This window comes from Rana temporaria, chromosome 9 (genome assembly GCF_905171775.1).
Source record: "Rana temporaria chromosome 9, aRanTem1.1, whole genome shotgun sequence".
NCBI lineage: Eukaryota > Metazoa > Chordata > Amphibia > Anura > Ranidae > Rana > Rana temporaria.
In genome coordinates, this window is record NC_053497.1 from 114,269,128 (window position 1) to 114,413,306 (window position 144,179).

Consider the following 144,179-nt stretch of genomic DNA (forward strand, 5'->3'; position numbering starts at 1 on the left):
ACAACCTACCTTCCGAGTTCCTCCAAAAACTGTGTTGCAAATGTTGCAGCATTTTTTCACACCTGCCTAAAACTTTTGCCCAGTAACACACACACACACACACACACAGATATATATATATATATATATATATATATATCTATATGTTTAAATTATATATATATATATATATATACACACACACACACACACACACACACACACACAAACAAACACACACATGTTTTGCCTTGCATTTCTATTTAAAACTGAATGGGTTGTTTTACAAGATGTGGGGTCACTGTTTAAGCATTGCTGGTTCTTGCTTGTTATATCGTTTTGACCTGCATTTGACTTGATTCAAACTGCTTTTGGATTTTTTTTAGACTTTTATGGGCAAAGACATAACAGTGATCCGATCTGTCTCGGCAAAAATACGCACTCACCTAAAACTACGAACAGAGCAGGTAGCACAATTTTGTGAAAAATCTTTGTAGAAGGCGGCGATAAAACAGACGCTGAACAATTCACTTCAGAAACATTCCACACAATCATTCCGTTGAGGTCTGGTGGGTAGTGGCAAGTCACCAAGGTGGAGTCATTCAATCTGGAAGCGTTAACTAATTCTGCAAAACAAAATAGAACAGTGTCAAAAGATTAAGAAAGGATGGAATAAATGTCCATTATTGCTAAAAAAAAAAAAAAAAAATACAACTATATGCAGTTATTACATGTGAGTGAGTGAGGAACTTGTAAAGCGCAACACATGCGAACTGAATCGCCTCTGGGCGCTGTTTCCATTTCAAGGGTAAGGAAACCCCTTGACCTCAGAAGAGATGGGTTTTAATCTTTCTCCTGAAGGCCAAGTGGTCTGACTCTAGTCGGATGTTAGTTGGTAGCGCATTCCATAGCCGAGGTCCCTGGACTGCAAATATTCGATCTCCTTTGGACTTGTATCTGGTTTTGGGTATTTGGAGTAGATTTTGATCGGTGGATCGCAGAATGCGATTGGGGTTATGGGCTTTTATTTTTTCGCATAGATATTGGGGGGCGTTTCCTTGAATACACTTATGCGTTAGGCAGAGTGCCTTGAAAGTGATTCTGTCTTTTACTGGCAACCAATGAAGGTATCTCAACGACGGTGTAATAATAGTATTCGGTATAAGAATTTCCCTTAATTTTTGTTCATTTATATATATTTTACTTCATATTTATGTATTGACCAGAAAACTTTACAGGGGCTGGCAAGGCTGTGATAAAATAAAATCACCCTTCTTATCTAAGGTGGTCACACAGCAGTATTTCCTCTGCTGGCTCAGTGATTCTCACTAAACATAAATGTTTGGCTGAGGTGAATGATTACATCCAGTCAGAGCAGAGTGGAAGAAGAGAAAGAAATTGATCCTTGCTGCTGATCATGATTAGGACAAGTTTTCTAGCTTGCCTAATCAACTCATGACACCATCCAGAAGAATACAGGCAGATTGAGCAACTCCCACCTTTAATCTAGGTCTATGCCTTTATATCTCTAAATAGTTTTGTTTCTAAATTTCGACCATCAACTACCGTTTTCTGAGTAGTTGCCCTTTTTTGATCTCGAAATAGTTGTCATGAACAAAGCAAAAAACTATGGCAAGTGATCCCACCCCCAACAGATATTGGAAATAAGCTCATTGAGCCCACTGGTCTCGTCCATTAACGGATATCAATTTGGCCAGAGAGCCTTGGACTTGGAAAATGGCTTTTATGAATTTTTACAAAGTGTGTATACAGAGATTAAATAAAAGTTAAAATACCTTGTAAAAATAGTATGAAATCTTTCTGCTCACAGGAGCAGTTCCATGGATTCCCGTGCAATTTCAAAGTGGCATTCATGGAAGTGAACACTTTACGTTCAAGCGATGAAATCCTATTGTAGGACAAATCCAGAGATGACAGTTTGCTCAGGGTAGCAAAGCTCCCACTTTCAATGCTGACGATTTCATTCCTGCTGAGATTCAGAACTTTCAAACCAGAATATCCCTCCAGCATACCAGGACGCAACTGGTGAATCACATTTCCAGCCACATTGAGCTGCTCCAAAACTGTGGAATCGTGAAACCAAGAGGGCGATAGAGTTGTTAGCTTGTTGTTCTGAAGCTCAAGAGTGATTAGTGATGAGAACTGCTCAAAGGCTCCCGATTCAATGGTGCGAATTTTACTTCCGGTGAGTGTGAGGGTAACAACAGACTTCAAGGTTGGACTGGAAAACACTGTGGAATTAATCAAGCCAACATTCCTTTCTTCAAATATAAGGGTCTTGGTGCCTTCACTGTAATCTGTTAGTAATAAAATAAGGGATAGGCTGGGCTAAGTAGCCAAATCTAAATACATGGATGCATTATAAAAAATAAAAGCCAAAACACACAGTTTTACCCTTTCCTAATCTATCCAGAACTAAAAGAAAAATTGATAGCTATAAGAACATTTTAATGCTACAGGCTCCCCTCACAATTCCAATATGAAATTCCACATATATTATATGATCCAGCAATAACTTCTTTAAAGGGAAGCATGGTCCAGATTAAAATAGTCCAAGTCAAGCAGCCAGAAGCAAAAGCCTCCAAAAATTTGTCACACACAGGGCCGGTGCTACCACTAGACAAACTAGGCAGCCGCCTAGGGCGCCCGGCCATATATATATATATATATATATATATATATATATATATATATATATATATATATATATATACATACATACATACATACATACACACACACACACACACACACACACACACACACACACAGTTCGGCACAAAAAAGTTTCTATTCTAAAATAAACAAATTGAAATGGAAGCTGCAATACTACTAATAAACCTGTAGGTGATTCTATCATCAAGTTACTGAACATGTCTATGCTACAGCTGAAAACTTTGTTGACACAGCAATGTAGTAACTAGGGAGTCACACAACCAAAATTCTAAAAAGCGGATCTAAACACAAGAAATTAATTGAATATATTGCAGCTTACCTTTTCTTGTGGTGACTGATAGTTTTATTCTTTTAGGCTGGGTTCACACTAAAATCGGATGCGGCTCACAGCAGGGGTCCAGTGTGTCCCTGTTCTCCATTTCAGGAACAAATCAAGCCAGTATTTTTGCCTGAATTGGGATCTAAAATGGACCCAGAGACGCACAGGACCCCTGTGCAATCTGCTCTGCAGCCGCCCCAAAGATGTGTGAACCAGCTCCATTGAGAGCTGGTCACAGTCTCCTGTCATGTGAATTGGATGCAAGGAAACCTGCATCCAATTTGCATAAGTGTGAACCCAGCCTTAGGCTGGGTGCGCATATATGCGGGTTCGGTTTTGGTGCAGTCCAGTGTGGTTTTCATTCAATGGCGATTCAAGTGCAAATTTGACACTGAAATCGCACCTGAACCAGACAGAATCGCACAGGACCCTTTTATAATTTGCAACGCAAGCGACCCGCATGTATGTGAATCGGATCCATTGAAAGCCAATCTGGTTCACATGTTCTGCAAATCAGATGCGATTCATATATGTGAACCAAGCCTTAAACTTTCTTCTGTATTTCCACCTAGTATTCCTGCCAGAAAGACACTTTTTGTATACATACAGCTGTTCTGTGAAGCACTCAGAGGTTTGTTAGAGAACCTTAGTGGAAAAAACAGCATCATGAAGGCTAAGGAACACACCAGCAGTGGCGTAGCATGGGGGGTGCAGAGGGGGCCGTGGCACCAGGCGCAACATTTAGTGGGGCGAAATTCCTTGCCTCCTCATAATTACAATTTTCTGTGTCACCCCGCGCTCTGGCCGCCATGTTTAGTGTCCAGCGCCCTGAGATTGGGCGGATGGTGGTCCTGTGCGGCGGCGAGGCTGGCCTATTCGTGATCACGGTTGCTCCTGGAGTCCCACCTCAGCACATGACCCACATATGCCCAATCATGAACGTGACGGCCAGAGCCCGGAGGGCACAGGCAATGGAAATCATGATCCGTCGGACCGCCCCTGTCTTCTCCTCCAGACCAAAGCAGGACAAAAACACACAGACGGTCATGTTGCTGGCCCCCAGGGAATGGACGTGGTCAGGAGAGAGGGAGCAGCCGGAGAGAGAGAGAGAGAGAGAGTAGAAGAGCAGCAGAGCAGCGCCATGTAGTGTTAGTATACAGTGGGGATCCAAAGTTTGGGCACCCCAGGTAAAAATTTGTATTAATGTGCATAACGAAGCCAAGGAAAGATGGAAAAATCTCCAAAAGGCATCAAATTACAGATTAGACATTCTTCTAATATGTCAAAAAAGTTAGATTTTATTTCCATCATTTACACTTTCAGAATTACAGAAAACAAACAAAATGGCGTCTGCAAAAGTTTGGGTACGTATCACAGCTTGTAAACGCTTTTTGTAGCCAGCCAAGAGTCTTTCAATTCTTGTTTGAGGTATCTTTGCCCATTCTTCCTTACAAAAGTCTTCCAGTTCTTTGAGATTTCTGAGCTGTCTGTCACGCACTTCTCTTTTAAGGTCTATCCATAGATTTTCAATTATGTTGAGGAGATTGTAGAGAAATTAGGTCAGGAGATTGTGAAGGACATGTCAGAACCTTCAGTTTACGCCTCTTGATGTAATCCCCCGTGGATTTTGAGGTGTGTTTAGGATCATTATCCATTTGTAGAAGCCATCCTCTTTAACTTCAGCTTTTTCACAGATGGCATCAAGTTACCATCCAAAATTTGCTGAAATTTTATTGAATCCATTTTTCCTTCTACTCATGAAATGTTCCCTGTGCCACTGGCTGCAATACAACCCCAAAGCATGATTGATCCACCCCCATGCTTAACAGTTGGACAGAGGTTCTTTTCATTAAATTCTGTGCCCTTTCTTCTCCAAACGTACCTTTGCTCATTCCGGCCAAAAAGTTAAATTTTAACCTCATCGGTCCACAGAACTTGTTTCCAAAATGCATCAGGCTTGTCTATATGTTCATTTGCAAAGTTCAAATGCTGATTTTCGTGGTGAGGACGTAGAAGAGGTTTTCTTCTGATGACTCTTCCATGAAGACCATATTTGTACAAGTATCTCTTTATAGTGGAATAGTGTACCACAACTCCAGTGTCTGCCAGATCTTTCTGGAGGGATCGTGCAGTCAAACGTGGGTTTTGAATTGCTTTTCTCATAATTCTGCGAGCTGTTCTGTCTGATATTTTTCTTGGTCTTCCAGATCTTGCTTTAACTTTCACTGTTCCTGATGACTGCCAATTCTCAATTACATTCCGAACAGAGGATATTGACATCTGAAAACGCTTTGCTATCTTCTTATAGCCTTCTCCAGCTTTGTGAGCGTCAACTATTTTCAGTTTCAGTTTTCTAGACAACTGCTTAGAAGAACCCATGGTGCCGATTGTTGGGGCAAGGTCAGATGGGCATTTAAAACCTTTGAGATTTAAATCACCTGGTCTTACCCAAGACAATGATTGAGAACAATCCATGACAGTGGCAGGTCTCAGCTGTGCAATGCTATAAATTCTGCAGGGTGCCCAAACTTTTGCAGACGCCATTTTTTTTGTTTTCTGTAATTTTGAAAGTGTAAATGATGGAAATAAAATCTAACTTTTTTTGACATATTATAAGAATGTGTAATCTGTAATTTGATGCCTTTTGGAGATTTTTCCATCTTTCCTTGGATTCTTTATGCACATTAATACAAATTTTTACCTGAGAGTGCCCAAACTTTCGATCCCCACTGTAGGAATATGGTAGGACAGTATAGTGGTCAGTGTAGTGTAGTGGAAAGTATAGTATAGTGGCCAGTGTAGTGGACAGTATAGTGGTCAGTGTAGTGGACAGTATAGTATAGTGGTCAGTGTAGTGTAGTGGACAGTATAGTATAGTGGACAGTGTAGTCTAGTGGTCAGTGTAGTGTAGTGGTCAGTGTATTGGACAGTATAGTATAGTGGTGGTCAGTGTAGTGGACAGTATAGTATAGTGGACAGTATAGTGTAGTGGACAGTATAGTGGTCAGTGTAGTGGACAGTATAGTGTAGTGGACAGTATAGTGTAGTGGTCAGTATAGTATAGTGGTCAGTGTAGTGTAGTAGACAATATATAGTATAGTGGACAGTATAGTGTAGTGTAGTGGTCAGTATAGTGGTCACTGTAGTGGACAGTATATTAAAGTGGTTAGTGTAGTGGACAATATATAGTATAGTGGTCAGTGTAGTGGACAGTGTAGTATAGTGGACAGTATAGTGGTTAGTGTAGTGGTCAGTGTAGTGTAGTGGACAGTATAGTGGTCACTGGAGTGGATAGTATAGTGGTCAGTGTAGTGGACAGTATAGTATAGTGGTCAGTGTAGTGTAGTTGTCAATATATAGTATAGTGGTTAGTGTAGTGTACAATATATAGTATAGTGGTCAGTGTAGTGTAGTGGACAGTATAGTGGTCAGTGTAGTGTAGTGGACATTGTAGTGTAGTGGTCAATGTAAGACAATGTAGTGTAGTAGATAGTATAGTGGACAGTGTAGTAGACAGTATAGTGGTCAGTGGACAGTATAGTGGTCAGTATAAGAATCAGGTTGGTCAGTGTAGGAATCAGGTAGGTCAGTACTATTGTAGGAAGGGAAGGGTCTCGGGGAGTGCCAAAAGTCTGCAGGTAAGGGGGCACAAATTACTTGCCTTGCCCTGGGCGCTGACAACCCACGCTACGTCACTGCACACCAGACAGGCCAGGGATAAAGTTGTGGAGAAGTTTAAAGCAGGGTTAGGTTTCAAAAAAATATCCCAAGCTTTGAACATCTCACAGAGCACTGTTCAATCCATCATCTGAAAATGGAAAGAGTATGGCACAACTGCAAACCTACCGAGACATGGCCGTCCGCCTAAACTGAAAAGGCTGGGCAAGTAGAGAAATAATCAGAGAAGCAGCCAAGAGGCCCATGGTAACTCTGGAGGAGCTGCAGAGATCCACAGCTCAGGTGGGAGAATCTGCCCACAGGACAACTATTAGTCATGCACTCCACAAATCTGGCCTTTTTGGAACAGTGGCAACAAGAAAGTCATTGTTGAAAGAAAGCCATAAGAAGTCCCGTTTGCAGTTTGCGAGAAGCCATGTGAGGGGTACAGCAAACACGTGGAAGAAGGTGCTCTGGTCTGGTCTGTCCTAAAAGCAAAACACTATGTGTGGCGGAAAACTAACACTGCACATCACCCTGAACACACCATCCCCACCGTGAAACATGGTGGTGGCAACATCATATTGTGGGGATGCTTTTCTTCAGCAGGGACAGGGAAGCTGGTCAGAGTTGATGGGAACATGGATGGAGCCAAATACAGGGCAATCTTAGAAGAAAACCTGTTAGAGTCTGCAAAAGACTGGGGCGGAGATTCACCTTTCAGCAGGACAACCACTCTAAACATACAGCCAGAGCTAAAATCGAATGGTTTAGATCAATGCATATTCTTGTGTTAGAATGGCCCAGTCACAGTCCAGACCTAAATCAAATAGAGAATTTGTGGCAAGACTTGAAATTTGCAGTTCACAGACACTCTCCATCCAATCTGACAGAGCTTGAGCTATTTTGCCTAGAAGAATGAGCAAAAATGTCACTCTCAAGATGTGCTAAGCTGGTAGAGACATCCACAAAAATACTTTAATTGCAGCCAAAGGTGGTTCTACAAAGTATTGACTTGGGGGGCTGAATACAAATGCATGCCACACTTTTTGCATATTTATTTGTTAAAAGGTTTTTAAACCATTCATCATTTTTCTTCCACTTGACAATTATGTGCCACTTTGTGTTGGTCGATCACATCAAATCTATTTAAATTTCTGGTTGTAACATGACAAAGTGTTATCGGGTATGAATACTTTTTCAAGGCACTGTATGTAACACTCCCATCCTCTCAATAACATAGGAGGTGTTTTGTTGTCAATTGAGATTGCTGGAAACAATGCTAAGCGAAAACTGTATGTAAAGAATGCAAAGAGTACAGGAAGTTCTACTTTCAAGATTTCTGGCTGGATGAACAGCTATTTTTTGCATTATTTGAACAGATATAACAATGCATTTAATGATATATTTCGGGGATATGCAATTAGCGGACCTCCAGCTGTTGCAGAAGTCCCATTAGGCATAGCAAGACTCTGGCAGCCACAAGCATGACACCCAGAGTCAGAGACATGATGGGACTTGTAGTTTTGCATAATTGCATATCCCTGATATATTTAATAGATCATAGAGGAGCAAATACATTTATTGTTAAAATTTACATAAAAGTATTAATATTTTTCCAGCCGTAGCATACAGTATCTCACAAGAGTGAGTACACCCCTCACATTTTTGTAAATATTTTATTACATCTTTTCATGTGACAACACTGAAGAAATTACACTTTGCTACAATGTAGAGTAGTGAGTGTACAGTTTGTATAACAGTGTAAATTTGCTGTCCCCTCAAAATAACTCAAGCCATTAAGGTCTAAACCGCTGACAATAAGTGAAAATGTCCGAATTGTGCCCAAAGTGTCAATATTTTGTGTGACCACCATTATTTTCCAGCACTGCCTTAACCCTCTTGGGCATGGAGTTCACCAGAGCTTCACAGGTTGCCACTGGAGTCCACTTCCACTCTTCTATGATGACATCATGGAGCTGGTGAATGTTGGACCTTGCACTTCTCCACCTTCCATTGGAGGATGCCCCACAGATGCTCAATAGGGTTTAGGTCTGGAGACATGCTTGGTCAGTCCATCACCTTTACCCTAAAGCTTCTTTAGCAAGGCAGTGGTTGTCTTGGAGGTGAGTTTGGGGTCGTTATGTTGGAATACTGCCCTGCGGCCCAGTCTCTGAGGGGAGGGGATCATGCTCTGCTTCAGTATGTCACAGTACATGTTGCTATTCATCGCTCCCTCAATGAACTGTAGCGCCCTAGTGCCGGCAGAAATTATGCAGCCCCAGACCATGACACTCCCACCACCATGCTTAACTGTAGGCAAGACACATTTGTCTTTGTACTCTTCACCTGGTTGCCGCCACACACGCTTGACACCTTCTGAACCAAATAAGTTTATCTTGGTCTCATCAGACCACAGGACATGGTTCCAGTAATCAGTGGGGGCTGGTGCTCAAAATTTTTGAGGGGGGCAAACAAATGAAAAAAAAAATCATAAATTTCAGCCTCACTGTGCCCATCAAACGCAGCTACTGTGCCCAAATGCAGCCACTGTGGCCATAAATTGTCGCCACTGTGCCATGCCATCAATTGTCGCCACTGTGCAATCAAACGCAGACACTGTGCCATCAATTGTCACCACTATGCCCATCAATTGTCACCACTGTGCCATGCCATCAATTTCCGCCAGTTTGCCCACACAAAAACCGCCAGTTTGTCCCCCCCCGGTACTTACCTTTCTCGGGTCTCAGCCATCCTCCAGACCTCCATGCTCCCTCGATGTCTTCTCCCGCCCTCAATGTCACTTCAGCCCATCAGGTTACCGGTAACCAGACCCGGTTAACCTGATTGGCTGAGAGGCGTGTGGCTGTGCGCCCTATGGTTAACTATTTGGAACCCACAGGCTGTAATCGGGAAGCCTATAAGAGCCGCTGGCACTTCCAAAACACACCCACCACCGGCTAACTCTGTAATTCAGATGGCCGGCGCTCGCCAGGGGGCTGACCATCTGAGTGTATAGTGCGATATAGTATAGTGTAATAGTGAGCGGCAGCGACAATACATACATTCATGCAATGCATAATTGTATGTATTGATTGATGGGTCCAGGAGAGAGGGGGCGGCGCTCCTGCGCTCACTATGGACGCACCGCCACTGCCAGTAATCCTTAGTGTGCTTGTCTTCAGCAAACTGTGGGCTTTCTTGTGCATCATCTTTAGAAGAGGCTCCCTTCTGGGAGGACAGCCATGCAGACCAATTTGATGTAATGTGCGGCGTATGGTCTGAGCACTGACAGGCTGACACCCCCCTTCAACCTCTGCAGCAATGCTGGCAGCACTCATACATCTATTTGCCAAATGCCAAAGACAACCTCTGTATATGACTCTGAGCACGTGGACTCAACTTCTTTGGTTGATAATGGCGAGGCCTATTCTGAGTGGAACCTGTTCTGTTAAACCGCTGTATGGTCTTGACCACTGTGCTGCAGCTCAGTTTCAGGGTCTTGGCAATCTTCTTATAGCCTAGGCCATCGTTATGAAGAGCAACAATTCTTTTTTTCAGAACCTCAGAGTTCTCTGCCATGAGGTACCATGTTGAACTTCCAGTGGCCAGTATGAGAGAGAGAGTGATAGCACAAAATTGAACATATCTGCTCCCCATTCACACCTGAGACCTTGTAACACTAACAAGTCACATGACACCTGGGAGAAAAAATGGCTAATTGGGCTCAATTTGGACATTTTCACTTATAGTTATACTAACTTTTGTTGCCAGCGGTTTAGACATTAATGGCAGTGTGTTGAGTTATTTTGAGGGGACAGCAAATTTATACTGCTATACAAGCCGTACACTCACTACTTTACAATGTAGCAAAGTGTAATTTCTTCGGTGATGTCACATGAAAAGATATAATAAAATATTTAATGTATAAAAATGTGAGGGGTGTACTCACTTTTGTGAGATACTGTAATAAAGCAAATATTTAACATATGGAGAAAATAAAAAACTAAATTGGGGTTAAGTTACCTAATACAGAGTAGAGACTTGGCAAATTGAGTGTTCACTTTAAAAAGTGAATGTTACAAAAGAAAAAAAAGAAGGGATCATGTCACCTTATAAGGTCGCTGATCACATTTAGAGAACTGTTTTTATTCCTATCGTAAATCAACACCAATAGCCCAGCAGCTGTAGCACTACAAGTTCTAGCATATCCTAAATTTATAAGGGCTTTCTTCCAATTAAAGTATTTCCTTTGCAAAGAGCTGGTCATGGGCGGCTTTGTAAAAATGCTTATACAACAATCCAACCATTTTTAACATTTTTGTTTTAACGCTAATTATATTTTGGTGAATGCTACACTAAGAATTAAGTGGCCAAAATATAGTATAAGCATAACATATTTTATTTTTGTTTACTCATTTTTTCAGACAAAATGAGAACTGCTCCAGAAGCTTTATCAATTTCCATTTAAAAAATATAAAAAATAAGTACATGTTCACTATTGAATACATTCAGTGAAATGCATCTGTGGTATCTAAATTAATCAGGGTATCACAATGTGTAATCCAGACTCACCTTTCTGAAACGTCTTGCAGTAATATACTCGGTCTGCATCAGATCCAGTGCAGGTGGCTGCATTATCGTTTACCATTCCCAAAAGCATTACAAGTCCAAAAAAGGCTGCAAAAGTGGTCAACAAAGTCATAAAAGCCAAAACAAATGCACTTAAAACTTGAAGGCAAGACAGACAAGATGAGATACATAGCTACAAACATTCAGAGAAAAAAATGGATATATTTTTTATCCGTTCTAAAAAGAAAATTAAGCATTTTTCAATTACTTTTTGAAAATTGTAATTAAAAGAAAACACAATAATTATGTTTCTCTTTCCTTTTGATCTTTTTTGGTCGCTGAAAATCAGTCAAATTAAAATCTTAAATAAAACTGTCAACTTTTTTGGGGTATTTTTGACTACAATTCAGATCAAAGACCAGATTTTTTTTTTTATACTGTATACTCACATTGTAAAAAATATCTATATTAATATATAGCAGCATACCTTTCATCTCCATGGTGTGTGTGTATGGAGGCAGCACACAGATAAATGGGAGCTCCAGGACTCGGCTACAGAATATGTTCTGCTAAACAAAGACAAGTCAGGACCCGTAATCAGAAAACGGACAAATTCTCCCACACAATTTCCTAGGGTGACTGCTAGAGTCCAAGGGATGCATGGCCAATCGAGTGTTACAATGTTTGTTATTTGTTAACTATCCATATTAACCAGTGCCAGAGTCTCCCAGGATGAGAATACATTTCTATATTCTGAAAAGAATTGGCCGATTGTCATGCAAGACATCAATATTAAGATGCAAGCGGTACTTAACATACTTCATGTTTTGTTGTGATTTTTCTGTTGATAAATTAAAAGGCAAACATATTTAATTATGAAGGGCAAAATGCAAGAATCTATGCCAGCCAAACAATCTCATTTATCTGACGACAATAAAGTGTCATGTAAGTGGTTGCTAGGAGTTGCAACACAGCACAGAACAATAAAACACAAACGGCATGTAAATGCATAACCAGCAAATGGCCTGTATCCACATCCTGGCCAACACTTTCCTTTGCAGGGGGACTCATGTATATAATCATGTACTTCTTTTTTTGAAGAATCTGTGATACGAGTGGGTGTTTATCAGTCAGGGGGTGGAGCAGCCAGTTTCTGGAAGAAGTTGGGGGTGTTCATTGGCCTAGGTGTGTGTGTGGTGATCAGTCCAGGTGAGTCAAAGGCAAAGTACAGCTTTGACCAAAGTTGAATAACGCCCGTGCTTTAGGTGTTGGCCAATTGCGTATCTCATGAAGCCTGACTGGAAAACTTCTAAGATTCTGCTAAGAGAGACCTAGTGTTACTGCTCACCTTGACCATCACAAGAGTAAGCGTTTTCTGTTATTCAAACCCCCTCACCTGTGCTTTCTTACCCATCTCGCAGTAGCTCCGAGCTCAGCATTTATTAGAAATGAGTAGTAACACTAGGCTTCTCTTAGCAACATGCTTAACAGCATTCTAGAAGTTTTCCAGTCAGGCTTCATAAATGGTATAGACCTATAGTAAGGGCATTATTTAACTTTGGTTGAAGTTACAGAGCTTGTTTTCTTCTTCAGACGTCCTTTATCTGCATAGGCAGTTTTTCAGTAAGGTAAGTGAACCCCTTAAGATCGGTCTCAGCCTGTGAGTGTGCAGGATATGGCCATCTATCAGTAGCTGTGCAGGTCATTAGTTCCAGGAACCTGATTAAAATTTCCAACTGATAAAATATTCTTCAAGATTTAGAGCAATAAAGCTACCTGCTGCAACTGTTAAAGTGGCTGTAAAGCCCAGTCCTGAAATTAGAACAAAGCACATATATCTGTAGTGTTTTCTTGTCTCGCTCCAAAGCTCTAATGCAGAGTACACGTGGTCAAACTTTTGACCGTGCAAAAGTCCGCCTGAGTATGTCGGAAGTCCAACGGACAAAAAGAGAACAGGATCTCCATCTAAGGTCTCTCGGACTTCCGACCAAAAATGTCCACACGGTCGGATCTGACTTTTTTTTTCCCTCGGAAAGTCCGGCCGTGTGTACTCGGCATAAGTGCAATTTCTCTCTGGTGCTTCGTTCCCGTTATCAGCATGAGTAACGACACAAGATACATTTGTGATGGTGAGGGAGATGAGCACACAGCTTGTCTATTCAGAATATAGCTCTGCATGTTCCTTTGTTCCTCTGCCATGTTGAGGGGGGTGTGTCTCTTTCCCCCAATCAGCTCTCACACAGTGTATCAGCAGCTCTCAATCCCCTCCTCTCTATTCCTTACAGATGCAGAAGGATTTTATTCCAATCGTGCTCTTTTGAAGGGTTGTAGGCAAGTGAAAACTGCAGATAAACTAGTAAAACCTATGTAGGATGATTTGTTTCATCCGAGGCTATTCACTTCACTGGGTATATGAGAGGGGTTACAACCACTTTGACCGCTTGCCGACCAGCCGCCATCGTTATACGGTGACAGGTCAGCTCTCCTGCGCAAATCACCAAACCTTTACGCTAGCTCGGGCAGGCGCCGCCTGCTGCAGGAGTGTGCCCACGGGTCAGGAGAACTCGTTGTCCACCAGCGACCTGCGATTGCGGTATACAGAGGCAGAATCCCCATTCTGACAGGAGACATGACAGAAATCCACTGTTCCCAGCGATGGGGAACAGTGATCTCTGTCATGTCCCTGGTCAGAAATTCCCCCCTACAGTTAGAGGGAACACATTTAACCCCATGGTCATTCCCTAGTGTTGACCCCTTCCCTGCCAGTGACATTTATGCAGTAATCAGTGGCTATTTATGAATAAATGTCAATGGTCCCAAAAAAGTGTCAAAAGTGTCCGATCTATCCGCTAAACATCTCCGCCATTACTAGTAAAAAAATAATTAAATGCCATAAATATATCCCCTATTTTGTAGATGCTATAACTTTTGCACAAACAAATCAATATACACCTATTGCGATTTCTTTTTACCAAAAATATGTAGCAGAATATATAATATATCGGCCTAAAGTGATGAATACATTTTTTTTGATTATTAGCTATGTATTATAGCAAAAAAATAAAAATATATATATATATAATTTATATATAATTTTTTTTAATTGGTGCTCTTTGTTCGTTTATAGCGCAAAAAAATAAAAACTGCAGAGGTGATCAAATACCACCATAAGAAAGCTTTATTTGTGGGGAAAAAAAGGATGTAAATTTTGTTTGGGTACAGCGTCAAACGACCGCGCAAAAAATGGCCTGATCATTAAAGGGGCAAATCCTTCCGAGGCTGAAGTGGTTAAGGACTTCAGGTTTCTAAATTTCAAACACTTGAAAGTGGTTGTATATTGTTCATGGACATATAGGTACAACTGCACCATATCCAGTAAATGATCAAAGTATATGTATAGTATAGCCAAACCTTCTCTTTGAGTTCTGGATGAAGTAGGGAAGGGTTAAAACCCCTGAAAGTGGCCTTACATGAGTAATGCTATTGGCTGTGGTTGACTATAATCTGGTTCACAATTTTGTATTGTATTTTAGCCATTAATAAAAAAAAAAAAAAAAAATCCTGAAAGTGATTCATCCCTGTAGATACTTCTCTGGCCCTTGGGGTTCTTTAAGCAACCCCCAGGATTTTTTACCGTTCCTTACTATATATGGATGTCTTTATATTGTTAGTGGCGCTATCCCTCGCCTCTAGTTAGGATATTGGATTTATTGGCTGATAACCGATTTAAAGTTTGTTCGATTTATAAGACCTGTTGGTTTTACTTTTGTATGCATATTATAGCTAAGCAAACCCTAATGTCTACACGCCACATTGAATTTGGTTATCTTTGTACCCCTTTATGCTTTGTCTTGCTAGGTTGTCTTGCTAGGTTGGACTGTGCAATTTTGGGTACACAAATAAAAGAATTACAAAAAAAAAATACTGAAAGTTTTATTTCTTTTGCCGTGTTCCATGAGGGATATTTCCATCCACATTCTGTCCCAAATATATGACAGGAAGCAAAGGAAAATCTCTACAAAGTGGCCATTGTAAAATTTACCCTCACCTCCTTTTCTGGAGATTTGGAAATTTTAGATTTCTCATTACTTGCAATCACCAGGACAAATAGAGGGAATCTACCTAGCCAAAAAAAAAAAAACAAAAAAAAAAAACAAAAAAAAAAAACTTCAGACCCCGCTAGTAAAGAAAATGGCAAAAGGTTCTCATTGCCAGCTGAAATATGTTTTGCACAAGAATTCTAAAAAGTTATGTTTCAGGTTTTCCAGGACCTCGTTCATCAGGGCTATAGATACAACAACAGGTAGAAAAATAAAATGCCATTTTGTATGCAAAAAATTTCAAATTACAATAACTTTACCATAAAATTAACATCTCCAGGAAAGACAGTCCCCTCTTCCCTCCTCCTCTGCAAGGAACAAGCTATAAAAGACTTAAGACCCAGAGCATCATGAAACCAGGAATTTAGCTTTAAGACTAATACATATATAGTAAATATTGCTATAAAATATCTTGTTATATTTATTTCTAATGTTTACATTGGTAATACCTAAAGTTGTCACGTGAAGTTTAGGGATATCATGCTATTCATCAATAGATCTGATTCTGTATGTTTGGATAGCACTCAGTAAAAGAATGTTTAATAAGTTATATGCGTTTTTAAATGAATTTTGATCGATTTATATTTGTTATCACATTTTTCAGTTCAGTTCATTTATTTTTGATAACGTGGTACTTTATGTAAAAATATTCCACAATCTTTCTGTTAAAATATTATATATATATATATATATATTCCACAAATATGTTCATCTTAAAGAGTAACTTCACTTTTATTGAGAAAAAAAAATAAAAAATCTGGGTGATCAATGTATGTTGCAAGGATTTTAATAAACATTGTTGCAGATTGCTACCTGCCTCCGCTCTGAAGGAATAGCTGTTTTTTTGCCCATGTCTTTTGCATACTTATTCTGAATAGGAGTGACTGGTTCACTATAATCATGTGATGCACTTTCAATGTTCTGATGAGAAAAGTTGTAGTGTTAGCATCCATTTAGAAGTAATTAAGCCTTAAAGGGTCACTAAAGGAAAAAATTTTTTTTTGCTGAAATGACTGTTTACAGGGCATAGAGACATAATAGTTAACTGATTCCTTTTAAAAATAGATAAAAAACAATCATATAATGTACCTGCAGTTTAGTTTCGTTTTTTGCCGTTTCCTTGTTCTCTGATGTACAGAGACAAAGAGCCAATAGAGGGCAGTGATGCTTTGTAAAACGAAACTGGATTGGTGCTGACACACAGTAATCACACCTCCTTGATTAGTCACCACAGTGAGAAATCTCCCAGTACTGTGGTGATCAGGAAACAGACAACCAGGAAGTGTCCAGAACAGAGAGGAATTACAGCAACATCAGAGCAAAAACGAACAATGAGGACATGAATCCAGGACTGCAGTAAGGTAAAGGAAGCTATTTAGATAAAAAAAAAATTCCTTTAGTGAGCCTTTAAGCTTCGTACACACGATCAGATTTTCCGATGGGAATTGTAATGATTAAGCTCAGATCAGATGATGTGAAATGCGTCTACGTGACATCTGGTGTCCCTGGAGTATTTTGACCGTCTGCAAGAAAAGGCACTTTTGGAAACTTTGGATATGCAGCCATTTTTTCTTTTTCTCTGGAATTGTGTGTTGACAGACTGTTGGCCGAAAATCCGTCCGTATGTACGCTACATCGGACATTTGTTGTCGGATTTTCTGCAGACAAATGTTGGATGGCAGGCTTTAAAATTTTACGGACAATGGTCTGTTGTCAGATTTTCCGATCCTGTGTACACAAGTCCGTCAGACAAAAGTCCAAAGTACAAACACGCATACTCGGAATCAATGCTCACCAAACACGACATTAGCAGAAGGTGCCCAAAAGGTGGAGCTCAAGAGCTGAAAAACCACAGTGTATGTCTAGTACGTCACTACGTTTGTGTTTGTTGGCCAACAGTTGTGTGCCATTTGTATGCAAGACAAAATCCAGGCCCTTCGGACAAAAGTCTGATGCTTTGTCTGTGGGAAATCTGATTGTGTGCACGGGGCTTTAGAGAGTATCTCTGCAAAAAACATTTTTTGATGCAAAGCCTGACTTGCACCTTAATGCAGCCTTCTAGGAAAATCAGTAGCCAATAGGTAGAGAAGGCCTCCAGGTTGCCATATTGCATTGAATTTGACAGAACAGACTGAAATGGAAAGAAGTTTAAATAACAATTAAAATATGGCTTGTGTTACAATTGTACGTACCCTCCTAGCGTAGGATGCTGGGTACATTTACTTTTTTCTCCTGCAATTAGGGGAGCAGTGATTGATTGATCAGGGTCTTACAGGCTGGGAGTTTGATTGCTTCTCCCTGTGCTTTACCTTTACCTAAACCCAACTGGGATTCATACACCAACTGATATCGAAGTTCCTGAAGAAGCGCTTAGGTGCGCAACATGTATAGCCGACCTACAGCACACCCTAGACAACTTACATCAAGCCTGATATAATACTACAATTGTCTCATCCAGGACATTCTCAGAAACTGTCTGGTGTAACTGGTGGTATGATTTTTAGCATTCAAGCAATATTTATACAGCAGTTTTTTAATGATGTTTGTGTGCATTTCCTGCTTTCTCTTTTTTAAATATTTTTGTAATAAAGATGTTTGCATTTTTAACATCGTGTATCTCAGTACCTATAACGTCCAATTTTTTCCATTTCGGTATCCACAGTGCAACCCTGTGTTGATACGAAAATGTATTTAGTTTTCAATCTTAATATTAAACTTGCTAAATTATAATTGGTTGTTACCCACTGTAACTGTATATACTACAGCTAAAACTGGAATAAGGTAGCCCCGTACCAGGGTGAGCACGCATCTGGTTTGATTGTCGTGCCAAGCCGCAATAAAAGCAGGCAGGACTCTGTGGTGAAAAGGCATCTATAGACAACTATTCTTTTTACATTTTCCAATATTATAAAAAAAAATATCTTTATTCTTTATCTGGCATTTGATATATACAGTTTGACCTGTGTGATCTCTTTGCACATCTTGTAAAACCCCAAAAATGTAAACCATCATGTAATCGTGATAAAACAAACACCAAACCTGTAAGATTTAAAATTGCATAAGGGGCACAGCAGCATTATCAGTTAGGAGTTTTCATCGGGGGTAAACTCCAATGGATTTTTCGGATAGAATTTCGTTCAAGCTGTCTTGCATACACATGGACACACCAAATTCCAACCGTCCAAAACGCGGTGACGTACAACACGTACGACGGCAGTATAAAGGGGGAAGTTCCAATCCAACGGCGTCACCCTTTGGGCTGCTTTTTCTGATCTCATGTTGTCGCGTTTTAGTAAATGTTTGGTGAGAGACAATTCGCACTTTTCAGTGTTCATGCTTTTCAGATAGTTTTCTGCTGTTCAGTTGGTACTTGTGGGTTTGTATCTGTCTTTCATTGCGTATAGTCAGGTCGTATCTGTTTTTCAGTGCATTCTTGTCCGCTCGTTTCAGATTTTCAGGTCGTTCTTCATAGGCCTTGCTGTTCTTCAGTGAGTTCTGTTTAGTTCGTTCTGACCAGCCGACCGCTTTCGAGCTATGTTGTGGGTACGTACTCGTCGTAGAGTTCGTGCTGTGTCTGGGCTTGGTTTAGGGTTTGTTGTCTTGACCAAAGCTCAGTCAATGAACAGGGTGAGGAGTTCATGGACGAAGAATTGGTTGCTCCATCGGGACTCCATTCTGTCATATGCCTCGGCTGCGTGAAATCCAGGAGAATAATCCTGATGACTTCAGGAATTATCTCTGGATGACGGACCACGATTTTTACTGTCTGTTGGCTTTGCTGTCCCCCTATATCACGAGGCAGGACACCGTCATGCGGCAAGCCATCACTCCAGAGCAGAGGCTAGTCGCCACTTTGAGATACCTGGCGACAGGGAGAAGTCTACAGGACTTGAAGTTCAAGACAGGCATCTCAACCCAGGCTCTGGGGATCATTATACCAGAGACCTGTTCTGCCATCACACAAGTCCTGCAGAAGGACTATCTTAAGGTAAGATTTCTCCTTTAACATCACATTCTATGTATTTAATGTTTGCTAATGTGTTGTATTTCTTTAATCATTCCCTAAATACCATGATTGTAATATAAAAAAAAGGACAGAGAATTTTGGATCAGAGATATACGCCTAATCTCCAAATCAAAAAAACAAGTGCTTATGGAGTACTGCACCAGATCTAAGAAAATGCCACCATTGCTGGTTGGAGCTTCTGCCTTAAAACAGAAGTTTGTAATAAACACTGTCACCAAAAAATATTGTCAAAAGGTCAGTATAAATCAATAACCATAATGAGTGAGATTAAATATATCTCTATATCTAGATTGTATATATCTCTAAAAGCATATACTTAATAATCCGATATAAAAGTCCGTAATAACATTCAAATTCAAAAAGACACAAAAATGATTTGGATTATTTGGACTTTTTCAACTACACCTGTGGTCTTTTTAAATTTTAATTAGAATTTTATTACAGACTTTTATATCAGATTATTTATTAAGTATATGCTTTTAGAGATATATACATGCTGTAGCGCTGCTTGGTTTATATTTAATCTCACTCATTATGGGTATTGATTTATACTGACCTTTTGACAACATAATTGTAATATGCTGTGAATCTCCCCTTTGTCCTCATCCACGCTGTAAGCTTTTAATGCGCCTTTTTTGGCCTACGTGCATATTTCCCTTCATGCTATCCTTGGCCCATACACACCTAGCCTAGTCACTGCTCAATGTATTTTGTCAGCTGCATTGTAGTGCTTTACCTACCCCCCAAAAAATGTGTCTAAATGTTTTTGTTCTCATTAAATTTAGGCAGAGGCTTTTTTTGGGGTCCCAAACTCAGCTAGAACCCCCCCCCCAAATGTTTTTGTTCTCATTAAATTCAGGCAGAGTGGCAGAGGCTTTTTGTTGGGGTCCCAAACTCAGCTAGAACCCCTCTCTCCGCTAAAATTTATCCAACGGGCCAGAGGGGGGTGAGGAATCTGAGAAGTGGCATTATATTTTTGGCTTGAAATACTGCTTCCAAAAAATGTTATACTGATGTTGGCCAAGAATGTTTTAGTATAATCTGCTTGCAATGTTATGTGCAAAAATCTTAATTTTTTTTTTTTTTCTGGTTTGACTCCACAGTTTCCTTCAACACCACAAGAATGGCAGACTGTGGCTTCCCAACTTGCTCAGCGGTGGGACTTCCCCCCAACTGCGGAGGGGCAATAGACGGGAAGCACTTCCACATCGTGCCACCACCCCATTCGGGGTCTTACTATAATTATAAAGGTTTTAATAGTATATAGCGTTGATGGGGGTGGTATCGGCACAGTATGAATTCCTCTATGTGGACGTGGGGAAGAATGGCCAGATGTCCGATGGCGGAGTATTCACACGGATGGAGTTTGCCCAACATCTCCAGACTGGTGACCTGGCATTCTCACCTGATGAAGACTACATTGTAGGCCTTGTAAGCCGTTTGTCTTTATTTCGGATGAAGCCTTTGGTCTGGGACCACATCTGATGAGGCCATTCCCCCTAAGGACCCTCACCCCGGAGAGGAGGGTTTTTAATTATCAGCTGGCAAGAGCCCAAAGAGTTGTTGAGAATGCCTTCGGGATAATGGCCAGCCAGTTCCACCTGCTACATATTGCACAATTTAAGGAAAAATTCCACAAATTATCTTGCCACAGTTGGGCCTGAGGCTGGATACTCAAAGAAAATATATACTCCGCAGCCTCTGTTAAAAAATAAACAAATGGCGACAATGAGCTACTCTGAACGGATTAAAAAGAAAGTTTAGGAAATTGACCAACAACAATTTTTTTTTTAAATTATACATACTGTCACAGATCACGCTGCTGTGTGGCCCCTAGGGCATGCGACGTCCTATGACATCCACACAAGATAGCAGTGCTCCCGTCTTGCTGTAGTAAAATAGGCCATGGTGGTTAAAAAACTTCTCCCGCAATTCCAAGCTTTCGTCCCAAATGATTACTATATAGTCTATTAATCGCTTGAAGAACTTCACTTTTTGTCTAATTTTCTTATATATGTATATATAAAACAAGTCTGGGCACACTAGCATCACCCTGCATGTGCATCCTCTCACATCAGGCAGAGAAGACAGTGGAGGCGGAGTAGGAATATACACAGGATTGAGTGATTACCAAGCAAGGCCTGGTATTAAAGCACAGGCTGATGCGAGTACAATGTTTTTATGCGGTTGACATATTGCTTACCTGGCACATTCACCCCCTTCATGCCCAGGACAAGTTTCAGCTTTCAGTACTGTCACATTTTGAATGACAATTGCACGGTCATGCAAAACTGTACCCATATGACATTATTATTTTTTTTTTCACACAAATAGAGCTTTTTTTTGGTGGTATTTAATCACCACAGGGTTTTTAGTTTTTGCTAAATAAAAAAAGACTGAAAAGTTTGAAAGAAATAAAAAAAATTCATAGTTTAGTATACCATTTTGCAAGCAGGTAATTTTTCTCCTTCACCGATGTGCGCTGATGAGGCGACACTGATTGGCAGCACTGTTGGGACTGCACCGATAATCAGTGCCTTTTTTTATCAGTGCGATGTCTCTAACACAAGCTGGATAACCGTCTTGCGTTTACATCCATGATCAGCTGTCATTGGACATAGCTTATCACATGGTAAAGGGCTGCTGTGATTGATCCTTTAGCCTGACCTGTGATCTGCTGAGTAAAGACTCCGCAATCACAGAGGGAGCGCAGGCATCGCGATCAACGGAGGACGCCTGTGTATGCTCTCCATTAACTTCTTTACCAGCCATACTGGCTGGGGACAGTGATATGTCACTTCTGGGTCAATAACAAAAAGGGGAGATCAGCGAACAGATGTTCACTAATCTCCTTCACCTCTACCCTGTGACACACACCATGCCGGTCCTGAATAGACACATGGAACCTGGGCAATCTGGCAGGAGTGTGTGGAAATGATCTGGTCGCTGCACTGCCACTTGATCACTTCCATTGACAGCCGATCGTGAACTTTTCAAAATTTACACGTAGACCTGGCGGCTGCAGCTAGCTGCTGGGAATGTGTGTGAAAACCCCCCCAAGCCACCGGTGTAGTCTTACGTCGGGGACAGTAAAACAGTTAAAGCTGAACTCCAGCTAACACTTTTTTAAATCAGTTACAGCCAGAGTCCTTTTAAGATAAAACTTTCAGGGCTCTTCATAGGCTCATTAACAGTGGAGGGGCAGTAAAACCCTACAATTCAGGCATGTTTTTACTACCCAAACCCCCCCCTTTTTTTAGTTGAAGAGTCAGTGGGCTGAAGTGTACATATGTTATGGAAGGAAATACACTGTCTGTTGCTTAAGCCACCCATTCCAGTAAATGGCAAGGGTTTCACAACGGTATGCAGTGCGCTATTGTTGGGTTAAAGGGGGTGGTAAGGTGGCAATACAAAACCTTCTTTGCTGCCTGTCAAATGCTCTCTGAAGAGTGAACCGAATGCAGATTGCGCTTCAGAAACCAAGGCATATGTGACATGCCCTTACATAAATTAATAAAAGCTGTGCCTTGTGAGCACCATTCTTAGTGTTAAATGGATGGTCTCAAACCTGTAATTGCAACATTTGCTGGATAGCTTGATCTGTTAAAGAAAGTTGAAAAATAGCCTTGAAGGTCAGATCAAAGAGTGGAAATTAGAGGGAAAAGGGTACAAAAAAAAAAAAGGCAGCCACCGCATCTATGAACTGGTGAGCTACAATTTAATCAAGGTTTTTTTGGGGGGGTTTAAGACTGCATTACGTTTAACTCGGCAAGTATCAAGGATGAATAGAAGTGAGACTTCTGAACGGTCAACTTTTTCTTTTCAGTACTTACTAAAAAGGAGTGTCAGGTTCCAATAGAATATGTATTTGTTCTTAGGTTTGGCTATATTTAAAGGTTATTTTATGATTGTCCCTTTTGCAGTAAAGACCGCAGAAAACTCAATGAAGCATTGAAGACTTCAAGTACAGACTTGATCAGACGCTTGGTCTCAGAGGGCGGTTAATATTTTACAGTGATGTTGACATAGTCAACACCACTGCTTAGTTGTGTTCAACATGATTACAGCACTCACATTTCCAATGCAAGTTTAAATAAAACTATTTCAATTATATTTTCACCATACAGTATACGGTTATGTTGTAAAGCCAAGAGCCTTCTAGCTGCACAGGGGAAATAAGGGAAGGTTTTAATATTTCTAGTCTAAAGCTGGATCAAATTCAGCTAGTTCAACGGTGATCTGTCAAATTTCGATCTGTGTGTAGCCGATCAGTGGATTGGCTTCTGCCAAACAGGACTGCTGGAAAATCTTGTTAGATCAGCAGCTTGCAGTCAATTGGCTGCAGCCCTGATCAGGGTATTCTGAAAGCAGAATGCTCGCTGCCAGAATACAATGTCCCTGCAGGGGGGATTCCTGCATCCTCATACCTTTAGTGGATGCAGGAATCTTTGTTTTTTTCGTTCCTTGGCTTAAAAAAAAAAAAAAAAAAATTCAACAGGACTGGCTTAACAGTAAAAAGTGTACTCAATTTTTAAACAGTAAAGAGTGTGTAAAGTAAAAGTTTTAGTGAACTGATGAGCTTGCACTTAGACAAATAAGCATTACAGCATATCATGGAGCCCATGATGCATATGTAATTCATAAATATGGCTGCCTCCACATTATTTACACACCATACAGGGGAATAGTATTTTCTTAACCATAAACTCTTTTTCTTGGCATCCAAAGAACTGCCAATAATCCCAACATAAGCAACAGGAACTGAGGAATATGTGCAGCTGCCGAAAAAAACCTTATGCGCAAAGCTGTCAGAAGTAGCCGAAATGTCCGCCTGGTAAGATTTTGAAAAAACGCGCACAGAAGACCAGATGGCAGCCTTGCAAGCCTGGGAAACAAAGGCATGATTGCCAAAACAACCAAGAAGCACACTGGTGGAATTAGCCTTGATTCGAAAGGGAAGAGTCCGATCCTTGATACCATACGCTTGCAAGATGATCTATTTCAGCCACCGAAATGGTGGAACTAGAAGCTGAACCAATGTGGAATGACCAGAAAAGAATCAGTCTTGAAAATGAAGCAGTAGCAGAGAGATGCACTTGAACAGCCCCAGCTACATCTAAGCAGTGAAGAGAAATCTCCTTTTGGTGAACTAGAGCTGGAAAGGACAATAACCCAATTAAGGTGAAATGCAGAGATCACCTTGGGAGGGAGTGAGTGAATAACTTGTATAACGCTTCACATGCAAACTAAATCGCCTCAAGGCGCTTTCCAGCCGGTGTTGTCCTAATCCTTTCAGAAGAGGTGGGTCTTAAGTTTTTTTCTCCTGAAGGCCCGATGGTTTTCTTCCATGCGGATGTCCGTTGGTAGAGCGTTCCATAGCCGTGGTCCTTGGACTGCAAATCTTCGTTCTCCCTTTGATTTGTAGTTGTACTTGGGGATGTAGAGGAGGTTTTGGTTAGATGATCGAAGAGTGCGATGGGTGGTGTAGTGTTTTATCTTCTGGCATAAGTATTGAAGAGCCTTTCCTTGTGTGCATTTGTGGGTGAGGCAGAGGGTCTTGAATGTGATCCGATCCTTTACCGTTAGCCAATGAAGGGACCTCAAGGATGGGGTGATGGATTCCCAGGTTTTTTTTTCCTGTTACCAACCTAGCTGCTATGTTCTGAATGACTTGTAGGCGTGAGATCTGGTATTTTGGTAGTCCTAAGTAGAGGGAGTTTGCGTAGTCGAGTCGAGAATTGATGATTGTTCCGACTACTACCGCTGTGTCCTCTTCTGGGATGAAGGGGGCGAGTCTGCGCAGTAGGCGGAGAAGGTGGTGGGATCCGCTGACTACTGATCCTATTTGCGCATCCATCGACATCTCTGCGTCAAAGGTTACCTTGGTGCTTGGGGTGATGATCTGTCCAAGGATGGTGGGTGGTGTCCATGATGTCCTAGCTTTAGTAATTCGGTTTGCGTGGAGGAGAAGTAGTTCTGTTTTTTTTCCGTTGAGTTTGATGGAGCTCAAAAAGTGTGTCAACAAAGTATTAGTCCAAGGGTGTGCAACCATTTTCTTTTCTTTTTTAACAGAAAAATAATTTTATTTTTACTTCCCGCCGCCTAAAAGATTTCAGTTTGTTGTTCAACCAATTTGTACAATTTATAGGCGACATTAAAAGGTGGAAAAAGTTCTGAAATAATTTATCTGTCGCAATTCTTTACATCACAGAAACCTGACATTTTAACAGGGGTGTGTAGACTTCTTATATCCACTGTATATCAGTGTCCTCAGTCCCCCTTCACATCACAGCCCCCCTTTACTATAACCAAAAAGACTGAGTGCTGTAATAAAATCAAAAAGGTGCTTCAACAAAGTATTCGTTTAAGGGTGTGCACACTTATGCAACCATATTTTATGTTTTACTTCCCTTCACCTAAAATATTTCAGTTTGTTGTTCACTTGATTTGTACAGTTTATAGGTCACATTAAAAGGTGGAAAAAGTTCTGATTTTTTTTATCTTTGTCAAATTTTTATTATTGCGCCATTTGTGAGTAGACATCTATATGTTTATCATCACTATTCCTCAAATACAAATGGAGAATGCACTAGGCCAGTGCACCCTCTTTTTTCTACAGTACGGTCAGGACAACCCCAGTCCTACAGCAAGGCTACTTATGAATTATCCACTGTTCAACCGGGAATCGTAACCACTACATGGTCCACCCACTCATGCAGAAGTGTGTTTTATTTTTTTAATACTCATTGGGATGTTTCTTGTATTGTAATAAGGTTGTAGATAATGATGGATGTCATTCTGTCTAGATTGTTGGGTGTATTAATATACCAATGGCTCCTGAAGAACTGGATTAAGCCCAGGGAACGTGTGAGCCTTGAGATCACTTTGAATATGCTACACCATATTGTTTTTTTATTTATAATTCTGTATGTTATAGGTTGTTTTTATGTGAAATGATGGTGCTATGGGATTTTATAAAACCAAGTTAACAAACTTGTCATTTTAGATAAAAAAAAATGCTGTGCCTAAAAAGTCTTATTAGAATTTTTGTAGCCCCTTTAGATATGAACAGCGGGAAGATCTTTTCAATGTCTAGCAGGAAAAGGGCAACAAACAGCACATGATGGCACACCTCCAATCGGACTGAGTGCAGCACTCAGTACCACAGTGTTAACCCCTTCCACAGCAAGCTGGCAGGAACTGAAAGATTAAAAAGGCACCCACAACTAATAAAAGTGAAGGAGTTCCGGGTGACTGAGCCGAAAAGCCCACTCCCAGAAGTGAGCGTCAGAGACATAACAAGTACAAAGGCAATGCTAACAAAGAGGAGAGGGCAAAGATTAGGGTGGGGACGGAGCAGGCCTATTACATGTACAGTTTAATGGTAAAGAATTTAAGTATTTTTTTATTTCATATGAGGTAATGATTAATCATCACTTCCCTGATATCGCAACACGGTCAACATCATCCCCACTAATGCTGAGAATTGGAATATAATAAACTGTACAGGGTGGTATAAATATAAAAAAGAAAAAAAAAACGCTCAAACTGATTTGCTTAAGTGTAATGCATGCGTTATTATTAACTTGCTATTTCAAAGTGTGAAAAAAAAGGCTTTAGCTCCGAATTTTAAATAAGCTATAGAATACCTTTAATAATGCGGTTGAATGAATATAAAAAACTAAACTATGCACACAGAATTAAGCCCCGTACACACGATCCGAAAATCGTACGAAAAATGCCGCATTTAAATCGATCGTATTATAAATCGGATCGTTAGTACAGAGCTTTCGAGAGCCGATGAGGACAGTTCATCCGATATTATGCTAACGAACATGCACAGTATTATTTTTCGTACGATGCCAGATCGTACGATTTTCGTTTAAGCAGTACAGCCGTCGTTCGTGACATCACTTCCAAATTTTTATTCGGTCGTAGGAGAATTTTTGTGACTTTAGTAAACTCAGATTCGAAGTGAGATTAGCATGCAAAAAAAAACCCGGATGATCATTCGTCCGATAATCGGATCGTGTGTACCGGGCATTAGAAGAATGTAAACACAAAAAGGGAAAAAACAAACTGTATATATACACAGTATTTAATTTTATTTAATTTCAGTGCTTTCATAAAATAAATAAACCATGGTGAGGAGAGGGGAACACAGGCATGGGGACAGCATGGTAACAAATGATTCAGCACTGTAGACTTATAAAGCTTTTGATTATATACATAGACATCAACAACAAGTATATACAAAACTGCAGCAAGAAGAGAAAAGCGTGGAAGGGCATTATGGGCATTTAAACAGACTTCTGAAACTGGTCAATGAAGATTGAACCTCCTCTACCTCTGGACAAACAGAATAATAATAATTAAAAAAAAAAAAAAATTATCTTGCGTCAGACTAAAAAAGGCATGCAGTGCAGAACTACAAGTTACAGCATAAACTAGCATGCCAAGATCAGACAACAGAAGGCGTGCCAGAGAGCTTTCAAGGCTGCCTCAAACTTCTCAAAGCTGGTCGTGGCATGCCGTCACTTGTAGTTCCACTACAGCTAGCACATTACAAGTCACCTAAACCTGCTTTAAAGTACGTAACACCTTCAGTACCAACCTATAAATTCAAGTAATACTTCAAAACGTAAAACTTGTGCAAAAAAAATAAAATAAAATAAAAATAATAATACTCTCAAAAATATATTATTTAAATATTTTATGTGCCATGTTTAATTTAAACTGTAACATAAATTCACATTACGTTTAGTGAAGTCGTACAGGGAGGGGAACAGAAACAAAAGTCCAAAGTGCATTCCATCTCAAAATAAAAATAGCGTTTAGTGTTTTCAGGGTTTCTTTTTAAAGCTGAAAGCTGTAACAAATGGCCCCCGATTGTAAGCAGGTCAAACAATCCTTCAGATTATGAAAAAACAACTTGGTTTTCTTGAATGCAAAGTTTTTTTTTTTGAAGAAAGCAAAGAAAAATATTTCCTTCAAACAATAAATAACCCACCTCAGAAAACAAAAAAATGTAAATTATATAATATAAATTTTCAACATAAGCACACAAGCTTCTCTGAAGTGTGCTTTTTGCAGAGTACACAGCAACAAATATTAAGATTATTTCAATTTGAACACATCATAAAACCATTAAAGAGGACTGTGTTGATCTTTAAGTGCACCATGATATCGTAGTGCTCAGTGTGGAATATACCTACTTTCTATACCATACATTTTCAGGGATAAATAAGTCAGAGAAAATATTCCTTGAGGGAAGGAAGAAAAAAAAAAATCTGCCGTACCACTAGATAAAAGAAAAAAAAAACACTTTGAAAAAAAAATGTTGTATTTAGTTCAAATCATGAATTTTCAAGCATAAAATCCGTCAAAGTTATTCATTGTATGTGTTGACGGGCCACTGTATATAATTTCTACAGGTCAGTCACTCTTATCGATCCAAAATCAGCAGCGAATAGGGCAGCAGGTGATACTTACTTGCAGACACTTTGATTTTGAGTTCTGGTATTCTTCAGACATAGGCTAGCATAATCAGAAAGGAAACCATGTTGTCGAGCTGTCAGTAGCTATTGAGAACCGTTGCTGTATAAGTGAAATGGAACATATATATATCAGGATGCTCAGGGACCAGACACAGTGGAGGTTTCTATCCAGCACTGGGAACTTTCACTGCCTGGCAGTGTGTGTAAAGCTGCAGCGGTGTGCTGTGTCTCAGAACTAGCACCACTTCTGAGGGGTCAGTCGATGACAGCCTCCAGGGCTGTCTGGGAGCCTCAGCTTGGGTGGTACAGACCATCCTCACAGATAGATACCCTTTTAAAATTAGGAAAATGCTTGTCCGGGATTTGAGACGTGCTCCTTTAAATTCCATGAAGAGGGAAAAAACCATTACAATATTACAGCAGAACACAGTTGGCAAAGAAGTATGAAAAATGCATCTTCTTTAGGTCAATTTGCTTCAGGGAAGGTGAACTTTGAACCAGGATGTACATGAATGTACAACAGGAACAGTATTTTTTTTAACGTGTAAAATCTTCATGTTAAAATTCCATTTGGTGGAAAAAAAAAAAAAAAACATTCAAAGTGCTGCAGAATTTGTATCCGCTGAAGGCATAAACATGGTCTCTAAAGCCAAAGTGATCCGTTACCTCGTCAGCGAAGCTTCACTTGTACAGGGGATTTGTCTTCTTTTGCAGCGCAGGTCGCTTGGCTTGCCACAAGTGGTTATGAATAGTCAGTGCATCGACGCTCACTGACATGGTTTTGGCGGGGATGACAGTAAATTGCTTCCTGTCTGAGCTGTACTTGTACAGTTTGTCGATCATTTTCTTGCTGATGCTCTTTGGGCCTGTTCCAGTCAGCTTGCAGATTTCCTCGGAGTCAGGAAAATAAGAATAAAGTGATCGAAACTGGCATCCAGCATCTCGGAACAGGATGATGAAGTGGTTGGCGTCGCACTTTTCTAGCTCCTGCATTTTGTAACAGAAATCAAAGTACATGAATACAAAGCCAATATAGAAAAAACACACAATTATTAAAACATCAACCCCCAACTAAAACACAATAAAAGCATATAGGATCTGTTCTACTAAAGATGAAAGCCATTAAAGTAATATCCCTGTTGTGTTATGAAGGACACCACCAAGCTCTGTATGTTTCTTGGAGTTAATGTTAATAGTTTTCACACCCACCCTGAGATCTCTCCCTCTGGCAAGCCCACCTAAGTACATTCCCTTCCAAGGGGTTACACAATAGTCAGATTTCAACATCCAGCTGTTGTGTGCCAACTTACATTTTGAAGGTGAAAGTGACTGTACTGGAAGAGTTGAAAGATTATTTTTAATGCATTTTGAAAGTAAACTAAATGAAGATCCTATACTTTTTTTCACTACTCTAAATAGACAAATGGTAAAATCTGCATTAATACGGGTTATGGGTTACTGAATGTTATTATTAAGCTTTGAACTGCCCTATGTAACAAGACAAAAAGAAAACATTTCACTTACATCCAAAGTTTGATTCTTCAATGCTTCATTTACCTTCCCAGCCAGACAGCAATGAGCTATAGCATTGTGAATTATTGGTTTATTTGACTTGCTGCTCGGCTCCTTATAAAGTTTTGGACCTAGAAAAGCAGCAGAAAAATTGTTGGTTCCCCTTGGCCTAGAATATATGCAATTCATTTTCATATCACACAAGGCATTAGAATGTGGGCTCCCCTGATGCAGAGATTGATCTAAATCAATAAGTGTTCTCAATATAGCACTATGGCATATGTCAGAGCTATATGAAGGTATATTACTGTATGACAGTGCTTGGGGGCATTAAAGTCCAAGTAAACTATTTATAAATCAAGTGCATTACTTAAGACAGCCATAAACCACCAAGTCCCGGACCATTTTGCTGGTCAAAGACGGGCCACTTTTCGCAATTCGGCACTGCTTCGCTTTAACTGACAATTGCGTGGTCGTGCGACGTGGCTCCCAAACAAAAATTTACGTCATTTTTTCCCACATATAAAGCATTTTTTTGGTGGTATTTGATCACCTCTGCAATTTTTTTATTTTTTTGCGCTTAACAAAAATAGAGCGACAATTTTGAAAAAAAAAATGCTATAATAACTTTCCCCCCAAAAAATGTTTTTCCTCAGTTTAGGCCGACACGTATTCTACATAATTTTTTCTACATAAACGCAATAAGCGTTTATTGATCGGTTTGCACAAAAGTTATAGCGTCTACAAAATAGAGGGTAGTTTTATGGCATTTTTATAATTTTTTTTACTAGTATTAGTGGCGATCACCGATTTTTATCGTGACTGCGACATTATGGCGGACACATAGTGTCGCTTGAAGTGTTCAGAATTAAATACTTAAATTGAACTGCCTTGTTATTGGATTATTACACATGTACTACTACCATTTTAAGTTTATCTTTACCCTGTTAGGTCCAAAGCTATTTTACCCCCTCTTTGAATGTAGCTTTGCTATTTATTTAAGCAACTCTTCTTCACTCAAAGGTTCCTGAGGCAGTTCACCACGAAACAGGTTGAGCTGGGAGCAAAAGGGATGGTGGCATCCCCTGTTACAATATTATGTTAAAATGGTCATTTACCCATACTAGCAATAACCATTTCAAAGTGGTGGTTCCTTCCAAATAATGGGGTGCATTTTAAATGTTGTGTATGGTTGATTTTTAACTGATTTTAATATAACATATCACATTTTGTATGTTTTTACAAGTTGGTTGTAGTGCCTAAAAAGTCCATATTTTCTAAAAACTTTGCATTATTTTGTACTCTGGCTAACCTTGTAGAAGGGAGGTCCAATGCTGTAGAGACAATCGGATGACTCTCCGTTTCAGAATGTTGAAGGGTAGTTATAACTCCTGTGGGGACAAGTCCCCATAACCGACAGCGAGTAATGAACTTCACGCCAACCTGTAAGGCGTGCATCTGTCATTACCATGTTCCAAGTCTTGTGAACATTGACTTCCACAATACCTGGGCAGGATTGGAGATTCACTAGGTCAGTGAAATAATTGCCTGATTAGACAGTAGCATTGGGTGATCCAAGCATTGAATTTGCTTGTTCCACGCCTTGGGGGATGTTGAATTGATGGGGTCAGGCATAAAATTGAGCAAAGGGAACCGTCTTGATGAAGGACATAATGGGGTCGAGAATCCCCAAGCAAAAGCAAATTAAGGGGCATTGTTGTGACCCGAGGGTCTGGGAGCTGGACTTTAGGGAGGCGATATTCTGGCCTGGGCTGTGTTCAAGATTAAACCCAGGTATTGCAGATAAGGTGGCTGTAGGGCACACTTTGTAAAAGATTTAAAGGAACTTGATATTTTTTGTATGTTGGCAGACAATGTAATGGCTGAAAACCCCTTCAGCAAGAAATTGTCCAGATAAACCAAGGGCATCCATGCCACAGGTTAGAAGAGCCAGAAGAGGGGCAAGCACTTTTGTCACCACTAAGCAGAGGAGAGCCCGAATGGTAGTGCCACAAACTGCAAGAACTGGTCTCCTAAAGGCAAAACGCAAGTGTTGGGAAAAATGGCATATGGAGATGAATGAGAAGCATCTTGTTTATCTACTGATGCATGAAATTCTCTGTGTTGGCAATGGCAGGTCTTGTAGATTACATCTGGAATTTTGGAACACAAAGAAATCTGGTTAGCTATTCTAAGTCCAGTATTGGATGTATGCCCCCATTTGATTTTGGGACCGTGAATAGGTCTACAAAGAAACCTTCAAATCATTATTTTGAAGGAACTGCTATAACCACTTGTGTCTGAAGGCGGTCTGAAACTGGCAGATTCAAGGGTATAAAAGCAAGTATGGGGTAGGGATAGAAAAGCTAATCTTGTAACAAGTGGTGCACCAAGATGAAAATTTCAGTGCCAAAAACCGAAACAGAGTTTTCGTTAAAATAAATGATTTAAAATTTAAATTAAAGGTGGCTACCGTTTTTGCATTGAAGTCAATAGGACGCAGTTTTGCATTGAAGTCACTAACCACTTAAAGACTAGGCCTTTTCTGGAACTTTTTGTTTAAAGGTTTAACATTTTTATTTTTTGCTAGTAAATTACTTAGAACCCCCAAAAACACATATATATATATATATATTATACACACACACACACACACAGTGCCTTGCGAAAGTATTCGGCCCCCTTGAACTTTGCAACCGTTTGCCACATTTCAGGCTTCAAGCATAAAGATATATAACTGTAATTTTTTTTGAAAAATCAACAAGTGGGACACAATCATGAAGTGGAACGAAATGTATTGGATATTTCAAACTTTTTTAACAAATAAAAAAACTGAAAAATTGGGCGTGCAAAATTATTCAGCCCCTTTACTTTCAGTGCAGCAAACTCTCTCCAGAAGTTCAGTGAAGATCTCTGAATGATCCAATGTTGACCTAAATGACTAATGATGATAAATAGAATCCACCTGTGTGTAATCAAGTCTCCGTATGAATGCACCTGCATTGTGATAGACTCAGAGGTCCGTTTAAAGCGCAGAGAGCATCATGAAGAACAAGTAACACACCAGGCAGGTCCGAGATACTGTTGTGGAGAAGTTTAAAGCCGGATTTGGATACAGAAAGATTTCCCAAGCATTTTTCAGCTTTCGGCGCTGTCACACTTTGAATGACAATTGCGCGATCATGCAACACTGTACCCAAATAACATTTTTATAGTTTTTTCCCCACAAATATTAGCTTTCTTTTGGTGGTATTTGATCATCTCTGCGTTTTTTTTTTTTTGCGCTATTAACAAAAGAAGAGTGACAAGTTTGAAAAAAAAAAAAAAAAACACACAATATTTACTTTTTGCCATAATACATTTTCCAAATTTATTCCTCGGTTTAGGCCGATGTGTATGCTACATATTTTTGGTAAACAAAAAAAATTGCAATAAGTGTATATTGATTAGTTTGCGCAAAAGTTGCAAAAGTTATAGCAAATTATGGCATTTGTTTTACTAGTAAATACATTTTTATCGTGACTGCGATACTGCTGCGGACATATCGGACACTTTTAAAACTATTTTGGGACCATTCACATTTATACAGCGATCAGTGCTATAAAAATGCATTGATTACTGTGTAAATGTGACTGGCAAAGAAAGGATTAACACTAAGGGGCAATCAAGGGGTTAAATGTGTGTCCTAGGGAGTGATTCTGACTGTAGGGGGAGAAGACTCAAAAGGGCAGGAGACCGATCGGTGATTCCACTACTATGAACACACCATCGGTCTCCTATCACTTGACAGGACGTGCCATGTCCTTAGCTGTGTCACTGGCAACCGCGTGTGCCCAATGGACATCACGGCCGCTGGACATGTGCACCTGTACCTGCGCACCCCCTAGAGGCTGAGAAGCCGAGGATGCCCGGCCATAACAAGAGCCCCAGCGGGCGGCAGACCGTTAGTTTAAAAAAAACACAATATTTAACCCAATGTTTTTGTATTATATGAAAGAGGTTATGCCGAGTAAATATCAGATACTCAACATGCCACATGACAGGTCCTCTTTATTGAGAGATCTGGGGTCAAAAATCACCCCAAGTTGCCAATTTACCTCTAAAAGCAAGAGAAAAAAAAATAGGATTTTTGTACTCACAGTAAAATCCCTTTCTCCGAGTTCATGGACAGACACAGCCCTTGACAAAGTGGGTATTAGCCTTTATTCAGGAGTGACTAGGAAAAAACTTATAGAAAGTGTTAAACACATCACACACCACCGCCCAGGAGGCGGTCCCTCTGGGTATAACCCCTCTCTCTGCATCTCGCAAATCAGTTCGTCAAAAATCAGTACAAACATAAAAAGAAGGGGTGGGTGCTGTGTCCGTCCATTAACTCAAAACAAAAACAGAGCTCCTCAACCTGAGGAGTTGCAACTCTAAACAGCCGCCTGCAAAACTTTGCGGCCGAAAGAAGCATCCGAAGAGGCACTCACATCAACCTTGTAGAATTTAGTGAAAGTGTGAACAGATGACCAAGTCGCCGCCTTACACACCTGGAAAACAGACGCTTGATGTCAGAAAGCCCAAGGAGGCACCTATTGTCCTGGTCGAATGCGCCGTGACAGGAAAGGGGGTCGCCCGACCCTTTATGGCATAAGCCTGAATCACTATCTGTCGGATCCACCTCGAGATGGTGGCCAACGAGACCGACGGGCCCTTCTTAGGGCCAGCCACCGAAACAAACAGTGAGTCTGACCTCCAGAACGGAGCAGCAGCGGACAAGTATACTCTCAGAGCTCGGACAACATCCAAGTAATGCAACGCTGCCTCCATAGGAAGCGACTGATGAGGACACAAGGATGGAAGTACAATGTCCTCATTGAGATAGAAGGCCGAAACGACCTTAGAAAGAAAGGAAGGCTGCTGACGCAGTACCACCTTATCCTTGTGGAAGATTAGATAAGGAGCCTTGCATGACAAGGCTGCCAGCTCAGAAACCCGTCTGACGCAACAGCCACCAAAAAGACCACTTTCTGAGAAAGTGTCAACATAGGGATTTCTGTAATGTTTTCAAACGGTGGCTTCTGAAGCACCAAAAGGACAGGGTTCAGGTCCCACGAAGGTAGCGGAGGACGGACTGGAGGGGCCACATGCCAAACCCCCGACACAAACATACTCACTAGAGAGTGAGCCGCCAGGGGTCATTGAAAAAAGACAGTCAGGGCAGAAATCTGCCCCTTAATCATACTTAAGGCAAGCTTTTGGTCCATCCACCCCCTGCAAGAACAGCAGGACTCTGGAAACCGAATAAGTATGCGGATTCCACCTCATTTCCTCACAAATGGATATGTAGGCCTTCCAAGTGCGATGGTAAATCTTCCTAGAGGACATCTTCCGAGCCCTCCTCATGGTAGAAATCACTGAATCCGACAGGCCCCAGTCTCTTAGTACCTGGCTTTCAATGGCCATGCCGTTAAAGCCAGCAACTGTAAAGCAGGATGAAGTATGGGACCTTGCGACTCTCATCGGTCCTCTCTCATCGGTAGACGCCAAGGGACATCTGCTACTAGACGCACTAGGTCGGCGTACCAAGGATGCCGAGGCCAATCCAGGGCAATTAGAATCATTGGAATCCCCTCTGCGAAGCAGATGAGGAAGGAGCCTTTAGGGGAGGGAAGGCAAAGATTAGCCGGTACTGACTCCACGGTGCCACCAACGCATCTGTTGCGTCTGCCCATGGGTCTCTTGACCTGGCCACAAACCTCAATACCTTCCGATTAAGTCCAGACACCAGGAGATCTACGTCTGGCGTGCCCCATCTTTGGCAATAGAGCTAAAACACATCCGGGTGCAGAGACTATTCTCCTTGGTCCAGCATCTGGCGACTCAGGTAGTCCGCCTGCCAGTTTTCCACGCCCGGAATGTATACGGCCGACAAGGCCGGTACGCTCCTTTCTGCCTACCTTAGGATGTGAGCAACCTCCGATGCTGCAGCCGAGCTTCTTGTTCCTCCTTGATGGTTGACATACACCTACCAGAGCCTTTTCGCGTGCTGACCCGGATCCGGATTCATCCTCACTGTCCAGCCGATCTTGGTCCACCTCCTCAGACATGTCAGAGCCAGGGTCATGAGCCGTAAGCTGGCCCTGGCTCCGCATCTGAGTTGTCCCCAGAAGATGGAGGGGGCTCATTTTACCCCCCGTTTTCCCACGCACCACTTCCACCTTGGCAACAAAAGCATCTAGGATTGTCGACATAGCGTCCAAAACATCGGGTGCAGGGGCGTCAATTGCTAGCTCAGGTGTTTCAGGGAAAAAAGGCATCTGCTTCTGACACCATGCTTACCCACACGCCTGAAACCTACAGAGACTCCAAGGCAAGGTACAACAACCCACCCTCCTAGCTGCGAGAGACGAGGGGGTTTCCCCCCAGAGGACTCGCCACCCTTGAACAGTATAGTACGGCTGCCGTCCGCTTCCTATTTGAGCTGCTTCCTTGTCCGCTGTCTGTGTCAGTCTGACCACTCTGCAGAGTGTGTCTGCAAGCTTGTGCTGTTTAAATGATGTGAAAACATGTTTTTCATCAAGGCAAAAAAACGACAAAGGAAGATTACTACAACGAGGATACTCCCCAAAAAGCCTAAAAAAAAGCCTTTAAGACCCCATTCACACCTGAGCGACAGCCGCGTTCGGCGGTAGCGGCGTATTTTGCCTCGGGTGTGAAACTTTCAATTTTTTTTTCAAAAGTCTTCCCATTGCTGTCAATGAGAAAACGCCACTGTCGCCTGAAAAAAAGGGTCTGGGACTTTTTTTCAGGCGACAGGCGTTCGGCGTCTATGAGATGTGAACCATCTCCATAGACAGCAATGGGAATTCTCCCCTCTAGCGGCAGAAGCATCCGGCGTCGGGTGTTTTGTCGCTCAGGTGTGAATGCAGCCTAAGGTGGTTAGGGAGAAAACTAGATTAAATCTACTCTTCGAAGGCCCGAAAAAGTCTAGATCCTGTACAAACATACACACAGACAAGGATTATCACTACATTCAATAGACAACACAAAGCCTTTAGAACAATTGTAGAGAAACATTGGCATATACCGAGGATCGATCCGGTGCCAAGTCAATGATCCCCTTATTATCTACAAACACGCACAATCACTAAAAGACAGGCTGGTCACTAGTGAATACATAGGGGCATTTAGAGGTGAGACTGGGGGACCTTTAAATGTGGAGCATGCCCTCAGTGTCACATTATCAACGTAGATAAAGACATCTTACTACCCAATGGACTAAAGTACAGAGCAACCCACTTTGCGAATTGTTGCACTTTTGGGGTAGTGTACTTGTTAACGTGTCTCTGTGGATGCTTCTATGTGGGTAAAACGAAGCTGGAAATACATTAACGAGTCAGCAGGCATGTTCACAGTATGTGGACCTGTAACCCAGACCTCCCTTTAGGTCGACACGCTAGGGATGTACACCAGGGCAATTTTACAAGCATCAAATTCTTGGTGCTGGACAGGTTACACCCTAACACCAAGGGGGGTGACTGGGATAAAACCCTACTTCAAAAAGGGAGACGAGGTGGATAGTGGCCTTACGAGCCACCTCACCGCCAGGCTTGAATAGTGTTATCAGCTATCGGCCCTTCCTGGATGGCGTATGGGAAGGTGAGGGTTAAAAAATGTTTAAGTAATATACCCACCCTTCCGTAAATGACAATACTTACTCGTTTTACTTTCCGTTATTCAGTTTCCTTTCTAACTTTTATTATTTTCACTTTTAGTTTACATTTTATTATCTTCTGTGTCACATACCATTATTCCTCTCCTCATGCCCACATACACCCCAATAGTCCCGTGTAGCAATTGGACTACACTGGGACTATAGGCAAGAATGGACAGGGATTGGATTTACCCTTGAGACCATTGTAGTTATATATGCGTGTCTGTGCATTTCTCTCTAACATTTAAGTATGCTGGGACTGAATATCATTGAATTCCCACAGGGTCTCGTATAGGACTTAAATTGATCTATATGAAGCATGGCATTGATTGAGCCTGATGGACATGCAAGTCTATACCATGAGGTATCTCTATATTTTGTATATCTCTGAGTGTTATAATTGTGTCTGACCACTAGATGGGAGCATCTGAATGGAGTTCCATCTGCCTGACTCATGGTGTGAGCAGAGGTGCCCTGGCTTCATGTGTTGCTGTAGCCTAGTGACGCGGAATGGGGCGGAGATTATATGCCTCATCCACGCCAGATATTGGTCCTTTACTCTCCGATGGGGCGCGCGTGGGGGACCATGGCGCATGCATGAGGCAGCGGCCCGCGCTCGTGCACGGTGGTATGACGCGGGCGTTCTGCGCCATTATTGAAATAGACCCCAGGCAATAGGGAAGACTAGGCACCACACAGGAGGGAAAACGCAAGTCATTTGGACAAGTCTGTATATGGAGGTAAGTACCCTTGCCCTGGGGCTTGTTGTAACTGATCTACATGTGCTATGGGCCAAACTAAGCTATCCTTTGTCTCAATTACAGACACAGGGGGGCTTAATATTAGTGCAGCAGCTATTAAAAGGATTCTTCTTTGAGCCATCCACTAGTTGGAATTACTTTATTTAAAGTCCAAACAGTGCTGTATGTTCATCTGCTGAGCCTATATTGGTAACTATATACTTTGATTATGTTCATTTTGCCTGATCTTCTACCTCTGTTCACACTGGGTGCTAGTTAGCGGAACTGGTGGCCATCATCCTCACATTCTCACCATGCATAGGGGGTTAGTGGTTCTCCCCCCTGGTGGTCTGATATACTGCCTTGGTTTCTTTCAGCCTCTCTCTCTCTCCGGTTTCCTTTTTTCTTCTTTTTCTCCTCTTTTGTGGTTCTTTCATTTTCTTTTTTCCCTCTTCTTTTCTATTAGAAAAAATGCTATTTGTCCAAGGCAGTCAGACATCGATTTCTTATTACCTCCTGCCTATTTTTGTTACTAGTTCCATATTCCGCTACTGAGGTCTGGACACCACTGCTCACGTTTATCATATACCTTGTTTACAGTTTCCTATGATGTATCTTTTTATCATGTTATGGACTTCGAAAGAACCGTGACTACATTGCTCCCTATATGTGACCCCGGATGACGGCTAAACACCAGAAACGCATCGGGTACTAGGGAACAACCATTACAGGAGAGTCTTGGTGTCACTGTTATATATGTACTGTTTTGTATTGTCACACATATGCACACCTTGCTTTTGTTGCATGTTTTTTATATAAAGTTGTAACCATGTTCATTTTGTAACATTAAAAACCTTTTTATACATATCAGTGTCTGGCTTACAAAATCCCACCCCAGAGGGAACAACGTTCTTATCCTTTAAATGATGTGAAACGGCATGGACCACGAGAAAATGGGCGCAGAGCGTCAGATAGAGGCCAAACAACGCTGCGGGCCACAAGAACATGGCCGCCGAGCGGCAGGTAGAGGCAAAAACAGCGTGGACCAGAGCACAGCTTGGACCACAGGCAAAATGGTCACCGAGCTGCCGATAGAGGCCAAACAAGGCACATACCACAAAAAAATGGCTTCCGAGCAGCAGATTGAGGCCAAACCCAGCGTGAACTACAGGGAAATGGCCGCCGACAGCATGGAGGGGAACACACAGGTAAGCAAACTTTTTATGGCAGCTCATAGCATTTTTAAGTGGACATACATCGCAGTTCCCTCACAGGTGAAGCCGCCCCAGCAGCCAGCCTAGCTCAGAGAGCCCAGGGAGGAAAGGATGGATGGGATCCCCTACTCGACCTCCCGGGACTGTCCAGCTATGTCCTCCTGCCAAAGCAGGGGATTACTACTTACCCTTCCTGCGTGGATTATGCTGGAAGCATTTCAGACAGACCAACTTCCACATGGTTACGGAGGCGACTGTCGGCCCGGCAGTTGTGACTTGGCCCTGTAGACCGGTCATATGTGTGCCCTGAAGCGTGTAACTCACCGGCCACCCGTAGAGCGACGGGCATGTTGTGGACGACCCAGCGCATAGCTATGGTCGGCACGCGCTCGTTGGCCGAAACTGGGGAGACTACAAGGATCTGGGATCCAGCCTGTCACCCAGTCAGCGGATGATCGTAGATCACAGGAACCCAAAAAAAAAAAATTCAATTTGGAAAAGATCTCCAGGCCTATGGGCCCGCAGGGAGCCATGTCTTCTCCTTAGCTAGGCAGAAAAAAAAAAGATCTGCGAGATGCGGTCCTGTATGGTGTGTGATGTGTTTAACACTTTCTATAAGTTTCTGCCTAGTCACTCCTGAATGAAGGCTAATACCCACTTTGTCAAGGTTAAGGCTGTGTCCATCCATGAACGAAAGAGAAAAAAAAATGTTTAAACTTTTGCACAAAAAAAAAAAAAAAAAAATAGATTATTGCCCGGGAACCCGGAAGTTATATCAGATGTTGCTCCGGTACTCCAAGGGCATAGAGACGAGTGGCAGGCATCTGGGCCTCACTTGTCTTCATGCCCAGCTAATGGCCACATTAGATTACTCCGGGGCTTCACCGATCTGTTAGGTAAGCCTGGGTACGACTGAGAAGCACCCCCCCTGCCGCTTCTAAAAGCGATCCCGCAGTGGATCCACCAGCCAGACCACTTTTATCCTTTAGAGCGGGGATATGCAATTAGCGGACCTCCAGCTGTTGCAGAACTACAATTCCCATGAGGCATAGCAAGACTCTGACAGCCACAAGCATTAAACCAGAGTCAGAGGCATGGTGGGACTTGTAGTTTTGCAACAGCTGGAGGTCCGCTAATTGCATATCCCTGCTTTAGAGAATCATCCATAGTTGCTGCCATAACACCGGTATTTAATGTCAAAGTATTGAAGTCAATAGGACGCAGCATGCCATTATCGATGCCGTTTTTTTCTTTCTTTTTTTTTTTAAACCACTTAAGACCCGGACCAAATGCAGCTAAAGGACCCGGCCAGGTTTTGCAATTCGGCACTGCGTCGCTTTAACAGACAATTGCGCGGTCGTGGCTCCCAAACAAAATTGGCGTCCTTTTTTCCCCACAAATAGAGCTTTCTTTTGATGGTATTTGATCACCTCTGCGGTTTTTATTTTTTGCGCTATAAACAAAAATAGAGCGACAATTTTGAAAAAAAATCAATATTTTTTACTTTTTGCTATAATAAATATCCCCCAAAAAGATATAAAAAAAATGTTTTTCCTCAGTTTAGGCCGATACGTATTCTTCTACCTATTTTTGGCAAAAAAAAAAAAAAAAAATCGCAATAAGCGTTTATCGGTTGGTTTGCGCAAAATGTATAGCGTTTACAAAATAGGGGATAGTTTTATCGCATTTTTATAAAAAACATTTTTTTACTACTAATGGCGGTGATCAGCGATTTTTTTTGTGACTGTGACATTATGGCGGACACTTCGGACAATTTTGACACATTTTTGGGACCATTGTCATTTTCACAGCAAAAAATGCATTTAACATGCATTGTTTGCCCCGAAAATGACAGTTGCAGTTTGGGAGTTAACCACAGGGGGCACGGCTCTCTGTTATTCAGCTCCGGGGACCTATCGCGGGACTCCAGCGGCGACCGGGTCCCGGAGCTTCGGACCGGGGCGCGCACCCGCGACCCCACGGCTGGGCTTAAAGAGCCACGTACATGTACATGGATGTGCCCAGCCGTGCCATTCTGCCGACGTATATCGGCGTGAAGGGGTCCTTAAGTGGTTAAGAAGGCAAATTGTATTGCCTTTAGTTAAGCTTTAAGATATAGGAAGGTGATTGAACATTGGCCAGAACTTTGCTAGGGCGCATCATACTGCACGCTCATAAAACCCCAACCACTCTCTGAAACTTCATAAGTAACCATGGGACGTTCCCAAGCAATAAACTATAGCGTGAGCAACAACATGGCAAAGGGGAACTTACAAACCACCTTTTTTACCCAACAAAGACAAGATTTACTTGCCAGTATCCAATCACTTGCAGATAGCCTGCATAAAACTCATGGTCTATGACTACAAGTCCTGTGAGCTAGGAAGTCTGTACTTTTGGTTGGTGACATCATTCCTCTTATTAAGCTATCAACAGCAAGGCACCATCCAAAGCTCCAACTTTCTAGATGGAATTAGTACTTGAACAGTGTGTGCTCCAATCCACTACAAAACAGAGTAGGCAGCTTTAGGTGACGGCTGTACAACCCAAATGCCACTAAAACACTAGATCATTACAGGTACACGTCAAAGTGAAACACTAAAAAGAGTACCTGTCACCACCTATTACTGTAACAAGGGATGTTTACATTCCTTGTGACAGCAATAAACGAAAGAAAACAAACACACAATTGTATATTATAAAAATAAATGAGAATTTTTTTTAAAGCGCCCTCCTCCCCGCAATCTCGCACGGGCTACCTTAATTTTTTCTTTTTTTAATTCATGAAAGGGTTTTTTGCAAAAAAGTTGCATTTAGAACACCACTGCACAAATACAGTGTGACAAAATATTGCAACAATCGCCATTTTATTCTCAAAATTCTCTGCTAAAAAAATATATATATGTTTGGGGGTTCTAAAAAATTTTTTTTAGCAAAAAATACAGATTTTAACTTGTAAACACCAAATGTCAGAAATAGGCTTAGGAATGAAAGGGTTAAACAGTCAGACAGCACAACAGAGTCATGAGAAGAGAGAATAGCATACCTGAATATTCCGCCACTGATGCTATAGATGATGCGGTGGATGCATTCTCCCAATCTCGTTCTGCGGTTCTGCTCTGGTGTCTGCTTCCCAATGACAAGGTTTCAACAGAATCCACTCTAAATGAAGGAAAAATAAATACACGTGACTGCAAAACTACCAAATGGAATACACATTCACTTACTCATCTTCCTTGATGACTAAATACAAGAAATGCTCTAAATTTTTAGAGGTGCTTGAATATCCTGAACTGCAAGGAGGCAACAAGCATTACTGGTTGTCGCAGTGTTCCTTATAATCTATTCTAGACAGATCAACCTGATCACTCAGCTCCACCATATAGCACAGAAACTGGTCACTGTCAAAGTCGTAACAGCGATGGAACAATTTGTGCAAGGATGAGCAGATTTTTCTTCTTCTTCCAACAATGTTGTCCGTTTCAACCCGTGCCCTTTCAAACAGGTGATTGCACCCTTATACAAGTATAAATTTATAGTGAAAAGTACCTGTGTGACGGTGTTCCGCCAGAGTGGACACTTTCTGCCTCTGTAGTTGCTCCAGATGCCAATGACAGACTAGACCCCGACTGCGCACTGCTCAAGTTGTCAGCTATAGAAAAACAAGGAGGGGGATAGAAGCAATATTTGAAATGCCGTTCTCAAATTTTTGTTTTAACTGACATTTTAGTGCATGGAGCATATACAGTACAATGCATAAAATAAGAAAAAAAAAAACCTAGTCCACAATTAATCTTACAATCCATTAGGGAGAGATACAGACACTGGATAGGTTCCAATTTTTGGAATACAAGGGGGATGATGCAGAAGAGGAGCAATGAGAGCACTTAGAACTTATTCTGTTAACAGGGAAGACGACAAAGTGCTGCAATAAGGAACCAAAAGCTGACTGAACTAAAATGCCATCTACAACACACTTACGTGTAGAGGAATATTTGGTTCCTGAGTCGCTGTATGATTCTTCTCGATGGACAGATTTTGGACGAGACTTTTTGGGTTTGGGTTTGGTTTTAGGCCGTCCTAGCCCTTGCTCCTCCAATATTTGTTGTTGTTTCCGTCGTAGATACTCCTGTTTGATGAGTTCCCTTCTGGCCTTCTCCTCATCCTTTCGTATCCGATCTTCCTCAGCTTTTCGCCTTTAAATGTAAAGAAACCATGGATCATAAAATGTAGAGCACCTTTTGCTGGATTGTTAGGGAACAGTAGAGAGACATTCTGCAACCAAGCTGAACAGTTTTTGTTTTATCAGCTCTGCTCTTTGCACTGCCCAATAGATAAGCTCACAAAGTTGCTTAACATAATAAACCAAACTAAGTTCCCAAGCTGTACTGAGATCCTCAGTGGTGGGACAATTCATATATTCGTTACATTTGTGATTGCTCTATGCATATTTACCGGGCTTCATCTCTTTTTAGTTCAACTTCGGCCTCCAGCTGCAGTTTCCTGAGACGAGCCTCTTCTGCCTTCCTCTGTTGCTTCAACAGAAATGCAGCTCGCCTCTTGGCCAGCTCATCCTCTGCTTTCTGGTCATCCTGGAAGTGATAAGACAAACCATGGAAGTCAGTTTTAAAATGGAGACTTTAATTCATTACCATATTTTTAAAAGCTCCGACATATTTCACAATGTGGTACACAAACACTGAATCACTCACATCAGCGAATACAGGAACATACACTATCTTTTAAACATTAAAATATTCTACAGCTGACTACAAACACTGAAGCACTCACATTAGTATCTACCTCAGCAAAGCTCATCACCTGTCCCTACCACAGTTGCACACAAAGCTGTGGCATTTTGTATAAGCCTTTTGCCAACACAACAGATTTGAAGAAAGACACAGTTGCCAGAAACCACTAAAGCCTCCAACAGTTTTTTTTTTCCCCCATTGAGCCAGCTGGGTTAAAAAAAAAAGAAAAAAGGATCCTGTACTAACTATACGATGTTAGCAGAACGATTTCCCCCACTGAGCTATTGTGAAATTATGAAATACAGTGGTACCTTGCATTACAGCATAATTTGTTCCAGAAGAATGCTTGTAATCCAAAGCACTCCCATAGGAGTCAATGGAAACTCAGATAATTAGTTCCACAGTGACTGCCATCGTATGCAGTATCGCATGTGGCCAGAGGTGTGGGGGGGGGGCTGCCAGAAACACTGGGAGACCGCTCGGATGTGCTCGGGAACGGAGAGTTTCCAAGCAGCTCCGAGTGTCACCAGCGCGCCCTCGCACCTCTGACCAATGAGGTACTGCACACCCCATTTGCTTGAATCCTGCTTGTTTTGCGAGACAACGCTCGCAAACAGAGTCAGGATTTAAACAAAAATAGCCGCTCGTATTGCGGAACGCTCGTAAACTTGCAATATGAGGTATTACTGTACTTGCCTAAGAACAATGCCCCGCACTCTGCTCCCACAGCCAACATCATTCACCGGAGTTACTTCCAGGTTCGCAAGCTCTGGTACTGCGATGACTTCACTCCCGCACATGCACGCGGATGCCGCCAGCCACGGCACAGGTACTAAAGAAACGGCACGAGCAGGCTGTTTCTTCAGTGTGCATACGCCGATGATGTCGGCAGCAGCGCATATAGTGAATATCTCCGAAACTCCAAGTTTGGGAGATATTTATAGTACCTACAGGTAAAGCCTTATTCTAGGCTTACCTGTAGGTACAAGTGATGCAACAGTTTAAAACCACTTTAAAGATGTACTTTTTTGGTCTGTCTGGAGAAAACTAGGTCAGTTGTGACTTCATGCAAACAATAAAAAACATGACTCACTTTGAAGAAAAATCCAACTCCAGATTTCTGATCTTCGCCAATAGCATCTGTTGAGTTCTCTGGATTATCTGTCCCTACCTCTTCATCAGGATCTATAAGCTCAGAAAGATCAACCTCTATCAGACTAGACTTGTTCTTGAGCCGCTCATCCACAGGAACGTTCTCTTTGCCAGAACTTTCTGAGGAGCCCACACAAGCCGCTCGTGAACTGTTGACAACATCCTTATATGCCTGGTCTGATAGAATATTGGCATCTTTGGAGGTGGAGAGAACAAATGTCCTCTGGTTGTTTTCCTCATGTAGTCGGAAGGCACCTGTAGGATTATCGGGGTGCCCTTCGCTTTGTTCTGCACTTTTATCCGATACATCGCCTGTAGGATTGATGGGAGATTTTAGAGCTGGAACTGATTTTAAATGAGGCAACGTCTCTATACTTTGTGTTGGGGTTATAACACGGGAAGAGTTGTGCATTTTTTCTTTAAACATTTTATGTTCAGAGGCCCGAGAAGAGCGTGGGTTTCGACCCTGACCAAACCGATTTTTACGAGATCCTGTACCAGTTCCTGGTGGAGATAGAGGCTCTACAAAGTGAACAGGTGGGTTTAATTTGAGGTCCTGGCTATTCGTCTTGAGGGCTGGGAGCACAGACGCTGGGGCTTTCATGAGCAGTTCTTGTTGTTGAGATATTTTTAGTATTGCCTGCTGTAGGGTGCTTATGGTCTCGTTCAACTTTTCAATGGAGAGGTTACACTCCGTCACATCGACCTCAGAATCGGCATCATCGGGACTGGCATCGGCTACCACATTACACACTTCAACTTCATCCAAATCAAGCTCTTTCAGCTTCTGTTCTAAAACTTCTTGAACCTTTGGCTGCTTAGAAACTTCACTTGGGAGGTCCGCTTTTTCAAGAACTTGTTCAGCTTTAGAGGTGATAGTCACCATATCTGCCTCAGTTTGCTTGGTGAAGTCCTTCAGTGGATGTTCTATCCTCAACGGATGAGAGGACCCTTCATGCTTGCTCTTTTTCACAACATTCAAGAATGCTGCCTTCCCCAATTTTAACCGCTGACGTGCTGACAAAGACTCCATCTTTTTCTTCTGAGCTTCGATGGCTCGCCTCTTCTCCTCCAGTTGCATGTGAAGTTGTACAAGTTCAGAAGCCAAGACATTAGTGTGGTCTTTGTTTTGTCCACCAGGACTCTGCTCCCTGCGCTGCTTCCAGGTGGTCAGTGGGGGAAGACAGCATTCAGAACCATCAGGGGTGGTTTTCTGTGAACTGCTCGTACTAGATTTTGTTTCATAACTATTAAGTCTTTGAAACTTTCTCTCTGCAAAACTAGTCATTCGCACGCTCCCACTAGCCAAAGAGACACTGCTGACCTGGGAAATGGTGCTTAAACAGGGACTTGAGCGTCCACTGGCATCATCTTTGTCATCATTTTCCTTTACTTTCATGTCTTCCTGCAGCTTAGCCGACTCTTCTTCACCAATGTATTTGCATACCGGATGAGGAGTAACAAGTTCTTGATCACACTCCTCTTCTAGATCCAGATTGTCTGAGTCAGAGTCTTGCCTTGATAACGTCCATGTGCTTTCTGGATCTTTGACTATATCTAGTGAGAGTTGTGCCAGCTTTTCTTCATCACCCATGTCCGACTTAGAATCATGAAGAAAAAATCCACTACTAGGCTCAACCGATGGATCGATGCTACTGGTGGCAAGAGGTCGAAAAGGGCCAGTACCACTTTCTATTGATGCCTGTAAAGGTTCAATCCTAGGACTTTCTGTGGTAGGGAGTTCTGAACTACAGACAGGGGTATAAGTTCTATTCAAATTATGTGCAGTGTGATTAGTAGTGATTTTCTTTCGGGGGAAAGACTGAGTAGTGCCTTCATTTTCACGCCTATGAACAAATCCCTTTGGCTTGCTTTCACCGTATTCTTCCCTTTTATGGACCATTTGTTTTTCTTTTGCCTTTTTAAGGACTGCGGGCATTAGAGGTTCTAAGAAGAAGCCACCCATGTTTTCTTCATCGGGTTGTGGCCTCCTTGGAGACCTTGCTGTTGCCTGCTGGCTTGAGGCACGGGAAGAGATGCTCTGCAATTCAAGGTCTCCATGATTGGATGAGTCACCTGATCTAATATATGCAACAAGTTCTTCCTCCTCATCCTCTATATCCACATGTCCTAAAAGACTCCTTGAACTGAACGGTGCAGATGAATTAGGCAGCTGGTGTTTAGGAGTGGCATTTATGATGTTTGAAGCCAGGCTGTCCTTGCTGATAGATCGAGCAAGGCTAATACTGTCTCCAGAAGTCACATCAACATCATCAGCACAGTGAAGAGCAAATGGTGGCTGTGAGAGGGGCCTGCGAACAAAAAAAATAATTAATACTGATCAAGCTCAAATTCTTGTTATGTGCCTGAAATTCAAAGGATAATTTTTAATATACTCATTAAAGGGTCAATGTACACAATACAGTTATCATGGGTATAAGACAGATACTACTGGGTTTAGTTATCCACAGGCTTCTCTTAAGAAATCCATCTGAGGGAATTTTCTTGTAGGAGATCTTGGGCATTTAATTAATCTAACATGAAGAACAGGCAACCTTGCAATGTGCTCAGAAGGTGGGTAGAAAATTAAAATGCCTGCATAAGCTTATTAAAATTAATCGAGCTGGAATGATTTTTAAAGTTATGGCATATGTAGAGAAGTTTTGAGTGGAGTAAAGCTTTAAAGGATAAGTTCACCTTTGGGAACATGTTTCATGTAATTTAAAAAACTATTAGGCACCTGAACGATCACAGCATACAGGGATATACAATGCAATACCAACATAAAATCGCACACATAGGTTGGGTTTGATGGACTTGTGTCTTTTTCAACCTTGCCTACTATGCAACATGCTTCACCCAATTTTAGAGGGGGAACATGCAACATGTGCCTGCTCCTGTAGCCTCTCCCTTATCCCCCTGTCACAATTTGAAAAGAATTGTCCCACAGGGCTTTGTCGTTCATTCAGAGTTCTGTGAATGAATGAACTACGAGTACCAAACAGCCTTTGCGGCTGATGGCTTGTAGATCTCCATGAACTACCAGGGCGCTGGCAAGCACTCTAGTGATTCATTGATTTTACCTGTCATTCAGTAACTGCCTGCTCATACCTCTACACAGAAAGTCTGAAGTAGCCTGAGATTAGACCAGTGATCTGCGGATCATGGGTGCAATACTTTACAGGCTCCTAACAAAAAAATAATAAATGCAAACTTTTTACCTGCAAAAAAATGTGCATTTATTATATTTTTAGAAAGGTGAATAGGATTTTTAAAACGGCTTACCTGTACATCACGGGACACAGAGCTACATAGTAATTACTATGTGGGTTATAGGCCTACCTTTAGGTGATGGATGCTGGGAAACCCAAGACAGGAAGTCCCCTCCCCTATATAACCCCTCCCATACATGTTTTTGTAGCAAAGCAAAAAGTATCCCTAGAAGAGGGGCGGGAGCTCTGTGTCCCGTGATGTACTCGAAGAAAAGGATTTTACAGGTAAGCAGTTATAAAAATCCTATTTTCTTTTTCGTACAACACGGGAAACAGAGCTGCATAGTAATTACTATGTGGGATGTCCCAAAGCAATGCCTTTCTCGGGAGGGAGACACCTCCCGCCAAGTTCCCGAGTACTGCAGGAGCCTTCCCCCCACTCAATAGAGCGGGGGCACCCCTTCATAAGGAGCCCTTGGGACTCTGCTTAGTAGCTTTCCATCCCCAGGGCTTTTTATGTTCCTGGGACTAACCTTGGGGTTCCCCTCTTGACCCTGACAGCGGAGGCCGTCGTGACTGTCTAGAGGCGGACGTTCCTGGAGTTGGAGAGGAAGACCGTTTAAAAGGACGCCTACTCCTTTTTTAAACTGGTAGATAAGTACTCTTCCCACTTGAAATATTTTGGATGTATTTGTCCAAATCATCCCCAAACAAACGTTCCCCGTAAAACCAGCCAAAATATTTTTACAAGGTGCCTCGGCTGACCAATTTTTCAACCACAGGATTCTACGCACGTGCACCAACAGGAGCGTAAGGTGCGAGGCCTGACGAATAGAGTCCTTAATAGCGTCCACTGCAAAACATAATGCCTTTGGCAGGTCGGCCAAGTCTCAGTCTTGCTAAGCAGGAACCATCCTGAGTACCTGCTTCATCTGATCTTTTAGGGATTGACAAATGCCTATCGCTGCTATTGCAGGTTGAGCTACAGCACCTGCTATAGAGAAAGAGGATTTTAGTAAAGATTCCAGTCTCTTATCTGTTGGATCCCTGAACATTATCCATAGGACAGGTTAGACTTTTATTCACACAGGAGATGGCAGCATCGACAGCTGGCACAGTCCACTTCCTGGTGAATTTCTCTTCCCTGGCATACAGTACAGAAAAACTTTTCGGAGGAAGAAAATGTTTATCTGGATGATACCAATCCTCATATACACAAGCTGTTCCAACAAAGAATGGACAGGAAATGTATATATAGTCTGGGGAGCCTTTTAGGAACCCAATGAAGAAACCGGCCTCCCTCTGTTATGGGCAACTTAAATGCTGAACGATCCATCTCTGTAAAAGATTGCACCGTCAACTTCTCAGATTGTGAGGTTGAAAAGAGTTCCTCCACGGTAGATTCCTCTGAAGAGGACTCACCAGACTGACCCCTTCCTTTTCACCTGAAAGTAACTTGTCTCCCCTTGTCCACTGTTGCTCTGTGGCCTCAGGACTTCGAGAGGGGAGGAGGACCTACTGCGTGTCTTTCCACACTGGGAAAAAAACGCGAATAAAGATACCAACCGTTCCTCCAACCCTAAATGGGGTGAGGAAAGAACTTCTTCATTGACATAGGCAGGGGCAGCTGCAGCACCTGACGGTTCCAATGGCTCAACCTGGTCAGCCAGCTCTGGTTCATCTGGGGAGCAAAGCATTGTGGAAGCATGGCCAGGATCCTCTGAGCCTGATGGAGAAGCCTTTGGAACCCTTTTAGAGGAATTTGCCCGTTTTAGCGTCCTTCGTCCATGAATTTCTGGAACGCATAGTACCAAGCACAAAAGTGGAGGTACTATAAACATAAAACAACGCATCCACTGCTAAACTATAGTCCAGCTGAAGTTGCTATCCACCGTTTAGCCTGATGCTAGTAATCGTGTCACTGGAGTGCCTGTATCCACCAACTCATGGTCCCCAGCATTCCTGTGTCCCTCTGCAGCTTTGCACCTCAATGAGCTTATGTGGGAAGTCTGCCAATGTGCTGTGCGGGAACTCGGCCGTCGCGTCACGCACTCACCCTGCTGTGCTAAGCCACGCCCCCTCATCTCCCCGTAACGCCCACCAAAATCTTTAATGCAGAGTCCCGTGCCATGCCGTTAAAGCCAGCGACTGTAAAGCAGGATGAAGTATGGGACCTTGCGACAGCAGGTCCTCTCTCAGCGGTAGACGCCAAGGGACATCTGCTACTAGACTCACTAGGTCGGCGTACCAAGGTTGCCGAGGCCAATCCGGAGCAATTAGAATCACTGGAATCCCATCTGCAAAGCAGATGAGGAAGGAGACTCAGGGGAGGGAAGGCATAGATTACCCGGTACTGACTCCGTGGTGCCACCAAGGCATCTGTTGCGTGTGCCCATGGGTCTCTTGACCTTGCCACAAACCTCAATACCTTCCGATTGAGTCGAGACGCCAGGAGATCTACATCTGGCGTGCCCCATCTTTGGCAATGGAGCTGAAACAGACTTTCATCCGGATGTAGATTTGTTTGCAGGCTTGTTGGGCTTGCGAAACCAGGGATGCTTTTGTCCCTCAAGCAGGCGCTTTGTTGGCCTGGGATCGTTTACTTGCCTCGCTGGGACCCTGACTGGACGCGCCTATAGCATCTGAGACGCACAGCCTGATTGCCCGAAGTTCCAGGACATTGATCGGCAAGTGGGATTTCTCTGGAGTCCAGTGACCCTGGGTCGACTGAACCCCCCAAGAAATCTGTTTGGTGGGCAAGAGAGAAACTATCTTGTACCATGAGGAAACTACTGCACAAACCCACCGGTCAGGAATCTGAGATATCCACCGGGTCGCAAATTCGCGAAGATGTCCCCCCACCCGAGAGATGGGTGGGGACAGACCTTCATCCGGATGTAGATTTGTTTGCAGGCTTGTTGGGCTCGCGAAACCAGGGATGCTTCTGTCCCTCAGCAGGCGCTTTGTTGGCCTGGGATCGTTTACTTGCCGCGCTGGGAGCAGCGCACTCTTACCCCCTGTGGCTTCTTTAATAATGTCATCCAGGGATTCTCCAAAAATCTGTCGCCCTTAAAGGGCAAATCCATCAGTGCCTTCTTGGAAGATTGGTCTGCCGACCAACACTTTAGCCAAAGTAGACGGCGTAACGCCACCACATAGCTTGAGGCTCTGGCCAGCAGAGGAATAGTGTCCAGGGCTGACTCTCAAACAAATTTTAGGCCTTGTACGAACTGGTCAGCCAGAGCTACCTCGTCCAAGAGAGCCCGATGTGCCTTTAACCCATTGTGCAGCATCTTTGCCCATTCTGTGAGGTGTCTGAGACACCAGGGCCCCAACCATCGTTGGGCGCACAGCTGAGCCCACCACCTTGTATAGGTTGCGGGTGACCGCCTCAGCCTTCTTGTCCGCAGTGTCCTTGAAAGCAGGAGCCCCTTCTACCAGAATCGTGGTTACCTTGTTTAATCTGGACACAGGAGTGTCCACTAGCGGGGGAGAGGTACATTTTTTTCAGGATACTCTCCTCAAGAGGGTAACACACCGTTAAGTTTTTAGGGACTTCTGTGGTTTGTCCCACTCCTTGTATAAAAGTTTGCCTAGATAAGACACACAAGAAAACACCTTTGCAGTCCCGGTCGGCTTACAGAACCCGAAAGGGACCGACGCCTATGTTGCTTCAGTAGACTCCTCTATTTTTAGAGTATCTCGCACTGCGGTGATGAGATCACCTACCAGAGCCTTTTCCCGTGCTGATCCGGATTCATCCTCACTGTCCGGCCGATCTTGGTCCACATCCTCAGATACATCAGAGCCAGGGTCATGAGCATCAAAATTGTCCGCAGAAGATGGCGGGAAGGGGGCGTTTTTTTACCCCCCATTTTCCCACACGCCGCTTCCACCTTGGCAACGAAAGCATCTAGGACTGCTGACATAGCGTCCGATACATCGGGTGCAGGGGCATCAATTGCTAGCGCAGGTGTTTCAGGGGAAAAGGCGTCTGCTTCTGACGTCATGCGCCTGACACCCACAGGGACTCCAAGGCAAGGTACAACAACCCACCCTCCTAGCTGCAAAAGAGATGAGGGGTACCCCCCCCCCCCCCAGAGGACTCACCACCCTTGAACAGTATAGTACGTCTGCCATCCGCTTCCTACTTGAACTGCTTCCTTGTCAGCCGTCTGTGTCAGTCTGACCACTCCGCAGCATGTGTCTGCAAGCTTGTGCCATTTAAATGATGCGATACAGCGTGGACCGCGAGAAAATGGCCGCTGAGCGTCAAGATAGAGGCCAAACAACGCCGTGGGCCAAAAGAACATGGCCGCCGAGCGGCAAGTAGAGGCAAAAACACAGCGTGGACCAGAGCACAGCGTGGACCACAGGCAAAATGGCCGTCGATTAGCAGAGAGAGGCCCAACACAGTGTGGAGCACAGGCAAAATCGCCGCCAAGCAGCCGATAGAGGCAAAACAAGGCGCGGACCACAAAAACATGGCCACCGAGCGAGGCCAAACCCAGCGTGAACCACAGGAAAAATGGCCGATTAGCAGATACAGGCCAAACAGCGTGGAGTACAGGCAAAATGGCCACCGACAGGTAAGCAAACTTTTCATGGCAGCTCATAGCATTTGTAAACGGACGTACAGCGCAGTTCCCTCACAGGTGGAGCCCCCCTCCTAGGTGAATCTCCGGCCCCAGCAGCCAGCCTAGCTTAGAGAGCCTAGGGAAGACGGAAGGGAAGGAAGGATGGGACCCCCTACTCGACATCCCCGGGAATGTCCAGCTATATCCTCCTGCCAAAGCAGGGGATTACTACTTACCCTTCCTGCGTGGATTCTGCTGGAAGCATCCCAGACCGACCATCTTCCGCATGGTTATGGAGGTGACTGTCGGCCCGGCCGCTGCGACTCGGCCCTGTAGACCGGTCATATGCGTGCCCTGGAGCGTGTAGCTCACCGGCCACCCGTAGAGCGACGGGCATGTCGTGGACGACCCAGCGCATAGCTACGGTCAGCACACGCTCGATGGCCGAAACTGGGGAGACTACAAGGATCTGGGATCCAGCCTGTCACCCAGTCAGCGTTTGATCGTAGATCACAGGAACAAAAAAAAAAATTACATTTGGAATAGATCTCCAGGCCCATGGGACCGAAGGGAGCCATGTGTTCTACTTGGCTAGGCAGAAAAAAAAAATGTTCTGCGAGATGCAGAGAGAGGGGTTATACCCGGAGGGACCGCTCCCTGGGCGATACTGTATGGTGTGTGATGTGTTTAACACTTTCTATAAGTTTCTGCCTAGTCACTCCTGAATGAAGGCTAATACCCTTTTTTGTCAAGATTAAGGTGGTGTCCAACCATGAACGAAAGAGAAAATAATTTTTAATCAGGACCTTCTATCATCTCTGCCACTTTCCTCATCAACGTACTTATTCAGAATCAATGATTCAGAAAGTTATTTAGTCATCAGATCATCATGCATGCCAGCAATTAGCATTTTCAAAGGGTCAGCAATGGCAGTCCAGTATGCATTTCATGACAGATTCTCCTTGCTTACCAGATGTACGACAGATAGAGGGCAGGCTGTTAATCACCAAGGTAGAGGCAGGTTTACAACATGGAGCTCCACAGTTAAAAAAAAAAAGATCATTGGCTTAGAAGAATCTGACTGCTTTTACCAAGGACAGCGGGTCATACATTGTCTACAGGTAACCCTTTCTAGTACACGCAGAGGAGATTTTTGTTGTGTCATTCTGTTGTAGAGAATAATTTCAGACACACGGATATTACATAGTGACAACTTTACCAAGGCTAGTCAAAAGACATCGAATGGGTGAAGAGAAAATTTCATGAAGGCAGCCCAAGGAACATCTGTTATATTGTGGACTTACCTTGGCCTTTTCTCTGCCCATGCCACCACTGATGAACGAGGTGGCACTTCATTTTGTGTCAAAGAATTTGCACAATCTCTGTGACCTATAAAGAAATATTTTCACAATGAGCTTCTGAGCAATGGACAGGCAGCTCTAATTTATATTTACTGAAAAATAATATTTAGCAAAACAATTCAGCTATTAAGGCTGCATTCACACCTTAGCGGGGCGTTTTGTACCGCGATTTGCCGCGACAAATTGCGGCGTTTTGTACCGCGATTTGCCGCGACAAAACGCATAGTTTTTTTAACCTTGTTTTCGCTGGAGGGGTGATTTACACATTGTCGGCTATGTCGAACGCCGAAGCCGCCTGAAAAAAAGGGTCAGGGACTTGTTTTGAGCTTCAGGCGTACAGCGTTTCGGCGTGGAGATGTGAACCATCTCCATAGAGAACAATGTTAAATCACCCCTCCAGCGTATTTTAGGCTGCAATAGCGTCGGGCTTCAGGTGTTAAAACGCCTAGGTGTGAATGGAGCCTAAAGCTTCTGAATGAAGGCTGAAGAGAGACATTGCTTTACTTAAGCTGCCTCCTCCTTCACATTAACCTCTTGTCTAGTAAGGTACTGGTATTCAAGGGGTTACAACAAGCTCACAGCTGCTCCTGCAGCTGGGAGCTTGGTATTTTTGTAAGCAGATGATCTTTCATGTAAAAGTGATCAGAGTGTAGGTCACTTTTATAGTACAGATGCTGCTCTACCCCTCTGGTGGCAAACATGATAGTTGTTCTGCTCTGTTGTTCCTTCAAGAAGACTGGGAGATTGAGGAACATATATTCCCTGATGTCCTCTGCTATGAATGAACCCGGAAACATCACTTCCAGGTTCATGATCTATGCTTGATTAGCTGCAGTGCAGGGAAGACATTGGGGGTGTCTCAGGCCCCTACAGTCTCCCTGAAGAGGACCAGTCACCTGCCTGTTAGCCCTCGTGAAAGCAACAAAGCTAAATGAAAACAAGTGTTAAAAACAAAAAACCACCGCTGGTGTGCCACACATGAGATAATTCCGTCGTTTTTCGCCATTTCACTGGCGAACATAAAGTTTACGTTTTGACACATTTGGTATCTATCTACTCGACGAAAACCCTATATTTTTTATTTCCAACAAAATGTGCACCAAAATGTATTTTAATGTATCTTTTTCCTAAAAATGTGTTTGGTAAACAGTTGTGCTAATCTCATGCAACATAAAAAATTGCAACGGTCACCAGCTTATTCTACATGGCCTCTACTTCATAAAATATGTTTAGGGGTTTAAAGTCATTTTTAAAAAGTGTTACTTAACCCACAACAGTATTATCAGTCTATATATGCAGCATAGCATGCTTGTTATACTTCCCTGTGGAACTGAAGGGGTTAATCCTCTGCATTGTGTAAAAAGGCTATTTTATGCTGTATGCACAGATCCTCCCCCTTCCTCAACTTTCTATCTGGGGAAGGCCAGATAAAACAGGCAGGGTAGCCAACCTGCACATGCTCAGTCTTTTGTGCTGGAAAGAATATTTACTTATTCTCAGAGCTAGCCAGGTCACATGATATTGGGATCACACGTGGGCGTGTATACAGGCTGCAATGGAAATCTCCTCCTACCTGAACTCTCAGAAATGGAGAAACTGCTTAGTTTATGACTGACTGTGGTAAACAGATCAGCCAAAAAGGTATATAATGGCAATATTAGAATGTAAAGAGATGATTTATAAGCTGTGGCCACTGTGGGAGAGGGGGGAGGGGCATATGAACTATTTTCATATTACTGGGTTTAGTAACACTCTTTAACGTGTGCAAAGCAAAAAAGAATAAAAAATGTCCTGGTAGACAAATGTTTAGGGAAATGCATTCATTGTTATAAGGGCTCAGTTACAGCAATAAGGTGAGGGTAAAAAAAAAAAAAAAAAGTTGGAGAAAGAAAAGAATCTATATACAATACTATGCTTCCGAGGACAGTACAAATAACTTGGTGCTTCAAATTGAAATTACACTTGCACTCATATCAGAACAAATAAGTAATGTATGTAGTTCTGCAAGGTTTCCCACACGGCACCTAGAGCAAAATTTTTACCCCTAAAATACTTACCAGTTTACTAGAGAGGCCCCCCGCTTAACCACTTCCATACTCAGGAAAAAAACATGTTTTTTTTTTAGCAGAGATTCATGAATTAAAACAAAAAAAAAAAATCAAACACATTAAAGTAAGCCCAATCTTTTTGTATAATGTGAAAGATGTCACGCTGAGTAAATGGAAACCCAACATGTCACGCTTTAAAACTGTGCACACTCGTGGAATGGAGCCAAAGTTCAGTCTTTATAGGCAACGCTTGTAAATTTTTTTTTTTTACACGTTACCTGTTTAACCACCTCAATACTGGGCACTTTCACCCCCTTCCTGCCCAAGCCATTTTTCAGCTTTCAGCGCTTTCACATTTTGAATGACAATTGCACGGTCATGCAACACTGTACCCAAATGAAATTTTAATCATTATTTCCCCCACAAATAGAGCTTTCTTTTGGTGGTATTTGATCACCTCTGCAGTTTTTATTTTTTGCGCTATAAACAAAATAAGAGCGACAATTTTGAAAGAAAAAGCAATATTTTTTTTACTTTTTGCTATAATAAATTTCCCCCAAAAATATATAAAAACACATTTTTTCCTCAGTTTTGGCCGATACGTACGTTCTAAATATTTTTGGTATTAAAAAAAAAAAATTGATTGGTTTGCGCAAAAAAGTTATAGCGGCTACAAAATAGGGGATAGACTTATAGCATTTTTTTTTTTTTTACTAGCAATGGCGGCAACCTGCGATTTTTTATTGTGACCATTCACATTTATACAGCGAACAGTGCTATAAATATGCACTGATTACTGTGTAAATGTGTCTGGCAGGGAAGGGGTCGCATTGGGTTCCCAGCGACGCAGCAGGTGTGCGTGCGTGCCCCCTAGTGGTTCAGACGTCATATGACGTCCTCCCAGAACATGAGGCTCATCATCCCGCCGTCATTTGACGGTGGGCAGTAGCCTAGTGGTTAAAGTTAGAGGTGGTCTTGGGATAGAATTGTTGCTCTCGCTCTAACCTTCATGACGATACCTCACATGTGTGGTTTGAATGCCATTTACATACGTGGGCACAACATACGTATGTGTGCGAGCACGGGGGCACTTTAAAAACTTTTTTTTTTCCCATTGTCAATTTTAGTTTCAAATTTTACACTCCTAGTCTTTTTGATAGTTTTTTAAACATCCCTTGTAATAGGAATAAGACATGACAGGTCCTCTTTATGGAGAGATATGGGGTTTATAAGACTAGGCTGGAATACACGGCAGTGTTTACAACTGCCAGGGCTGGACGTGACTTCATAACGTCGCTCTGGCCACCAAAGGTCGAACTGTCGTGGACCATCTGGTCTGTGGTATTCTCTATGGTGAACTTCTGCCACCGGTGGATTCCTTCTCTGGTCCGCACAGGCAAACCGGTAGAAGCACCTCAGGGTGGTGGGAGGGGTATGATTTTTCTTACTGTGCAAGGAAACGCTGGTGGAAAAAAATTATATCTGAATGATGCCTGCAGCTGCAGGCATCATTCAGATATCCCCACTCAAAGCCCAGGACGCCATATGACGTACTGTGGTATGGAAGTGGTTAAGAAGCTGTTTCACGCTCACCTCAGCTTCTCCAATACAGTGCAGGGCGAGCAGAGGTGAAGCAGAGGCACTGGCTGGCCCATGGATGAACTGCCTTTGCTGTAGTAGACAACAGGCAAGCAATGGGTCATAGCCTGCTCTAGTAAAAACAGTGGGCCGGATTCAGATACAATGGTGTATCTATCCGCCCGGCGTAACGTATCTTAGATACGTTACGCCGCTGTAACTTTGGGCGCAAGTTCCGTATTCAGAAAGAACTTGCGCCCTAAGTTACGGCGGCGTAACGTATGTGGGCCGGCGTAAGCTTGCCTAACTCAAATGGGGATGTTGTCGGCGTGTTTTATTTAAATTTGACTTGACTCACACTTTTTGTGAACGGCGCATGCGCCGTTCGTGAAAAAATCCCAGTGCGCATGCTCGAAAATCCGCCGCAAAACGTCATTGCTTTTGACGTGAACGTAAATTACGTCCAGCCCTATTCGCAAACGACGTCAAATTTTCAAAATTAGACGCGGGAACGACGGCCATACTTAACATAGGATACGCCGCACATACCCCTCATATAGCAGGGGTAACTTTACGCCGGAAAAAGCCTAACGCAAACGACGAAAAAAGAAGCGTTGGGCGGTCGTTTGTTTCTGAATCGGCGTAACTATACGGAAGTGCCACCTAGCGGCCAGCGGGAATATGCAGCCTAAGATATGACGGTGTAAGACACTTACACCAGTCGAATCTTAGGGATATCTATGCGTAACCGATTCTCTGAATCAGGCGCATAGATACGACGGCCCGCACTCAGAGATACAACAGCGTATCAGGAGATACGCCGTCGTATCTTGTTTCTGAATCCGGCCCACTACTGTGAGAGTTTGAAAAGTCAGTTTACTACAGACGCAACAGGGAGAATCGGCTAAGGTCAGTGCTTGACCAAAGTTGCGCCTATACACTGAATTCCACTAGATACAACAATACAAAGCTTATACTTACTAGGACTGTCGTCTGAATGCACAGTCTTCTGCTGCTTCTGTCTTAAGGGCAAGAGCGGATGGGATGGACTGAATGCCGTGCTTCCTTTCCCACTACAAAGTAATTATTAGAAAACGTTAATTACAGGGTTTGTGTACCAACAAAGGAAAAACAAGGGGAAGTAGTACAGACAATTATTAGATCACAATGCAGAGAACCAATGTCATCAGGGGTGAGTTTTTTTTACTAAAACGCAAATTTCTAAATCAGGGGTATCCAACCTTTTGACTTTCCTGGGCCACATTGGAAGAGGAGCAATTGTCTTGGGCCACACATAAAATATACAAGAATAGCCGATGAGCAGAAAAGGGTTGAGCAGATCAAAAGTTAGCGATACTGTATATAGATAATATACCTGTCCGAGTAATGAAACTTTTTTTGTAATATTTTTGATTGTAAGAGGGCAGCATAAAACTAGTGTGAAATTTGACACGGTTTTTGATAAACACACCAATATCTGGTTTGATGGATGCAATAGCAATTCTAAATGAACTCTCAATGTGCGCATCAGATATTTTGGTTGTAATGTTTCCCGTCGTGTGCTTCATTCTTGAAAATAGTTTATGACAAATAAAGGTGCTGCCGAAAACGGATGACATGAATAGGGCACGATTGTGAAGAGTGGGTTGTTCCAATTTAGGAGGATAAAAACGTATAAAAGTCTAAAGAGACTTAGTTAAATTTTTTCTTATGCCGCAATAAAAAAAAACAAAAAAAAAAAAAAACACATTTTTAAAGGAGTTTACAATTTTGTGTTGGGCCACACGACATTCATAGCCATCTTGGGCCATATGCAGCCGTGGGCCACAGGTTGGACACCCCTGATCTAAATGATTACCCATTCAAAGGGTCCAGTGAATCAGCAGAGCCAGGAACTAAAAACATAAAAAGGGATGGGGGTAAAGGGACTCCCAAATTATTTTATTATTGTTGGAATTACCAACCATATCATATGGAAATTCAAAAAACATCAGAACTCTTTGTGAGTTATATATTGTAAACTACAAGCTGCACAGAAATAGCAAAAATTACACACCCATCATGTATATGGCATGTCAACTTAGTATATAAACAGATATAAAGATTTGTAAAAAAAAAAACTTTGCAACAGAAAATAGTCTAAAGCTCTCAAGACAATATGATGCACCATTCAAAAACAAAGAAGTTCACAGAAGTGACTCTACCAAACTATTCTTCAAGAAGCACAGAGACAAGCCTAGAATCTTTGACAATCCCCCCACTTATTACAGCCGTTTTTATAAGCTGACTTGTGGTCTTAAGAATAGGTATGTCATTTGCTATATTTTCATACAACTTTGTGAAGTTTGGACTATGGTATACACTTCTCAAAGACGGGTATAACAATTTAAAAATTCCCATTTGATACAGAACACAATTCGAACAAAACAAAAAAAAATAAAAAATTGGATTCCTTTTACCTTGCCATTTTAGGTTCATGGCTCTGCTGTTTGCACTGGACTATAAATCCGTAATCCTTTCCATTTTAAACATACACTATATTACCAAAAGTATTGGGACACCTGCCTTTACATAAACTTTAATGGCGTCTAAGTCTGTAGGGTTCAATATTGAGTTGGCCCACTCTTTGCAGCTATAACCGCTTCAACTCTTCTGGGAAGACTGTCCACAAGGTTTAGGAGTGTCTATGGGAATGTTTGACCATTCTTCCAGAAGCACATTTGTGAGGTCAGGCACCGATGTTGAATGAGGCGGTCTGGCTCGCAGTCTCCGCTTGGGGTGTACTCACTTTTGTGAGATACTGTAGAGATCTATATTTAGCTATATCTCCCACATATACATACAAATTTTTTACAATGGGTATATCTAGTAGCGCTGTAATAGAGGGCAAGAGATCCCCAACTCACTCATCTGACTCAAAGGAGATGCTGAGGAGTCATGTCACTGCAACTGATAAAATTGCTGGCTCCATTAGCATACAGACCAGTACCAAGTGGAAATCTCTCAGCAAGCAAATTTGTGAGCCACTGAAGCCGCCTGCCTATAGTAAGAAGAATGAACACCAACTTGTTTATGCTATTAACCCTTTCCTGCTGATGGTACATGTATATGTGGCCCTTGCTGGACTGAGCTTTTTTCCCATGGGGCTGCATATAGCTTTGTGCTGGGAGCACGCTGCACAGCTTGCTCCCAACACAGAGAATAGGCTCTCGGATCCACGACCGGGTCACGTGATCACTGTGATAGCCTCTGATTGGCTATCACAGTGATCAGTCACTGTGAGCTCAACCCTGTGTTTACTTCCTCTTCTGAATGGAGAAGTCTAGGTCAGTGCCAGGGTGTTGGGGGTCACTAACACCCCGGCAGTGTTTAAATTATGTGTGTTTTAGGTAGAACAACCAATATGCACACACGTCTTATCGCTGTGATCATCAGGAGCAGGAGAATTTATTTGGGGTTATAATTTGGTGGTAAATTACGGTAATAGCAAGAAAAATGAATGTTTTTTTTACTATTGAGGGCCAGTTTCTTTGATCATAAAATAAAAAAGAAAGTCAAATTTGTCCTGAAAAATAAAGAAAAAACAAGGTATAATTCACCTGGATACACAATGTAGTTGTGATTATATGTACAGATTTACTATCACGCAAAAAATGCAAAAACTTTGTTTAGGCATGAACATTTGTTTTACCCTCAGTCACTAAGGTCCCTTTCACACAGGGGCGGGAGGTGTGGTCACGGTTTAGCGTCGCTATACCATCGGAATTGCGACAGTATTCAGCCGCTAGCGGTGCGCTAGCGGCCGAGAAAGGGTTAATACCGCTCATAATGTGCCTCTGCAGAGGCGCATTGCCGGCGATATAGCTGCGGTTTCCAATTGCTTTCAATGGGAATGAGCAGTGGAGGAGCGGTAAACACACCGCTCCTCTCATCACTCCATACATGCTGCTAGCAGGACTTTTGGAGCGGTCCTGCTAGCGCACCACTCCAGTGTGAAAGCCAGAGAAACAGCAGTCGCTGCAGGAAATTAAAAACATACTTTATTATTAGGCTCAAAAGGCACTAAAATAAATCTATAAATTTGGCCAAGCCTATAGCTGCCACGTCTGTTTACTAAAGAATCAGATTTATCCTCAAAAAGTCAGTGAAGAGATAAAACAGGTTAAGAGAAAATGAATCCACTAACTTCTCCGGGTCCTCTGGCTGCAGGTAGCTTCGCGTTTCACTGTGAGACTCTACGGCAGTTGACGGACTTGCCATGAAACTCCGCTTTGTGGCATTGGAAATAGGAATCTGAGGTCTACTGCTCTTGTGAGACAATACTAATTTAGCTGGAAAAGGTAAAGAAACAAAAATCTGGCAGTTAGTATTGTGGTCTCAGCTGGTAGAGAACCAAATTTTAAAGTGCACAAAGACTGGAAAATACATAAAGAGAGAGACTGAAGTATATGTGCTTATCCTGGATTTACGCTTTAACCACTTAAGCCCCGGACCAAAATGCAGGTAAAGGACCTGGCCAGTTTTTGCGATTCGGCGCTTTAACTGACAATTGCGCGGTCGTGCGACATGGCTCCCAAACAAAATTGGCGTCCTTTATTTCCCACAAATAGAGCTTTCTTTTGGTGTTATTTGATCACCTCTGCGGTTTTTATTTTTTGCGCTATAAACAAAAATAGAGCGACAATTTTGAAAAAAAAAATCAATACTTTTTGCTATAATAAATATCCCCCCCAAAAATATAAAAAACAAATAGTTTTCCTCAGTTTAGGCCGATACGTATTCTACCCATTTTTGGTTAAAAAAAAAAAAAAAAAAAAAATCGCAATAAGCGTTTATCGATTGGTTTGCGCAAAATTTATAACGTTTACAAAATAGGGTATAGTTTTATTGCATTTTAATTAATACATTTTTTTTTTTACTACTAATGGCAGCGATCAGCAATTTTTTACGTGACTGCGACATTATGGCGGACACAGACAATTTTGACACATTTTTGGGACCAGTCATTTTCACAGCATAAAATGCTATAAAAATGAATTTTTTACTGTGAAAATGACAATTGCAGTTTGGGAGTTAACCACTAGGGGGCGCTGAAGGGGTTAAGTGTGACCTTATGTGTTTCTAACTGTAGGGGGGCGGGGCTGGACGTGTGAAGTCATTGATCGTCTTTCCCTATATAAGTTTTTCACACACAACTCAAAACATAGCTGAATTCTCAGCCGAGAGGTTGACTTACCCCAACACTTCATATTCCCGAAATGTGCCCTATTGTACCATGTACTTGTATGAGAAAGTATCCCGTTCTCTTTGTATTGTTTCCTTTATGTTAAATCCCTGGTGTTCCTGCTTGTCCCCTTGCTTCTCCATTAAAAACAGCTATGCTGGGAACTCAGTGTGCTCTCCACCAATGATCAGACTTGTACCGACACGCCCCCACTGCACTGGCAAGCTCAGTGTGCGCACATAAAAAAAAAAAAGGGGGGGGGGGGGAATTATTAGAGGTCGACCGATATGGGTTTTTCTCTGGCCGATGCCGATATTTAGAAATCTGGGCGGCCGATGGATGATGCCGATTTTTGCGGCCGATATTTTAGGCCGATTTTTATTTTTTATTGGCGGCACTGGCTCGTGGCACTGGAAGGAAGATGGCACTAGCAGAAGGCACTTATTGGCACTGGCAGGTTGCACTGGATGGCACTGGAAGATGGTACTAGCAGGTGGCACTGGTTGGCACTGGCAGGTGGCAATAGTTAGCACTGGTTGGCATTGGCAGGTGGCACTTATGGCTTTAGTTGGCACTGGTAGGTGGCACTGGATCGCACTGGCAGGTGGCACTGGATCGCACTGGCAGGTGGCACTGGATGGAAGGTGGCACTTACTGGCACTGGATGGTGCCACTGGTATTGGCACTGGCAGGTGGCATTGGCGGATGGCACTGGATGGAAGGTGGCACAAATTGGCACTGGATGGTGGCACTGGTATTCGCACTGGCAGGTAGCATTGGCGGATGGCACTGGATGGAAGGTGGCACTAATTGGCACTGGATGGTGGCACTGGTATTGGCACTGGCAGGTGGCATTGGCGGATGGCACTGGATGGAAGGTGGCACTAATTGGCAATGGGTGGTGGCACTGGTATTGGCACTGGCAGGTGGCATTGGCGGATGGCACTGGATGGAAGGTGGCACTAATTGGCACTGGATGGTGGCACTGGCACGTAGCATTGGCGGATGGCACTGGATGGAAGGTGGCACTAATTGGCACTGGATGGTGGCACTGGTAGGTGGCATTGGCGGATGGCACTGGATGGAAGGTGGCACTAATTGGCACTGGATGGTGGCACTGGTATTGGCACTGGCAGGTAGCATTGGCGGATGGCACTGGATGGAAGATGGCACTAATTGGCACTGGATGGTGGCACTGGCAGGTGGCATTGGCGGATGGCACTGGATGGAAGGTGGCACTAATTGGCACTGGTTGGTGGCACTGGTATTGTAACTGGCAGATGGCACTGGATGGCAAGTGGCACTAATTGGCACTGGTGCAAAAAAATGGGGTCCCCCCCCCCCCCCCCCCTCAGTACAGACCCCCTCTCCCTCCAATATAGACACCCCCCACTGACCCCCGTAGTACAGACACGAGCGCGGGCCCCTCCTCCTCTGTGGGCGTAAACAGAGGAGGGACGCCGCGCTGGGTGTACCAAGATGGCCGCGGCTCCAGAGCTAGGCCGAAGCCGCGGTCTTTCCTGATGCTGCGACCGCGGATTGCCGCCGCAGTCACAGCATCAGGAAAGGCCGCGGCTCCGGCCTAGCTCCGGAGCCGTGGCATCGCTAGCGGGAATTGTAAAATATCGGCCTGTGTAGGAACAGCCAAAACGGACAGATCACAGCGGTAAATTATGACATGATCCACTGGAGCAGGAAAGGGCAACCCACTCCAGTACCCTTGCCAAGAAAGTCTTTTGTTTCTGTTCATGAGGTTAACCGATATGACACCGGAAGAGGAGTCCCCCAGACCGGAAGATGTCCAATGTGCTACTGGGGAAGAGTGGAGGACAATTTCAAATAGCTCCAAAGCCAACGAAAAGGCTGGGTCAAAGCCTTTGGATGGTTGGAGTGAAATGGAAAGTCTGATGCTGTAAAGAAGAATACTGCAAAGGAACTGGGAATGTAAGATCAATGAATCGGGGTAAGCTGGATGTGGTCAAACAGGAGATGGCAAGATTGAACATCTATATCTTCGGAATTAGTGAACTGAAATGGGCAGATTTAACTCAGACGACTACTGTAGACAAGAACTGTGGACAAGAATCTCTCAGAAGAAATGGTGTAGCCCTCATAGTCAACAAAAGAGTGAGGAAAGGAGTATTGGGGTATAATACCAAAAACAACAGGGTGATCTCAGTCCGTATCCAAGGCTAACTACTCGACATCACAATAATCCAAGTTTCTGCACCAACCTCTGATGCTGAAGAAGCTCTCATTGACCGCTTTTATGACGATCTACAACACTTTTTAGAACCAACTCCAAAAAAAAATGTGTCATTGGAGTACAAAATGAAGCAGGATAATGGCGAATAGAGTTTTATCAACAGAACACACTGGCAATACCAAACACTCTTTTCCAACAACCAAAGAGCTGACTCTATACATGGACATCACTGGATGGTCAATACAGAAATCAGATAGATTATATTCTCTGCAGCCAAAGATGGAGAAGCTCTATAAACAGGATCAGCAACCTGTCAAAGTCTAACCAGTCGACCGCAAGTAGGTGACTGGTAGATCGCATGCTTGTCCCTACCTTGCCGTTCTGCAACTGGCACAACAGCACAGGAAACCCACGAGTGCTGGCAACCCGTCAAAAGCCACAAAGGCATTCCCCGCCCCCATAGCATGCCCTCTGCTTAAGTGCGGCTGTGGGGGTAACAGAAGCCTCTGTCTATGCAGCGTGGTTTGGGCTGCAGGTCGAGGAAAGCATCTGCCGCCGATGAAAGCGCGTGGGTGGGCAGAGCTAGAAAAGCATCTGCCACCAATGACAGCGACTAGGGTCTGGCTCTTTCAGAAGGCACCTAAGCTGGAGTGCACTTTGTGCTGACCCTTCTGTCCTCCTCAGTCCATCCAAGGCGCTTATGGATGACATGTGGGATGGACAAGAGGGGGGCTGGCTGGAGTCAGCACAAGCACAGTTAGATCTGCCACAGTAGCTGCTTCACGTAACAATTTTTTTGTCATCCTGAGCCCCCAGTGATGTACTCTCCAAACTCCCCAGTGGTGTGCCCCCATGAGGCCCAAAGTGGCATGTCCCCCCGACTCCCCCCTACTGAGCCCCCTGTACTGCTCGCCTACCAACCTCCCCCCTCTCTTGTTTATAGAGCTTCACTGAATTCTGCTATGATCACTAACATCCAGTCAAAATTCAGAAAAGCAACCACATGACTTCAGAAAAGGAATGGGGGTGGGAATTAAAAAATAATGCCCGTCTCCAGGCCAGTGCATAAGATATGTAAATAACCTGTCATTCACAGCAAGGGGGAAGAACGGACAAAAGTTTTCTCCTGTTTGTCCGTTTAGCTCACACACAAAAAGGAGGATTGCTTGGAGCTGGATTAACGCTTTGTGGCAAGACTGGGCACAGATGATCGGAAATCGTATACTCTACATTTTTGTGGTGCTGAAGACTCAGGGGCCTTTTAGGACAGGTGCATTGTATTTATACTGACATTGTGCGACACCGAAAGCACACAGGTGAAATCTATGTAATCATCTAATTATAGAACTTCTGAAGCCAATTGGTTTGAACACACCTTAGGGGCTTCACAGCAATGGGAAGGAATATTTATGCACCAAAAGATTTCTGTTTGCGCGACAATAAAAAATATTGCATATAAAATATCTATTTGCACCGGTTTGTGGCATGCCGTGTACAACATTACATGGTAGAATAATAATTCCATTTTAATTCCAGGTTGTGAATATATTTTCAATGTACTGTAACTACTCCAAATGGTCATTAACAGAGAATTTATCAATACATTATACAATTTATTGGCAAATTAATAACCCAACTCCTGTATGTGAAAAGGTTATTTTGTCATGGATAGATTTCCCTTTAAGTGGGTCTAGGAAAAGCACCCAGTATCAAAATACGTATAAATTCATAATTACAAGAACAATCCTGATAAAGTAGAGAAGAAGAATTCTGAAAATGGCGCTTACCTTCTTTCGATTCTTGGGTATCTCTGGGCTGAACAAAGTCAGGCTTTACGTGTTCAAACCACCAAAAAAGCTCAGCAATAAACACCATAAAATTAGGCTGAGAAAAAAAAAAAAAAGAAAGCAGTTTTGACATTTTTGTGAATTTCTCTTTGCTGAATGCTGTACGCGATTCTCGAGGGACCTACCTTCAGAACTGGCGGGGAATACAACATGTCTTCCAAGGTCAGGTAAAAGCACTTGTTTAGGTATTCGCTGGAGAATTCCTTTAGGAGCTGGATGTTATATAGGTTGTCAGCCATTGATGGCACCTCCTTCAAACAGATGTCTGCATAAGAGAAGAGAAAAAGAAAAAAAGACAACTCCATCTTTACATCGATATGGACATTTTCTCAGTTTAAACATTTAATATGTTTTCTATTTTCTATTGTGAATAAAACCAAAGATGTCTTCAAAACTATCAAGAAATAATTTGTACAGTAATAGGATAATTGCCATCTAACCAGTTTCATGAGGCACACTGCCCATTATTTCCCTGTTAAGATTAGGGAAACAAATAAAACAAACAGGAACTATGTATAAAAAGTGCTGCATTTCCTAAACTATTCACTTACAATACCCACATGTTAAAAGACAATATATTTTGTAAAGCGCAAACATCAAAATATTTATGACCACCAACTTAACCACTTGCCGACCAGCCACCGCAGTTTTACTGCAGCAACATGGCTCAGCTGGGCAAAATTAAGTTGTGTTCCTTCGCTGGCATTTTTACAGTAATCCTTGCATTTTTATAGCACCGATCGCTGTAAAAATGCCAATGGTCCCAAAAATGTCTCAAAAAAGTGTCTGATCTGTCCGCCATAATGTCGCAGTCCCAATAAAAATCACAGATCGCCACCATTACTAGTAAAAAAATTTAAAATGCCATAAATCTATCCCCTATTTTGTAGACGCTATAACTTTTGCGCAAACCAATTAATATACGCTTATTGCAATTTTTTTACAAAAAATATGTAAAAGAATACATATCGGCCTAAACTGAGGAAAACATTTTTTTTTTTTTTTAAACAAATTGGGATATTTATTATAGCAAAAAGTAAGAGATATGGTGTTTTTTTCAAAGTTATTCTTTTGTTTATAGTGAAAAAAAAACAAAAACGAATTTGTGGGGAAAAAAGGACGCAAATTTTGTTTGGGTACAACGTCGCACGACCACGCAATTGTCAGTTAAAGCGATGCAGTGCCAAATTGTAAAAAGTGCACTGGTCAAAAAGGAGCGTAAAATCTTCCGGGGCAGAAGCAGTTAATATATAAATGACTACAAGTTCAACAAGATATATGAAGTTTAATCTTCATCTAGATGTCACATATATTTCTAGATGTGGTGCAGCATCTTTTATAATGCTGCATACAGACCACAGATGGTATCAGACCGAATGGTTAACCTACAGGGGGTGTGAACTGGCTCATGTTTGGGTGAACAGTAACAACCAAGACAAAATTCCAGCTCTGAGAAGGCTTGACCAGTGGGTGATGTTTGAAGGATAAAAAAATGGAAGACGCTGGAGCCTTTTGGAGGGATGCTGTCGAGGAGAAAACTGCCTGTCCTGAGGAAGTCATGGTGAAAGCTAGGTCTCCATCCCTGACGATGCCTGTTATTTTATCAATTGCAGACAGTTTTACAAGGACTGAGGCGCAATAAAAACTTGCCCTAAACTCCTATTTTTAATTCCAGTGTAAACATGGCCTTAGACTGACAAAAAAGTGAAATCTAACAGTGTCGGGTTGACACCCTACTCTGAGCTCAAGCATACAATGGACTGTTAACATGCTAGATCCAAGATACTCATACTAGAAATATTTACAATAAATGTAAAAAACAATTGAATAAAAGTGTTTTTTTACTTGATTACACAACACTATTTTGCAAATAAAAGGATTACATGCGTCTATATCCAACTGGACACCAACGCTTTGATACTTTAGATACTTGAAGGCTAAACACATCCTTTTACTGTACGGATACTCAAGGCTGGTTAGTTGGGGTATAATGAACACCACAAAACTGCACTTGCCATCTAGTTTCATCTGCTCAGGGCAGTAGAAGTGTATGACAGTCAGGAGGGCTGCTCCATCACTAATGTCTTTCAATAAATCTTCAAGTATTGGAAAAAATGGAAGGTGTCGGTTTGATGGGTGATCACGGCGGTAGCGCACCTGTAAAAGGGAAAGGTTGAGGAATGAATGATGTGGCCAACGATACAATAAGAGTTAGTTAAGGCCAAAAAAAAAACTAGAAAGTTAAACAGCTAAATCTAGAAACTCTATAAAGCAGGTGGGTTGTGTGGCTAGAGCCTGGTAACTGTAGAGTATAAAATATCCACACTCCAAGAACGCTACAGTATTAATCACACGCTAAAAAACACAACAGGCAGGAGAGATATCTATCTTCCACAGGATCTCACAGGAAGGGGAAAGAGTAGGAAACTGAAATATTTAGTGGATGCATGCAAACATAACAATTTTAAATGTTGAACTTTCATATAGGGTTATGGTTACTTAATGCTTGTGGCCTTTATTCATTTCACTCTGTAAGGCTGCATTCACACCGGAGCGTTTCAAAGTCGCGTTTTTACTGCGATTTAGTACTGGTCACCAATGTAAAAAAGCAGAAAAATGCCTGTAATCTGCCCCAAAGAAGCTTGTGTGCTTTTTTCAGATTAAGGCATTTTAGGAATTTTGCTTCAGGTGACAAAGCACTCAGATGTGAACAGGTGCCATTGAAATGAATTGGATTTTGCTTGTTGGGCATTTTTCAGGTGTTTTACGAGCGCTTTAAGAGCTAAAAACGCTCAGGTGTGATTGCAGCCTTATCCTCAGGCTGTGTTCCCCTTTTCTTTTTTGTAGCACCGACATCTTTCCTTGCATAATATACAAAGCCACGCTAAATAGTCCAAATAATTCAATAATTATATTTGATTGTAGAACATGCATCATGCTTCAGGCATGTGGCTATAGCCCAGCTGAGGCCTTTGCTTGAATAGAAGATCATGGAAATAAGCCCTGGGTAGATGGCTGCATTGGTATATCCACACACCAATACCACCATACAATCCGCAGTCGTTATGTTCAGCAATGGACCCAGAAAGAGAAACTAACCATAGCGTAATATTGTCTAACTAGAAATATATTTAGATAAAACAGTATTGTACTTACATTTGCAGAGTTTAAAAATCTTGCATATAAAAACAGAGCCGGCCGGCTGCAATCAAACTCCTTTCTTAGTGAAACCACGTGGTGACGTCAGCACATATCCTCCTCCAGATGCATGTCATACAGTTTCCCATTGACGTCACATATGACGAAACGTGTCTGAAGGGGGATACGTGCAGACGTCACCACACTGTCTCACTAGGACAACGGGAGTTTGCAGCCGGCTATGTATATTTAGGTGCAATTTTTAAACTCTGCAAATGTAAGTGCAATACTGTTTTATCTAAATATCTAGTTAGACATCATTACACTACGGTCAGTCTCTCTTTCTGGGTCTATTGCTGAGCATAAAACGCGGATTGTACGGTGGTATCTGTATATAGATATACCAAAGCAGCCATCTACCCAGGGCTTATTTCCATGATCTTCTGTGCAAGCAAAGGCCTTCCCTGGGCTTTAGCCACAAGCCTGGTTTTGCTTGCCATCTGGTATGTGAATTTTTCGACAGGTGGTGGTACACTTCGTTGAGTGATTCACTGTGGTGTTAATACTAGAAAAATTCATCTTACCATTTCACCATTTTTTACTGAAGCATGATATATGTTCATCAAATATAATTATTGAATTATTTGGACTATTTATCACGGCTTCTCCTATCCATTTATATTTTGTATATATCTTAAAACATTAAGCTGCTGCTGCTTCTTGGATGATTATTTTCTAACTGAAATTATACAAAGCACAAGAGCTTTCAATCTCTGAAAGATATAAAATATTTCCTAATGCCCATTTAGCTTGGTTGTTTTTGGATTGGGGTTGCAAACCGAAGTAGGCTGACACAGTTTTTGCACGGCATTCACATACATTTTAGGGGGCTAGAACAGGCCTCTGAGCACTTGAATCCCTAGTTCAGTTCTAATCAGAGCTTGTTCTCTTCGTATTTTCACTCATTGCTGATGTTGGGTTATATGCCACTTTGTGTTGGTCTATCACAGGGGTAGGCAACACAGTGTGCCAAAAAATATTTTTCAAAAAATTGAGTGATGATTTTATAAAACAAAAAAATTTCAACTTCACACTCTCAATCACTAAAAGGATTTTTTATAAGGTAAATGCTGAAAACTTTTTGAGTAATAGTGAGAAATTAACATCCTGCACTCACGCCGCAGATCAGCCCCAATTCATGCACCTTCACACCTCAGATCACTGTAACCCCCTGCACATCTGCCCCACATCTGTACCCCCTGCACATCTGCCCCACCTTCTCATCCGCCCAACCGTTGTACCTACTGCTTTTCTATCCCACCTCTGAACACCCTCTGCTCATTTTCCCCACCACTGTACCCTCTTCTCATCTATGATATGCGTGATATGCAGAGTGGTGAAAGAAAGCAGAGATGAGACACATCTACCTGTCCTGGCACACTTACCCTGCTGATCCACCTCTTGCATTCACCCCACGTGCTTGTATGTGATGTCACATACAAGCATATGGAATGGATGCGCAATGATGAGCTCGGTTCAGGGGTATTTTCTGAAAGCAGTGGGCCTGTGTACAAAATCATAAGTTGGGCCCCCGCAGCTGAGAAAAAGTGTGGGGCTCTGCTCCGCAGCAAAAGTTGGGTGTTAGTTTTATTGTGCTGAATACTGGCTGTGGCTTAAAGGGACAGAAAGTGCAGGGGTTCAGTAGTGACGCAAAGATTCAGGAATCATTTAAAAAAAGTTCCCAAGAGCTCAACAGTAATTCCGCAAACTGTCACCTGATTGTTTTCTCAATCACAGTGAAATCTCTTTTTTCTGAGATTGGTAGTGGCCACCAAGCGTGTCATCTTCCTCACAGATGGTGGACGGGGCTAGCGGGACTGTGATTGGCTTTAGCAGTGGCCAATGACAGTCGTCCTCCTCCTGGAAACAGGGACCGCCCGCCCCCCTAGCAGAACTGCACCAAATCTCTTCACCATCACAAAAGCTGAGGATCGAGGCTACAGCAAAGTTAGAGAACCAAACAATGTTTCCCATCTTTTACAATGTGTGGGGGCACAGTGCCTCCCCCTCAGTGCAGGTGCGGTGTGGGGAACTCTGAAATTGAAATGCATTAGTGTCTCACATACACTTCCCTGCCTGCTGGGGAGGGAGTAGAGTGCCAGCAAGAGAGGCTTCTAGTGCCGCGGGTTGCCTACCCCTGGTCTATCACATAAAATCCCAATAAAATACATTTACGTTTTTGGTTGTAACATGACAAAATGTCGAAAATTTCAAGGGGTATGAATACCTTTTCAAGGCACTGATGATAGGAAAAAGGTATTTAGCAGTTTATATTTACTAAAATAATTGTATTTCCATGTTTTGTGTACTGTGGAATGCCAGATATAGTGAATGCAGGGTCTTGGGTTTAGTAACACCAACATAAATGTAGGCATTACAGAATGGAGGCATTTAGTATCCACATACACATTTCCTATCATGTTATCCTGCGGTTTACCACCATTCCCTCCCCCCCTCATCACATCTTCGCTCACAGGATGAAAGGATATTTTACGGCTTTCTGAAGAATTTAGGATATTCTTCTTCAGAAATATTTTGTAACAAGGGAGCCCCTTTCAGAACTGCTGTCTGACTCACTTCTTACCCCAATTCTCAGTGATCAGTAGATAAGGAAACTGCCCCCTGATGCATGCCATCCTGTCCTCATCTATACATTTCACAGAGGATTTTAAACAGCCTCCTACATTTTCAGGATTTGTCATTTTAAATACACTCTGCTGCTGGAACTCTCTGCTCCTTCCAGGAGGTCATCACTCCCCTGAGCTGATGCTGGCTATCCTGGTGAAGCCAGAAATCTATTACAAATTCAGCTGTACACATTAAGACCCATAACCCTAATGTAAAAGGTCAGTCGACTTAACAAAATCTTCTAACAAAGATGAGTGATCCAGTTCATCTACTGGTTCCTCACATCCTTCAGGGATGGTAGCAGTGAAACTATAGCCATGGGGCTTATTCCTGATTTTGATCAGTCTCATGTAATATAGTATTAATAAAAAATCAAAACAAGGATTTACCTCTGATGACTCAAACTGCCACCATCAGGCCCCTTTCACACTGGGAAGTTTTTCAGTCGCTTTAGCGTTAAAAAAAAAAAAAAGTGTCTGTAAAGCGCCTGAAAGAAGCTGCATCTGCAATCCCAATGTGAAAGCCCGAGTGCTTTCACACTAAAGCGCCTAAAAAAAGCCCCAGTGTGAAAGAGGTCATAGTGTTAAAAAAAGCGCCTGTAAAGCGCCTGAAAGAAGCCTCATCTGCAATCCCAAAGTGAAAGTCCGAGTGCTTTCACACTGAGGCGCTGCGCTGGCAGGGCGTCAAAAAAGTCCCGCAAGTAGCTTCTTTGCAGAGCATTATGAGCGTTAAATACACCGCTGCTAAAGCCCCCTTCCCATTGAGGGAGCTTTTTTTAACGCCAAAGCACCTGAAAAATGCCCCAGTGTCAAAGGGGTCTTAGTGGCGCTTACCAGCGTTTTTTGGGTGCTGGCAGTGTGAAAGCTTTGAAAGCACTCTGGCTTTCACATTGGGATTGCAGATGATGCTTCTTTCAGTCGCTTTACATGCTTTTTTTTTTTTTGCGCCAAAGCGCCTGAAAAACGCGCCAGAGTGAAAGGGGTCTAAAGAAAATGCAATGTTTTGGAAAGAACTGATCTTTAAAACAAACTTGCAAACATTGGAATGCTCACTAAATATTTCAGTTAAAATGTAATCACAATTCCCCTTTGACTATGTTGGGCATTCCACAATTAAAAAATAAATTACAGGGAATGATCGTTTCAAGAGAAAAATTTATAAAAAAAAAAAAAAATCCTATTCTCAAATATTTTTCTCTGAAGATTTTTAGAAAAGGTCAGGAAGACGGTAAAACTACTAAAAATGTCCATTCTGAACATTTTTTGGGTAAAAAACAATGAATTTTTTTTACACGCAGCAGGCAATATGTACTTTGGTGAGCACAGTCTCAGCCACAACAGAGAACAGTTGCCCTGCATGCCCCCACATACCATATCTGCTACGTATGCAAAGGTTAGAAATACTATACCACTCGTGCATACTCCGCGGGTTCCAACATGCAATGCGCTAGGGCATGCATTAGATCAGGCTTAAAGACACAGATGAAACAAGAAACACACAAAGAATGAGACTATTAATGATGGTTATGTGTGAGGTTAGCGCAGTGATTAAAGAGGCACAGACAGACAAACGCACTAAGAACTAGAGGCCAATGGCAGAGCAGATTCTTTTCTTTTGTGTGGATATTAAGTACGGAGGAAACTATGAACCAATCTGGTTTACAGCTGAACTGCCTTGCCAGTTTTTCCTGAAATCTTGTTGTGGGTGTAGTGTACAAAGCATGGTCAGAAAACCTGAAGACCTCCACCTGTCTAGGAACCAAGAGTCTCACCATGCCAAGCCAGACTCTAGATGTTTCCTAAACAGCTGATGGGCTTTTCTTTGGCCACAACCTGCTGGAGAATGAAAAAGCTTGACACTAAGATGACTATATACCATGGTGGGATGAATGAAAGTTTTACATCGAAGGGGTATAACTTACAGGTACTAACTTCCAATACCATTTTGAAGGAGACTTTTCAGGAAGGAAGGAGAACAAATTAGGCAGAAGAAAGGAAAGTTTGGCAGATTAAACGGTACAGTTCTGGCACAGCTGATTCAACAAATATTCAGAACTTTCCATTCTTTACCACTTTCAGTGCTCAAAGGGCTCTTGCACATAAGCTGGCTGAACCCAATTAGTATTTCTCCACACATTTCCTCTGTCCAGGCACAGCTGGAATGCAGTATAAAACACCTGCAGTAATTCCCCGAGGTGGTGAGCGGTCAGTGCACAGGCTTGTAGTGTCCCCTCCTAGCACTCGAGCAAACATGTAGATAAAAGAAAGCCTGTAACTCGATCTTACGCAATACATTTATCCAGGTGCGATACAGAATGCAGGGCTTATGCGTTTCAGCGTGTAGCCTTAGGCATGGCTAAGGCTACAAGCTGAAATGATCAAGCCCTGTAATATTCTGTACCACACCTGGGACTAATACATTTATTCATTACAGTAGAACAAGCTGCCGGTGTCCTGACGAAAATGTTCCCCCGGCGTATTTGAACCCCCCTGTACTGCGCAGGCGTGGCACTTGCACAGTACAAACCTAGCCTACCAAGCCTCCGAAAATAGCCGAACATGTAGAGCTGAGAGTCAGCTCTACACGGCGCATGTGCAAATATGCCACAGGCTCCCGATGCTAGTGCTACCCTGCAAGGGGCGAGGGTGATTTTAACAATAAAGTACACGTGCTAGAGGGGCGGGTTTTGCAATGGCAATGTTAATGGGTGGATTTGCACATTTAACTCAGATGGCCACGCTCCCGCTAACACGTGTACTTTTTTGTTATAATCACCCCGCCCCTTGCAGAGTAGCACTAGCATTGGGAGCGTGTGGACATATGCCATAGTCATTGCGCTGTGTATTGTTCGGCTATTTTCGGAGACTAGGCGCCGCGCCTGTGCAGTACAAGGGGGTACTTATCCGCCGGGCAAAACATATTTGGCAGAACACAGGCTTTCTTTTACCTACAGCTGCCTGTTAACTAAAAGGATAATATGCTGCACCTGGGTGGAGGAATTGCGCTGGGAATAACATTTAATGGGCTCAGCCAGCCTTTATGCAAGAGCCAAAAAACTAACTAAAATTAAAAAAAAAAAAATTAGAAGGTAAACTTTGTACAACATCAAGGCTTACATTTACAATGTATTTTTTGCTCTGAAAAAAATAAACTTGCAATTTGTAATTATATATTTCATAGCAAAGGAAATCAAGGGTAGCTGCCCATTGCAAACAAGATCTCAGCTTGTGTTCTCTAAAATGCATAAAACAACGGAAGCTGAAATCTGGTTCTATGGGCATTTTTCCTGTGTTAAAAAGATGCAGAAGGCTTGGGTTAAAGTATATTGCATGCATAGCAATGTCAGCACAAAAAGGCTTATGAGGGATATAAAATAAACCACAACATCTATATTTACATTATGTAATAAACATTCAAATCCATTTTTCCTAGTAGACCTATGCATTAGTGAAAAAAAATTTAGAGCTGAACTCCAGGCAGATACAAATGCCACAATCTGATGCAGCTTGGTACCGATTAATACATTTATCTTTACAATGCAAGTACCTGAATTTGGCATGGTATCTCTTGCAGTCCCTGTACAACAGCACTCAGACTGAGAAAGAGAAAAGCAGCACAAAGGCCAATCAGCTGTGCTGCAATACAAGAAGCATGCTGCTAGAAAGAGAGTGACAGATGAGCACATCAGTCTGCAGATTGCCATTTCACTATCCAGTCACAGGCTAGAGAAAGGGCAAGATCTGCATTACTAAGCTGCAGCAGCAAGAACATGAGGCCTCCTGCCAGCAGGGCTATGCTGTGTGGTAGAGCTGTGTATAAAAATTAGAACTGGATAGGCACAAATATAAATCCTTTAGCAGGTAAAACAGCCATCTTGTATATCTTTTGTTTGTGCATAGGGCTTTTTTTTCCCTGGAGTTCAGTGTTAAACTACAATCTCTAATCATCAAACATGGCAAAAAGCATTCCAAGTTAGGCTGGTTTACACGGATATGACAAACGCTCCGACATTGGGAGATCACGTCGCATGACGTGTGAAAATCAATGTTTCCCTATGAGAGCTGTCTTAAGTGGTCCAACACAAGTCGGTCTGACTTTGAAAATTCTTCCTTGTACTACTTTGGCTCGACTTTGATTCTACTTCGGTCCATTAAATATCACTGAATTCGGATCAAAGTAGGATCCTTGTCCTTACCATCCGACATTGTGATTACAGCAGCAGTAAAATGAATTTATCTCACTCTGGGATTGTTTTGATTGGTCAAAGAACAAGTCAGACTATCACAAGTCAGATCAAAGTTGTATCCTGTTCATTCAAGTCAGATGGATGTCGGACCAATGTAGGACCGATGTAGGACTGATGTCGCAGAGCAAAGTAGGATGATGGTCATATGACTGTGTGTAGTATCAGTGTGAACTCAGCCTTACAGTCTAGAAAAACATGCATATAGCAGTCCTTGTAAGAGTATTACATATCCGATTGTGCCGAATGCTCTGGTCGTGTCAAAAACACACAATCTTGCAATATTAGAAAACAAAGGAAAATACCAGTCAAGACAAAATCAGTGAACTTACACAATACCAAAGTTAAGTCTCTCTGGCATTTCCTGATTTTAATGCAGTCCCCGCATTTAATTTTAAAGTGTTAGCAGCTTTATTTCCGGGCTTCTATATGGTTATTGATTTTAGTAGGTCTACATATTTCACAGATGACACAGTCGGGTGTGTCAAGGGGGAAGAAAAGCATGATCCTGAACAGGTATAATGGGACCGGGGGGGTGGGGGCAACACTGCACAGTAAAACGCTGCATTTTACCATGCATGCTGGTGTGAGCCTAGCCTTAAAGTGGTTCTAAAGGCAGAAGTTTTTTTTATCTTAATGCATTCTTTGCATTAGGATTAAAAAAACACTACAGTGTGCAGCAGTCCCCCTAATCCTTACCTGAGCCCCATCTCAATCCAGCAATGTTGCACGAGAGCATTGGTTGTCCGGGACTCGCCCCAATTAACCGAGACACAGCAGCGGGCGCCATTGGCTTCCGGTGCGGTCAATCAAGTCAGTGAGCCAATGAGGAGAGAGGGGGTGGGGCCAAACGACGGCTGTGTCTGAATGAACACACAGCAGCGGCTTAGCTTGGGTGCCCCCATAGCAATCTGCTTGCTATTGGGGCACTATGCAGGAGTGAGGGGCCAGGAGCTCCGGCAAGTGACCCAAGAATAGGAGGATCGGGACTGCTCTGTGAAAAACCAATGCACAGAGCAGGAGAGTATAATTTATTTTATTTTTGTTTAAAAATAAACCTGACTTTAATATCACTTTAAAGAACCAGGCAGACATTCAGAGCTACAGTAAAGTTAATTCAGATGGATTGCTAGTGTTCTGCCTCCATGTTTCTTTTGAGACAAGTTTTCTTCAAAGCAGGAAATTGTGGTAGCTGCATTGGTTGGATTCTGTGCCTGTCTACATTACCATGATTCTCAGCAATGCAGAGCTGTAGAAAGGGCACTGAATTCACTGCAAACCAAAACTCTCATTTCTCAAACACCTCATTTCTAGTCATACCCATCCAATGCATGACGACAACGGCATTATAAGAATACCTTTTGATGACTGGGGCTCTCAATTATCTGCTGTTTTAATCTTTGCTCCTTCTCCAGAATCTCTCTCATTTTCAGGTTTACCTATAATATAAACATTGACAATTTTTGTCAACAAACATTTATATGGCTTGGACATATTAAGCAGTACAGTGATCAGTTTACAACAGTCTCTGTGCCAGGACAGCTTACACGCCAATGTCCCACCACTATCACACCATTATTAATCACTTATGCGGCTCTCCATATTCCCCTCACAAACATTCAGATAGTGCCATACCTTATTAATCCAGAAAACCATAGCATCTTCCAAATCATAAGGAAGCTCTTTGGAGGCGCTAAACGTAGAGAAACGCTTGACACTTGCAACTACTTTCTCAATGCTGATCATTTCCACAGTATATGCCATCATCAGGGCATCGATCATGGACATGTGGGCACTCTGGAAAAAAAAAGAGCGCATAGGCATATTTAAAGAAAAACTCCAGGATAGTGATACAATTTTTACATTAGACTTGTGTAGTTAAGCATAGATGCCAATTGGATTTGGATTAAGATCGGACCGTTTTTAAAAAATCAGCGACATCTCTTTTTACACAGAATTTTATCTATCCTTGGGCTCCAGGAGGGATCTCTGAAATAACATCATCAATTCCTGGGTCTGTCACCACATACTAAGACTTGCAGTTCTAGCATGTGGTGACAGACACAGGAAGTGATGTCGCTATTTCAGAGATCATTCCTGAAGCCCAAGGATAGAGAAAATGTTGTCATGCCCTGAGATTTAGAATCTGAATGGGCAGAAATGTGGGCAGGACTGTGAGCGTGTATGGGATGAATGAGAATCCTGTACAGTGGACAGACCAGGAGATTGGAACCATTGTGTCCACCCTCTGCAGCAAATCACCTCACCACTCTCTTTACTGAGAACTACAGGGGGGAATGTACAAGACTGGTGGTCAGGGGGATAGAGAGCACAGAGGCCACCGGTCTCTACCTGTAGCATATAGTGAGTTGTAAAGGGTTTACAACCACTTTAACGCTGCCTATTTGTTTAGTGTAGCATAGGCTGCGTATAAAGAAGTATACTACTAGGCAGTAGCTATTCAGCCTGATCAGCAATTCTGGCTGGTGTACAAGGGATGGAGCAGATCTCAAACCATTACATGCAACAAAAAAATTATTATATGTTTAAAAAAAAAAAAAAAAAAAAAAAAAAAAAGAAGAAGAGCAGAAAGATTCTTTAGGTAGAACTTCAGCCGAAAGTGTTAGAGCCTCTGTCAGTTTTCTTGCCATGCGCGTCCTTTTTGGGTAACTATAATGGCAGACCACACAACATGTGACATAATATGAAATGGTCATTTAAAAAAACTACTTTATCTAACTGTGTATGTATATAGGCAGTTCTGAAGGCATACCCAATAAAGTAGCTGGCTATATATCCCCCACAGCTAACTACCCTTTGCTCCACTTGACCCTCCCTTCTAGATTGTAAGTTCTAACGAGCAAGGCCCTATGATCCCTCCTGTATTGATTTGTGTTGTGACTGTACTGTCTTCTCTGATGTAAAGCACTGCGCAAACTGTTGGCGCTATATAAATCCTGTATAATAAATACACACACACACACACACACCTGTCCCAGATCATCCTGGGACGGGTGATCTGTCTATCAAAAGTTCCCTGGACAAGGGGGAGGGGCTGTATATGACAGCGTGCGGCGGGGAACACACAGCTATTAAAAAGAAAGCCGTTACGTTGCCCAGTGCTCTAATCAACCAGGCAGTGGCAGCTCTACTCTCTCTTCCCCTGCACAGGCAGGCTGCACTGGCGGACACAGGCAGGCTGCACTGGCGGACACAGGCAGGCTGCACTGGCGGACACAGGCAGGCTGCACTGGCGGACACAGGCAGGCTGCACTGGCGGACACAGGCAGGCTGCACTGGCGGACACAGGCAAGCTGCACTGGCGGACACAGGCAAGCTGCACTGGCGGACACAGGCAAGCTGCACTGGCGGACACAGGCAAGCTGCACTGGCGGACACAGGCAAGCTGCACTGGCGGACACAGGCAGGCTGCACTGGCGGACACAGGCAGGCTGCACTGGCGGACACAGGCAAGCTGCACTGGCGGACACAGGCAAGCTGCACTGGCGGACACAGGCAAGCTGCACTGGCGGACACAGGCAAGCTGCACTGGCGGACACATGCAAGCTGCACTGGCGGACACAGGCAGGCTGCACTGGCGGACCCGGATAAAGTTGTTGTTAATATTTATTTTTAGAACTTAATTCTGCATAAAACATTTAAGTGTAATTTCATGAGATAATGTACGAGGGCACATTTAGGGGTTGGGCCAGGCAACTGGTGGCGAGTAACCTTTGAGGCCTGGCTAGTAGCTCAGGACTTGAAATTTTGAGCCCTGACAGTGTATATAATTGTGACTCGAGTCATATACGGTTGAATGTTATTAAAAACTACCTTTTCTTTTCAATCTGCAGCTCTGCAATTTTCTGGAAAACGCAATGCAATATGGCTACCTGGAGGTGTTCTGTACATAACGCTCCTAAGAAACAATTTTTTGCTTGTGCAATTTGAGACATCCTGTGCAACAAAAATGTAATTTTTGGTGAGATACTCACAATAGGAAATCATGTGTATAGGGATGCAGACCCTGCAATTTTCCTCATTAGAGGCCTGAAAGTGCAGTAGCTGATAATTATGAAACCACTCCCATTAGATTCACCTACCACATGGACACATATCTTCAGAATACCAAAAGATAGGAATCCGCGACTAATTTGTTAAAACCCCTGCATTGTACATAGATCACCCGGGGGGCTAGTTTTTTTCTCAACAAAAGTGGAGTTACCTTTTAAGGACACTAGCAAAAAACTGAAGTCAGGACAGGGTTATAGGGTGCACTCTGGGGGCAGCCCTAGCAAGTGTTTTTACCAATCACTTGGAAGTAGCTGCATAAAACTGATTGCATTCTTCTCCGCCACAAGGGTGTTAAAGAGACTGTCAGTGGGGATGGGTAACTGCTGCATCTATTAAAGTACATGAACCTAGAGGTGTGTGGAAATCCCTTTTAGCAGTCTGCCAATCCTTCTTGTAAATGGCCAAATTTAAGGACAGGCAAAGCTCAAATACATTCAGGTAGTTTTAGAGCTTAAATTCTGCATGTTTAAAGACCATCTCCACTTAAAGGGGTTGTAAAGGAAAACATTTTTTCCCTAAATAGCTTCCTTTACCTTAGTGCAGTCCTCCTTCACTTACCTCATCCTTCGATTTTGCTTTTAAATGTCCTTATTTCTTCTGAGAAATCCTCACTTCCTGTTCTGTCTGTAACTCCACACACAGTAATGCAAGGCTTTCTCCCTGGTGTGGAGAAAGCCTCTTGAGAGGGGAGGGGGCGAGCAGGCGGGTCAGACACTCCTGCTCGCCCCCTCAAGAGGCTTTCTCCACACCAGGAAGAAAGCCTCGCATTACTGTGTGTAGTTACAGACCGAAGAACAGGAAGTTTCTCAGAAGAAATAAAGACATTTAAAAGCAAAATCGAAGGATGAGGTAAGTGAAGGAGGACTGCACTAAGGTAAAGGAAGCCATTTAGGGGAAAAAATGGTTTTCCTTTACAACCCCTTTAAAGCTTTAACTGTTACAGTTCTGTATAATTGCTCAGCAGGTAGAGCAACATTACAATGTCAAATTAGTCACAAATGCATGGTCCTTAACTTATTTAAAAAAAAAATTGCAAGGGTGACACCTTCACCATGACCTTTTGCGAGTGTTGGAGTCGCATACACAGGGGAATCAAGCTACTGGAGTGCATGTGCAAATGAAAGGGAGGGCTGCTGGTGTATAAAGGCAACTTCCTTCTCTACTCACCAGCTGCACTGCACAGACAGCATGTGATGGGGCTAAAAGACACACACTGCTCTACATTGTCTGCCTTCCTCAGTATTGATTATCTGTCTCCCCAAATTCACAAAGGATTCGTGCACAGTCAACTAAGCATGCCCTAGAAATCAGCTTGTGCTGTTGCACAGTTAGGTTCAATATTTCATCGTGTGTTTGCTCAGTACGTAAATCCAGAAACACACATCCCCCCCCCCAAAGACCATGCTTCCAAATGCTACATTATATCACTAAACAGAGAAAAAAACTTCAACAAAACAAGCACTGAAGGGGTTACAAAACTTCTATATCTTCCATTAGAAAACAGCATGGACTCTTTAAAACCGGTCTGAGCGGCCTATTCATACAGAATGACAAAATAATTGCTGTATACAATATTATAGCGAAATTTGTTTCTACACAAACCATTTTGATTGGGGCACAGCTGAGGTCAGCTTCGGACACAGGTGCGTCTTCACTCTCCATGACATAAATCCCTTTCTGAGACAAAGCCTCGATGACGGGTTGGTGGCCCTGCAAGGCAGCCACCTGATCCCCTGTGAGGATAAGGCCGCAGACACGGCAATATAGCTCGCTGGAGAGTAGAAGCTTGATGACAGGTGGTTTGATGTGCTCCTGCTCATACTGGTCAATGTAAAACGGCTCCTTCAGTTCCTCTGGAACATTATCTAAAAAAAAGAGACAAAGAAGATTAATGCAGAGCTGATGACCTGATCAAACAGTCTGCAAATCAAATTATCCTTTATGCACTTACATAGAAATTAAATTAGCACTTCTGTATTAAAGCATTACAACTTCTTTATTTATCAACAGCTCAATGTCAGCTAAACAAAAACACACAAAACAAATAGTAAAAAAGTAATAACAGATATTAAAGTTTTTTTTTCCAGAAAATACGTTTTGGTGATTGTGGACAGGATAAATAATCTTGATCTTCTAACTAGTAGAACCAGCATTAAGATTTGTGTCTAAACATACAGCTTCAGGTTTCTGCTGCGCCTACTGCAATGGGTATTCTCCAAATCGCAGCAGTAGGGATAAGAGACCATAATGCCAATTGCTGAATGCAGAGCAAATCCTGGAAAATCCAACTGAAGGAGACGAGGAAAAATTCCCTAAAAGGATTTAGACAGCAAAAATAAAAAATGTACTGGAGGCTTGAACTATTCGTTGCTCCAACAAAACAATATGAAACCGTTTGTCTGGATTTGTGCTTCTACTAGCTTGAATATTGGCTTTGGAAGCGCCAGAAATTAACTACTTTCAAACATTGCCCACACTTACATCCCACCTATTTGTTACCATATTACTAAAATGAATTATTATTGAAGTTAATGTCACAATCCGGAGGCAAACATCCAGATGACAATATCATAATAGAAGCAAAACAACCTACATAATTTCTGCATTATTCATACTTGTTTAACAAGTTGCTCACAGTTAATTAGAGCAATAAAAGACAGGGAGGAACGTAACCTAGAAAATCGTATCCAGCCAACTCCTGTGCCAAGTACTCCTCCAGTAATTCTCGTAGAGCAAACAATGGCCAGCACTATTGTTTGCCAACTACAACAGGACTATCAAAACATGACTTAAGCTGGCCATAAATGGACTGAAATTAGACCTGTTTAGCAGGGAGCAGCCAATTTTGATCCATTTATGGGCAAGCTGGTTGTATAGAAATCTATTTCTCGATTGATTTCTGTACAACCAGCCTGTTGATAAATTCATGCTCGATCAGTGCCGCCCAGGAGGCTCCGCAAAGAGGGATTCCCCATCAATATTGAGTGTGTGAATGGGGAAAAGAATTCATTTTCTTTAGTTAAACCTGCTGTGATTGGCCAGAGCCGCGATGACTTAACTCCCACACATGCGCATGAGAGCCACCAGTAACGGCATACAGACTGAAGCAACGGCACGTAGGTGCCGTTGCTTTAGTTTGCCCCAGTGCGCATGTGCCGATGACATCGGGACACATGCAGAGGACAGGTGATATCTCCTAAATCGTGCAGGTTTAGGACATATCATGGGAAGCTTACAGGCAAGCCTTAATCTAGGCTTACCAGTAGTATAAAGTGGTTGTAAATGGTTTACAACCACTTGAAGCAGGCAAATCTTCCGGGCTGTCAGTGGTTAATGCTGAACCCTGGGAACTGTGAAAATAAACCCTTGCAAATGGGAGCACCCTGCAATGCAAGCATTCAATACTTGCTCAAGGTTCTTTGAGGGGGGGGGGGGGGGGTGGGGGTCTGGCAGCAGCTTAATAGGATTAAAAGGTTAAAAAAAAAAAAAAAAAAAAACACACATACACAGAGCGACCAAGTATGACAATCAGCTTCTAGCCTCAGTAAAGCTTAGAAAATGAGAGAAAGAAGCTAACTGTCTACCATGCACAGCTTCTTCAAATTCTGGCTGATCCAGCTTTGATTTATTCCCCATATTGCAATTTTCGTGGTTGAGAATTAAAGTGGTTGTAAACCTCAGACATGAAATATCAACAAACCGATTATAGCCAGCAGCCTTTGAAACTAGCAAACCTTGGTTACTCCATACATACAGGAACTTTTTTCAGCCCATGAACTGAATCGTTTACATTGTTTTTTATACATCTTAAAAACTGTTTTTGGCTTGTGTTGGTTCCAATCTGGCCTTCAGTGCACCAATGCTGTGTGCTTGTTGTATGAAATATGAACAAAGCAAATCTTTTTTAGTGTCTACTTATACCAAGTATAATTTCTGTCTGCCTCCTTTCTCTGCTTTCAGCACAAGTCCCACCTGACAAGTTTTCCTGACACCAAGAGAAAGATGGTGACAGGGGAGGGATCGCCAGCTATTTGACAGCCTTGGCTCTGTCCCTGTGTGAAGGGGAGGGGGTCCCTTCAATCCAATAAGCTCTCATAGCTCTTCTCACTGATTTAACTACAGCTCTCCGCCCCTACTTTTCAGGGCCGAGGAGGTCCTGTGTAAATTCTGCACTTTGAATTGATGTAGGGAAAAGATGGCTGCAGATAAACAGGTTCAACTGCTGGAGGATTTGTTTCATCTCTGTACATCACCTGGGGACAGTCTGTTCACTAGGTATATGTGAGAGTTTACAACCACTTCTTTAAAAAAAAGGGGGGGGGGCCCACAATGGAAGCTGCAGCAATACATTTTTGTTACCTACAGTATATGTATACACAAAATGTTAGTGCTTCTGTCTGTGATATAATGCAGCAGGACATTCACATGAGAATAACTGCACCAGATCTACAATGAAAATGCCAAAAAAATGTTTTCTATTGTTTGTGTATTGTCTTTATTCTTTGGAAATAAAACCAACTACAATACAATGAGCAAGTGATCAGAATATGAATAAGCAATATGAAAATTAATAAATTAATGATTCCTCATTCCAGCGCAACTCTTGCATGCCGAACAATAACACAATAACAGCTTCAAACTGAACATTGCCCAGGACTGACAGATATTTTATCTACACAAACAGGGGGTCCCCGACTTACGAACGCCCGATTTACGAACTACCAGGCACTGCTGGGACCCTCTGCCATTTTGGGGCGGACCGCCTGCTGTTCTGCGCGGCCAGACAGAGCCTCGGGAAAAGTCCATAATTGTTTGCGCATGCGCAGAGCGTCATTCGACGGAAAATCGTAAATGTCCGTAATTGCCGGTCTGCGCATGGCCTCAGTAAGATTAACCACTCTCCCTCCCCCTTTCATGACCAGGCCATTTTTTTTTTTTTTTGCGATTACTTTAACTCATAATTGCGAGGTTGTGAGATGCTGTACCCATATAAAAAGTAATTTCCCACAAATAAAGCTTTATTTTGGTGGTATTTGATCACCTCTACGTTTTTTTTTTTCACTATGAGCTATATATATATATATATATATATATATATATATATATATATATATATATATATATATATATATATATATATATATATATATATATATATATAAAACATATCCAACAATTTTTGTTTCATAAATTTAGGCCAATATGTATTGTGCTACATATTTGGTTAAAAAAAAAATCATATGCAATAATGGCGGCAATTAGCAACTTATAGTGGGACTGCGAAATGGCGGTGGACAATCTGCCACATTTAACACTTTGTGGGGACCAGTGCTAAAAATATGCACTGTCACTGTACTAATGACTCTGGGGAGGGATTAAAAAGCTAGGGCGACGACCAAAGAGTTAAATGTGTGCCTAGCAAGCGTTTGTATACACCATGTGTGGTGTTTTTGCCCACAGTTAAAATGGTTGCAGCCAAGTTCAGTGGAGGGAGATTCCTGCAGCATATTTGGCATGTAAAGAATCACAGTATATATAAAATAATACGCAAAGTCTTTGGAGGGAAGCTTCAGAATCGAAACAATGTTTTTATTTACAAAATATGCGAGAAGGCCACAGTTCTTCTTCTTTTTTTTTTAAAGAGGGACAAAACCTTTTTTATGAAACTTGTAAAAAATCTGTATTTCTTGAAAATTGGAAAATTACTTAGAACCCCAAACATTTTATACACCCTACACCAGGCATGTCCAAAGTCCGGCCCGCGGGCCAAATGCGGCCCCCCTGTTGATTTAATATGGCCCTCCTGGGGATTTGTAGATATATATTGTTTGTGGCCCCCAGGGCCACAAAAGATATATACTGTATTTACCGGTGCTGCCATGGAGGGGACAGGGAATGGGCAGGACGAGCGCCATCAGATTACATGAAGAGAATCTCCTGTTTACTCAGCAGTGTCTGTATTGGAAGTCCCGTCTCCTGGGATGCCATTGGACGACTGTTCTGTCTATCATAGGAGGCAGGACTTTGTATTAAAGAGGCCACAGAGTAAACAAGAGATTCCCCTTTGAGGCTGCAGATGGGCATCGATCAGGCTGCACTGATGGCAATGGTAAGGCTGCATTCATGGTTGCAACGGTGAGGCTGCATTGGTTGCAACGGTGAGGCTGCATTGGTTGCAACGGTGAGGCTGCATTGGTTGCAACGGTGAGGCTGAATTCGTGGCAATGGTATGGCTGCATTCGTGGCAATGGTATGGCTGCATTCGTGGCAATGGTAAGGCTGCATTCGTGGCAATGGTAAGTGTGTGCGTGTTATACGCCGATAAATACGGTATATCCAAATAACACGCCCAAGCTCATCCTTAGTCCTGTTCAGGGCTCTGGGATTCGTTGGGGCCACAAAAGAAATATATACAGTATATCCAAATAACATGCCCAAGGTCATCTCTTCACCACATACAGCCACAAAGGCAAGAGAATTCTTGTTGGGCAGTGTATTAGTGCTTGGACGAACACACTTAGACCAAATTTTAATGGCTCAAAGAATGTCAGGCAAAATAGTCGGCCCTCACACTTGTTCACTTCATCAAATCTGGCCCTCTTTGAAAAAAGTTTGGACACCCCTGCCCTACACAATAAAATGGTGGTTGTTGCAATATTTTACGTCACACAGTTTGATCCACTACAAAATCGGGTTTTCGCCCAGGCCACGGGACAGAAACCGCTCTTCTGAAGATATGGGATGATGCCTTCGAAGCAGCAGATGACGGAGAATCCCGTCTCCTAGTGCTGCTGGACCTTAGTGCAGCCTTCGCCACGGTAGACCACAACACATTGCTCACGTGACTCAAAGAAGTAGCCGGAGTCTCAGACTCAGCCCTACCGTGGTTTGCATCTTTTCTAGAAAATCGCACTCAGACCGTGAAACCTGGAGGCCTCACGTCAGAAACACAGACCATTAAATGCGGAGTCCCGCAAGGATCACCCCTTTCACCTTCACTCTTCAACATCTACATCCGCCCGCTCCTCAAAATCATCAGCAAACAGGACCTGTGCTACCACTCCTATGCTGACGACACGCAGCTTTACTTTCGAATCACCAACAAATAAGACCAATATCATGAACTAGGAAAATGCCTCACTCTGATCGATAATTCGATGACTGAAAGCTCCCTCAAACTAAACGGATCCAAAACAGAACTACTCACTCTTCACGTAAATCAGAAATCCAATTCCAGGACCACTTGGACACCACCCACCATCCTCGGACAAACCATCACGCCAAGCAACAAAGTCAAAAGTCTCGGAGTCATCTTTGACTCAGACATGACTATGAATGCACAAATAGGGTCAGTAGTCAGCGGCTCTCATCATCTTCTCCGCATGCTTTGTAGACTCATCCCCTTCATCCCGGAAGAGGACACAGCAGTAGTGGTTGGAACCATCAACTCACAACTCGACTACGCAAATTCCCTCTACTTAGGACTACCCAAATACCAGATTTCACGTCTACAAGTCGTCCAGAACATGGCAGCCAGACTGGCATCAGGTAAAAAAACGTGGGAATCCATCTCTCCGGTCTTGAGGTCCCTCCACTGGCTGCCCATACAGGACCGGGTGACTTTCAAGACGCTCTGCCGCACGCACAAATGTACACAAGGAAACGCTCAATACTTAAACGAGAAAATAAAAAATCCTACGTCACCAAGCGCGTGCTCCGGTCAACCAACCAAAACCTTCTCCAAATCCCGCTACAAATATAAGGGAGAACGTAGATTTGCAGTTCAAGGACCCCGGCTTTGGAATGCTCTACCCACGACCATCCGCTTGGAAGAAAACCATCGGGCTTTTAGGAAAAAACTAAAGACCCACCTCTTCTAATGGATCAGGACAACACTGGATGCAAAGCGCCTTGAGGCGATTAAGTTCGCATTTGTTGCGCTATACAAGTTACTCACTCACTCACACAATGGTCTTTTAAATGCAATTTTTTAGTTATTTATTTATTTTTGTTAGGGAGAAAAAAAAAATACACTTTACCGCTTTTTTTTTTTTTTTTTTTTTTAATGAATTAAAGTTATCCCCAATTTGTTTGTATATTGTGAAAAATATGTTACGCCACGTGAGTCGTGATCTTTAGACCAAGCAAAAAAATTGCGATTCTCATTTTAGTCAGAATAGTGCAGCTCTATTTTCTCGTAAAGTAGCATTCTGACTTGGGGAGGAAGAAGCAGCATAAGCAGCTATGCTGCATGTGCCAACAAGCAGCATTCTGATAGAGGAGGAAAGCAGAGTGACAGACAGATGAGCTCATCACTGTGTCACTTCTGTTACTGTCCAATCACAGACTGGGAGATGTACAAGACCTGTAAGTGTTACTTAACTTTAGCAGTTTAAAAGACGGGTCTTCTGCCCTGCATGAAAGAGCTGTGCCAAGTTACGCAAACCTACAGTGCATTACCGTACAATGCAGTAATACAGGTTACAATGCAGGTCACGATGTGCAATATACCTCACATTATGATGTGAACAAACCATCAATAAGTAAACCGGGACCAGCCCTGCCTGCATCCCAGTCAAACCTGTTTAGCCATTATTATTTCATCTGCACATCCCTAAAATTCTTGTATAGTTGTGTTATTACTGCTTGGAAGAATACCAGGCCTGGAATATTTTTACATAGTTATATTGGGCCAGCTACCAATGTAACTACATAAATACCATACCTCAGCCCTCAAAATTTACACTCGCCTGCTCGCATTTTGCGAGTAAATTCTGAGGGCTGAGGTATGGTATTTATGTAGTTACATTGGGAGAGGGAAGTCGCGTCGCCGATGCAGCTGCTGCTGTCGCCGCCTGGTTGTTCATGGCGCGGGGAACATTACAGCTTTCAATTAAATAGCTGTGTTCCGCGCTGCGAGCGTCATATACAGCCCCTCCCCCTTTTCCGGGCACTTTTTCATAGACAGATCACCCATCCCAGGATTGGATGGATGATCTGCCTATCAAAGTTTACCGGACAAGAGGGGGATGGGCTGTATATGACGCGCGGCGGCTATTGAATTGAATGCTGTAATGTTCCCCACGGTTTGAACAACCCGGCGGTGGCTCCGGCTCCTCTCCTACTCAGCACAGGTAGGCTGCAATTGTTGTGGGGGGGGGGGGGAATCCTGGCTGCAATTGTGGGGTGGGGGCGGGACTCCTGGCTGCAAAGACATGGGCAGGCTGCATTTTTGACATGGGCAGGCTGCATTTTTGGGCACGGATAAAGTTGTTAATATTTATTTTTATAACTTAATTCTGCAAAAACATTTAAGTGTAATTTCATGAGATTTATGAGAGTGTGTCTAGGGGCGGGATTTGGAGGCGGGACATGGTAGGGGTTGGGCGGGGCAACTGGTGGCGAGTGCGCCTTGAGGCCTGTCTAGTAGCTCAGGACTTGAAATTTTGAGCCCTGCTACCTGACCGATGCCCCTGGAAGCTGGAAATGACTGAAGTAGGCAGCAGTACCACAGTAATCTCCACTTGCTTTTGGGTCCTGTGAACACAGGCAGTCAGCCGCTCATCACAGGCACCTCGAAGTGAAGATCACTTGGAGTAGCAGTGTCTACTTCAGCGATTTCCAGCTTCCTGGGGTATCATTCCTGTATAGCAGGGGTCAGCAACCTGTAGCTCACGGGCAGGTAACTGGTAAGATCATGTTCTGTGCTTGCCGACCCGCCATCCCAGAGTGTCAGAGTGTAATACAGAGGGATAACTTATAAAGTTGGAGCTGTAGTAGGGAGCGAGTGGCATAAGCCGCCGACTCCTGTCCCGTGCCGAGTGAGACCAACTAAACTTCACCTCTTATCCCGGCTAGCGGTCTGCAGAGTGGTGCCAGCAGCTCTTCAGTGTGAAGAAATACACTGGGAATAATAGTATAGGGCCGTTTTTACACTGATGCGCTGAGGTTTACCCACACTGTGGATGCAGGGCAGTGTTCCTGCAGGCTTGGTGCACTTAGCCATAGACCATTATATCCTGCCGGTTTGGTGCACTTTCTGAATGCAGGCGTTTTGGTGTGCTTTGAGAAAATGGTCCACACCTGCCGGATATTACAAAGAACAGCTAACCGCGGACAGTCGCAGATGCACTGCACCCAAACCGCAGCACATCAGTATGAAAGCAGCCTTATAGGGGGCTCAGAACAGTAAGGGCTCATGTACATTTGTAGTTGTAGAGGTGGTAAAACCCCATAGTCAAAACATGTTTTTACTACCCCGGCGCAACCGCACCCCCTTTAGCTGCAGTGGCGTACATGTCACAGCAAGGGTTATATGCCCTGTCATGGTTGGTGGGTGTTGCACCTGGCAAGCATGACCCCTTCAAGTGAATGAGGCCGCTCTGAAAATGCCCTGCAACCTTGTGCAGTACAGCAAACAAGGGGGTAAAGCAAGTAGCATTTTGTTGATTTCTCAACACCTGCTTTAACCGATTGGACCCCGCAGCTGTGGGGTGCTCACAGAGTAGCTGCATTTACTTGAATAGGTTGCGTTTGGTAGGCAGTAGTACCCATCAAATGCAACAGGGGGCTTAATTCCTGCTGCGGCATGTGTGCACCTTTGGCTGCTGCTTCAGTAGCTAAGGGGAGTAGAGTCTGGGGACGGTAAATCCACAAATCAAACACCCGCCAACTTTGTGTAAACGATCCCCAAGGGTGCCGCTGTGGAATACAACTATATATATATATATATATATATATATATATATATATATATATATATATATATATATATATATATATATATATATATATATATATATATATATATATATATATATATATATATATATACATATACATATACATATACACACACACACACACACATATATATTAGGGCTGCAAATAACGATTTTTTTCATAATCGATTAGTTGGCCGATTATTGTTTCGATTAATCGGATAATAGCCTTAAAAAAAAAAAAATAATACATTTGGCCAATTTGTTGTTGGGCAGATTACAAAACACAAATTGCCGCAAAAACACATTACATGCTTTTCTGCAGCTTTTCCATTGAAGTATATTGAACCAAAAAAAAAAAATAGCACCATTTTGCGTTAAAAAGTCCTTGCCCTTTCCAAATACGCAGCAGCTGAAAAAAAATCATGTATGTGAACGTGTCCAATAAAAAAAACATGCAAATGAACTGTAGTGCGTTTCTGCAAAAAGCACCAAAATACAGAGGTGTGAACTAGGGCCGAAACAACTAATCGATTATGAAAATGGTTGTCAACCATTTTCATAATCGATTAATCGGTCAGTTGATTAGTTGGCCTGCATATAGAATACATTATTTGTTTACATATCAGGAAATTCAGTGCAGCACACATACAGCTCAGTACACCATCCATACATGTCACTAAGTGCCTGAGAATTTGTGAATGTGAAAGTGTGAAGAGCAATGCCTCATGGGACATGTAGTCCTGGGCAGGAAGTGAGTGGTTCTAAAGGCAGAAGTTTTTTTACCTTGCTATAGCGGGCGCTCTATACTATACTTTGCAGCTTGCTATTGAAGCACTCTGAAGGCAGGAGGAGCCAGAAGCATCGGTGAGGGACCCCAGAAGTGGAGGATCTGGGCTGCTCTGTGCAAAACCATTACACAGAGCAGGTAAGTATAACAAGTTTGTTTAAAAAAAAAAAAAAAATCACTTTAAAGACTCTATGCAGGGAAGATCAGCATCTGAACCCAGAGAAAGTGGAGGTAATAGAAGGAATTATTGGTTATTTATATTTACCACTGCATATGGACATTTAAGAATAAATTGCCTTTTTGTTTTTATTTACATATTAACTAAATTGTACACCACACTTTTTTTAAGATTATCCGATTAATCAAAACAATTTATTGGCCAACTAATCGATTATGAAAATAATCAGTTGCAGCCCTAGTGTGAACCCAGGCCTGAGATGTTTAGTAACATAATGGGGTTAAAAAAGAAGTACAAAAAAAGAGCAAATTGCTACTGTAAGGGCTCTTTCACACGTCTGTTCCGTTCGTCCGTTTTTTGGACGTCCGTTAACGGACCGCAATGCTTCCCTATGGGCTAGCGTCCGTTAGCGGATGAGCATCCGCTAACGTCCGTTAGCATCCGTCTGCGTTCAGTTCCGTTTTTTTGGACGGAAGAAAACCCTATTTTTCTTCCGTCTAAAAAACGGAACGGACGAAAAACGGACGTTAACGGATGATCCGTTTATCATCCGTTCCGCTAACATCCGTTTTTCTATGTAAAAAGCCCAAAAAAAAAAAAAAAACGGATGAAAAAACGGATGGAAAAACTGATGCAAAAACTGATGCAAAAACTGACGAAAAAACGGATCAACTGATGAAAAAAAAACTGATCTGAAAAACTGAACGGACGTGTGAAAGAGCCCTAAGGGGTTCATTTTTTTTTTTACTGTGGGACAGTGAAAGTAATATTTACAGTAGCGATTTGCTTTTTTGTACTATAACGGGCTAATTTTTGTTTTTTTAACCCCATTATGTTACTGGCCGATTAATAGATTATGAAAATTGTAATCGATTAATTTCATAATTGATTAGTTGTTTCGGCCCTAATACACACACACACACACAAATATATATATTACATATACACACACACACACACAAGTTTACATACCCAGGCAGAATGTATGATTTCTTGCCCATTTTTTTGAGAATATGAACAATAACACAAACACTTTTCTTTCACTTAGTGTTTGGCTGAAGCCATTTATTACTAATCAACTGTGTTTACACTCTTTAAATCATAATGGCAACAAAAACTACCCAAATGACCGTGGTCTAAAGTTTACCTAGCCCAGTTCTTAATACTGTGTATTGCCCCCTTTAACATCAAAGACAGCTTCAAGTCTTTTGTGGTATTTGTGGCCCTTTATCTTAGAAGGTAAAGCTGCCATTTCCTTTTGGCAAAAAGCCTCCAGTTCCTGGAAATTCTTGGGCTGTCTTACATGAACTGCACATTTGAGATCTCCCCAGAGTGGCTCAATGATATTGAGGTCAGGAGACAGAGATGGCCACTCCAGAACCTTCACTTTATTCTGCTGTAACCAATGACGGGTCTACTTGGCCTTGTGTTTTGGATCATAGTCATGTTGGAAGGTCCAAGTACGTCCCATGCGCAGCTTCCTGGCTGATGAATGCAAATGTTCCTTCAGTATTTCTTGATAACATACTGCATTCATATTGCCATCAATTTTGACCAAACTTCCTGTGCCTTTGTAGCTCACACATCCCCAAAGCATCAGCGATCCACCTCCATACCTTTCATCATAGGCCTTGTTGACTCCTCTCCAAATGTAGTGTTTATGGTTGTGGCCAAAAAGTGAAATTTTGGTCTCTTCACTCCAAATGACTTTGTGCCAGAAGGTTTGATGCCTGTCTCTGTGATGTTTGGCGTATTGTACGTGGAATACTTTGTGGCATTTGCGTAGTAATGGCTTTCTTCTGGTGACTTGACCATGCAGCGCATCTTTCTTCAAGTGCCTCCTTTTTCATGCATCTTGAAACAGCCACACCACATGTTTTCAGAGAGTCCTGTATTTCACCTGATGTTATTTGTGGGTTTTTCTTTGCATCCCAAACAATTTTCCTGGTAGTTGTGGCTGAAATTTTAGTTGTTCTACCCGACCGTGGTTTGGTTTCAACAGAACCCCTACCTTCAACTACCCTTTCCCGCAGATCCTTTGACAATTATTTTGGTTTCCTCATGACTCAGAATCCAGAAATGTCAGTGCAGCACTGGATGAAAGATGCAAGGGTCTGTCAGTCAGGAGTCCAGGAACTCAGTGACCCTTTTATACACACACCAATTACAAGAAGATCACAGGTGAGGATGGTTCCCTTTATTAGTCATGCAAACCCCCTTTGTGTCAACTTGTGTGCATGTTATCAGGCCAAAATCACCAGGGTGTGTAAACTTTTGATCAGGGTCATTTGGGTGGTTTCTGTTGCCATTATGATTTAAAAAGTGTAAATGATTAATAAATAGCTTCAGCCAAACACCAACCATGAGTGAAGAAAAAGTTTGTGTCATTCATATTCTCTGAAAAAATTCTGCCAGGGTATGTAAACTTATGAGCACAAGAGTGTGAGTGAGTGTCTCACAAAAGCTTGTATAACAGTGTAAATTTGCTGTCCCCTCAAAATATCTCAACACACAGCCATTAATGTCCAAACTGCTGGCAACAAAAGCGAGTACACCCCTAAGTGAAAATGTCCAAATTGTGCCTAATTAGCCATTTTCCCTCCCCGATGTCGTGAGAATCGTTAGTGTTACAAGGTCTCAGGTGTGAATGGGGAGCAGGTGTGTTAAATTTGGTGTTATCGCTCTCACTCTCTCATACTGGTCACTGGAAGTTCAACCTAACACCTCATGGCAAAGAACTCAATGAGGATCTGAAAAAATAACGATGGCCTAGGCGAGGGATCTCCAAACTACAGCCCTCCAGATTTTCTGTAACTACATGTCCCATGAAGCATTGTAAAACTCTGGACATTCACAGACATGACTAGGCATGATGGGAATTGTAGTTCCTGAACATCTGGGGGGCCATAGTTTGGAGACCCATGGCCTAGGCTATAAGATTGCCAAGACCCTGAAACGGAGCTGCAGCACGGTGGCCAAGACCATACAGTGGTTTAACAGGACAGGTTCCACTCAGAAGTTGAGTGCACGTGCTCAGCGCCATATCTGGAGGTTATCTTTGGGAAATAGACGCAAGAGCGCTGTCAGCATTGCTGCAGAGGTTGAAGGAGTGGGGGGTCAGCCTGTCAGTGGGCACATCATATGCCACACACTGCATTAAATTGGTCTGCATGGCTGTTGTCCCAGAAGGAAGCCTCTTCTAAAGAAGATGAACAAGAATGTCCACAAAACTGTTTTCTGAAGACAAGTAGACTAAGGACATGGATTACTGGAACCATGTCCTGTGGTCTGATGAGCCCAAGATAAACGTATTTGGTTCCGATGGTGTCAAACGTGTGGCGGCAACCAGGTGATAACTACAAAAGGCAAGTGTCTTGCCTACAGTTAAGCATGGTGGTGGGAGTGTCATGGTCAGGGCTGCCGGCACTGGGGAGTTACAGTTCAACTATGAATGTCAACGTGTACTGTGACATACTGTAGCAGAGCATGATCTCCCTCCCTTTGGAGACTGGGCCGCAGGGCAGTATTCCAACATGATAATGACCCCAAACACACCAAGATGACCACTATCTTACTAAAGAAGCTAAAGGTAAAAGGTGATGGACTGGCCAAGCAGGTCTCCAGACCTAAACCCTATTGAGCATCCTCAAAACAGAAGGTGGAGAAGCGCAAGGTCTCTAACATCAACCAGCTCCATGATATTGTCATAGAGGAGTGGGAGAGGACTCCACTGGCAACCTGTGAACTCCATGCCCAAGAGGGTTAAGGCAGTGCTGGAAAATAATGGTGGCTACACAAAATATTGACACTTTGGGCCCAATTTGGACAATTTTACTTAGGAGTGTACTCACTTTTGTTGCCAGCAGTATAGACATTAATGGCTGTGTGTCGAGATATTTTGAGGGGACAGCAAATTTACACCGTTATAGAAGCTGTACACTCACTACACTCATGTACACATACAATGCCTGGAATACTTTTTGAAGCCCCCCATAATTAATAAAGGAACCATTATCATAGGTGTCTGGCGTTACAACGCTGGATATAAAAAAAAAAAAAATACTATCTAGGAAGTGTCAATAAATACCAATACCGGCATTCTATACAGCACAAAGGCCTGTCTGACAAACAATTTAATATGTTGTGCACGTTAGTTCCAAGTACATTATCATAAAAACAGCGAGACCTAATACACACTGAGCCTAAAGTGGGGTGCACACCAAGAAAAATCGGGTAAACGATCGTCCTAAATTTTCCTTGTTTTACAGTAAGTCGGCACTGAGGATGGGAAATTCTCGTACGACAAAGGCTTTTTTTGTTGTGTTCATTATCATGAGCAGTCTTTCGCTTCAGATTTCTCTTGTCCGAAAACGGTACACGTTAAACAAAAATTGTTTTTCTCCCGTACAAGAACAATATGAGTTTGTACCTTCAGAACGTCAGAAATCGGCTGTCGAAATTAATGTACACACTATCAGAAAATCATACGATCGTTCCTCGGACAAAAAAATTCTATAGTGTGGTTTCTATAACCCTCCAGCTGTTGCAAAACTACAAGTCCCATCATGCCTCTGCCTGTGGGAGTCATGCTTGTAACTGTCAGCCTAGCAATGCTTCATGAGACTTGTAGTTTTACAACAGCTGGAGGGCCACCAGTTTGAGGCCCCTGCTTTATACTGTCGATATTGCTGCCTTCAGAGATCAATCAGCTTTATTCACATTGCACTGGAAAATAAAAAGAAGGATTTGACTTGCTGCCATGTTAGATGCAGATAAGACTCTTCACACACCTGTGTTACTGCTCGCAATTTTCAGGAGAATGCCCTGGAGGTATATAATCCTCACCAAAAGTAGAAAAATAATTCAGAACAGGCGGTAAAAGTGGCAGTATAAAAAAAGGGCAATTAACAGACACAAAGAAAAACATTTACAATTTCCACCACTGACATATGGCTTAAAGAAAAAAAAAAGGAAGCAGATCTTACCAACTCCATAAGCCTTCGCAAAAATCCATTGTAAATTAGCAGCAATTTTAGACCTGAAGGAATCATACATTTCAAGCGGTACAACCTCCTCTGTAGAGTCCACAAAGGGTTCCATTTTTCTTCTGGTGCTTTCTCCAGAGGCAGCGCCACCAATATCCACCATCTACAAAACAAAGCGCACATAGGATTACTGAAGTTGTACTGACCACGACAGTGAATTCGTTTGCAGTTCTTTCGGTTTACTGGTGAAGCAGAAATTTTAGGAGAGCTAAAAGCAGTATTAAACCCAAAACCAAACAAACACTTATTATATTGCAGCTTGCATATCAATCGATGTAGGAGCTGTATTCGTTTTCTTCTTTAGCGCCCCCCCTCTGTTTTTACCTAGTGATATGGCCATTAACACACCTCTTATATTATACAGACACCACTCTGGATGAAGTAGAACAGCAGCATGGAAGGAAGTGTTAGAAATACTAGCAGATTTAGGACCCATTTACGATAGAAACTGCACATATTTTCCTTGCACGTGTTCCATGCATCAGTTGACATGCATTTTTCAAACTACATTTGTCCTGTGAGGCCACTTCATTCCCCTGGGCTTGTATGTGCACTGTGATGTGTTGCATTTGTAGTGCAGAAAAATGTAGCATGCTCTACCTTTTACTGCAATAACATGAACTATGCCCATAGGGTTACATTGATTTTGGACTGTCTATGCAGATGGAGTGCAGGCAAAAATGCATCCCACTGCACAGTAACAAGATGAAGCGTTACTCCAGCTAATACTTTATAATCAGTTACAGCATTTTTTTTTTCCTTTTGGGATAAAGTTTGTACATAAATACAAGCGGATAATTTTAAGCACCCCTGCCAATGTTAAATGTTCTGCCTCAACCCTGTAAATGCAAGAGAGCTTTTTGTCAAACAGACGTACTGGCCAGATCACCACAGCCTAAAAATGGGAAAAAGGGCCAGCCATACGTGGATTAAATCCTGCTGAATCGGCCAAGATTTGAACCATTAGTGGCCAGGCTGAATGCACCAAGTTGATCGATTGATCAACTTGGGTACAACCATCCTGCCGGATTCGCTTACAATTATCGCAAGCGCCTGCTATAGCTGCTAAAAGCGGTATTGCAAGGCATGTTACTGCGTTGCCACACGTTGCACTGCCACTTTGTCGGCAATGTGCATTGGGTGCCATTCAGAATGAATGCCACTTCATCGCAGTGTGGGGTGAACTGTGCTGCTGTAACATGCATGGGGAGGTACCTATTCCTGCAACAATACTAACAAGGTGAAGTGATGATGGAAACCTTGCAATTTACTTTGTTATCATCTTGCCCAGATAGACACTTGAATTTTTTAAGCCCCCCCCCTCAGGACAATGAGAATGATAAACTGTTCACATATGTCACACTGTTTACATAAAGTCAGGTACAGCAACTACAACTTCTGTTTTCCATGTAATGAAATTGAATATTCTAAAGCAGCCAACAGTAAGGGCTCTTTCACACGTCCGTTCAGTTTTTCAGATCAGGTTTTTTTTTCATCAGTTGATCCGTTTTTCCATCAGTTTTTCGTCAGTTTTTCGTCAGTTTTTCATCAGTTTTTGCATCCGTTTTTGCATCAGTTTTTCCATCCGTTTTTTCATCCGTTTTTTTTTTTTTTTTTTGGGGCTTTTTACATAGAAAAACGGATGTTAGCGGAACGGATGATAAACGGATCATCCGTTAACGTCCGTTTTTCGTCCGTTCCGTTTTTTAGACGGAAGAAAAATAGGGTTTTCTTCCGTCCAAAAAAACGGAACTGAACGCAGACGGATGTTAACGGACGTTAGCGGATGCTTATCCGCTAACGGACGCTAGCCCATAGGGAAGCATTGCGGTCCGTTAACGGACGTCCAAAAAACGGACGAACGGAACGGACGTGTGAAAGAGCCCTAAGAGTAGGCACAAAATTGCACAGCAGGAGCTGCTAGGCCTGCACAGCAATGGTTTCACGTATACAGTAGCAAAAGGCATTTTTGGACAACACTGGTGATGAATTAACTCATTCATTAAATTAAAGCCGAATATCGGCAGCATGAAGTCTAAATCCTTTGTTACATGGGTACCCGGTTCAGAGACCCCATAAAACAAAAGGATATGCAAAACACCACATGCCTGATGACTTCACATAAAATAGAAGATGCTTTCTACAATTCTGTACCCATTTTTAAATACCCAAGAATTCTTTTCTGTAAAACAGCCTATTGTAGTTGAAGGCTTGCAGCGTGAGGTAATGTGTGTGTTTTGGGAGCCAAGAGCCGATTTTCCAGACATCTAAAAAACACAAAGGCAGCTGCTGACAGGGCCAAATCAGACAATTCCCAGCCGAGCACCACGGCCTACAACTTGCACAACGCATCCTCCTGCCTCCCATCCTTGCTGAGCCTCCAGGCCCCACCTTAGTGTGAAGTCTGATCAATCTCCGGCTTCTTGACAACACAACCAAGCTAAACCTTTCACTTGAGCGCTCCTTTTTACGTTACAGTAGTGACATGGGCAATCCTAGATTACACACTAAACACAAAAGGAATCCACACTCTCAACTGCTCGTTAAATACATTTCTGAAGAAATCCAGCAACTGTTTGTTCCACTGGAAGTCATAAAATCACACCATAACCAATACTATTACATTACTTTCTATAAGTACAAAGATTAGGGTCTCACTAAAAAGCTCTGTAAACTTCTTGATGCCAGAAAATTGAGAACTTATCACTCGGCACAATGAAAGGCTGCCATGTTTCATCTTCCTAACAATCCACCTTTATATATTTTGATATTTCTATGAAATATCACCAAAAAGAAATTCTACAATCAGATGGCGACAGTAAGATTACCATCTGCAAATCAAAAATGTTATTGTACAGTCTGCATGATGGCCTCCAAGTACATATAACATGACTTACTATTACTATACATAAGCATTGTAATAAAAGCACACTGCACACATAAAATCACTACACAATGTAGGCCCTACACCTGTGCATCAATGGTTCAACGTCTTCATCTCCACCTCCTGCAAGAGCTTTATTTACATACACTCTCCCCCTCCTCTAATAATTGACAGATGTCCCACCCCTGAACACACCCACCATTCATTCCATCTGGGATCCTAGTGACTACACCAACACCTCCAGCTTTTCACTGAAAACTGGCTGCACCTTTTTACTCTCCAACGTCTACTACAACATAAATCAACAACAACCACAAGGCATAAACACGGAAGAGACCTAATACGTTTTGGATTTCTGGGCTATCCTGTAAAGTTTACTGGCAGCAGTCTTCCCTACGCTACAATTCTGAAAAGTCCCTCGTGTGCGAGATCTGCAAAGTAAAGAACAATTTGTAGGGTAGGGACTTGTTCTTGTAATTTTTCATTAACTTAAGACCCGGACCAATATGCAGGTAAAGGACCAGGCCCCTTTCTGCGATTCGGCACTGCGTCGCTTTAACTGACAATTGCGCGGTCGTGCGACGTGGCTCCCAAACAAAATTGGCGTCCTTTTTTTCCCACAAATAGAGCTTTATTTTGGTGGTATTTGATCACCTCCGCAGTTTTTATATTTTGCGCTACAAACAAAAATAGAGCGACAATTTTGAAAAAAATACAATATTGTTTACTTTTTGCTATAATAAATATCCCCCAAAAATATAAAAAAAAAAACATTTTCCCTCAGTTTAGGCCGATACGTTATCTACCTATTTAAAAAAAAAAAAAAAAATCGCAATAAGTGTTTATCGATTGGTTTGCGCAAAATTTATAGCGTTTACAAAATAGGGGTTAGTTTTATTGCATTTTTATTAATATTTTTTTTTTACTACTAATGGCGGCGAGCAGCCATTTTTTTTCGTGACTGCAACATTATGGCGGATACATTGGACAATTTTGACACCATTGTCATTTTCACAGCAAAAAGTGCTATAAAAATGCATTGCTTACTGTGAAAATGACAATTGCAGTTTGGGAGTTAACCACTAGTGGGCGCTGAAGGGGTTAAGTGTGACCTCATATGTGTTTCTAACTGTAGGGGGCAGGGCTGAATGTGTGATGTCATTGATCGCCTTTCCCTATATCAGGGAACACACAGCGCCACTGTGAAGAACAGGGAAGGTGTGTTTACACACACACACACACACACACACACACACACACACACACACACACACACACACACACACACACACACACACACACACACACACACACACACACACACACCTCTCCCCGTTCTTCAGCTCCTGTGACTGATCGCGGGACTCCGGTGGCGATCGGGTACCGCGGCCACGAAGCTTCAGACCGAGTTGCGGTTGCGCGCTCACGGCCGAGCATTTAACAATAACATACAGGTACGCGATTGTGCCCAGCCGTGCCATTCTGCCGACGTATATGGGCGTTAGGCGGTCCTTAAAGGAATACTAAAGGCAAACAAACATGTTATACTTACCTCCACTGTGCAGCTCGTTTTGCACAGAGTGTCCCCGAACCCTGTCTTCTGGGGTCCCTCGGCGGCTGTCTCGGCTCCTCCTCGCAAAAGCTTTCCACCTTCATGCGAGAGAGCATGGTGGAAAGCTTTTGCGAGCGCGCTCCCGTGATACAGCGGCGGGGCTAGCCGCCGACTATCACTCGGTCCCGACCCCCGGCGCGCCGCGTCATCGTAAACTTTTACTAACATGCGGTAACACGAAATTAGCAAAAGCAGCCCAAAGGGTGGCGCCATTCGAATGGAACTTCCTCTATATAGTGCCGTAGTTCGTGTTGTCATACGTGTTGTACGTCACCGCGCTTTGCTCGAGCATTTTTTTTCCACGAACGTCTGTATGCAAGGCAGGCTTGAGAGGAATCACGTCGAGAAAAACGTTGTTTTTTTTTGCATGACATGAATAATGGTCGTGTGCACGCGGGCATTAGTGTAGGTCTCTGCCCGTACCTCCGATATGGGCAGGCAGTTACTGAATGACAGGAAGCTCAAAAAACTACCTAGAGTGCTCATCAGAACCCTGGTAGTTCATTGAGAACTACAAGTCGTCAGCTGCAAAGACGGACAGTAGTTGTAACGTAATGATTCACAGGAATCGGAGAATGACAAGGCCATGTTTTTCCGGGGCGAAGACCCCCAGCTTGCTGTCACAAGGAGAAAAGAGGGGGGGGGTTGAGTTCAGGAGGAAACGGGGTAGATGCTGAACATGTAACACCCCAAATATGGGTGTAACATGTTCAGAAAGTTGAACTCATCCTTTAAAAAATATTTGTTTATGCTGAAGTTCATATTTTATCAGTATACCTTGCTAGAAACAGGGTGGATATAAAAAAGATTTTTATCAAATTTTAATAAGAATGCTTTTAGAGTAAAAATCTATCTAAAGATAGTTTTCTATTTAAGATACAATAATTTAGTTAATTCAGCATGAAATGGAGCTTAGTTATGTAGCATGAGGCTGCATATTCTGAAATATTTAAATTTTTGGTAAACTCATTCAATGAAGCCAAGCTCTGCAAGCTGAGTAACCATGAGATAAAACAAAGTTCAGGAATATTCCTTTATCCTACTGCTTTGCAAATCTATGTACACTACAAACTGTATGATTGAATCGGTTCTGATATCGCTGTTTTACTAACCCGACAGCTTATTATTCTAAATAGGAAACCTTCATTTTGTTTGCAAGTATTAAAGATTCCAACTACCAGCAAGATGGATCCTTACGTCTAAAAAGCACCTGTCATGTCAGATCAATCATGGCAGTGCCCTTCAGCGGGCATCCACTCACCTGCTGCCACCATATCCCTCACCTTGTTCCTGCTGGTACCTTTTTGTGCCATTAAAGTGAATGGGACTGTTGGTGAGTCGGGACAGAGGAGGAGGCACTGCAGGACAGAGATGACAGTTGCTCTTTAAAAATTATGATTTAAATCCAATCCACCCTACTAGAATGTCCACTGCTGCAGGTCACCGCAAGTTCCTGAAACCTGTGTTGACCGGCAGCCCACCACTTCATGGTTTGGTAAAGTTGATAGGAGAGCCCATTGAATTCTACAATGTGATGCAGGGCGTTGTACATGAAGGCCCTGCATTGCATTATGGGATATGCTCAGGTGCGCCTTCATATGAATATTTGGCAGGGTCTTCGGGGCCCAAGAGCACAAAGCAGTGCTTAGTTTCCCTTTAAGTGTTTATTTAAACCTATCGCTATGGGTGACACATTAGTTAAAAGCACAGCTTGTGCTGTTTAGTTGATGGCCCTGCGTTTATCCTGTGTCTCCAGATCCAGCCTCTATTTGCATGGTACAGGACAGTCATTTCATACAATGGCCATTTGTTTCAAAAAAAATAAAATCAGGAGGAAAGTTTAGCTAAAGGCCATTTATTTATTTATTTAGTTATTTATTTATATGTGCTGCGACAGATTTATTGTACCATCGTCTAAACCAGCTTCTCTCAACATGGAGGTTCCCTTGAATTTTAATGTCTTGGGGAACCCCTGCTAAATGATTACATCTCTAGCTCACCACATATTTTTGTTGTCAGCAAGTTGTAAACAAGTCCCTGGTCACATACTGTGCTCCCGCTTGTGAGCGATTTTCATGCGAATGGCCTGCCCTTTGTGCTTTTGTCACGCAAAAGCAGCTCATGCACCTTTTTGGGCAATCAGCTTTGCATTATTTTTAAAATGCACATCTCGCCGTGCCTTTGTGTGGCAAAATCGCACCCTATTTGAGGTGACATTAGCATAATGGCACCCAAACATGTGTTGCGTGTTTTACAGCGACTGCAAACGATTCCGCATCGCCAAGTGCGAATGCAGCCTAAGAAATGCAGCAACACAGAAACCTTATTTAACACCTTCCCGCTCTATAAGGACAATTTGTAACAATTGTCAAATCATTAATAATTTAATGGCATACATACCTGTCACTGAAGGTAAAATCTTAACATATTTTAACCACTTGAATACCGGGCACTTCCCCCCGCCCCCCCCCCCCCCCCCCCCCCCGCCCAGGACAATTTTCAGCGCTGTCACACTGAATGACAATTGCGATGTCATGCAACACTGCACCCAAACTACGTTTTTATCATTTTTTCCCCACAGCTTTCTTTCGGTGGTATTTGATTACCGCTGGGTTTTTATTTTTTGCTAAACAAACTAACGTTTTTCTTCGTTTGTTATAAAACTTTGCTTTCTTCTTCACTGACACACACAGATATGCAGCGCTGATCAGAAGGTACTGAAAGTCATTACCGATGGGCACTGACTGGCAGCTGTGGTGGGCACCTTTGATGAGGGCTGCGCTGATAATCAATGCACACCCCACCTGACAGGAGAGCCGCTGATCGCCTCTCCCTGTGAGTGCGAATCAAGGAAAGCCGATTACTGGTATTCTGCCGATTTGTGCCCTCCTTCAAAAAGTGCCCACGCCCGCCCTTCAACACACCCACAACACGCCCTGCAACAGCGAAGCTCAAGCTGACAACTACGTGTCCCTCCGCACTTTGTATAGCTTTCAATTGTGCCCGTGAAATGGTATCTTGCGTCTAAAAAAGCCTCCTATGATGTGCGCTATGGTGACGTCTCGCCAGCTGATAAGGAAATCTGATGGCGTGCCCTTCCGTTCTGCGCATGCACGGGCATTCGATAGAACACTGGCACTTCCTGGTTACAACTGTGATCAGCTGTGGTTGGTCAAAGCTGATCAGGTGGCGAAGAGCCTACATCATAGTCTCTTTACCACAATGGGAGATGCAGTGTGTCATTCTCGGGGGTGTGCACAAGCCCAGTCACAATAACGGAGCCACATTGCAGTTTGGGTAGGGGGGGGGAATAGAATGGTTGGCACTCAAGACGAAAAACATTTTTTTCCAGCATTGTATAGGTTTTCCAATACTATTTTTTGGATGTCACCCTGAGTGCTGACCATCCCTCTCCTGGTACATTGTAGCGCCTATACACCAGTTTTTCCCTCAATAAAGATACTTCTCCTACATCTGGTATAATTACAGCACATTATTTCAATACACCCCTTTATTCCCATCATTCACTTCTCTAAGGTGTCACAGTGATGTGTGTGGCGCCAATTACAGCAATTTCCATTATAGTGCAAATTAAAAAGCGTATACATTAGTTTCACATTTAAAAACAAAACATGTCATACTTACCTACTCTGTGCAATGGTTTTGCACAGAGTAGCCCAGATTCTTCTCTTTTTGCCCCCCCCCCCCACAGGCACTCCTGGCTCCTCCCCCTTGCTCAGTGCACCCGGAGTGAAATTTGATTGCTGTGGGGGCACGCGTGCATGCTCGCTCTCGAGCCGCCTCTGTAAGTCTATGAGCCAATAACTCTTGCTGCTTTATCTCAGCCAATGAGGAGGGAGAGATCCCAGAGAGCTTCCGCTCTCTTGCACATCGCTGGATCGCGCTCAGTTGAGTATTAGGGAGGTTGAGGGGGGAACTGCACACTGAAAGTTTTTTACCATCATGTATAGCAGGGATATGCAATTAGCGAACCTCCAGCTGTTGCAGAACTACAAGTCCCATGAGGTATAGCAAGACTCCGATAGCCACAAGCATGACACCCAGAGGCAGAGGCATGATGGAAGTTGTAGTTTTGCAACAGCTGGAGGTCCGCCAATTGCATATCCCTGATGTATAGAAGGAAAAAATAAATAAACACCACCCTTTAGAATCACTTTAAGCTAAATTTGAGACACAAAGAGCCGGGGGCAAATCCTGTATATTATAACATAATTGGCATTACAGGTCGACCGATATATCGGTCGGCCGACATATCGGCTGATATTTGGCCGTTTTGGAGAAATCGGCATCAGACGATTTTTATCCAAATTAGGCCGATATTTAACATGGCCGCTAGCGGTGCCACAGATCACCGTTGATCCGTGATCTGAAGGGGTCACCCCCTTCGGATCGGCACACAGTGATCCGCGGATTGCCGCCGCGGTCACAGCATCAGGAAAGGCCATGGCTTCAACCTAGCTCCGGAGCCGCGGCTATCTTGGAACACCCAGCGCGGCGGCCCTCCTCTGTTTACACCCACAGAGGAGGAGGGGCCCACGCTCGTGGGACACACACACACACACACACACTGCTGTCTGGTGTCTGTACTGAGGGAGGGGGGTGTCTGTCCTGGAGGGAGAGGGGGTGACACCATTTTTTTTGCACCAGTGCCACCTGCCAGTGCCAATTAGTGCCACCTGCCATCCAGTGCCATCTGCCAATGCCAATACCAGTGCCACCATCCAGTGCCACCTGCCAGTGCCATCCAGTGCCAACTAAAGCCATCAGTGCCACCTGCCAATGCCAACCCCTGCCATCTGTCAGTGCTATTGCCATCCAGTGCCACCTGCCAGTGCCAATTAGTGCCACCCGCCAGTCAGTGCCACTTGCAAGTGTCACCTGTTAGTGCCACCTGCCAATCAGTGCCATCTGCCAGTGCCAACCAGTGCCATCTGTCAATCAGTGCCACCTGCCAGTCAGTGCCATCTGCTAGTACCATCTTTCTGGGCCATCCAGTGCAACCTGCCAGTGCCAATAAGTGCCACCTGCTAGTGCCATCTTCCAGTGCCAATTAGTGCCATCCAGTGCCACCTGCCAAAAAAATATATATCGGCCACCTCGATTTCTAAATATCGGCCTCTATTATTAATACATTTTTACATATTGTGGGGTATAGAACCATTATAGATGGTAATACACCCAGCCAGGATTACCTCCAGTATAAAATGTCTGCACATTGCATTATTACAAATATTCTTCTTAGTTATGCAGATTTTATTCTATTACTTATTTCTGCCAGTATTTATAACCTAGCTTGTTATTTTACTGTTTATAGAACACACTCCATACAGATGACAATAGGATATCACTTTATTTTGACACATCTGCTTGAGGAGGGGTCTACAACTCAGATGACAATATCCCCTTATCAGGATGATTTTAACTCCAGAAAATAAATATTTTGGGAATCACAGTGGGTTAGTGGTCAGCAATCTTGCCTTGCAGCGCTGGGATCCTCGGCTGTAATCCCAGCCAGGACACTATCTGCATGTTCTGCCTGCGTGGGTTTCCTCTGGTTAGTCCAATTTCCTCCCACACACCCCCAAAGACACGATGGTGAATAAATTGACTCCCGTCTCTAATGGCCCTAGTATGTGGGGTACAGATGGACCACAGATTACAGGGTGCCTCTGTGGCTCACGAATGCGTTTGCGGACAAAACCCCTGTTAACGCATACTGTTAGGTTAATTGGCTGTTCTGCGAGCTGGTCGGCAAGTAGGCTTGGTTTTTCCCAGGGCATTCCCCGGGTTTTGTTGTTATTCAAATGCTCAGGCTGGCTCACACCAGATACTTTCCAAAACATTTTTAAACCACATCCAGAATGCATGCGCAGTATTTGCCATGAATTCCAATGGCCCCAGTTCCAGTGCTTTCCTGCTGGGTTCAGACATGCTGCGGCTCAAAGCAGGGGGGTCCGGTCCACCTCTTTTCACCTATTTAGGCCTCAATTTGAACCAAAGATGCACAGGACCCTTTCCAAATGCAGACCGCAGCTGCCCCAGATGTGTGTGTAAACCGGCTACATTGTGAGCTGAGCACATTTTCATGTCACACGAATTGGAATGCGGGGGAAACCTGCATCCAATTCACATAAGTGTGAAACCAGCCTCAAAACAAAAGTACAACCTGCCACAATTTGGTTGCCCGGTACGTATACAAATAACTGTAAACACATATTGTTCTGAATAAAAAGCGTTAAAATAAAACGCACACTGGCATGCATAAAAAAGCATGTGTAAATGTACATACAAAATGCGTGAACAAACCCTCCCCCGCAGATCACTGGAGTCCCCCATCCACACTACACAGACTGGATGGGGGAACCCCCCTGGCGGCCATTGTATTCTGACAGCCACGGCTCCCACAGTCTAACCAATGGCTGCATCTGATTGGCTGCCCTCACTATTCGGGCGGCAGGTTTCTTTGATATTCAGACTGAAGAAGTTTGTCATGGCAGGCGGGCGATATCCCCCTGAATCTGGTAACATTGGAGCCATTTATGACCTGCAATGGGGAGCTTGGAGAGGGCAGTATATGTACAGCACTGTGTATATTATCAGCACCATAACAATACTCCATTTATATGACATGCCTATTCTATTCTCTGATTGCTTCTATTGTGCTCATTTGCATGGTATTCTTTGTGTGTATGCTTCTATGAGGAGAGATCTTACAGAGGCAATGTATTATTATTATTACACAGAGTGGTGGCCTTTCCCCTCCATTGAGTCCACATATAAGAATATAATGATCCCAGCCCCCTGTCAGTAGAGGTGCACACAGAGGACACCTCCCCACCCCCACAATGATGAGACACCAGGCCCTCACCATCCTCTCACCTGCCCCCACACTGAGGTATGACCCACCTCCCAGGCCTCACCTCTCCTGCAAGCTCCTGGCGCTGGCGGGGCCCCTGCCGTCACCCAGCCATGTCAATGGGGCCCCAGCGTGTCAGGCCTTCCCTCTTTCAGCTTAGCGGGACCCTCCGCTCCTCTCCTCGGAGCCTCCGGCCGCTTCTCTTCCTCGGTGCGGCGGACGCTGTCAGGGAGCCCGGGAACTGGCTGCGCATGCGCGGAAGGAGGAGGGCCCCGCTCACAACTCAATCTGGGAACCAGCCATGGCTGAACTGCGCCGGCGCGGACTACTGCCGCTAGCGGGCTGGGCTCATCGCGCAAGCGCGGTGAGTCGCTGTTGGCCGGGAGAAGACTTACTACGCAGGTGCGGACTGGTTGCTAGCGAGACGGTGAAGAAGACGCGCATGGTCAGTGACAGCGCTGTCTGTTCTTTGAATAGGATGAATGATAAATGCATGGGGCACGCCCCTCTGGAGCTGTCACACAGCAGTGTGTGTGAGGTGACAGATAGGACATGGGCTGGGCTCAGCCTCAGTGTCATTAATAAAAGAGCAGGACAGTGAATATTCATAATCAATCATTGTATATTAAAGTATGCCTATCTCATATGAACAGCCATTGTTATGTCAGCAACTATAGTGAGGCATGAGGCGGGAAGTGCCTCTGTTTCCTTCAAATGTCCCTATTTTTATGGTTGTCCCTGATTTTCCTTTCAATCAAGGATTTTAGAATTCATCATTTTCATAATGTTGTCATTGTTTGCTCCTCAGCAGGTCGTTTTAAAGAGGAAGTAAACCCTGATGGGTGTTACTTCCTCTTTGTTCCCTGTAAAGGTAAAGCATAATGGGCTACTATGCATCGCAAAGTAGCCCATTATGTGACACTTACCTGCAGGAGAAGCCCGCAATTTCCCGGTCTTCCTCGTTAGTAGCGAGCGGCCATTCTTTACCCCTCTTCCTTCCGGGGCGCGAACTCCAGCACTGGGACTAGCCGGAGTCGCGTGACGTCAATCCCACACATGCGCGAGGGAGCCACCTTTAACGGCATGACCCGAGATAAAAACGGCACAGCGTGCCCTTTCTAACTCCGGCGCATGCGCAGGAGAAATCGCCGCACAGCAATTTGCAAATATCTCCTAGACCGTGCAGGTCTGGGAGATATTTTAAGCACCTACAGGTAAGCCTTACCTACAACCACTTTAATTGGTGTTGGCTTTCCCTTTTTTTTTTTTCAAACGCTAACATACTGATTTTTTTTTATTGCATTAGAAAGAAAATCTCCAAATGGGGAATCCTGTTCTGGTGACAACTGCAAAAACATATTTGTGTCTGCAGTACAGGAAGTAAAAACAAATTTCCCTGTTGTGTCTGCAGGACAGGAAGTGAAAGCAAATCTCCCTGTTGTGTCTGCAGGACAGGAAGTGAAAACAAATCTTCCCATTGTGTCTGCAGGACAGGAAGTGAAAGCAAATCTCCCCATTGTGTCTGCAGGACAGGAAGTGAAAGCAAATCTCCCTGTTGTGTCTGCAGTACAGGAAGTAAAAACAAATCTCCCTGTTGTGTCTGCAGGACAGGAAGTGAAAACAAATCTCCCCATTGTGTCTGCAGGACAGGAAGTGAAAGCAAATCTCCCTGTTGTGTCTGCAGGTGTCAGAGAACTCACCGTACTGGACGTGGTGTTGGTCGCCTTGGCGCGCGCTGTTGTGCATGACTCTGTAGGCACTGGTTCGCGTCCCGGGCTGCGGGTGCGCCTGCGCCCATGCGCGCTGGTGTGTTTCTTGGATTGCGGCTTGGGTGTGTGCACGCGCGTGGCGCTTGCGTGCGCCACTTAGCGCCAAACAGTCCATTTAAACTCCTGGAATACTTCAGACTGGTGATGTCTGATCTTCAGCTTCCTGTTACCTTATACCTGCTGCCTGCCTGAACCGTGACCTTCTGACCCCTCAGCCTGTTTACCTGGATTCTCCTTGCCTTCCACCTGCACCTGACTTTGGCTTGTTTTGACCTTGCATCTGCCTGCTCATCTGTACCTCGCTGCCCAACCGTTACCTACCTTGCTTGTGACCCAACCACTCTACTATGTTCCTGCCCAGCTCCACTCTCCAGTGGTCTTACCAGCCTGCCTGCTATCCAAGCGGACTACCAACCTCTTCTGCATCTGGTTCCTGAGCTGCTCATCCGCAACAAGCCTCCAGGCTCTCATACCCTTCCACACTCCCGTGCCTCCTGTCTCCACTATCAGGGGCCGCGAGCCGGATCTGTACGGGAGACCTTCCTCTGCTTCATTGGGCTCACAGACCAGGTACGTGCAAAGTCTGACAGCAGGACAGGAAGTGAAAACAAATCTCCCTGTTGTGTCTGCAGGACAGGAAGTGAAAACAAATCTCTACGTTGTGTCTACAGGACAGGAAGTGAAAACATATTTCCTTGTTGTGTCTGCAGGACAGGAAGTGAAAACAAATCTCCCCGTTGTGTCTGCAGGACAGGAAGTGAAAACATATTTCCTCGTTGTGTCTGCAGGACAGGAAGTGAAAACATATTTCCCCGTTGTGTCTGCAGGACAGGAAGTGAAAACATATTTCCTCGTTGTGTCTGCAGGACAGGAAGTGAAAACATATTTCCCTGTTGTGTCTGCAGGACAGGAAGTGACAACAACTTTGATATGGAATGATGCTATCTCTGGGAATTTTCCAGTCAGGCTTCATGAAAAATGTAAATGGCCTACAACTATAGCAAAGGGCATTATTCAACTTTAGTCAGAGCTGCACAGCTTGTTTTTATCTAGATCCATAGGCAGTTTTTTGGTAAAAGTGAACTATGCCTTTAGGCAGTATATTAATTTTAAGGGCTGCCCCTTCCCTGCCAGTGTACTAAAAACCAGACCTGGCTATTTCCTTTCCTAATGCAGCTAGTTACCATGCCACTAGGGTCCCGGATTGCCTTGGACAGTCCCGCATTTTGCAGATCTGTCCCGGGCACATTCATTCCAGGACAATACAGTGTCCCGGAATGAAACTGACACAGCCACCCTCCCAGCCAATCTGATACCCCCAAAAAAGGCCACCACATCAGAGGGGATCTGCCTTTGTAAACAAGGCGGATCCCCATTCTGACAGATGACATGACAGGGATCTACTGTTCCCTGTGATCGGGAACAGTGATCTCTGTCATGTCACAGGCAGCCCATCCCCCCTACAGTTAGAACACACCTGGGGAACACAGTTAACCCTTTGATCCCCCCTAGTGTTAACCCCTTCCCTGCCAGTGTCATTTGTATATTGATCAGTGCATTTTTATAGCACTGATCAATGTTATAATGTCACTGGTCCCCAAATGACAAGAGTCAATTGGGGTCAGATTTCTCCGCCACAATGTCGCAGTCCCGCAGATGGCCGTCATAACCAGTAGAAACAATAACAAAAGCTTCTAAATCTATCCCATAGTTTGTAGACGCTATAACTTTTGTGCAAACCAATCAATATACGCTTATTGCGTTTTTTTTTTTACCAAAAATATGTCGAAAAATATATATCGGCCTAAACTGATGAATAAATTAGTTTTTTATATATATTTTTTAGGGTATGTATGTATGTATTATAGCAGAAAGTAAAATATCACATAAGGAAATTTTGCTTAAAGGAACCTGTCATTACAGAAACTGGGAACTGTCCAGTGCTGACTTTTTAATACAAGTATATTGACATCCATAAAGTTGCAAACCCTTCCATATACCCAGTAAAGTGACTTTTGTCAGATGATACACAGAGATTAAACAAATCCTCCTACATACATTGTATCTGTCTATCTGCAGCCCTCTCTTCTCTACATCCGTTCAAAGTGCTGAATTTATAAGCTTGTCTGAGATTTCAGAAAAAAGGGGGTGGAAAGTCACACTCTGTGAGAAGAGGCCTGAAAACTAATTGGAAGGAAGGGACGACCCCCCCCCCCTTTGCACACAAGCACAGAGCTGAGATGGTAAATCAGTTGGAGGTCCCTCCCCTGTCACCATTTTTCTCTTGGTGTCAGGAAAAATTGTCAGAAGTTATTTCTTGCTGATAGCAGAGGAATGAAGCAGCAGACAGGAATGACACTAATGCCGCGTAGACACGACCATTTTTCACGATGAGAAAAATGCCATTTTTTTAATTGGTCATTAAAAACGATCGTGTGTAGGCTCCAGAGCATTTTTCTTGACGTGGAAAATGGGCAATAAAAATTTAGAACATGCTCTATTTTTTCTCGTCGTTTTTCACATCGTGAAAAACGGTCGTGTGTAGGCTTTAATGACGGGGGGAAAAACGCGCATGCTCAGAAGCAGTTTATGAGAAGGAAAATTTGCATAATCAGCCCAAAGGGTGTCGCCAATCAAATGGAACTTCCCCTTTATAGTGTCATCGTACGTGTTGTAAGTCACCGCGATTTGCTCGAGCATTTTTTTTTCACGATCGTGTGTAAGCTTGACAAGAATCACGTCGAGAAAAACTTAGTTTTTCCATGACATTAAAAACATGTGTACGTGTGTATGTGGCATTAGTGCTTTCAATTGAGACAGGTGCATACTATAAAGGGATATTCTTTGTTCATATTTCATGTCTGAGGTTTACAACCACGTTGACTTACCACGCAGGTTACAATCTGATTGTACAATCTCCTTTAGATCTATCAACAAGTATGTAGTCTCCCAGCCAAGATTTTCCGAATGCATTAAAACATTGGGCTAGATTCAGGTACATTTGCGCTTTTTTTACGGAGGCGCAGGGCAACGTTTTTGCCCTGCGCCCCCGCAAATTTTCTGCGCTACCCGCGATTCACGGAGCAGTAGCTCCGTAAATTGCGTGGGCGCTCCGGCAAAATGCTCAGCGTAAGCGCGCGCAATTTAAATGATCCCGTAGGGGGCGGGAATAATTTAAATTAGGCACGTTCCCGCGCCGATCGTAGAGCGCATGCTCCGTCGGGAAACTTTCCCGACGTGCATTGCGGCAAATGACGTCGCAAGGACGTCATTTGCTTCAAAGTGAACGTGAATGGCGTCCAGCGCCATTCACGATTCACTTACGCAAACTACGTAAAGTTCAAATTTCGTGACGCGGGAACGACGGGTATACGTAACATTGGCTGTCCCTGCTAATAGCAGGGGCAGCCTTACGCGAAAACCGCCATACGCAAACGACGTAAACTGCGTACGCAGGGCTCGCGTAACGTTGTGAATCGGCGTTAGTATGCAATTTGCATACTATACGCTGAGCACAACGGGAACGCCACCTAGCGGCCATCACAAGAATGCAGCCTAAGATATGCGGGCATAAGAGCCTTATGCCACGCATATCTTAGGCTGCAGTCGGCGTAACGAGGTTCCTGAATCAGGAGCATTCGTTACGCCGGCGCAAGTAAGCAATTGCGCTGCATAACTATGGTTAGGCAGGCGCAATTGCTCTCCGAATCCGGGCCACTGTGGTTTAGCTATGAAGCCAGTTCTGTGTAGTAATATAACTGTATTAGGAGGAGATGAAGCTACGTGTCATGGCTCCTGACTGATCAGTCTTACCCATAATCCCCTGCTGCTGGAACCATGATTGCAGTGCTGCTCCGTCATGGCCTACACAGAACCTACGAAAGCCTCATTCTTATACAATTCCACAGCCTGTAATACAAAGCAGATCTCCGCTATAATCTGATAAATAACGTAACAGCAAGAGACCAGGCTGCCTCTTCCGCTTCCATGGGCACTGGGCCCAGACCTGAATCTGCACAGTCACGATGCAATGTGCTCTGTAGGCAATAACACATAGACAATACACAGAGCATGGCATGCTGCTAGGAAATATGGCAAGTGGTCTTTTATAGTTGGCTGCATTTATTTCCCCGTGATGCATTTTTAGTACATACATGGTGCTGAAATTGAGGCATGTGCTTTAGTATACATGGCTGCATTTATTAATGCATGATACATTGTTAGTACATATGTACATACATGGTGCTGATTATATGGCAAGTGGTTTATTTTATGTTTCTCCATGCTGCATTTTAGTCCATACATGTGCTAATATTATGGCAGGTGGTTTATTATAGACGTATGCATTTATTTCTCTATAATGCATTTTTAGTGCATACAAGTGTAGCACTCTCTAGTGTGCTAGAGTCGGATATTTGTGTAGTGTTGGTACAGTAAAACCTTAGATTGCAAGCATAATTCTCTTATATCAAGACATCGCTTGTATATCAAGTCAAAATGTATTAAAAAACATTGCTTGTCTTGCAAAACGCTCTCATAAGCACTCATAAGCGGCACTGGTGGGCACTAAAAGTCTGCACTGATGGGTACTTATGAGTGGCACTGATAAGCGGCTTCATTTAGAAAGGGATCCCCATCTCTGCACAGCCATCTTAACAGCACATTTGAGTCAAAAGACAGTCCAGTGTTTTGTTTTATGTTTTATTGAGGGGAATAAACTTGGAAAGGCATTGGGGTGTTATGGGATGCCCTCTTGACTTTTCAGCAAAAAGGAATCTTCAGGGACACAACTATTTACAGTCCACATGTGTACTCCTCTGCCTCCTTCACAACTCTTGATTGCAGCACTATAACTCCCAGGCATAGGTGTGCCATCTGCATTAGGGTGTGCACCTCAAAGCTCAAGCACACATGCTTGTGTGATATATATATAGGGCTTTCAAACGCTCTCAAACCAAGTTATATCTATTAAACAGGTATCTGCTCCCCCCTGAAAGGTGCCAAATGTGACACCGGAGGCGGTGAGGGTTCTGAAAAGCAGAAGTTAAATTTTTGGGTGGAACTCCACTTTAAGCGGCGTCTATTTGCTGTTTTCTTTCTACATGTACTGGAGTGTGCTTCAACTCCCCCTGCAAGGCTGCCCTGGTAACACAGACTGTTATCTCACACAGAGCTATACAGCTCAAAGGACTCTTGTATGGACTTAAGTAAAATTTTATATCCTAAAGCCTGCGCCACTATTCCTTGTATTCTCTGCACCCTGTACACTGTACACCCCTGAGCGCTACACCCTGTACACTGCGCACCCCTGAGCTCCGCACCATGTGCACTGCACACCCCTGAGCTCCGCACTCTGTACACTGCGCACCCCTGAGCGCGGCACCCTGTACACTGCGCACCCCTGAGCTCGGCACCCTGTACACTGCGCACCCCTGCGCTCGGCACCCTGTACACTGCGCACCCCTGCGCTCGGCACCCTGTACACTGCGCACCCCTGCGCTCGGCACCCTGTACACTGCGCACCCCTGAGCTCGACACCCTGTACACTGCGCACCCCTGAGCACGGCACCCTGTACACTGCGCACCCCTGAGCTTGGCACCCTGTACACTGCGCACCCCTGAGCTTGGCACCCTGTACACTGCGCACCCCTGAGCTTGGCACCCTGTACCCTGCGCACCCCTGAGCTTGGCATCCTGTACACTGCGCATCCCTGAACTCTGCGCTATGTACACTGTGCACCCCTGAACTCTGCACTTTATATGCTGCACACCCCTGAACTCCCCGTAGTTGAGTTCCTTCACCAGGAAAAAAGCCCTATATATATATCACACAAACATGTGTGCTTGAGCTTTGAGGTGCACACCCTAATGCAGTTGGCACACCTATGCCTGGGAGTTGTAGTGCTGCAATCAAGAGTTGTGAAGGAGGCAAAGGAGTACACATGTGGACTGTAAATAGTTTTGTCCCTGAAGATTCCTTTTTGCTGAAAAGTCAAGTGGGCATCCCATAACACCCCAATGCCTTTCCAAGTTTATTCCCCTCAATAAAACATAAAACAAAACACTGGACTGTCCTTTGACTCAAATGTGCTGTTAAGATGCGGTGTGCCTGGCTGTGCAGAGATGGGGATCCCTTTCTAAATGAAGCCGCTTATCAGTGCCACTCATAAGTACCCATCAGTGCAGACTTTGAGTGCCCACCAGTGCCACTTATGAGTGCTATCAATGCCCAACAGTGCTGCATATCAGTGCCACCCATTAGTGCCGCTTACCAGTGACCATTAGTGCCACCTATCAGTGCCCATCGGTGCCACCTCATTGGTGCCACCTCATCGGTTCCGCCTTATCAGTGCCCATCAGTAAAGGAGAAAACTTGTTTGTTTACAACATTTTATAACAGAAACAAAAGAAAAACGTTTTTTTCCCCCCAAAATTTTCGGTCTTTTTTTATTTGTTTAGCAAAAAATAAAAAACACAGAGGTGATCAAATACCACCAAAAGAAAATGTGGGAACAAAATGATAAAAATTCAGTTTGGTTACAGTGTAGCATGACCGCGCAATTGTCATTTAAACAGCGACAGCGCTGAAAGCTGAAAATTGGCTTAGGCAGGAAGGGGGGTAAATGTCTGGTATTAAAGTGGTTAAGGGGTGCACTACAGAAGGTACTGATATTGTAGCAGGGGGCTTATTATACAAGGCTGCATTTATTTCGCTATCCTTTTTTTCTGTTTCAATATGTTTATTGAATTTTTTGAAAAAACAAAAGATTCATAAACAAGCTTGTTGACTCTCGTTGACATTGTGGAGTGTGAACCCCAAAAAGCACAGACTGTGGGTAACTGTATCATGCCAATTACTAATTATTCACATAGATCCCTCCATATCCACAATTTACTGCTATAGGCCTCCACTGGGCCCTTCTTCTTGAGAATTTTTATTTTATTTTATTTACAAATTCATTTTCAAATGTACTAATTAGTATAATATAAATTATTATTTTTTCTTTACTATGGAATTTGTTTCTTAATGGTTTATTATAGCCAAGGAGGCACAGGCTTGCCCAGAACAGATGGCAGCTTGTGTATGTCTCTGATTGCAGCCCCTGTTCTAATACGCTTGTGCTTTCATTGATGTGTGATGCCAGTTCTGCCTCACAGGACACCAGTGATCCTGCCCTGTCGTCATTATTCCAGCTGAGTGGAAGCATAGCCCTCTGTGTGGCACCAGCTCATTGCACGATGCTGAGACCTGCAGCTCCCACATCACTGATAATAATGCTTCCCTATCTCCCAGGGGAGGCAGGCAAAGCTGCTTATGGATTCCCCATAAATTACGCAGATTGCAAAAATGCAACGTGCTAATATCATTGCATAGAGCCAGCTCCAATAGAAACATGCCTACGTATTTTACATGTGGCTTCTGCCTGATGGGGCTTGTAGACAGCAGTGATATGTAGCAGATGGGTAGAGAACAGAGGGAAGGGCCATAATAAGATACACAGGGACCTGGGCTTAGAGTAATAAGGTTATACAGGGTGAATAAAGCCCCAAATTTACAGACTGCAATTAGAATCTGTTTATGTTTGTCTGACCATCTCTGGACATTGATGGGTATATCCAGCAAAAATACTGTAGTGAAAAGCAATCAAACGCAGGGGAGGTGTCATAAGACCCTCAGGAAATTCACAACCTTCTGCCTTCATATTTTATATACATGTATTGTGGTAATGGGGTGATTATACTCATGTGGTTTTGTACAAGTGACCATAATACCTCTATCCAGAAGTCCTTGCACTGGCTACCCATCAGGTTTCGCATTGACCAGGGGTCTCCAAATTTTTCAAGACAATGGCCACATTGTAGATTTTATAAGTATTCGGGGGCCGAAAAAAAAAACTGTTATGTATTAAATTTAAATATTTTACATGGATCGTTTTTGTAATCAGCATGATATGACTGAAAACAGTGTCCCCCTCATCAGTGTCCCCATCAGCAGTGACCCCATCCATGTCCCCATCATCAGTGTCCCCATCATCGCTGATGGGGACACCGCTGATGGGGACCCTGCTGAAGGGGACGCCGCTGATGGGGACGCCGCTGATGAGGACACCATTGATGGGGACACCATTGATAAGGACACCGCTGATAAGTACACTGCTGATGGGGACACCCGTGTCCCCATCGGCGGTTTCACCATCAGAAGTGTCCCCATCAGCACATCAATGTCCCCATCAGCACATCAATGTCCCCTTCAGCACAGCAATGTCCCCATCGGCGCTGTGCAACACAATTACCTCCTGCCTCCGCACTAGCAGACTTCAGCTCTTCTGTAACTCCTGACTCCCGCCCGCTGCTACACACGTGGAAGGATCGTTATTTCAAACAGCAGGCGGGAAGAGGGGAGTGACGTCACTGGTTGTGGTCCCAGAAGCCAATCCAAAAGCATGGTGTGGCAGCATGGGCGGGTGTGCGGCTTTGTTTGCAGGGCCTGTCTGGACCTGCCAGCTGCGGGCGGGCCGGATAAACCACACAAGCGGACCGGATGTGGCCCGCGGGCCGGGGTTTGGAGACCCCTGGTATAGACTTTAAGATTCTCTTGCTCACCTATAAGGCGCTTCATGACTTAGCACCCCATTATCTGTCTTAACTTTTATCTACTTCCCCCCGAAACCGCTGCTCCTCAAATTCTGTTTTTCTGTGTGTCCCCTCTACTCACCTACACTCTATGCTCCAAAACTCTGAAATTCACTTCCAAAGAACATCAGATGCCGCGTACACACAGTCAGAATTTCCGACAGCAAATGTTCGATGTGAGCTTCTTGAAAATCCAACCGTGTGTATGCTCCATCGGACATTTGCCGTCGGAATTTCCAACAATAAATGTTTGAGAGCCGGTTCTCAATTTTTCCGACAACAAAAGTGCTTGTCGGAAATTCCGATTGTCTGTATGCGATTCCGACTCACAAAAATCCTACACATGCTCGGAATCAATTCAACGCATGTTTGGAATCATTGAACTTCATTTTTCTTGACTTGTCGTAGTGTTATACGTGACTGCGTTCTTGGCGTTCGGAATTTCCGACAACATTTGTGTGACTGTGTGTATGCAAGACAAGTTTGAGCCAACATTCCGTCGGAAAAAAATCCACGGTTTTGTTGTCGGAATGTCCGATCGTGTGTACGTGGCAAGAGTCATCTTCTCTAAACACATTTGAATCAAATCTAAAAATATTTTTTTTCTTTAGACAAGCTTTCACTTTAGTGTCCCTTTTTTTCATTGTTTTATCCTGTGTATTTCTTGTGTTTTTCTTTGTAAAGCGCTTTCAGAAGCTACTTTCAAAGGCACTATATAAAGTAAAGCTTATTATTATTATTATGTGGTAGGCGCCTTTTCCCAATAAGTTGTGCCAGTCCAAATTGTATTTTACAGAATGGCAGCCCACTTTTATTGAACAAAATGGAAAGTTCAACTAACATTAGTTGCCTACGCAGGGGTTCTTCCACATCCACAAGAATAGACAACTGAAAATGCCAAGCAACCTGGTTTGCTTGTCAGCACCACTGCTGCTCTTCTTACTAGTCTCTCTGACTGTGTTGCCCAGCTCTCCTGTTTCACTTGGCGCAGCTTCCGGCTGTGTGGTCCACTCCTGGCCTCTGGATAGGGGTTCTCCTGACACATTGGAGCCTACCTAACTCCTGGGACAAGACCTCCTGTCTCCTGGCTGGGGGTTGCCTCTGACCCCTGGATAAGGCCGCCTGTGTCTTGACTCCTGGCTGTGGCCCCTCTGACCCCTGGGTGAGACCTGTCTCCAATATAGGAGCTGTGTCCAAACTGGGAGCTCTGAGCTATATTCAGGCCCGAGTATATAACGACCATGCACATCTGTGTACTCATCCAGTAAAATCTGGACACAAAAATTAAAGCGGAGGTTCGGCTTAAAAAAAAAAAAAAAAAAAATTAAAAGTCAGCAGCTACAAACACTGTAGCTGCTGACTTTTAATAAGGACACTTACCTGTCCAGGGTGCCTGTGATGTCGGCAATCGCTCGGGTCTCGGCTGCCCCGCCGCCATCCTCGGTGAGGGAATCAAGAAGTGAAGCGTTGCGGCTTCACTGCCCAATTCCCCACTGCGCATGCGTGAGCCACGCGGTGCTATGTGAATGGGCGGATGTCACCAGGGACACACACAAGGTCCCAGAAGACACCGTTCCACATTTCCCAGGAGGCAGCGTGAGGAGGAGAAGAAAATAGACCACCGCGGACAAGGAAGTGGCAGATTAGGAGATCTGCCTAGTAACAGCCACTTCTGGTAAGTATAAAAAAAAGTTTTTTTTTCTAATTTTTTGTAGCCTTTTTGGCTTTTTTTTTTTTTTTTTTTTTTTTTTTTTTAAGGGTGGACCACTGCTTTAAGGTTATGTCTCACCCAGGAAACTTTGAATCCTTCAAGCCCCAGGCCCCAATTTGGAACCACAGAATCTGGAAAAAAAAACAAAAACAAAGCTTTCTCCAGTCAGAAACAATAGTCTGGAACTTCGCATCCTGTCATTTTCTCCCACAGTTTATTGCAAATACATTAATTCCTATCGTGTCATTTTTTTACAGCAAGCCAAAGCGTTTATATTGCTTGTTTGGTTAATTTAGTTTTTTCTTTGTGTGATCCACGTTGCGCCTTGTGGCCCCTCTGCTGCCATCCTGAATTGATGATGTCACACAAGGCTACCATGATTATTCATTCAGTGACGGTTGCCATGGAGATGGGAGCCATTCTTGTATACATAGTCAGCTATTTTTATAGGCTGAGGCAAAGGCTCCACACAGCTGCAGCCTCACACAATGGCTGCTTGGAAGCTTTTCTTGTGTGTGATGAAATTAATATTGAGAGGAAGATGTTTGGCACTCAAGTTAGGTGTATTTGAAAATATCACATCTGTAAAAGTAAAATGATAAAAAATAAATAAAAAAGTATGTCGGAATGGTAAAAAAACAAAAACAATAAAAAGTATATAAAAACGGATTTGCTGGATGTACGAATTATAAAATTTGTATTCCAGTGTGAACCCTACCAACTGGAAAAGCGGTCAAAGTATGGCAAAACATCATCAATGTAGGGCAACAGGACCTCTCTGGGTGGTACAGCAAACAGGAAATACTTTATAAATGCTTTATTACAAACATGCTTTAGAAAATCAGGATCCCTTAAAGTGTTGCTAAACCCACATCATAACTGTCAATAAATGCTGTATTACATGCTGTTCATACTCACTTTTCTGAGATTAATTTTTTGTATCCTGCAAAAAAACTGATTTGATCCTGTTACTCTCTATCTCCCCCTACTGTTGATGTCCCCAATTCAGCTCGGGATTTTTCAGCTGTGGTGGCAACTCTGCACATGCTCAGTTTTCATTGAGTTTCCTCCCTATCACATCTGAGCAGCCCATGTGACTATAGAGTCACATATGCGGGCGTATATACAGTGGTAAATGACAGCCCACTCACGCCCTCCTCTTACATGTCCCCTAACCAGCCAAACACAATTGGGGGTGGGGGGGATATTACATGTGCTATAAGCAAAACTTATTTTATTTTGGATAGAGCAAGCACTCTTGTCAGATATGTTTTCGCTATCTGTTTTCCATTGCAGAGATTTCACTTCCTGTCCCATAGAAAAACAGAAAGTGAGAAAATCCCTGCAAATTAATTTCCCCAGGCCACCATATTTATTGTCCCCATTGGAAGATTTCTCCTCTGTTACTTTTCTGGGGACAACCCAAATTTTAGATTTTCTTCTACTTTCACTTTCAATAGTAATGGTAAACAAGACAAAAAGAGACAATGAATCTCATTAGCGGGAGCACAGACAGCAATAAAAACTGACAAAGCTTTTCAATCCCTTTAAATTCTATCCAATTTTTTTTATTTTTTTTTAATAGTCTGGAAGCCCCCAATTCAGACACCCAAGAGTTTTGCAATGAATTATCGGATTTCTTCATCAACAAAATTGAGAGAATCCGGCAAAGCATTCTGCAAAACAATACCCCCCTCAGCCCACCACATAACACCCAGAGAAACTTTCTACAGTCAACAAAGTTCACTCTGAAACCCATCTCCGTCGATGCCACAAAAAATATCATCGGTACTTTGCGAAACAGCACAGCGCCCAATGATATTATCCCCACTAAACTGCTGAAGGAATGTGTTGACATCCTGGCACCTCCCATCACGCAGCTTATAAACCAGTCATTTAAGGAAGGCATAGTGCCCTCCCTGCTGAAAGAGGGCACTATCCAGCCCATCTTAAAAAACCCCACCCTCGACCCCAAGGACCCAACTCACCGCCGTCCCATAACAGGCCTAAACGTCCTCTCTAAGGTAATGGAGAAAGCAGTGGTGCAACAGCTGCAACAGCATCTGGATACCCATAATCTACTTGATCCATTACAATCAGGCTTCCGTCCCGGACACGGGACGGAAACAGCATTACTCAAAATATGGGACGACGCACTTGAGGCCGCAGACGAAGGAGAATCCTGTCTCCTGGTTCTGCTGGGCCTAAGCGCAGCCTTTGACACGGTAGACCACAAACTGTTACTGATGCGACTGGCTGAGGTAGCCAGAGTCGCAGAAGGTGACTTACCATGGTTTTCCTCCTTCCTGGAAAACCGATCACAAACAGTGAAACTGGGATCTTTCGTATCTGAGAGGCGCACGGTGTCATGCGGAGTCCCCCAAGGATCCCCCCTGTCACCGGTACTTTTCAACATCTATCTTCGCCCTCTCTTTGATATTATCAGTAGCCAAAAACTACTCTATCACTCCTATGCAGACGACACGCAACTGTATTTTCGTATCTGCAACAAAAAGGATCATCATCCCAGTTTAGAGAAATGTCTCTCTTTGATAGAAAACTGGATGACTAAGAGTTATCTTAAACTCAACAGCTCCAAAACAGAACTTCTCCTGTTTCATGCCAGTCGCAAGAGTCAACCGGCTACAACCTGGACACCTCCGCCCATTCTGGGCCAAACCATCACCCCTAGCTCCAAAGTCTAAAGTCTCGGGGTCACTTTCGACACCTTCATGACAATGGATGCACAAATAGGGTCAGTAGTCAGCGGATCCCACCATCTGCTGCGCCTACTACGCAGACTTATTCCATTTATTCCTAAGGAAGACGTAGCAGTCGTGGTGGGAACAGTTGTGAACTCCAGATTGGATTATGCAAATGCCCTTTACCTCGGACTGCCAAAATACCAAATCACCCGTCTGCAAGTCGTTCAGAATACGGCCGCCAGACTTGTGACTGGGAAAAAAACATGGGAATCAATCTCACCTTCGTTGAGAACCCTTCACTGGTTGCCAGTAAAGGACAGAATTGCATTTAAAGCACTCTGCCTAATGCATAAGGGCATCCATGGGAAGGCTCCGCAATATCTTTGCGACAAGATAGAACCCCACAGTTCCAATCGTCTTCTGCGATCCACTAACCAAAACCTGGTCAAGGTACCCAAAGCCAGATACAAGTCCAAAGGAGAAAGAAGGTTTGCATTCCAAGGTCCAAGACTATGGAACGCTTTACAAACCAGCACTCGGTTGGAGGAAAACCACCTGGCCTTCAGAAGACAGATTAAAACTCTGCTCTTTTGATGTCAAGAGACAGGAACATACAAGCGCCCAGAAGCGATTCAGTTTGCATGTGCCGCGCTATATACGTTTTTTATTCATTCAATCATTCATTCAATAGTGTTGCCCTTAGTTATACTTTAATGATGGCTTTACCTCCCTCTTATTCTAAGACACAGCCTGTGACTGGCAGAAATCTGCCCACACCATGTTATTTCCACAAAATAATAAAGATTTGATTTCAAATATATATTTGTATGCCAACTTTAAACAGTTTATTGATACTAATTATTTATTTTGACTCTGTATCCCAAACGCGTTTTTTTTTTTATTATTTTGAACATGTAACCAGCAGCTCCTCCTGCTTATGTTTCCCTGCAGACAAACAATGTATGTTTAGTACCACTTCAGGCTGGGTTCACATTATTGCCGAATGCGTCTCACAGCAGGGGTCCGGTGTGTCCCCTTTCACGTTTCAGGTGCAATTTCAGCCCGAATTTTGGGCTGAATTCAGACCTGAAATGGACCAAAAGACGCACCATGTCCAGGTGCGATTTAGCGCAGCTATATGCACTTAACCGCAGGTAAACGCAGTCTTTTGTGTCAACTGCGGATAGCAGCGTGAGAAAAAAAAAAGAACAACAGGAAGCACATCATAATCAAAAAAATAAGGGTTGCTATGGAAATGACTACCGCAGCTAAACGCGGCCACATGTAACCACACGTAATCGCAATGTACAAATGCAGCTAACCGCAGTGCCCAGAGCCTTGAATTTTACTGAAAATGTACATGCTTTTAATTGCGGCAAAACTGCCGTCCGTCTAAAAGAGGCCAAACTCTGTTTGTTCTTCTCTCTACCAAGTAAACACTTCTTGGTTAATCTGCATTTTGTGTGGAGCCTTATCTATTACCATTTGAACAGGTGGTCAGCACAAGGTAATAACATTCAATTGCATTTTTATCACTGTTTGATATCAGTGTGGTTCCCAATTGCCAATGGTTTCCACAATTATTGTGTAGTCCAGTTGTGCCAAGGGAGGGTTCGAGCCAAACTTCTGGGGTTGAGAGGCAGAGCGTAGACCCAAAAACTAAACCACAGCTCCTACGGGAGTAGTGCTACACCTTCAAATCCCTGCAAATTAAGGAAAGTTATACATTTATGTTACAGCACAAAATTCCAAATGGCAGCCATCATGTTCACATCTAGCTCTAAGTATGTGAAGGATAGTTCTGCAAGCTGGAGTATTACAGTCGGATGTGAAATAAACCAGCAAAATAAGGAGATCAGACTACACAGGCTGAATAATGAGTAACATTCATATCACACAGGACATCTGATATAGTCGGGTATGTACAGGCTGCCTACAAGCATGCAGTCAGTGGTGACTTTTCTTATTAGAAAATACTAGATTCAAATAGACCGCCGCATCTTTGCGGCGGCGTAGCGTATCGTATTTACACTACGCCGCCGTAAGTTAGCTAGGCAAGTACTGTATTCACAAGTACTTGCCTGCTAAGTTACGGCGGCATAGCGTGAATAGGCCGGCGTAAGCGCACCAAATTCAAGTGAGGATGTGGGGGGCGTATTTTATGTTGATTAACTGTGACCCGACGTGATTGCCGTTTTTTAAGAACGGCGCATGCGCCGTCCGTGTACATATCCCAGTGTGCATTGCGGCAAAGTACGCCGCAAGGACGTATTGGTTTTAACATGGACGTAAATTACGTCCAGTCCTATTCACGGACGACTTACGCAAACAACGTAAAATTTTTACATTTCGACGCGGGAACGACGGCCATACTTAACATTTACTAGGCCAGCTATTTGATGGAATAACTTTACGCCTGAAAATGCCTTACGTAAATGGCGTATCTTTACTGCGACAGGCAAGCGTACGTTCGTGAATAGGCGTATCTAGTGATTTACATATTCTACACCGAACTCAATGGAAGCGCCACCTAGCGGCCAGCCTAAATATTGCACCCTAAGATACGACGGTGCAAGCCGTCGTTTCTTAGATAGGTTTAAGTGTATCTCTGTTTGAGAATACACTTAAACTTAGGACGGCGCAGATTCCGAGTTAGGTCGGCGTATCTACTGATACGCCGGCCTAACTCTTACTGAATCACCCTAACTGTGTGTATTCCACCCTATAAAAAAAATGAACAAGTTGAAATAAACATTTCTACATGTGTTAAATTTAAAAAATCATTAAAATAAATTGAATCAGAAATGTTTGGATTCCTTCAACTGGGCTGCGCCATTGATCTGATTCCACCAAACAGGCCTTCTGATTCACTTCCCCTGTACATAGATAGCTTTAGCTACTGTGGGCCTGTCAATAGATGGGTCAATTAATCATGAGTCAGCATTCTAGAGCGAAACAATGCAGGATGCTGGGGGAGGAGGGGAGACAAGTGACCAGACCACACATTATTTAGGAACGTTATAAGAAGAAAAGGAGTCTCTAGGGACAGCTCCTATCATTAAATCCTTTATGGGAGGTTTTATTCCTGAAAATGCGTTTGCAATGTAATACAGGGAAAACAGCCTACTATGTATTGTAAGTACCATCTACATCATGGGTTTATATGTATGAAAGTCAAGAAAATGGCAGAGTAATGCTTCTCTTGTGTATGCAATTCTTAGGACAGATATACTGTTACTTCTAAGAACTGGTGCTAATTTAAATTTAGAGGGGGTCAGAGAGTTAGTTAGCTCTGACCAGTCTGATTTGTTAAATTTGGGTCTCTGTCTCAGCCTGGCTGTGCTGTGGGCTCATTCTGTCGCTTCTGGGGTGCTGATTAAACAGGTGGCAGCAGTGGAGTCGATGTTTGGAAGCTTTTCCCCAGCAGCCTATCAGGAGGGGTTTTCCTTGCTGTGCATGCTGGGGGAGGGTATTTATGGGGCAGATGCCATTGTTCTGGGTCTTCTTTTTCCAGTGTGGCACCCACCTTTAGGGTGACCACATCACGGCGTCCGGCGAAATAGCCTTCCAGGTCGAGGTGTGCGTGCCACGTGGTGTTCCCGGTTGCGGGACCACATTGGTCCGGAACATTTGAGCTGTGGCTGGGCCCCAGTGAGCGACTGGGTCCCCAATCCTGAGAAGATCCAAAGCGTTGTTCCTTTGAGAGGAAGCTGTTCGGTGAGGAGTCCGCCTGAGGAGAGCCAAGAGAGGCTGGCAATCCAATAGGGTCTCGACCACCCACCGCGGATCAAGGTAACCGGGTACTGAAAGGCTGAATGTTGGTCACCTATCAGTCGGTAACCTAACGTCAAACTACCTGAAGGAGATCCAGGCGCAAAGTTTATGAAGGAGGATTATCTCCGCTATCTCAATTCTAAGAGAGGTATGTGGCAGAGACTTTTACCTATGTTCCGAGTGATACTCTGGCTGCCAGGTCAGTGAGAGAGGCCTGTCCAGGTGCACTAAACTCACTCTGGCTGGAGTGGCAAAGAAGAAAGTGTTGTTGGAAGCAGGACTCCCTATTGTTTCCCTATTGCTACGCCTGAATCTGCTATTTCTCCTTCTACTGAATCTCTACTCTTCACCACAGGTTTTATTGTTTTTACCCGGCTGGGTAATAAAGAGCACAGAAAAAGACACCTGTCGTGGACAATCCTGTTACTACTACTTTCACTATACACCCCTAGACGGCGGAGGAGCCACGAGGTAACATGCCACCCAAAACAAACCAGCAGCTCCTTCGGGGGTAGTGCTACACGTGGGGGCTCATCCGGGATAGGCTGTTACCTCGGACAACTATATTGAGAAATTTATTCTGCCATAGAAAGCCAGGAATTGTCAGGGTGTTGGATGTCAATGGTGGCTGGATATGTATGTGCCCTGACTGTGCTTGTCACCAGGACCTACGTACTTATGCCGCGTACACACGATCGGAAATTCGACAAGAAAACCGTGGATTTTTTTCCGACTGAATTTTGGCTCAAACTTGTGTTGCATACACACGGTCACACAAAATTCAGACCGTCAAGTACGCGGTGACGTACAACACTACAACGAGCCGAAAAAAATGAAGTTCAATGATTCCGAGCATGTGTTGAATTGTTTTCCGAGCATGTGTGTTTTTTTGCGCATCGGAATTGCATACAGACGATCGGAATTTCCGACAAGAACTTTTCCAGTCGGAAAATTTGAGAACCAGCTCTCAAATTTTTGCTGTCGGAAATTCCAACAGAAAAAGTCAGATGGGGCCTACACACGGTCGAAATTTTCGACCAAAAGCTCACATCAAACTTTTCTTGTCGTAAATTCTGACCATGTGTACGCGGCATAACTTAACTGCCATTTTTTGTACCTTATATTAAGATCCATTTTTTTGGTGTACATGGTGTGTGCTTGGCATATGATGTAACACAGCTGTTTTTACACAGACAACATTGTCTCGTTTTAACAAGAAGTCTAGGTGTTGGTGGTGGGTACCTAGTTTTTATGTTCCTGTAATTACTAATTGTGCAATAAAATTTCATTAATAAGCTGCTTGGTGACTTCCTTTTCAGGGTATCTCTCTCTCCCCCTGTATTTCTATTTTAGTGACCTGAGCTGTAGACTATATGAGCTGGTTACTTGCTTTATACCATTTAGTAACTTCAGACCAGGCAAAGGCAATGTTTCAAAAGCTTACCTGAAGAGTAAGTTAACATGACAGTTAAACATAGTGTGCAGCCTTTTCCTAACATCCCTAGTCCCTGAGGCTAATTACCCCCCCCCCCCCCCTTATGTCGTCACCACCCGGAGCATGCTGGGACTTTGACGTCATAAGAGGCCTATATAAATCATTGCGCACCGCACACCCGGCATTACAGCGGGAGGGAGCGTCGAGTCAACGTCGGAAGAAAAGAAGAGGGAAGAAGGCGACGAGGAAGACCTGGCTGGCCACCGCTAGTAAAAGGGCTTCAAAGGAGATAATGGCGGCACAGCCCGGCAGAAGCAAGAGGGCACCGGAAAGCGGGAGAAGAACTGGAGAGCGTGGAGATGACAACGGAGAGCAGAAGAAGAGAGCGGAGAAGACGAAAGAAGACCCCCGAAGTCAGAAGAAGACCCCCGTAGAGCGGAGAAGTCGGAAGAAGACCCCCGGAGCTGACTAATAAATGATTTTAAAAACCTGTGTAGTGTGTTTATTTTTTTGACACTTTTCCTCCAGGTGAATGGGTAGGGGTACGATGTACCCCCATACTCATTCACATAGGGTGGGGGGCTGGGATCTGGGGGCCCCCTTATTAAAGGGGGCTCCCAGATTCCGATAAGCCCCCCGCCCGCAGACCCCGACAACCAACGGCCAAGGTTGTTGGGAAGGGGCCCTTGTCCTCATCAACATGGAGGCAAGGTGCTTTGAGTTGGGGGGGTGCAGGGCCCCCCCTGCCCCAAAGCACCCACCCCCCCATGTTGAGGGCATGCGGCCTGACACGGCTCAGGAGGGAGGGGGTACTTTTTTTTTCCTTTTAAAATAACAAACATGTTATCTTACCTCCTCTGTGTGCAGTTGGTTTTGCACAGAGTGGCCCCCCGGTCCTCCTCTTCTAGGGTCCCTCCGCTGCGCTCCTGGTTCCTCCTCTTCTCGAGTGCCCGCCTGAGAAGCAATTTCCTCCGGGGCAAACGTGTGGTGCGCTCCCGTGTCCTGCTGCTGCGTCCATAGACACAGACAGCAGGAACCCCCCGGCACCGGCATCATTGGATTTGATTGACAGCAGCGGCAGCCAATGGCTGCGCTGCTATCGATCTATCCAATTAGGAGCCGAAACACCTGCCAGAGAGGGTGTGTGTGTCTCCGGCATGGGAACAAATGGGTTAAGGTGCGTAAAAAGGGGGGCTGGTGCACTTTGAATGCATTAAGTTGCAAAACCGGGAGGGTTTACAACCCCTTTAAATGTGGGTCTGTGACCCGCTCACCACTCTCTCTCTGCAATCCTCTTGTGGCAATCAGTTGGATGAACGGAGGGAGGGCCCCCTTTTTTAATTATCGTCAAGGATGGCAGGCGAAATGGTGAGAAACTAAGCGTTTCACTCCTGTTGTTCCCCAGCAGGCCTTGGGGGTGGCAACATGGTTCATGGACTGCCCTTTCAACATGGGCACAGGAGCAGTCAATGGTGCAGTGACTCTGTCAGAATAAACTCTGACTGGTTTTTCCAACGGAATTCCGTTCAAGCTGTCTTGCATACACACGGACACACCAAATTCCGACCATCAAAAATGCGGTGACGTACAACACTACGACGAACCTAGAAAAAGTTCAATGAGTTCAATACAGACGAACGGAATGTCCGATAGAATTTTTTTCTCTTTCTAACGCCGTCGGAATGTCCGACGGAAAAAGTCTGATGGGGCATAGACACGGTCGGAATATCCGAAGAAAAAATTCCGTCTGACTTTTTCCGTCGGAAATTCTGATCGTGTGTACAGGGCATTAGAGTGGTCAGGAGAGAAAATTCTTAATGTGTAAGATGTTCTCAATCCCCTGGCTCCTTTATGTATCCGTTCTTTAGGTGCCTAAACACTACATCGATATTGTCAGGAAGTGCTAGATAGGTTACATTCTTAATATGATACTGCGTTGATTCCAGATCCCGTTCTATGTAAACTCTAACACAGTGTTTCTCAACTCCAGTCCTCGGGGCGCACCAACAGGTCTTGTTTTCAGGCTTTCCATTATTGTGCACAGGTGATTTGATCAGTTTCACTGCCTTAGTAACTACCACAGCAGTTTGATCTGAGGGAAATCCTGAAAACATGACCTGTTGGTGCGCCCCGAGGACTGGAGTTGAGAAACACTGCTCTAACAACATGGATCATGATCAGGTAATGGCCATTGTGAGATGACTCTTTATAGCTCGAAAGTTGATAGCCCCCTGCTGGCCTTTACCCAATCCTCCTACCCTTGAGGACTGGATCTGGGAAATGAATAAACATATAATTTTTGAGAAATATACTTATTCTTAATACAGCGCGTCTCAGAAGTTTGAAAAAGTGTGAAAAAATTTATAGATGCATTATCTCCAAGCTTAAAGGAGTTGTAAAGGAAAACATTTTTTTTGCTGAAATGACTGTTTACAGGGTATAGAGACATAATAGTTAACTGATTCATTTTAAAAATGATTAAAAATAGATAAAAAGCAATCATATAATGTACCTGTAGTTTTGTTTTTGCATTTAGTTTCGTTTTTGCATGTTATCCTGCTTGTGTGCATGTACAGAGCCATAGAGCAGTTATGATTTGGAAAATGAAACTAGAATCTCCCAGTACTGTGGTGATCAGGAAACAGACAACCAGGAAGTGTCCAGAACAGAGAAGAATTACAGCAACATCAGAGCAAAAACGAACAATGAGGACATGAAACCAGGACTGCAGTAAGGTAAAGGAAGCTATTTAGCAAAAAAAAAAAAAATTCCTTTAGTGACCCTTTAACATTAATTGCAATTTATATTAAAGTGGTTGTAAACCCTTACATACCTCTTTTACCTACAGGTAAGCCTATAAAAAGGCTTATCTGTATGTACTGGAAATATCTCCTAAACCTGCACGGTTACCATATACGCTTACACCCACGTCATCGGTGAATGCGCGGGAGTCACGTCACGCGACTTCGGCCAGTCACAGAGCCGGAACCTGCAGGCCCAGAAGGAAGAGGGCAGCACAGTGGTGTAGTGGTTAGCACTTTCATCTAGCAGCAAAAGGGTCACTGGTTTGAATCCCGATGCATACTAGCCCATTATGCTTTACCTTTGCAGGGAACAAAAGAGAAAGTAAAACCCATCAGGGTTCACTTCCTCTTTAAAGGTTGGGTTTATTCTTAGTTATTAGTAGAGTAGGATAGCAATTATTGCTCTCGAATATTTCTGAATGTTTTAAAAACTTTTGAAAAACTAGATAAAGAACTAGATGTACTGATGGTTTCTTTGTCTGAATGTTTTTTTTTTTGTATGTTTATTTGTTGTAAAAACGTAAAAAAAATTAAATATGATACAAAAATATATATATATTCTATATGCTGGGTGTCATTCTTAGTACCCGCACTTACTTTGTATGTATGAGTACCGCACAGTAGCTATTTTCTTGTTCTTTATGCTGGGTGTATCAGGATGCTTCACAGTAGCACTTTTCTTGTCCTGTATGGCAGGTTGACCCTCAGTATCTGGTTTTACTCTGGCTGTATGGATGATGCACCACACTGTGCCACTTTTCTTATCCTGTATCCCTGCTTAAAGCGGGAGTTCCGTGGGAAAAAGTTTTTTTTTTTAAGATGTTTTTGTAACGCTGATGGTACAACGAAAATTGTACTCACCAGTCTCCTACTCGCAGCCGCTACCAAGACGATTTCCCCCAAAAGAATATTTTATAAAAAGCGATGATGGACATTGCCATCTTAACTGCGGGCACTCTGAAGCCCTCCTGAAGCCCTTCCGGGATGCAGTGAATGCTGTCCCAGTATTCACCGCTCTATCCCGCACACGCGCAGTGTGACGGCGAGCAGCGCCGTCAACACTGCGCCGATGCTAGGACAACGGCCGGCAGCATCCTGAAAAGGACACTACCCGCTGTGACTAGCAGACAAGTTACTAGTCACATGACCCGGAGATATCGCAGGATTTCGAACACAGCGTGTCTCCTGGGATTCTCAGGACTAACTCCCAGGAGACAGCGCTGATGGGGGATTTTGAAAACCACGCCCACTCCCGCGGGGAAAAGTGAGTGACAGCTCACTAAAGGCCCATGTTCAAAGGTAAGGAGGCCGATTAAAAAAAAACGGATACAGACCGTACTATGGCAGCTGATTTTAAACAGGAAAAGTTGTCAATTAGGGTGAACCTCCGCTTTAAGGCTGGATTCACAGTGCTTTTTGCATTTTGCAGATTTGCACTACAGAATGTGTTCCATAGGAAACTATGTTATATGGGCTGTAGTGCAAATCTGCAAAATGCAAAAGGCACTAAAACTGCATAGGTGTGAATCCAGCCTTAAACTTCTCCACAACTTCATCCCTGTCCTGTCTGGTGTGTTCCTTGGCCTTCACGATGCTGTTTGTTCACTAAAGTTCTCTAACAAACCTCTGAGGGCTTCACAAAACAGCTGTAGTTACACTGGGATTAAATGACACACAGGTGGACTCTATTTACTAATTAGGTGACTTCTGAAGGCAATCGATTCCACTAGATTAAGATTTTAGTTAGGGGTATCAGACTAAAGGGGGCTGAATACAATTGCACCCCACACTTTTCAGATAAAAAATTTAAAACCATTTATCATTTTTCTTCCACTTCACAATTATGTGCCACTTTGTGTTGGTCTATCACAGTAAATCACAATAAAATACATTTATGTTTTTTGGTTGTAACATGACAAAATGTGTAAAATTTCAAGGGGTATGAATACCTTTTCAAGGCACATTGTAACTTCTATTATCGCACACATCTGTGTAATCGGCTCCATGTATTGCAGACAAGAAAAGGGAAATGTATGCTTGTCAATCAAAGGGGAAGACATGAGCAGAGTGATGTAATAGTGATGAGTGTCTTACCTGCAGGCCTAGGTGTGTCCCCCTACCTGGATAATCCTGTGTTATTGTAATGACTTACTTTATATCTTTCCGTCAGTGCAATCCATCACAGCTATAGGGAGGAGAAAGACAGAGATATACAGGTGCCTGCGGTGACAGATCTCCAACAACACCCAAAAGCTCACCCAGTATATTGCTGGGAATAAATCCAGACTATTCACAAGAAAAGATTACATCACACAGCTCTCAATCCTCCCTATGTGGCATCAATCCACCTAAACCTCTTTTCATCCTCAATTATTTCACTCCTAGCTCTACTATCTATCAATTTGTACAGTTATTACTAGGGATGAGCCGAACACCCCCCTCGTTCGGTTCGCACCAGAACCTTCGAATGGACCGACTGTTCGCGCGAACATTTACAACTCCATTGACGTCTATGGGACTTGAACGTTCGAATTCAAAAGTGCTCATTTTAAAGCTAATATGCAAGTTATTGTCGTAAAACGTCTTTGAGAACCCGGGTCTTGCCCCAGGGAACATGTATCAATGGAAAAAAAATTTTAAAAACGGGAGCAGGAGCAGTGATTTTAATGATGCTTAATCACTTAAGCCCAGGACCAAAATGCAGGTAAAGGACCAGGCCCCTTTTTGCAATTCGGGACTGCGTTGCTTTAACTAACAATTGCGTGGTCGTGGCTCCCAAACAAAATTGGCGTCTTTTTTTTCCCACAAATAGAGCTTTCTTTTGGTGGTATTTGATAACCTCTGCGGTTTTAATTTTTTTGTGCTATAAACAAAAATAGAGCGACAATTTTGAAAAAAATTCAATATTTTTTACTTTTTGCTATAATAAATATCCCCCAAAATATATATATATATATATAAAAAAAAAAGATGTTTCCTCAGTTTAGGCGGATACTTATTCTTCAACATATTTTTGGTAAAAAAAAAATCGCAATAAGCGTTTATCGGTTGGTTTGCGCAAAATTTATAGCATTTACAAAATAAACACCATGTGTTTGGAGTATCTTCATCTGCTGATTTGTTAAACTCTGGAATACACATATTTCTATTGTGGTGTAGGATCTGGGCCTGCTGTCCCTCCATTCTTCCTTCTCTCTCTCCTTCTCTCCTTCCCTCCCTCTTTCTTTCTCTCTTTATTTCTTCCTTCACCCCTCATTCATCTCAGACTCTAACCACACACCCTCTGAGACACGCCCATTTAAGCCACTTCTACTACACGCGTAAACCATGCCTATTTTTCGACGCGGCGCACTTCGCGCGCTGCTTTTTCCTTCTAGGGTGTGACACGCCTACAAATGAATGCCCCGCCCTTTTATAGCAAGGCTCCGCCTACATGCAAAAAGTGTCCCGGATTTTTTTTTGCAATGTTGGCAACTAAATAAACGGTATGCAACAAGTGAAGTGCTGGAGGATTGAAGGATTAGGGTCCTTTCACTCATACGGACAAACGGTCTGTTTATTACAAGTCTGTTTACGGACTTGTAATGTATCCCTATGGGATTGCAGACGTTAGCGGGTGATGCATCCGCTAACGTCCGCAACCATCTGCCTCCGCAAAGATCCGATTTTGCGGACGGAAGAAAACCCTATTTTTCTTCCGTCCGGCGGAACAGATCGGATGAATACGGATTCATCCGATTCCCCATAGGGGAGAGCGGAGGAGAGACAGGGCGGTCTCTGCACTGTGTGCGGGGACCGCCCTGTCCGCCTACAGCTCAGCGGGGATTTATGGAGAAATCCCAGCTGAGCCAAACGGGCTAACGGAGCGGATCAATACGGATCTGCTCCATGTGAAAGAGCCCTTAGAGAGTCAGCAACAGCAGCCCTCATATTTGTATTCTGATGGGTTCCCTATATAAGAGCCGGTTCACACTGGTCCGACATGTGCTCCGACTTCGAGGGCACAAGTAACATGACATGTCAAAATCAATGGTTCCCTATAAGAGCCGTTTCAACTGGTCCAACTTTGTAAATGCTTCCTGCACTACTTTGGTTGGACTTAGGCAGTAGGCACAATTTCAGCCCATTTCTTTGAATGGAAGTCAGGATTCATCATCTTAACTGATGCGACTTGTGCTCTGAGGATCTTGAGGGGGAACCGCATGCCAAATTAAAAAAACAAAAACGGCGTGGAGTCCCCACCCCATATTCATACCAGGCCCTTTGTGTCCAGTATGGATCTTGAGGGGGAACCCCATACCAAAAAAAAAAAAACAGCGTGGGGTCCCCCCACCGAGACCATACCAGGCCCTTTGGTCTGGTATGGATTTTGAGGGGAAACCCCACGCCAAAATCCATACCAGACCCTTATCCAAACATGCAGCCTGGCAGGTCAGGAAAGGGGGCGAGCAAGTGCCCACCCTCCTGGACCATACCAAGCCTAATGCCCACAACATGGGTGGGGTTGGTGCTTTGGGACAGGGGGGCTCTCTGTGCACTCCACCCCAAAGCACCTTGTCCCCATGTTGATGGGGACAATTGCCTCTTTCCGACAACCTTGGGTGGTGGTTGTGAGGGGTCTGCAGACAGGGGGCTTACTGGAATCTGGAAGTCCCCCCCCCTATGTGAATGCATATGGGGTACATTGTACCCCTACTCATTTACCAAATAAAAAAAAAAAAGAATTGTAGTGTTACAAAAAACAAGATCGTTTTATGAAAAGTCCTTTAATAAAAAATGAAGAATGCCCTTCATTGTAGCTCCGTGTATTCTCCTTCTGGTTCTTCTCTATCTGCTTCTTCTCCCTCTGCCAGTGACTTCTTCCACCACCAACCCGGTCCTCAAAAGACAAGGTGGCAGGGTCTTCATGTGACATCACAAGGGTGTGGGGTCTCCAGGTGACATCCCGGGATGGCCATGCCCCATGGCTATATAATAATCTGCAGACACCGGATCTGACACAACAGCGGGAGTCAGTGTCGGAGGAGGAAGACGTAATCGGTGGAGGGAGAAGTGGACGGTAAGGAACCAGGAGAAGAACTGGAGGGAGAAGACCGGAGGAAGAAGAACCAGAGGGAGAAGACACGTACAGTAGCTACCACAGGGGGACATTCTTAATTCTTAATGGGTAGGTGTACATTGTACCTCATACTCATTCACATAGGGGCTTGTTAAAGAGGGCTTCCAGATTCTGATAAGCCCCCTGCCCACAGACCCCCACAACCACCGCCCAGGGTTGCCAGGAAGAGGCCCTTGTCCCCATCAACATGGGGACAAGGTGCTTTGGGGTGGGGGGGGCGCAGAGCACCCTGTCCAAAGCACCCCCCCCCATTTTGAGGGCATGTGGTCTGTTATGGGCAAGGGCGCTTGCTCGTCTGGTATGATTTTTTGGAGGGGGGGAACCCCCACACCATTTTTTCAAAAATGTTGGCATGGGGTTCCTCCTCAAGATTAATTCCAGACTCAAAGGGCCTGGTATGGTCGGATTAAAGTCATTCCGTTCATTGAAGTCGCAGGGCAAAGTCATGGAAGTCGAATAAGAAGTTGTATGCCTTTCGTGTAGGATCAGTGTAAACATAGCCTAAAGGATCTGATCTGTGAAAGCTGTGCCCAGAAAAGGCAAGCAGAAGACAATGGACTAGTCACCAGTATAGTTTTCCTGAACATCCCTGTCGCTCAATTGTGCTCATGCCTTGTCACCGTGTCACATGATCTCCCAATGGAGTCTACAATGGCTGTACCAACACACACATTGCACAGGCATGTTTCACTGTTGTCACCATCACATCAGGAAACCTGCCCTGAGAAATGCCATGCAGCCATCTCTGGAGTAAATAGATGTAAAGGGAAAATGGCTGCAAAGAGGCTGCAGGTGATAATCAACACTGCAATCCAACAATGAATGAAAATGCGAAAGGTTTCGTGATAAGGAGGAACATTTAAAAATGGCAATTGATTATGATACTCAGTGCTTTACATATTTGTATTGTATCTTTAAAATTCTGCAAATGCTGCAGTGACGTGGATGACTTGATAAAGTAATTGATAATCGGGTATAGTATAGTGACAGAAAGGCTCATGTGTGCCGACCCTGGCACAGTACTTCGGACCTGACCCAATGAGATTTAAACTTGATATGTTACCCCCTCCTGATCCACAGACCCCTGCACTCAGCATTCCCTCCTGATAAAAATAGCCCATAGCAGGAGAAGTGCTTAACCTCTGATAAGAACACCACCAAGTGAGGAGGACCTGTCATTCTTACACATGTAGGACTGCTGTTCTCTTTCCTTTACTAGTTTCCTTTAAGTGAATCCACACTTATTACTTTAATTATTAATGCCTCCATGCTTGCCTCCATGCTTGCTGTTACTTGCGTTCATGATTGATTATGAATGCAATTTGGAAGATGCTACCTTTGGGGAAGGAGTGTGGTCAGCATGCTGCTGAAAAAATTATTTGTTTTATATTTTTTTTCAGTGAGTCCCTTCAATTTGGCAGACTTACACAGAGGGAGGGAAGCTAGACATACCTGACTTGAATTTTAGCCAACACCTGCTGAATCGGTCTAGAATCGAGGCACAGATGGCTTTGTCAGCCAAACAGTGACTGCAAGATTTGAGATGCAATCACTGGCCCAGATTCAAGAAGCAATTGCACCTGTGTAACCATAGGTTACGCAGCGCAATTGCTTACTTGCTCCGGCGTTACGAATGCTCCTGATTCAGGAACATCGTAACGCCGACTGCAGCCTAAAATCTGCGTGGCATAAGGCTCTTATGCCACGCTGATTTTAGGCTGCATTCTTGCGTTGACCGCTAGGGGGCGCTCCCATTGTGATCAGCGTATAGTATGCAAATTGCATACTAACACCGATTCACAATTGTTGCGCGGGCCCTGCGTACGCAAGTTACGTCGTTTCCGTACGGCGTGCCCTCGCAATTTACGGAGCTACTGCTCCGTGAATCGAGGGCAGCGCAAAATATTTGCGGGGGCGCAGGGCAAAATCGTTGCCCTGCGCCTCCGCAAATAGAGCGCAAATGTACCTGAATCTGGGCCACTGTTTGGGTATTCAGCCAGTTAAGGGTGTTGCGGCTGCTTGAATATAATGACCATGCTGCTTACTGTGGATCAGTGGCGGCTGGTGCTCCAAATTTTTGGGAGAGCGCAAACAAACTGAGAAAAAAAACATCAATTGCAGCCACTGTGCCCATCAATTGCAGCCACTGTGCCCATCAATTGCAGCCACTGTGCCCATCAAACGCAGCCAATATGCCCATCAATTGCTGACAGTGTGCCCCATCACTTACCACCAGTGTGCCCCATCAATTACCACCAGTGTGCCCCATCAAATGCTGCCAGTTTGCATCCCCGCCCAGCACTTACCTGTCTCGGGTCACGGCGCTGTCCTCCACGCTCCGAGTCCTCGATGTCTTCTTCCGTCCTTCTATAATTGGATGCCTGATAGGCGTCCAATCACAGTGCCTGTCGCTTCAGCCAAGCAGGTGACAGGTAACTAAACCCAAGCACTTGATTGGCTGAGAGGTGACTAAGTGGTAGGAAAGCGATTTATTCGCTTCCCTAACACAACACTGAGTAAACAGCGAACGCACAGCATTGCGCACACCGTTTACCAATTTGGAAGCCTATTAGAGCCTATGGCTCTAATTGAGACGCCTATCAGAGCCCACGGCTCTAATCAGGCGCTTCCAAAAAATACTCCCGCTGCTGTAATTTAGATGCCTGGTGTCGACAAGGGGCCGGACACCTGAATAGGGGGTGGCAGCGGCTACTATAGATAGATGCATGCGTTGCATGAATCCTTCTATTGGTGATAGAGGGGTGACAGGAGAGAGGGGGCGGCGCTCCTGCACCCTATATGAACACACCACCACTGCTGTGGATGGAGGAACTGATTGATTTTAGCGGGGCTGAATGAGAGAATATCACACTGTGAGCTCTGTAGCAGGGATTTGTAGCTCTTTCTTCTTGTTTTCTCTAGGGGGTTTCTAGTTGGATACAGAGCTTCTGTTATAGATCACAGTCGCTCAATGTCTAAGCTATAAATCTCTTGCAATTTCTACAACACAGACCTTCTGTTACACTTCTAATAACAGCTCTGCATTCTTCCTTCAGATTAAAGTGAAAGTCCGGTCAAGCCCTAACTAAGCTTAAAGTGTCACTAAACCCACAAAGGTAAAATCAGTCTGTATATGAAGTAAAGCATGCTTGTTATGCTCACTGTGGAACCTAAGGGGTTATTCATCCACATTGTGTAAAATGGCTGCTTGATCCTGTCTTTTCTGATCCTCCCCTTGTTTTACTGTCCCCAAGCCATCTGTTGTTAGTACAGAGCCTGGAGGCACTCTGCACATGCTCAGTTTGGTGTGCATTTCATTGGGATGCATGTGATCAGCACATGGTCAATCACCACTGTCCAGACAGAGGGTCATGCAGCCTTATAGGACAGTCAGAGGAGAATGAAAACTTCTCCTACAAGCTTTAACCAGCGCTCGGCTGAACACTGATAGAAGTCACAAGACTGCTATATACTGCTTATGAGAAAAGGGATTTAGTAGTTTATTTTTACTAAAATAATTGCATTTCCATGTTCTGTGTACTGTAGGAGACCAGATATAGTAAATGCAGGGTCCTGGGTTTAGTAACACCTTAAATCTACTCCCACCCCCATTCTAAGCCCTATACTAACTATACTGTAAAGGAAAGATGCTTATACTTACTTTTTCTTAGAGCACTCCAATCCGGTCATGTGATCGGCTCCCAGCGCTGGCTTCAAGGGAGAGAAGGGATAGCTGGCAACATAAATCTATGGATGACGTCTCTGCCCAGGCTCTGCAGCCATTGTCGCTGCTCTCTCCTCTCCCTTGAAGTTGGGGAGATCACATGACCGGACTTGAGGGCCCTGAAATTAGGCAAGTATACACAGCTTTCCTTTAATCAGTGAATACAAGATAAATTCATATCAGTATGCAAAGCTGTATGGTGATGTGATTAAAGTTTACAGATTTTCTCTATACAGAATTTATCATACAGGTAGAGCGCATAGGACTGAATGCAGATTGTAGGGTACATTCAATAGCCTGGCAAGGAGTATATGGAGCTGAGATCTTGGCAGGTCGGGTACAGGAGAGTATAACAATGGGGTAATGGAACTATACTCACCTCTATCCAGGCGATGAGGTGTCCCGAAGCTCCTTTGTTGGCCACTCACATCTTTAGCTGGTCCAGTCTTCAGCCTTTTTGATTGTCTGGAATCAGGGGCTGTTATTCCCATGCATGTGTGGGAGCAGTGCTTCCAATCGCCCCTTGATTGATGGGCAGCCTGTAAATTTAACCCCATTTTCGAGCTGCCCATTACGAGCGGCGGTGCCCGTAAGAAAGATGGCTGCTGGCCGACCATGCAACTGCGCATGTGCCGTTCTGAAGCCTGCTGGGCTCGGGAAAGCTCGTACACACTCGGCCGGCCGGCGAATGCGCTGTAACGTAATGGCGCCGCTTGGCACTATATTTGAATGGAAGCCACTCGTTCTTGGTGGTGCCAGCGGCGGCGTGACCTCACCCATTCTCCAGTTGAGAAGAGGAGCCGAGGAGGGGTGAGGACAGTGACATGGTGTGTGACTGTGAGGGGATAATAAAAAAGCAGGGGAGGACACTGATGTTCTGAAGGGGACAGAGGAGGACACTGATGTGCTGCCCTGTGGAGAGGTGAAAGGGGCACAGGAGGAGGACACTGATGTGTAGAAGTAATATGAAGGGGGACAGAGGAGAAAACTAGTGTGAAGGGGTAAGGAGGAAACTACTATGTGTGCGCAGCTTCTGACTGCCTCCTGTATCATTTCCGCAGCCTCTGTCCACCTCCTGTACCATGTCCGCAGCCTCTGTCCACCTCCTGTATCATGTCCGCAGCCTCTGTCCACCTCCTGTATCATGTCCGCAGCCTCTGTCCACCTCCTGTATCATGTCCGCAGCCTCTGTCCACCTCCTGTATCATGTCCGCAGTCTCTGTCCACCTCCTGTTTTATGTCCGCAGCCTCTGTCCACCTCCTGTATTATGTCCGCAGCCTCTGTCCACCTCCTGTATTATGTCCACAGTCTCTGTCCACCTCCTGTTTTATGTCCGCAGCCTCTGTCCACCTCAGATGTCAGATGTGTGTGGACTGTGGAGAGAAGACTATAGGATAAAACCAGAGCCGCCAAGCTGGAGCCATCTGACTGCACTCGGGCTTTCACATTGGGATTGCAGATGCAGATTCTTTTCAGGCGCTTTACATGTGCTTTTTTTAACGCTAAAGCGCCTGAAAAACGCCCCAGTGTGAAAGGGGTCTAATAGCGCTAGCTTTAAGTAGACTGAATGATTTTTGTCAGTAAAAAATTGTAAATTTTGGCGTTCCGTCAGTAAATTTCACTTCGGGGGGTTGACAACACTGTGGGAGTTCATTAATATTTGCAAATGCTGAAATTGCACATTGAACTGTAAGTACACAGCTCATTCTTGTACATTGCAAGAATTATTTAATACAAAAGAGACTTCATATGTCTTTATTTTTTCTAGTTCCACTTTAAAGTGGTTGTAAACCCTGTCTGACATGCTTTACCTACAGGTAATCTTAGATTAAGGCTTACCTGTAGGTGTTTGCAATATCTCCTAAAGATACACGGTTTAGGAGAAATTTGCCAAAAAGGATGCACCAATGTCTACGGCACATGCGCGCCATAGACAACGGCGCAGGCACACCGAGAATGCCGGTTTTGTGAATGGCTAATGCCGGCTTTGACAGTCCCGCGTGCATGCGCGGAGTGATGTCTTTGCCGCTCTGGCCAATCACAGCGCCAGAGCGGTGATACCTGGAAGTAACCTTCCGGAGAGATGTCTGCGGCCGGAGGGGGAGACAAGGATGGCTTCAGGGGCTTCGATATTAGGCAAGTAATTTATAATGATCTAGTATGCTAGTCATACCAACTCATTATGACTTTGTCTTGCAGGTTTTTTTTTTTTTTTTAAATAAATAAAAATTTGGGTTTACAACGCCTTTAACAAAGCAAGTATACCAGTAGGTCTGGATGG

At 43.5% G+C, this 144,179-nt stretch overlaps 2 protein-coding genes across 4 annotated transcripts; both read right to left on the reverse strand.

Annotated features, from left to right (window-relative positions):
• Positions 1 to 308: 308 nt before the first annotated feature.
• On the reverse strand, positions 309 to 11,403 carry LOC120913879 (leucine-rich repeat-containing protein 38-like). The gene is made up of 3 exons (XM_040324192.1): positions 11,228 to 11,403; positions 1,776 to 2,297; positions 309 to 605 (listed from the first exon to the last, which is right to left on the reverse strand). Exons 1-3 carry the CDS (start codon positions 11,355 to 11,357, stop codon positions 370 to 372), a joined length of 888 nt encoding a protein of 295 aa, XP_040180126.1. The 5' UTR covers positions 11,358 to 11,403; the 3' UTR covers positions 309 to 369.
• Positions 11,404 to 27,433: 16,030 nt separating this feature from the next.
• CAMSAP1 (calmodulin regulated spectrin associated protein 1) lies at positions 27,434 to 110,486 on the reverse strand. Of its 3 annotated transcripts, none has more exons than XM_040324177.1 (19): positions 110,287 to 110,486; positions 98,790 to 98,952; positions 83,718 to 83,980; positions 79,677 to 79,838; positions 79,400 to 79,480; positions 75,720 to 75,752; positions 69,988 to 70,129; positions 68,098 to 68,237; positions 67,913 to 68,009; positions 62,882 to 63,026; positions 59,677 to 59,768; positions 55,013 to 55,097; positions 45,861 to 48,231; positions 44,472 to 44,608; positions 43,998 to 44,212; positions 43,566 to 43,668; positions 43,063 to 43,178; positions 30,373 to 30,491; positions 27,434 to 29,835 (listed from the first exon to the last, which is right to left on the reverse strand). In XM_040324177.1, the coding sequence occupies exons 2-19, from the start codon at positions 98,950 to 98,952 to the stop codon at positions 29,530 to 29,532; spliced, it is 4,770 nt and encodes a 1,589-aa protein (XP_040180111.1). In that variant the 5' UTR covers positions 110,287 to 110,486; the 3' UTR covers positions 27,434 to 29,529. The 3 variants fall into 3 exon arrangements, with proteins under 3 accessions (XP_040180111.1, XP_040180112.1, XP_040180113.1); XM_040324178.1 differs by having other exon boundaries at positions 110,273 to 110,486; XM_040324179.1 differs by lacking the exon at positions 75,720 to 75,752.
• Between the last annotated feature and the right edge of the window lie 33,693 nt (positions 110,487 to 144,179).

Bases quoted from the DNA above. Each gene is read 5' to 3' on its own strand.
- LOC120913879 (XM_040324192.1), bottom strand. From the start codon at position 11,357: ATGACTTTGTTGACCACTTTTGCAGCCTTTTTTGGACTTGTAATGCTT. The intron at 2,298-11,227 runs GTGAGTCTGGAT...TATTACTAACAG, and splicing joins CTGCAAGACGTTTCAGAAAG to ATTACAGTGAAGGCACCAAG. The intron at 606-1,775 runs GTATTTTAACTT...TTTGTTTTGCAG, and splicing joins TTTCATACTATTTTTACAAG to AATTAGTTAACGCTTCCAGA.
- CAMSAP1 (XM_040324177.1), bottom strand. From the start codon at position 98,952: ATGGTGGATATTGGTGGCGCTGCCTCTGGAGAAAGCACCAGAAGAAAA. The intron at 83,981-98,789 runs GTAAGATCTGCT...TCTTTTTTTTAG, and splicing joins TGCGAAGGCTTATGGAGTTG to ATAATGTTCCAGAGGAACTG. The intron at 70,130-75,719 runs GTAAGTTATACC...TCCCTTTTACAG, and splicing joins GGTATTGGAAGTTAGTACCT to GTGCGCTACCGCCGTGATCA.